The 130,463-nt window shown below is 35.7% G+C and overlaps 4 protein-coding genes and 2 long non-coding RNA genes across 7 annotated transcripts; all 6 read right to left on the bottom strand.

Moving 5' to 3' along the window:
- Nucleotides 1-10,980: 10,980 nt before the first annotated feature.
- On the bottom strand, nt 10,981-11,688 carry LOC132295623 (uncharacterized). The gene is made up of 2 exons (XM_059793932.1): nt 11,453-11,688; nt 10,981-11,293 (listed from the first exon to the last, which is right to left on the bottom strand). The coding sequence occupies exons 1-2, from the start codon at nt 11,686-11,688 to the stop codon at nt 10,981-10,983; spliced, it is 549 nt and encodes a 182-aa protein (XP_059649915.1).
- Nucleotides 11,689-22,044: 10,356 nt separating this feature from the next.
- LOC132285303 (uncharacterized) lies at nt 22,045-26,503 on the bottom strand. The gene is made up of 2 exons (XR_009472504.1): nt 26,412-26,503; nt 22,045-23,562 (listed from the first exon to the last, which is right to left on the bottom strand). It is a non-coding gene; the product is annotated as an uncharacterized LOC132285303 (long non-coding RNA).
- Nucleotides 26,504-74,145: 47,642 nt separating this feature from the next.
- On the bottom strand, nt 74,146-87,510 carry LOC132293537 (uncharacterized). Its single transcript, XR_009477856.1, has 4 exons — nt 87,013-87,510; nt 84,989-85,073; nt 79,588-79,760; nt 74,146-75,578 (listed from the first exon to the last, which is right to left on the bottom strand). It is a non-coding gene; the product is annotated as an uncharacterized LOC132293537 (long non-coding RNA).
- Nucleotides 87,511-99,100: 11,590 nt separating this feature from the next.
- LOC132293538 (uncharacterized) lies at nt 99,101-103,485 on the bottom strand. The gene is made up of 5 exons (XM_059791065.1): nt 102,983-103,485; nt 101,020-101,088; nt 100,816-100,920; nt 100,505-100,721; nt 99,101-100,434 (listed from the first exon to the last, which is right to left on the bottom strand). Exons 2-5 carry the CDS (start codon nt 101,056-101,058, stop codon nt 99,272-99,274), a joined length of 1,524 nt encoding a protein of 507 aa, XP_059647048.1. The 5' UTR covers nt 101,059-101,088; nt 102,983-103,485; the 3' UTR covers nt 99,101-99,271.
- Nucleotides 103,486-107,806: 4,321 nt separating this feature from the next.
- Nucleotides 107,807-114,942, bottom strand: LOC132293539 (uncharacterized). The gene is made up of 5 exons (XM_059791066.1): nt 114,386-114,942; nt 109,720-109,788; nt 109,516-109,620; nt 109,205-109,421; nt 107,807-109,134 (listed from the first exon to the last, which is right to left on the bottom strand). Exons 2-5 carry the CDS (start codon nt 109,756-109,758, stop codon nt 107,978-107,980), a joined length of 1,518 nt encoding a protein of 505 aa, XP_059647049.1. The 5' UTR covers nt 109,759-109,788; nt 114,386-114,942; the 3' UTR covers nt 107,807-107,977.
- Nucleotides 114,943-119,316: 4,374 nt separating this feature from the next.
- Nucleotides 119,317-126,472, bottom strand: LOC132293540 (uncharacterized). 2 transcript variants are annotated; one of them, XM_059791067.1, is made up of 5 exons: nt 125,916-126,472; nt 121,248-121,316; nt 121,044-121,148; nt 120,733-120,949; nt 119,317-120,662 (listed from the first exon to the last, which is right to left on the bottom strand). In XM_059791067.1, the coding sequence occupies exons 2-5, from the start codon at nt 121,284-121,286 to the stop codon at nt 119,488-119,490; spliced, it is 1,536 nt and encodes a 511-aa protein (XP_059647050.1). In that variant the 5' UTR covers nt 121,287-121,316; nt 125,916-126,472; the 3' UTR covers nt 119,317-119,487. The 2 variants fall into 2 exon arrangements, with proteins under 2 accessions (XP_059647050.1, XP_059647051.1); XM_059791068.1 differs by lacking the exon at nt 125,916-126,472 and adding an exon at nt 123,191-123,565.
- Between the last annotated feature and the right edge of the window lie 3,991 nt (nt 126,473-130,463).

Raw genomic sequence — 130,463 nt, forward strand, 5'->3', positions numbered from 1 at the left:
TTCCAATTGTGCTTTCCTTATTCTGATGTTTCACGTGGGTTTGTGTACGACTCTTATTCTCTTTGTGGTTTTCTTTTATGCACGTTTGTGTGATGCAGGATGTGCTATGATTATGGTAGTTCTATGTGGCTAGGAGAAACGACTTGCTGCCCAAGGGTTGGCCGGCTTTTTTAGAGTTCTAGGATCTTCTCATGTTCTTTTGTATTAACTGGATGGTGTATTGGTCTATCTTGGGTCTATGGTTGGTCTCTTGCAGTGTCGGCGTCCGTGGTGGGTTTTGCTCCGTGGTCCTATTTTTTCTGTTGTTTGTTTTGGGTTGATGGCCACGTCTCTGGTTGCCCAGATGAATGGTTTGACACTTCTCAGCGAGGCGAAGAAACCAGTTCAGTTATCAGCTGAGGATACAGCTCAAGGGGTGTCGCTGTGTTGTAATAGCTTGTTTGGCAAAATCTTGGTTACGAAGACTATTACGCTTGCTGTGGCTAAATATACTTTTACCCGGCTATTTCCATGGTTATGGCTTGCGATGTCTTGTGTGGGGGCTAAGGTGTCAGTCGGTTTGGATCACTCGGGTGCTGGTGTTCTGGAAGGGGTGGCTGGTAATGGTTCACCAAATAATGCTGTCAATGATTCGTTTTCTTTTGATGCTGCGGGTAATATTCCTCTTGGTGCGCAGTTTGGAGATTCAGTTGCCTCGGATTCCTCTCCCTCTCAGTCTTTTGCAATGCAGCTGGCTTTGTTGGTTGGCGATGTTCACCCTCGGGTTGCCGCGTCTAAATGCTCTGCCGTTTGTAGGTCTGGTTTTTGTGCTTTTGGTGGGTCTGTTTGCTTGGGTCAGTTGTATGTTCAGGGTTTATGTGTTTTGTGTATGTATGTGTCGTAGATGCCGCAGGGCTTTTGTCTTTGCCATGAAAAAAAAAAAAAGTAGTACGGTAGTACCCCGAAACAAGGGTACGGAAACGAGAGACACAAAATGAGGTTTTCTTAACTGCTGGCCCGTCAATCATTTTGCTTATGGACCCGACCTCTCTCCATGCTCGGTGATTAATAAATATATGTACCAAAATTTTAAGGCCATTCCCATGCAATACATAGCAATCTCACCAATACAAAATTTTCATCACCGATTCCAATTTATTTGATGGTGGGGACTAAAGATCATTTAATTTGAATCGATTTGTACCTAACTTGCTATTCCAAAAACACATTTAACGTGCAACAACTGATTCAACACAGTGTGACTGAACGCATTGAAGAATAAATGTAATAGGGTTTGGATTTCATTTCTCCGTTTAGATAATTCATCTAAATGTAACATTATGATAACACTTCCATTTGAACTGATGGTCTTAAAACGAAAAGACTCTATTGTTCTTGCCATTGTAAATTTCAAGTACATTTTGTTGTTCTTTATCCTTAAATATTAAAAATGCGAATCAATTTATCTACCATGTGCTTTTACAAATCTAAATTTAAGGGTACAATTTGACTTTCATTTTTCTATGAATTTCAACAAATTTTTTTTTTTACAATTAGGATTGGACATGATATTGAAAATTTCAATTCAAACAATGAGAATTGAGCTTTGGGCTTTGTACTGTTTGGGGCACCAAAATGACGGCCTCGAATTTGAAATTGAATTTTTTCTTTTTTCTTTTACTAAACTTTAAAGTAAATTCGTTCGACTTTGAAGATGCCAATTTGACGCTCCAAGCCTAATTATTTAGTGCATACATATTAGTTCTTTCAAAGTAGCTCTAAATAAGTGAAACTTGAAAGTAGAATAACTAAATTTATGAAATTAACAACCAACAAACTTAAGGGCTCATGTCCAATCGGTATATCTGCATTGGACCTTGTAAAAATTAAGCTGACCAAGGCCTTGACAGGTGGGATCAAAGGCTTTTCACTGCAAGAATTTGAAATTTTGAATAAAGTATTGAAAAAAATGAGACCTTGATGGGTAGGAGTTGGTCGTCATATCTCCGTCAAAGGAGGACTGATTTAAAACATTTTATTTGTGACTGTATTATCTTTTCACCGCGTGCCTCATTTATCCTTGGTATTCTACTGCTCAGTCTATTTTTTTATTTTTCTGGTGGCCAGCTAGCTGGTTTGTTCATTGAATCATAGTTGTAATTTGCTTTCTTTTTTTAGGTATGATTTTCTGCCGTGCCTTCGTATAATAAGCAGTGATTAATTTGTTAGTAATAAACTATCTGACAAGTCAGCACTTATAAATATGCAAGATGGTTTATCAACAATTCTGGTGATTGTTCTTGCTTACATATCACATGCCTGGATTGGACGTTTTCGAATGATCGCGCTCACCACTCCTCTTTATAGCATTGTAAGCGTCTTCTTGGTTCAAGGTACTCAACATTTTTGCTGCATTTATTATTAATATTAATATTAATATAAACATAGAAATATTGGTAATTACCTTTTTACAGTGATTAATAAATTAAGATTTTATAAAATCGATCCGATCCGATTCGATCCATTAACTTGATCTTTTCAAATCCAATCCGATCCATTAACTTGATCTATATATATATATATTTATATGTTTGGCTCACAAAGTGGTCTGAGGTCGCTAGCCAATGAACGGCTGACCTAGAACGCGGGCGTGCCAGAGTCCTGATGGACTCGAATATTTCTTGCCAAACTATTCCTATCGGGTCGGGTCACCGACCTAAGGTGATTCAGGCGAAAGTTGGAGAGTAGGAATGACCCTCTCCTTAAGGTTGCTATTGCCTTTAAGAAAGGACTTTAAACACTCAAGATAAACATGAATTAGAAGCAACTTAACTGGACAATAAATATACCTGAATCTGTAAACCTTTATTCATTGAACTTGACGGAGTACAATGATGAATGAATTACAAACTCTTGATCGAAATGGAAACTAAAGTATTAAATGCTGGAAGATGAACTAAGTACTAAACTGATAGTGTTAAGCTAAACTTGCTGAAATAAAAGCTAAGTGCTAAACTGAGCTTGATGAAATAAAAGCTAAGTGCTAAATGATAGGAATGCTAAAGGTTGAACTTTAGAAATGGTCTTGGACCCCTTCCTTGTGAGGTTTGAGTGGGTATTTATAGAGGCTTCCACCTGGTGTTGTCCCTTTCAACCGTTTCTCTAGAAATTGATTGGTTGTAAGCCGAAAGTGACTTTTCCTAACCACCTTGCTGAGCTGGTAAGGTTGACTAACCTCTATAGGCAGATACAAGTATGTCTGACATAATATTTTTTGACTAAATGGTGCCTATTCTTTTATGCTTGATGATTTTGGTCTTCAAGCCATTTTCAGCTCTCTGCACCTGTCATGTCTGGCTTGATTTGTACATTAGCCTGGAGTCATCTGATTACTGACAATCCTGACTTCCCTCATCAGATGTTGGTGAGAACCTTCCATCTGTAGTTCTGAACTTCTGACATTGTCAAGTTGTCCTTTTCTATTTCAAGCTTTCTTCAAACTTCTAGACCTGACTTGTTGGGTTCTTGAAACATTGGGATTCACAACCGGTCTTCATTTGAATTACCCCAAAGATTCCTCAAGTGATAATGACCCGAGACCCCTGATCATGACCATATTTGGTCATAAGTCTTGATCATGGCCATAGTGACTAGAAATCTTGGTTAAGATTCATGATCATGACCATTATGACCGAGAGTCTTATGATCATTGTGACCGAGAGAAATAACGATCGAGACTCTTGATCATGGCTGGTTATGAGTCTTTGGAGAGACTTTGGATTGTGACCATTATAACTGAGGGTCTCCTGACCATGACCGTTGTGATTGAGAAAGTTGTGACTGAGAGTATTTTGGCCTAAGACTTATGACCATGAGACTGAGACTCTCATGACCAAGATGACTGAGAAGGCTTTGGCCTAAGACTCATGATCATGATGACTGAGACTCTCATGATCAAGATGACTGAGACGCTCATAACCATAGTGACTAAGAAGGTTTGGCCTAAGACTCATGATCATGAGACTGAAACTCTCATGACCATAATGACTGAGAAGGTTTGACCTAAGACTCATGATCATGACCATAGTAACTGAGAGTTATAACCATAGTGACTGAGACTCTCAATCATAGCCTGTTATGAGCTCAAAACCTCATATCAGTCTTAATGGCCTAAAAATTCCACTCTTCTTCATTCTCAGCCTTAAATCGGATCACCATGATTAGAAATTAATCTTTCGCCCTGACGACCATGGGTTGACCCAAAGTTCAGACCTCATGATTTCTGACCACGTGGCATGATTGCTTTGAATTAATTTTAGGTGTTAACAACTGCCCCCCAACTCTATGAAAATGGGTTCATACCAAATTTTTGTAGAGTTGCATTTATTTTGGCCAGTTTCTATGTTCAGCCTGGGGCCAGTCAAAGCTAATTTTTTGCCTTTAATGTATGGATAATTAAACCCACATATTAACAAGAAAAGAGAAGTATATAATTTCATTCCTCATTCACAATGGCCATTTGTTCCTAGGCCATATTGAAACTTCTGACCTGCATAAGTGACTTGTACTCATTTCTTGTCTTCAATGGCCATTTGTACCTTGTTCATTTTGAAGCTTCCAATTTGCTCAAGTTTCAACAGAACCAATAGCAGTTAAAGAACACTCTTAGAGAGAGAAATAAGGGAAACCATTCAAAACAAATGGCACCATAAAATCACATGATGTTGCAGTGTTGCACCTTTTAACAGCCCCCAATCCCTAATGAAATTAAAATCTGATACATACATATGTATACGTATATGTATACATATATACATATACCAGGCTCCATGTGTATCACACTAAGAGTTGTTGCGCCCTCTTCTAATTTGACCGTGGATTCCAGGTTTATTTCATAGTGCTGGAGATGGTGTTCCCACCTTTGTCCATCATTCATACCCAATAGTTTTGGGTTTCGGGTGGGCTTCAAAACTGATTCATGTGAGTGTCGGGACCTTGTCAAGCCCAAGCAACAACGAACACACACACATATATATATGTATATATATGACGGCTGTGAGCTTCTGCGAACTGCATGGTAGACTCTACCAGCGATGGGCCTGTGATTTACGAACCTTCGTATCGCAAAGCGCTGCAATGAGTTTGCCCAGGAACTGCGTCGGCCGTAGAAAGATTGTCGCATCGGTTATCTTCTTCATGAAGTCACCGCTGCTGAACCTATCACCGTGGATAGACTCAGTGCTGGAAAACATGTGAGCTCCATTGCAAATACAACGCCGTCATTCTCTTTGGCGACGTCACCGCCGGAGATGGTACTTACGCCGTCGTCCATCATCATACCCAATAGTTTTGGGTTTTGGGTGAACTTTAATCGTCCCACACGTTGGTAAAGAACAGTAAGTTTTGACGCCATTAAATCTGGTGAGAAACGCAGTTCATTCCAGCCAAAAGTGGGCGAACCTCCTGGAACTGCATAAGCGACTCCTCCGGCGACGGGTCTGTATTGCAAACGGGCTGCCGGTGTCCTCACGCTCCAAAAGACTTCGACCATTCATCCCCAGACCGCTGTTGGCTGTGAAGTGTATCACACTAGTGGGTTTCTTCATGATGTCATTGCCGCTGAACCCACTGCTGCAGATAGATTCGCCGCCGGAGAAAAACATGCAGGTCTCCATGCAAGCACAACGTTGTCACCCTCACTGTCATCGCCCATATTCTGTTACAATAACTACAGCAGCCACCTTTGTTGTCATCAAACCTGCAAATGGCGATAATCACGTTCAAACCATTTCCAACATTCCTGTCTGGCTCCTCGCGGTTTTGGGTTTCAGTGAGCTTCAAACTGACCCACGTGGTGACTGCAAACTGGTGCCGCCGATCAAGATGACACCCACCCATGCACACCATTGTTCTTTGCTCATATCGTGGTGACGACGGCGAGCTCTGCAAACTACGTGGTTGACTGTGCTTCGCCGGTGATGGGTCTGTTTTGCAAAACTATAACTCTCAGGTGATGGTTACAAGCTGCGTACTTGTTTGTCCCCAAATAGGCGTCGATCATGGAGAAAACGGTCGGCACTGGTGTATTTCCAGATGAAACTCTCGACTTGGGTGGGCAAAATGGAAGTGACTGAAACATGAACTCCTTGTCGCAACAACCATTCTCATTGGTGACATTGGCGAGCTCTATGACAGATAAACCCATGACCGAACCATGATCTAGCTTCCCGGCCATGCAGCTCCTCCAGCGACGGCGACGGCGACCCATTTCATTAACTGAGCTGGACTTCGGAGCCTTGATCACAGAGTTTCGCCGGCGTCAAAATGATTGCAAGGCGAGGACGGCGACCGGTGGTAGTTCGGCTTTCGCCGGATTTGAGGGAGACATGTTGAAACTGGGTACGTTTTCAATGCTATTGTGCTTTTTGTAGATATATACATCTGCAATATGAGCATAAATATACACATATATATATGTATAAATTTTTATTTTATACAACACATATGTATGATGCAATATCATGTGCCCAGCAAACCCATTTTTTAATGGGTGTTGACCATATTTTAAATTAAGTTACTAGTCAGAGGTAGGTGCTATCATGTACTTGAGCACGTGAATGGTCCTTGGTGTCTCATCTCAATCGGCTGGCTGTTTGGGAGCTTAATGCATATCTTTTTGGATATAGTTGTGTACAACACGCAACTAATGCAGACATGGTTGGTCTGCTTCGACTAAACGTGGCCTCTTGTAAATATAAACATGTGCGAATATAAATATGCACATATATATATATATTTATATTTCTATTAGCTCTGTACAAACACAACCACTTTACTGTCAGAACAAATGGATTTGGAGCTCAACGTACGTCTTTATCTGCAATTTAACTTGACAAGACAAGAGAGAAACAAACCCCAAAACCATGTGCTCAATAACATGTCAACAGATACGGGTTGCACTCAAGTGAAGAACACATTAGCCTGTGGCTTAAGGATGTATAATAAATCTCATTTGCTGACACGTTGATTTCCAATACCCTAATTTATTCTTTATATATCCTTGGATTTTTAAGCTAGCCTGTTTTTAGGCGGCTCCAAGTACATTCATAATCCTGTGGCGTTTTCATTGGGTACAGTATTTCGCCAGCTAAGCCTAGCTAATTGCTCTATATATATAACACTTGCCTCTACCAAGCATTGTCAACACCATATCCAACAAAACCCTCTGTAGCTTCGCCACAAAAATTGCAGAACATCTCTGTGAAATTTGCCTGATAGTTGCATGTTTTTTTTCAAATTAAAAAAAAAAAAAAAAAAAAAACTGCACAGCAGAATGTTAGCTCGTCTTGTCCCACAAACAAGAAACATATCCAGCGCACTTTAAAGACCATTTATTCTTAATAAAGCTTCATCGTAGAGAACACAGCTTTATTTTCTGTCCTTCAGAATCTCGGCGATGGGTGGTAATAAAGATGTAACGATCGTTGCTGAGAATATGTCAATTTCGGCTAGTAACAAATCTTCCAGTCAAGCCGGGATTGTTCAAAAACTCGTCAACGAGATCATCGCTACAGATATTTTCAGCACTAGTGAAGTGTTAGCCAGTGTCTTAGGTGCTGATTCCTCACCTAGAACCGGCCTTGCTCCAGCCTTCAGAGATAGTCCACCAACCTCACTTCTTCCTTACTGTCCCTTAGCTGAGGAGCAACTCCCATTTCAGCGCGAGTTCTCTAATCTTGTGGATTCTTCCTACCTTTTCAAAAATTGCCCGATCCCTCAAAGTGACTGGATTGATTGGGTCGATCGGGTCGAACCTCACTACGGAGCATTATGGAAGGAGGTCGGCATTTATGATGCCATCATTCTTTCAAAAAATCGAATCTCTATCGATAAGGAGGCTCTCGTCTCATTACTCTTTTTCTGGTCGAGTTCCACCAATGCCTTCCATCTTCGGTGTGGTATGATTGGTCCGATAGTGCAAGATATTTGTTTTCTTACCGGGCTTAGGCCCCATGGTACGGAAATAAATTCACTTCTCACCGTTCCTGAAGTAGCTTATGAATATCCAAAGAAACCTGACGCTTCTGAGCGCATTACTACCCATGGCCCTTTTATTAAAGCCAGCAAAGGTAAAGGAACTTCGGTTTCCATCGCCGAGCATATTTCTTTCTTGGTGTACTGGCTGAACAGGTTCTTATTTTGCGTTTCTTCGCTCACAGTCACTAAGGAATTTACTCAATTGGCCCTTGCTCTTCACTCGGGCGAGAAACTTGCTCTCGCTCCTTTTTTGCATTCTTATCTTTACCGTGGCATCGGGGAATATGTTGCTTCCAACTTCAAAACCTGTTTTGGGCCATTCTGGCTGTTACAACTTTGGGAATACGCATATTTCCCTGAACTTTACCCCGATCTCGACTTGTCGACCGCTGTTCCTGTTCCCGGCTATCATTATGCACGTATTCAACCAGGAAAAAGATCGTTCAAAACCATGTTCTCCTTCTTTTACAAACTCCCTGCATACCGGGCCAGTCATCTTTTCTTGCTATTCTTGCCTAGACCGAGGCGACCTTTGTGGCTTTCCTATCCCCCTGCCCAGGCTCCACCGAGTTGCCAAGACGAACATACACAAACCTGGGCCAGTTTCTTGATTGCTAGGGACATCTCCTATGGATGTTCAAGAATGGGCTCTCCAAATAGTAAGTGTGGGGTGGAGTATTACAATCCCCCACAATTTGCTAGACAATTTGGTCTCACCCAACTCGTTCCACTTCCGCCTTTTCGATCTTTCAATACTTCTTTCTTGGAACGAGTAGTCTTCACCTCAAAAAAACGGTGGATAGAGTATCCTCCCGGTTTAACCGTCTCTGTAACAAATTCTCTTTGCAGCCATTTTTGGAAAATCCTGATACTTCTCCATCCTTTGACTACTGGTGGGGAAACCATATTGCGGAGGTTATGGTGGAAGATTCTCGCACTATAACAAATAGGATTGTCTCCATTTTCATTAAACCCCAAGGAGCCTCGACTAAGCCATCAAAAGGGATCAGTGTGGCTAATCCTGGTTCTCCCAGCAGGATGAAAAAATCAAAGTCGTCCAAAGAAGGTACACACTCATACTTACATATATATAAATACCAAGTTCTATGCCTTAGATCATAAAAACATCTTTTCCTTTTTGCAGCTGTTGACTTCTATGACCCATTGGGAGTTTCTGATCATGAGGCGGAGACGCCTGAGGCTGACGAGGAAAACGTGGTGCCCCCCAAGAGGCCTAAGGTTTTCCTTATGAATTTTTCAAAGCATAATCTCTTAGAACTTTAGCTTACTTGTATGTACCACCTATATACCCCTTTTTTAACCTCAACGGTATTCCAGGTGATCAGGGCAGGGAAAGGAAAAACACAGGTTACCTCAGTCAGGACCACCAACCCTTTACCTCTGATCGATGAAGAGGAGGAAGAAAATCCTGACCCCTTGATGCCATCGACTTTCTCAGTTGAGACAAATATCTCTACCAGCCGTGAGGTAATTAGGCTTTGTTTTTACTTCCAGTATCAATGTACCCTGCCAATTCTAATGGCATATTTACGGACAGGTTTCCTCACACTCGGCTAGGTTGTTGTCAAGAGATAGGATCAACATTTGTGATGACATTGCGAATGCTGATCACCCTCGCACTAGTGGAGTCGAGTGTCAACAAGCCACTACTCAACCAAACACTGTCTTTCATCAGTTTGATGGGGCTGAGGTGATTTTCAAGATGATCTTTCAGTACATCTCCCATATATCTTTATCAAAGTTAGGCATTCAGAAACATTTTTCTCTTGCAGGTTGCCCCGGGCACACAACCAAGAGTTCCAAGCCCTTACTCTGCACCAGCGTTTGCTATCAGACGCACCTTTGGCCACGTGACTCGGCCTTTACCAGTTGGTGTGAGTATTTATGACTTATTCTTTCATTCAAGCCTTGACTTGTTTTACTAAATTCCTTTCATTCACAGGCCTGCTCAAATTCTCAGTCCCAACCGCCCCTTCACACTTATAGCACGATCGATGACTTTGATGCCTACTTTTCCGAGATAGCGGCTGGGTTTGATCTAGATCCCTTGATAAGTGAGCCAGTTGTTGTACCTACGTCTTCCAGTCGTTTGCCAGATATTGAGGGGGCAAAAAGATTACTAGTCGCCGTCGTGTCCCGAGACCTCTCTGAGATGCCAAGTTTGGCTGCTGATGTGACTGATGCCATGTCCGTCTTGATAGATCATCATGACTTAAGTCAAGAACAGATAAACCATCTTCAATCTGTCCAGAGTCGATTCCCGACTCTCGTCTCTGATTTTCAGCTCTCCTCTCAGAAGGCTGGTGAGCTGTCGTCTACGATCCATGAAAAGCTGCAGGAGCAAGAATCTTTGATTCAACAAGAGAAAGACAATGTTTCCCATTTTCGGGCCTTAAAATTAACTCATGTTAAGGAAAACCAGAGAGCAGCAGAGATCGAACGGGAAATAGAACGTCTCAAGATGGAATTGACTGGAACTGCCCGGTCAAGAGAAGGACTCGCTATTCAGATGAAGGAGATTTATCAAAAGAATGTGGAAATTGATCAGCAGAGAGAATCGGTCTCAAAAGAAATTCCTCGACTGAGGGCTGAGAAGGTCAAAGAGGATGAAAAAATGGCCATGTCTAAGAAAGAGTGGGATGAGCTCAGGAGTCATTTTGTTTATCTGCAAAGAAAATGATAGGTAATGACTCTTATAAACTTTTGTACTCAATGAAAACAACGAATGAAATGCATGTCTTTATGGCTTCTAGTTATTTAACCATCTTTGGTTTTATTCTCCATTGTCTCCCACATTGTAGGATAATAAGTTTTTAAGTATCGGCCATTAATCGGTCAAGGGTGTATTTCCCCGTCAAGATCTTGCAAATGATATGCGCCTCCTTTTAAGACTTTGTAAACCATAAATGGACCTTCCTAATTTGGTGACCATTTTCCATATTTTCAATCATTCACACCCATTGGGAGGACAGTCTTCCAAACCAAGTCACCTTTACCCAAGATTTTGGCCCTAACACGCTTGTTATATGCCTTTGCTACTCGCCTTTTCTGAACTTGTATGTGGTCAAGAGCCCTTAACCTTACTTCGTTTAGGTCCTCCAATTCGACCAATATAGACTCATTATATTCAGCAGGGGTCAAATTGTTTTGCAATGCGAATCTCATTGACCGTACAGTCACTTCCATAGGCAAAACTGCATCATGACCATAGGTGAGCATGAATGGAGTCACACCTGTGCTTGACCGTTGAGAAGTCCTATATGCCCAAAGTGCTTCTGATAACAGTTAATGCCACACCCTAGGGTTATCTTCCACCATTTTTTCAATGATGCCTTTTAGCGTCTTATTAGACGACTCGGCTTGACCATTTCCTTGTGCAAAGTGAGGGGTTGAGTTTAGGAGCTTGATCCCGTACTCTGCTGCAAATGCCTGCACTTCTTTGGCAACAAGGGCTGAACCTCGATCAGTTGTGATTGATTCTGGGATCCCAAATCTATGAATAACATGTTGTTTGATAAACCGAATCATATCTTCTTGGTGCACTGACTTCATGGGCACCGCTTCGACCCACTTGGTAAAGTAGTCAGTTGCCACAATGATAAAACAATGTTGTTTAGAAGAAGGTGGATAAACTTTCCCTATCAAATCCATAGCCCATCCTCTAAAAGGCCGTGGTTTTATGATTGGTTGTAATTCAATCGCCGGGGCTCTATGGATTGGCCCATGCCTTTGACATGCTTGACATCCTTTGGCATATGTGATACAATCTTTAAGCATCCCGGGCCAGTAATAGGCGTACCTTCTAATCAGCCACTTCATTTTATTCCAGCTTGGTGAGCACCACATATCCCTTCATGGGTCTCTCCCATTACTTTCATGGCTTCTTTCTTACTGACACACCTTAAGAGTAGGTCATCTTTAATGCTTTTCCTGAATAGGTCTCCATCAATCATCACAAACTTAAGAGCTCTGATCTTTAGCTTCTTGTCAGCCTTAGGGTTTGGATTTTTGAGAAAATCGACGATTGGTGTTCTCCAATCATTCTCTTCTATATCCTCTTCCACGTCGATTGCAAAGACCTCTGCCAACAATTCTTCCCTCGCCTTAACTGAGGGTAATGATCTTCTATTTATTCTGATCAAATTCTCCATTATTCCTTCTGGCACCCTAACGCCAGATGCTATTTGAGCCAAATCATTGGCCTCTTTATTATGCAATCTATAAACATGCTTGACCTTTACCTCTGCAAATTCTTGTAGTAATTGCATGGCTATAGAGTGGAATGGTTTGAGGTGCCAACTTTGGCACCTGAAATTGCTGGACAACTGACCGATTACCAAACTTGAATCACCTATGATTTCAACGGTCTGTGCCCCCATCTCTAAGAGTATTTCAAGACCAATAATCAGAGCTTCATATTCTGCTTGATTGTTAGAACATTTGAAATCTAGAAAGAAAGAATATGTTATTTTCCTGCCATTTGGCGCAATTATTACAACTCCAGCTCCCCCGACATCATTTGCGCTGGATCCGTCAAAAATTAGAGTTCAAGGAGTTAGTTGAATAGCACATAACTCCATTGCATCATAGACTCCCGGATCAACATCCAAGCATGGATGGTCAGCTAGGAAATCAGCAAGTGCTTGGCCCTTTACGGCCCTTTGAGGCACATATTTGAAACTGAATTCCATAAGGGCCAAAGACCACTTGCCTATTCGTCCAGAAATTATTGGATGAGAAAGCATATACTTAATCAAGTCAGTGGCACAAATCACATAAACTAAAACAGGTAGCATATATATTCTCAATTTGTGAGCAGCAAAATACAAAACAAGACACATTTTTTCGATTGGCGTATATCGACGCTCAACCAGTGTCAAAATACAACTAAGGTAATACACCGCCTGTTCTTTCCCTACTTCGTTATCCTGGGCTAACAAACTTCCGATTGACTCATCCGCAGCTGAAATATATAACTTCAGCGGCTGTTTCTTCCTAGGTGGCATAAGGACAGGAAGGTTAGCAAGATATTCCTTGATTGATTCAAACACATATTGGTGATGCTTTTCCCATCGAAAGTCTTCCTCTGATTTGAGCTTTAAGAGCGGAGAAAAGGTATGGATCTTTCCAGCACGATTTGAAATAAATCTTCCCAAGTATGTGATTTGACCAATTAGTCTTTGTAACTCCTTCTTGTTGCGAGGTGGTTGAGCTTCGATGATCGCCCTAGCTTTATTCTTGTCGACCTCGATACCCCTCCGATGCACCAAGAACCCTAGAAAATTCCCAGCTGTCACTCCAAAGGCGCATTTAAGTGGGTTCATCTTCAAACCATGGGTTCTCATTCTCTCAAATGATTTCCTCAAGTCGGCCAGATGTTTCGCATTTGTCGCTGATTTCACCACCACGTCGTCAATGTATACTTCCATAAATTTCCCAATCATGTCATGGAAGATTGCATTCATAGCTCGTTGATAAGTGGCTCCGGCATTCTTCAAACCAAAGGGCATCACCACCCATTCAAAAGTGCCTATGGCTCCCGGACATCTAAATGCCGTTTTGTTAACATCATCCTCTGCTATGAATATCTGGTTGTATCCTGAGTGACCGTCCATGAATGACAGAATCTCATTCTTGGCGGCCGCATCAATCAATTGATCGGCCATGGGCATTGGATACTCATTTTTTGGAGTAGCTAAATTTAAATTCCTGAAGTCTACGCACACCCTAATCTTTCCATTCTTCTTAACCACGGGAACGATATTGGATAGCCAATCACAATACCTTGTGGTCCGGATGAATCCTGCTTTGAGCAACCTCTCAATTTCCTCCTTCACTTTCATAGTCACTTCTATTGACATACGTCTAGGCGCTTGCTTAAACGGTCTGAAACCTTCTTTTATAGGTAGTCGATGCTCGACTAACTGCCTTGGTAATCCCGGCATCTCAGTGTAATTCCAAGCAAAATAATCCTTATATTCTCTAAGCAACAAGATCAGTTCAGCTTTAAAGTCAGGTTCTAGAAGATCACTTATGTAGGTTGGCCGAGGCTCTTCTTCTGCTCCTAAATTGATCTCCAACAAGGGATCCTGAACATCGGCTTTCAGATCCTCTAGCTTAGCTGGAGCTGCATCTAGCTCTTCTAGCTGAATAACATCTCAACAATCCCCTGACTCACCTTCTTCTATGATTTAGGCCATATTGGCCGACATATCACTCCACAATATTGCCCGTCTTTCGACGAGATATGCTCTCAGCCGTGCCATGCTAGCTTTAAATGCTAGCATTTTCTCCTTCTCCTTTTGGGCTTGGTCCATTAACAACCTGTTGTTCATCAACTTCAACTATCGGCCTTAGCTCGCAGATAACACTTGGCCTCGATAGTTCCTTGAATAAATCGGATAAGTCCCCGTCTGTCAGATTTTTCCTCATCGTCGCCTTCTCAGGCTTGCCATACTTGTCACAACCAATAAGCCTCACAGGACCCATTTCCTCCTCATATAAAACTGCATCAGCCACATGGACCCGAGCTTCGAAAGGCTTATTATCTCCCCATATGACTTGGATTTCATCCCCATCCCAGAAAATCATAAACTGGTGGAGGGTAGAAGGGATGCAAAAATGTGGGTGTAACCAATCACGCCCAATCAAAGCATTGTAAGCCGCCCCTGCGTCCACCACGAAGAATGCAGTCATGGTCTTACATCTTCCAACTGTCATTTCCAAGGTGACTACCCCTCTGGTCCTGGCTCTGCCCCCCGTGAAATTACTGACTGTCAAGTCAATGGGAATCAAGTCATCTTCCGTTTTTTGCAGCAACCTCATGGTGTTCATCGGAATGATATTAACCGCAGATCCATTATCTATCAGTGCCTGAGACACTGGCATCCCTTCTAGGAACACTCTGATATAGAGTGGTTTCAAGTGTTGAGACATTGTCGCAGAAGGCTTCTCAAAAATCACCCTAGCCGCCTGATCTCTCCCAATAGTTACTGACTCATCATCTCGTGGTTTAGCTCTTATCACAGCGACTTTCTGTTTCTTATCTTCAGAGACCAACTCAGATGGGTTCTCAATAATCTCTGGAACTTCCTGACCTTCATCATCGATCACCTCGACGTCTCCTTCCATAGCGGAGGGTTGATTAGGTTTAGCCTCAAAAATATGAGGCAAGGTAAGAACAATATTGCAATTCACAATTCCTTCAAATGAACCAAATTTGATACCTTTTGAACCATCATCCTGGTCATCCAGGTCGAGTTCGTCATCACCAAATCCTGCTTCATCTTCAGCTTCTTTCATGGAGGAAGACGCACATTTCTCTTCAGTGCATCCATTTCCGTCTGTACTATCTTCCTTGGATTTTCCTTTCGGATCACTTTTTGAATCTTGCTTGATAGGTTCTCTCCTAAGCAAAGTCACCTTCCCTGGCTGTGGAGCTGAATATTTTTCTTCCATTCTCTTTAACTCAGTTTTCATCCGCTGCCACCGTCTTACTTGAGTGCGAGTCATGAATGCTGGCGGGATATCCCTGACCCTAGAGAACTTTGGATGACTCACCCTTGACCATCGACCGTCGTCAGTGACTGGTGGCTTGACCATCCTTTGCCTATGGTTTGGGTGGTTAACTGATGTCTCAGCCTGGCGAGCCACATTTGAGTTATGCTCCATCGGCTTCCAGACAGCATGAGTAAGATTCCTTGACCGACTGTTGGAGTTCACTTCTCGCCTTCGCTTGTGATGCTCATTGGTATTAGACCTTCTATCAGGCCATGTTAATCGACTTGTTACAGGCACCCTAGACGAGGGTGACCTAGGTCTGTTTTCATGACGTGAACTTCCAGGACGTCCTCGAGCGTCGCTATGGAACCTCTCTCGGTCCCTTCCAATGTCTGTCTTGCATTTAGGGCATAATCCTTACTTGATCAGCGCCAGTTGAGCCTCCCGCAACTCCTTTTCTAAGTCATCCTTAGACCTTGGAGTTTCCTTAACCATTGGCTTCTTTCTTTCAGCCTTGCTTTCTCTGTTAGCTGAAGTATCCTCAAAATCAATTCTTCTCCGTGGCCTGCTGGCCATTGAGATTTCGACCATGTTACTGCTAACCAAGGTTGGGAATGGATCACTGTCAACGCTCATCACCTCTTTCTTCTTCTCCGGGAACTTCCATGCCCCCTTCTCGATCTGTGCCTGAATCACATTACGAAAGACAACACAATTATTAATTGCGTGATTCCAGGAGTTATGATATTTGCAATACTCTCGACCCTTGATTTCATCAGCTGAAGGTATTTTATGTACCCTAGTGACTTTGATAATTTTATCAGACAACAGATGGTCAAAGATTTGCTCTGCTTTACTTATATCAAAAGCATATTGTTTGCCAGCCTCAAAGATATTCCTTTTGGCTGAAGATGATGAGGGTTGAACACCGCTAACAGTCTCTAAGGGCTTAGCTAAAGCTTTACAAACATATGATTTTTTTGAAATAATTTCTACAGCATCGACCTCTAGGTCATCATATACTGTATCAACCATGTGTATTTCATAATTAGGGTCCTTATAATAGGTCCCCCGAGAGGAGTTTTTCCTCTCGTTTTCCTCTCGTAAGATTTTTTCATACTTGGTAACCCTATCGGCTAATTGGAACAAATCTCCAAAATGAGTACCCTCGAACTTCTTTCGTAATTCAAAGTCTAAACCGCTAAGGGCCAAGTTGACAAACTCTTCTTCAGGCAAAGTAAGTTGGTATCTATTTCGTGCCTTCTTAAACCTAGCCAAAAATGTCTCAACATCCTCATTTGGTAACTGATGGATCCTAGATAGGTCAGACATAGAGACTTCTGGTTCCGTCCTATAGAACTGATCATGGAACACATCCTGCATCTGTTGCCAAGTGTGGATGGAATTTTGTGGCAAGTTTAGATACCACTTGAAGGCAGTCTCAGTGAGAGTGTTAGAGAATAACTTCATTTTATACCAATCATTGTTGCTAAGCGGCCCACATTTTAATGTGAAACGGCCAATATGCTCAAGAGTCGATTGGTTGCCTTCTCCTGAGAAGGTTGCAAAGTTCGGCACCCGAAAATTTTGGGGAAGATCTATCCGATCTATCCAATCAGGAAATGGGTGCCTGAAAGTAGGTCGAGTAGCCCTTTTTAAAGCTGGTCCATACTGTTCTTGTTTGACCTCAGCCAATTGCTCCCTAGTCATGACCATAGGTGGGACTTGGTTCTGAAAAGGGACATTGGGCCAAGGGTTATGTCCCTCTTGCCCCCCTGGGTTCGCAGCCTGAGGTGGCAAGACTTGAGGTTGAAAATGAGGAGGTCGACCATTAGGTTGGTCATGATTCCTCCATCTTGGTTGTTGGTGACCATTCACTCCTTGCTCTATTGGATGGACTTGTGGTGGAATTGGAGCTACTGGTCGAGGACCACTAACCTTGGGATGTGGCTGGGCACCTCTTTCTGGTTGACCAACTTGTTGAGGAAGAAACTGGTCCACGAGTCTATCATTCTGGTTTTCTAACCTAGGCGGCTGAGCAATAACCTGCCTATCAATACGAGTCACTAAGGCATTAATCACCTCATTCAGCTGTTGGAGCTGAGTATTAGTCATGTGGGATGAAGCCACCAATGGCTCCATATTTTTGTTGATTTCCCAAGCGACTTGGCGTTGGGAAGCCTCCACTCTACTTTCAAATCGTGTCACCATATTGCTGACACTTTCGGCCGCCATTTGGTGGCTGGCCTGATGTCCCTCTTCATGCTTAGACCCGGAATCTTGCATGATGGGAGCAGGCTGATTTTCTTCCTGATCTTCCCTTTGAGGGTTAGCTTGTCCAGCTGAAGTCTGAGTCTGTGACCTAGTCTCGACGACCATTCACAAATAAAGCACAAGTCCCACCGGGCGTGCCAAAGTTGTTTGGCTCACAAAGTGGTCTGAGGTCGTTAACCAATGAACGGCTGACCTAGAACGCGGGCGTGCAAGAGTCCTGATGGACTCGAATATTTCTTGCCAAACTATTCCTATCGGGTCGGGTCACCGACCTAAGGTGATTCAGGCGAAAGTTGGAGAGTAGGAATGACCCTCTCCTTAAGGTTGCTATTGCCTTTAAGAAAGGACTTTAAACACTCAAGATAAACATGAATTAGAAGCAACTTAACTGGACAATAAATATACCTGAATCTGCAAACCTTTCTTCATTGAACTTGACTGATTACAATGATGAATGAATTACAAACTCTTGATCGAAATGGAAACTAAAGTATTAAATGCTGGAAGATGAACTAAGTACTAAACTGATAGTGTTAAGCTAAACTTGCTGAAATAAAAGCTAAGTGCTAAACTGAGCTTGATGAAATAAAAGCTAAGTGCTAAATGATAGGAATGCTAAAGGTTGAACTTTAGAAATGGTCTTGGACCCCTTCCTTGTGAGGTTTGAGTGGGTATTTATAGAGGCTTCCACCTGGTGTTGTCCCTTTCAACCGTTTCTCTAGAAATTGATTGGTTGTAAGCCGAAAGTGACTTTTCCTAACCACTTTGCTGAGCTGGTAAGGTTGACTAACTTGCACATCCCTCTATAGGCAGATACAAGTATGTCTGACATAGTATTTTTGACTAAATGGTGCCTATTCTTTCATGCTTGATGATTTTGGTCTTCAAGCCATTTTCAGCTCTCTGCACCTGTCATGTCTGGCTTGATTTGTACATTAGCCTGGAGTCATCTGATTACTGACAATCCTGACTTCCCTCATCAGATGTTGGTGAGAACCTTCCATCTGTAGTTCTGAACTTCTGACATTGTCAGGTTGTCCTTTTCTATTTCAAGCTTTCTTCAAACTTCTAGACCTGACTTGTTGGGTTCTTGAAACATTGGGATTCACAACCGGTGTTCATTTGAATTACCCCAAAGATTCCTCAAGTGATAATGACCCGAGACCCCTGATCATGACCATATTTGGTCATAAGTCTTGATCATGGCCATAGTGACTAGAAATCTTGGTTAAGATTCATGATCATGACCATTATGACCGAGAGTCTTATGATCATTGTGACCGAGAGAAATAACGATCGAGACTCTTGATCATGGCTGGTTATGAGTCTTTGGAGAGACTTTGGATTGTGACCATTATAACTGAGGGTCTCCTGACCATGACCGTTGTGATTGAGAAAGTTGTGACTGAGAGTATTTTGGCCTAAGACTTATGACCATGAGACTGAGACTCTCATGACCAAGATGACTGAGAAGGCTTTGGCCTAAGACTCATGATTATGATGACTGAGACTCTCATGATCAAGATGACTGAGACTCTCATAACCATAGTGACTGAGAAGGTTTGGCCTAAGACTCATGATCATGAGACTGAGACTCTCATGACCATAATGACTGAGAAGGTTTGGCCTAAGACTCATGATCATGATCATAGTAACTAAGAGTCATAACCATAGTGACTGAGACTCTCAATCATAGCCTGTTATGAGCTCAAAACCTCATATCAGTCTTAATGGCCTAAAAATTCCACTCTTCTTCATTCTCAGCCTTAAATCGGATCACCATGATTAGAAATTAATCTTTCGTCCTGATGACCATGGGTTGACCCAAAGTTCAGACCTCATGATTTCTGACCACGTGGCATGATTGCTTTGAATTAATTTTAGGTGTTAACAATATATATATATATATATATATTAATTATACACTATTTCTATTTTTTTTTATTTTAATCTTTTACTACCTTTTAATTCTAAACGTGGGAGGAGTAATAATGCAAATTATTTTATTGATGGATTTCAGCAATACATAGTAATAATTGCTCTGTTTTAGCTGCTACTTTTTTCCCCTCATTTAGATTAGATTGTTCCAGATGGTGGGAGTGATTTCGGTGTCATTATTGTCGAGTCTTAACGAGAGGGGTGGAGGATTCTACAACACAAGAGAGAATAAAAAGACTATTCTAGTGCGTAATTTATGGTCGTTGATTATAATGCTTCATATTCCTCCATTAAGGAGGATCACCCTTATATAATGAGTGAACTTTTAGTTAAAGTGAGCACAAACCAATTCAAAAAATGTCAAGACACTAAACAAGTGCCTATAAAAACAGAGCAGCAACCTTAAATCATTGAGTGACTTTTCAAATTAAAACTGAGATGAACCGCAGATTAAACGAGCGCAAATACTTGATATGTTATCCGAAAATGTAGAAATGATTATATGAAATGAGAATAAGACTAGAAAAAAAATACTTGATATGTTATCCAAAAATGTAGAAATGATTATATGAAATGAGAATAAGACTAGAAAAAAAGGTTTCCGGTGCTTCCGTCCCCGGAATCCATTTCTGAATTGTAGCAAAAACTCTCTATAATTTCAAAATCCTAGAATTCGAGCTACTACAATAAACTAGAATTTGACTTACTACCAGAAATTTATATTTAAAGCATTTAATGTTTGGTAATAAGATTGCTTAAAGCACTTTTAGTACTGAATTTACTAATTGTATCCCTATCTTCAGTATGTTTTGTTTTGATTCTATATAATATGAATTCTTGCTTATTAAAGGAAAAAAAAAAAAAACATAGAACTTCAGCACTCATATTTATGAAATTCAAATTGTATAAGATTCAAGATGGAAGTTGCCGTCAATGGCCATAATTGATATATGGATAAGAAATAATATAAATATAGATTTTGTGGAGACTAATATATAAAAAAAATTGAATGATTATGTAATTTAACTTCTACTAAACTAAACTATAATATAAACTTGAATTTCTAATATATAAGTTTCTTAAAAGGCCTGAATTTCTAATATATAGGTTTCTTAAAAGAGAGTTTTGTATGAATTGTATGTAAATATTAAAATAGTTAGATGAGTATTCTAGTGTAATGCATCATCTGCACCTCACTTGTCCTGAAATGACCTACTGCTCCGAGCTTGTTTACCATGTCCATGGGGAAGCGTACAATAACTTAATATAATATATATATATATATATATATAATATTTGATTATATTATTATAAAAAAAACAAAATATTTTTAGGGCAAATCATTTCAACCTTCCCCATCGCCTCCATCTTTATTTTCTCTGAACTACCCCCTTCTCTCTCTCTCTCCAACTGCAAACTACAAAATCTACAAGAATCAGAAGTTCAAAACCCATAAATTTCAGTTTTATCTATTCTGTCTGCAAGAATCAGAAGTTCAAAACCCATATCGGCATATCATTTCAGATTGTTCAAAAAATCAAAACCCAGATCAGCATATCATTTCAGATTGTTCAAAAAATCAAAACACAGATCTTTCAGTTTCCGTCGCCCGCTGTTCCAGTTCGGGTTCGCAAGCTTCAGCCGTTGTCTCTCTCTCTCTTTCCATTGCAAGCTTCAGCCGCTGTCGCTCTCTCTTTCCATCGCAAGCTTCAGATCTCTCTCTCTCTTTCCATCGCAAGCTCTCCAAGATTGTTCAAAAAATCAAAACCCAGATCTCTCTCTCTCTTCCCATCGCAAGCTTTAGCCGCTGTCTCTCAACTCTCAAGCTTGCCCCCCTCCCTCTGTGCAACTGCTAAATTGTATGTAAGGGCGGGGAGAGAAAGAGAAAGAAGAGAGAAATTTTTTTTTTCTTTTTTTTTGGGGTTGGGTTCGGGTTGAGCCCGAGTTCAACCCGAATATGTCCGAGTTTTGACAAAATCAACCCGAACATGAACCATGAATCCGATTTGTGAATATAAGCTCCAATTTCAATTTCTGGTAATCCAATCTGAATATGTCCGAATTTTGACAAAATTCAACCCGAACATGAACCCAATTTGTGAATATAAGTCTCAATTTCAATTTCTTGTTGGATTTGTATTGGACTGGGTTAGCCTGCCCCCAGTTGCCGCCCTAATCTTATGATAGGCAAAGTATCTAATGAAAATCAGGTAATTGTAGGAAAGTAAGGATTACGGATTTTCCTTAGCTTAGCTTCATCAATGTCGACTTTTATCAACAACAAAAAGAATGGAGTACCGCACAAGCATTCATCAATCTCATAATCGTAAAATAACAGGTGCACAAGCATTCATCACACGTGACAAAAGCCAAGTGTACAATCTTTTAAAATTCAATAAAAATTTACAAGTAGAGAATAAAAAACCTAATATAGAAGTAAACTAAAAAATAAACAAACCTAATAGCAAAAAGAAAATAAATAAAGAAACTTAATAACAAAAAGAAAATAATTTCTAAAAAATAATTAAAATTAAATTTTCTATAAAAAATTATACAAATAAAATAAATAAAAAATTTAAAAAATAAAAAGGAAAAAGCGCAAAAAACACCCCTACTATATATATATACAAAAGGTGCAAAAAATACCTCCCTACTATTTTTTTGGTGCAAAATAGTCAATTTTTACCAAAATGTTTTTAAAAATCCCAAAATTGCCCTCCCAATCCCATAGCGGTGAACATCATTTCCAGCGAGTGAAGACTTCCCGTCTTTGTTCGGTCTCTCTTTCATCCAACTTACAGTATCTTGGAGTGCTCTCACCTGGTTCTCCAAAGCTGAAAACCGACCCATTGTAACTGGGTCGGTTGATGTCCAACATCTTTCCCCTTGTCCAACATCTTTCCCCTTCTTATTAGAATCTATCATTACCACACCATTAGCTACAACCTCTTCAGGTTTAATCAGACAACTCCTTCCCCTCGAAGTAAGCCTGCAACAACTCTTGAATTTTTGGAATATTTGAGCATTGAAGAACAACTTCATGCACAATTCTTTTGTCCATTTTAAGGCTCTTCAAATATGTGTCGACCATGTCAACCAAACACTGAAAATTATTCCGCTTAAACTCTTCAATTTGGTTCGTGTGATGGAAGAGCTTAAATCGATTCCATCTACAAAGGATTCCACCTCAACGAGGGCCACAGCAAAATCTCACATGGGAGTAGTAGTCGCCTGAACGCATTCCATTCCACGTGGACAGCACCATGCCTCTTCTTGAACTCATCCTAAAGGTAGAACACCATAATTTTGTCGAAGCTTTCACCACCCATATCCTGTACAACAGTATTTTTGTAGTCCACCATCTTATTCTTCCCCACTGTGAGCAAAATCACCTTTGATGTCGTCCCACCAACATCAAAGATCAGCACATTTTTCGTGACAGGCTTCGGGACGACTCCTCAAATCCACAAGCATAGGAAACTGCAACAGCTTCAGGGTAGGCCTTAAGAACTTTCAGATCTGCAAGTGCCATTGCATCCATCATACGTTCCACCTCGGGCTTCTTGAAGTGGTTGGGGACAGTACAAATAGCATCCACGGTGCTGCACCCAAGGGTCTCCTCGGCCATCTTCTTGAGACCCTCAATAATGAATGAAGATATTTCTTCAGGAGTGAATTGCTTTTCCACTTCTTCGTTTCTCACCGCTATCATTGGCATGTCCTCAGTGGGAGCTTGAGTCATCTTGAAAGTAAAGCGCACAATCCACTTTGACCGAATAGCACTCAATGTTAAGCCAAAAAACCTTTCCGTACCTACAAAAACGTGACACCATCAACAAAGAGCCAGATAGAATGAAATTAAAAATATGTTCTAAATACTGATGGTAATGGACCTTTTCAGTAACTCTCTGCTCCATACGAGACTCCTAGCTAGTGGACCTGCTTTAACTCCCTACTGATGGCAGTGTACTTAATTTTTACACTATAATATTACTATATATTTGCTCTTTTTTGACAGGACAACGTTGCCTTTGTTTTGCTCCACCTTAACATCCTAGAAACCCCTCGTGTATCAATGATAAGAAAATGAAAAGAAAACATTTTGAAAATGTATCGATCTTAAGAAAAACAAAAACTTGAACATGCTAGTTCAAAATGGAAAAAAGATGATTTACAAGCAATACATACATACATGTATACATACATACATACATGTATACATACATATATATATACATATATACATATATATATAGATCTAGCACCTAACCGTAAACGGTGTTTTCAGGATTCCTAGGAAGCTCTTCCTTGGCGGAATGACCAATTAATGGCTCGGAGTCTTTAAAAAATGAAACATAGCAAGGAAGTTTTGCAATGATTTTCACTCTGTTAACTATGAGAGCAGCAAGTTGTGCCATAGTCTATTGCAACTGTTACTCCCTCTTCCTTTAAGGCTGTTGCCTTTCTTTTCTTGGCCAGTACATGAAAACAAAGGGACAGGAATTTTTTTAATATTGATACAAGTTAACCAAAAAATTCTAAAAAAAAAGAAAAAGAAAAAGAAAATGCGAATGAGGCAAAGTTATGGCATGAAAGATCTCCCCTTATCCTAATTGAAATTCTACTATGCCACAAATCAGCCAAATCTCAAGACATGAAAACTTGTGTAACGGACCTTGTCTCCATATTACGACTCTTGCTTGGTCGCTTATACTCTTTCACTCTGTAATGTTGAATATGAAAGTGGGAACTAACCTATATTCTGATCACTCCCCAGTAAAAGAAACCCATGTTCTGTAATCAGGTTAAGTCAGGTAGAAGTGCCGCAGTAATATTTCAAAAGGATTCAATGGTTTTTTCTCCACCGCACCATGATTATTCTCATACTAGAGAAGGTATGATTCATGACAACACAAAGTAACTCTTCAAGGAGACACACTAGCGCCCTTAAAGATGTTGAACTCACTGTGAAACGACTAAGTAGAACTAGCTATTTCTTATAAAACACAAAAAGCGACCATAAATGAGAGAAAACCCATAATGTGCTCCTTATGCATATAACATAACTTTCTTGTGTTGAACATAAACTTCCATCATAGAAGTTTGACAATAGGCCTAGATGTTATAAATTCTTCTTTTAACTATAATTGTTGTTATCAAATTAAGATACATTATCAAAGCATCCAATACTTCACTGATTGCTCTAATTTGATGCTTAAGATAATGATTATCACCGACATCACAAGCCTCTCCATAAATGTAAAGCCACTTATTCACATGTAGTGCACTATGATGATTCCAAGCAATTGAATCTATGAAAAGAAAACTAATGCCAACCAGGGAATATAATAGACATTCCGTTTACATAATTGAGAAAAAACGAAATTTGCTTGAATCAAATATGGTATATTATTTTTGGAATGCAATTCAAATCATCATTGTAAGCATTATCAAAAAAAAAAAAAACGAAAAAGAAAAAAGAAAAGGGAAAAGCAGTGAGCATTGATTAAAAGCACGCACTCATACTGAATGAAATGCCCATTTCAAAGGGAAAAATAACATAATAGGAGAGCTTCTTGAAGCCTTAATCAGAGTACACAAAATATGGCATGAAAACAGAGCAATAACATTAAATTATCGACTGACACGGAATTATATTACAAATTAAACTTGAAATAGAGCCCCCAAATTAAACAAGCACAAACCAATTCAAAAAAAAAAAAGTAAAACAGAAAGTCAATTTAAGCATCAAGCTTGAAAATCCAAGCAAAACCAATATTTAAAGCTTCTCAAGAAATCAGACACTAATATTAAGGAACAAAATCCATAAGAAAACCTAGAACATAATTAAACATTACAAACACCAAAGGATTAAACCCTAATCAAATTCATCTCAACACGGAATATATCTACATATATCCATATAGAAATATAGAATTATTTTCAAGTAGCATGAAAAACAAAATTAACATCAAAATTGGGATCAGCGACTGATACAATATTGGCAGTGACTATCAAAGAATTGGCAGATTGGTAAAGTGAAAAGTACGCCACTATTCACGTCTTTTAAATCAAATTATTCTTCTACCAATATCCAACAGAATAAATTCATGAATCGGCTTCTTGAAGCCTTAATCAGAGTTAACAACATCAAACATATAATACAAAAAAGACCTATTATATTATTTATATTATACAAAATAACGAGTTTAAGGCAGCAAAAAAGACATAAACTAAACACCACATAGAAAACAAACAAGAAACTAAGCAAGAATTTGCATTAGAAAGAAAAGAAAATGCGTGCTAACCAATTCAAGAATTTCAAAACAAAGGGGAAAAAGAAGAAGAAAGAAACAGAATCAACATCAGAAACATTAAATAATAGACGGACACATAATTATATTTCAAATTAAACTTGAGATAGATTGAGATAGAGCCCCAAATTAATCGAGCACAAGCAATCCAAAATAATTAAATAAATAAAAAGCCAATTATAGTATCAAGCTTGAAAATCGAAGCAAACACAGACAGTACGACCAGAGACTAATATTAAAGAACAATTCCATGAGAAAACCCTAATCCAATTCATCATTCTACCGGTATGAAAAATATCTACACATAATCAAAAAAGTAAATATTAAAAAAAAGGATCAAGGAAGTACCTGAAGGTCATCCTTTCCAACTCTAACATCCAAATCCATTTCTAAAACTCTCGGAATGCAAAAAGAAATCGCCGCTGTTAAACCCTATTCGAACCCACAACTCTCATCTCTCTCTATAAAATGCATTACCGCTGCCCTAAATTGACGAATTTGGGCCAATTTGGGTGAGCCCAGTGCTCCAATGGACTCGCCAAATTGTGGCCCAAATTTTGTGGTAGGCCCACCTGCTTTATTGTTTTTTTGGGGCCAAACTACTGTTAAGGGCGTGTTTGGCTTGCAAAAATCCCAGTTCAAATCTATTATTGAAGTCACAAGGAGCTGTAGTCTAGTAACACTTGTCGAATAAAAGGTTGAGAGTTCAAGTTTTCAAAGGCAAACGCATGCGTTTCTTGTCAGAGCAAAAAATATATTAAGGTTTTTAGTAGAAATAGTTTTGCCTTTTATTAAGCTTAATTTCAATTTATTCCAAATGCAAAAGGGAAAAATCAAAGCCTATGGTTTTAAACATTAGTATATGCCATGTTAACAACTGAATGTTACAAAAGTTTAAAGGTGTTAAAAGAAGGTGCAAATATATTAATTTATGTATGTTGTACCTCTATTTTTACCTAGAAGCACGGACACCGATACAGGTATAATACGTCACGGACACGATGATACGATAAATTTTAAAAAATTAGAACATGAACACGAGATGGGTACGGAAATAAAATAATATATTTTATTATATATATAAATTTTAATTTTTAATCAATTTTTAAAGCATATTAGAAACCAAATTCATTTACATTAGGTCTAACTAATAAAATCAGAGGCCCAAATTTAATTAGAGTACAAATAAAACTTATACTAGTATATATTTGTATCCAATAATGAAATTATTATCTTTTGTAATCTAACACTTCCAAACTGAAGATAAGAATGCATCCCACCATACGACTTTAGGTGTTCTCGTCTCCTGATTTATATGTTCGTGCTCTATAGGTCTTAACAACCAATTATAAAATTTTAAGTTGGTAGAGTTTATGTAATCATTCTAATTTATACTTTCTAACAACATAAACAAATGACAAACTCGATGTATCATGTAAGATATAGTGATTATATAATTCAAATTTCATGACCACTGCTGGTCCTCTGAGGTGAATTATACTGTATAGAACCAAGGAACATTAATTAGCATGTATATTTTAGTTCCACTCACCAAAAAAATTTGTATATTTGAACCGAGGTATATTTTAGTTCCACTCACCAAAAAAAAATTGTATATTTTAGTTCCACTACTATTGCTATGAAATGTAGTATATTCAAATTCCACTAACTATTGCTGCGAAATTTTGTCACAAGCATTCAAATTAAAGAAATTTATACCTGGGATCAGTGTTAGAGGGTTGTTATCTTACATTGAATTTGAGAGTTGCTATCTTACATTGAATTTAAATGGGTAGGATAGAATAGATATGCAATTCTATCAGGGAATTTAAGTTTTTGGGTCATTTGACAAACATTAGGCTTGTTACGGCTGGTATATACCACACTCAACTCCCGTACAGGGAATTGATTTTAATTTAGTGTTCAAGTCTAGGTCGATACTAATTTTTTCGTATAGGCTACAGAACAATCCAAATGTATCAAGAGTTACAAGTTAAGTGGAAGGAGAGTAACTTATTGGGGTAAGTATAAGAAATATCTGAAGTATACATTTGATAGTACTTTTATTCCCTATTTTAAAAGGTGTGCAAAAAATACTCTATTCCTTTTAATTTGTGCGAAAACACCACTCAATTAACATAATGCCCATTTTATCCTTTTACTCTTCCAAAAATACCCCTACCAAACCAATCTTGTTGATCACAGTAGAGGGAGAGGTGGAGATTGCGGACGGTCGGGAAGAGGCTGCCGGAGAGGTATGTGTTCACAAGGTTGATGGCGTTTTGGAGCTTGTGGTCGGGGAAGAAGAAGAAAGACGTTTCACGGTGAACAACAACAATCAAACCAATATACTGGTCGACAGAGCCAACCACCAAAAGTTGCAAGACCCATTCGCAAACCCCACATTACTATAGTTTGTCGCCGCCGTTCGCTTGCCTCACCATCACCATCACCAAAACCCAAACAACCACACTGGCGAGGATGAAGACGGCGGCCGCGACGAGCTCGGCTGACCAACGATGGCTTAAAAGGGTTTGATCGGCGAGCAAGATGGTGACAGACCAGCGAGGATGAAATCAGCCGGCGAGAAAGGAGAAGCTCACACGGAACTAATAGCGGTTCGCGAGGGCAGTAAGCTTGGAACAGCGGCCGGCGAACAAGGGGGAATCTCGACAGGTGGTGACGATGGCAACAAACAGCGATTCCGGTAATGGGCTTTGGAGAGGACTGGTTCGGCCCCCGTCGCTTACCACCACCAACTCTCTCTGATACATATACATATATGATTATACACACATATACACATACACATATTTGCACACAGAATTGTCGACAGGACATATACCCAATATTACACATATATTGGGTATATATGTAAATGGAGTGTTTGTATGTATATATATATGTGAGAGAGATTGCGAGGAGTACCATCTACTGGACGACGAGCTTTGATTTGGGCGAACGTATGGGATTAATTTAGTCTTGTTTATAATCGGAGAATTTCAGTTTCTTTCCCAGGCACCACTGGTTCACACTCTGATACAGCGACTTCCAAGTAAACAAAGTGGTGAACTTTTCATTGATTTTTATTTGAAAGACGAGTCAAGGAATGCGCCCAGTGCCAATACAGACACGGATCCGATCTAGCTGATCATTTGACGAAGTATCGATTAGATTGGTTGATTTCACTTTCAAGGGCTGTGGACTAGGTTGGTGTCGAAGTGGAGGCAGAAGGTAAGGTAAGAGAAGTTTGTGAAGATGGTGTGGCAGAAGTCGGTGCGGCGGTGGGTGAAGGAGAAGAGGTAGAGAGAGAATGAAGAGGGAGAAGATGAAGAAGAAGAAAGGCCAAGCCCTTTTTAGTCATTTCACAAAATATTATATATATATATATATATATATATAAAATGTGTTACGAAGGATATTTTAGTTTAGTTTTTATAAATATGACCTTTTTGCAGAAATGTAATAGTTTATGGGTGTTTTTTGTATGGGAAAGGTGCAATGTGCACTGTAAGCATACTATAAAGATATTTTTTGGACTTGACCTTATCTTATTCCACATTGAATCATAATAAAGAGAATCTTGAACATGATCATAATTTCTAAACTCCAAAAGCACTTATATATATATATATATATATATAAAATGTGTTACGAAGGATATTTTAGTTTAGTTTTTATAAATATGACCTTTTTGCAGAAATGTAATAGTTTAGGGGTGTTTTTTGTATGGGAAGGGTGCAATGTGCACTGTAAGCATACTATAAGGGTATTTTTTGGACTTGACCTTATCTTATTCCACATTGAATCATAATAAAGAGAATCTTGAACATGATCATAATTTCTAAACTCCAAAAGCACTCCATAATTTCGTACTTTATTTAATTATTGCAAGAAAATAATCATCCCCATTGCCCGCAAGAATTTTAAGCAAAAACTTTTGGTTTAGTTTTAGTTTGGGTTTGATATGGAACAAAACCCATTGCAACCCAACTTACACATTATCGGAATTTGTTTGGACTTGAGACGTGGGGATCAATTTGAAATGGCCCAAACTTGAATAACAAAAGTAGTGGATTTGGGTTCCATTGCATCTTCTTTCATATAAAACCATGGTGGTGTTTGGGGAGCTTCTCAAGCTAAGCATTAAGGTTGTGTTTGGGTCAGTGTGATGCGATTTTTATTATTATTTTTTTAACGGCAACTCAATTGAACATTTAATTTTAAAAAATAAAAAATGTGCCAATGAAGTGCTTTCAGTAACAAGATTGTGAATACTACTTAAAAATTAGGTTTAATTGACAATTAGAACATTTAAATTTCAAAAAGTTACAAACGAAAATTTAATTTATGATTAGTACTTAAAATTCAGTTCATAAAATTTTAAGTATTTAAATTTCAATTCTATTAAACAATAAGCTTTCCGGGTTTATACAAGAAAAATGTAGTTAAAGCAATTGCTACATCACGTGATCTAAATTTCTTATTTTGAATCAAAATTTTAGGTTTGGGTTTTCAATTTTTTTTTTCTTTTTTCGAAAATAAACACAATCCTCCTATTCTTCCTTTATTTTTATTTGTTTATTTTTTTTGGTGTACCAAGTGAGTAGATTACTACTTCGTATCGATTTTGGTTGCAAGTTCCCTTAAATTTGTCCATGCTTTAAGATCTGCCACTACTGCTATACAACAAAATCAAAAAGAAATTTGAACAACGCTACGTTATCTATTTGATGTAAAACACTAATAGAATCGCCTTTATCCCGTTAGATATGTTTTAAGTGATAAACATTGATTCTCCTTAAAACATAAGGTTAATTACACCGACACATCCTCAAGTTAAGTCAAATTTCACTTAGATAGAAATTTTAGTTTTAACTTTCACTTATACCCTAATTTACATTTTGAACTCTGACACATGCAAATTGACCCATATGACATTCACAATTCCTGCTCAATAAAGGAATTGAGAGGGAAGTGTTCACGTCACACCAAATCATCATCCAGAACTTAGAACATAAAACCAACATTTGTGAAATACAAATGGAGCAAGTCAATTAATAGTGCAACAAGCACTGAAAACCATGAAGCAAAATCAAATAGACATGAACATGGGAGCATCTTGCATTCCTACCCATTGACACCACAACAGACATAGGAGCATCCCTTATGGCAGAAATGATGGAACTTCTTCGCTCCATCCGAGTAAATAAATAAATAAATAATCAAACAAGAAACCGATCGCAAATAATAATTAATGACAAATCCTTCACATGGGCAACAGGTTTGTTAATAACAAATAAATAAATATTAATAAACAGAGACCCCCGCTTTTGATAGGAACAATGATGCAAGTTGGAGTTGTAGGGAAACATGTAAGTTTTTAAAAACTTTCTCAGGGTTTTCATATATAGATCTTGATTCATCACATATAGACAAGTTTTATACAAAAATAAAATATGATGTATCATTCAATTAATAGATTGAATACTTATATCAAGGTTTGAGTAAACCTTAGATCTCTCATCTAAAGTAAATGTTCTCACTTATTGTAGATCTCTTTGCTAGATGTCTTCTCCTTAGATCTCCATCTTATTGGTAATGGTCTTGCCTTTAGGAATCACTCATAAGCCTCCATGAATGACCTTGAAAAACTAAGTTTGTGGGAGCCTCCATTAGATGATAAAGCAAACCCTAAAATCTAGAGAGAAAAAAAATTATATTCCTTTTTCTTTTTCTTTTTTTCCAAAAAGTCTTCCTAAAATATACATGGACCATGTATATATAGGCAACATAAGACAATGAAAAGAAATAATAAATCTTTCTCAATCTCTAATTATCGTATCTCAAATCTAATAGGATTCCAATATCAAATTGGGCTATGAGTGAGAATCCTTTAGGCTTATTATTTTCTTGGCTACAATGAATTAATAATTGGCCCGATTCATGGACCCAATTCAATTAATTTATAAATTAATTTCTACTCCACTAAAAGAAATTAATTAAACTCCAATTAAATAATAAATAACCTCTAAGTCAATGTTACACTTTGACCCCTCTATGCATAATTAGTTATCGGATAAATAAAGTCATTAATCTGACTACTTAATTAATATATTTATTTTAGTACCTTTGATTATTTTTGGCTCGATCACAATAAAATATTTGTTTGACAAAAAATAATAATTTAAATAAATATATATATATAACAAATCATTTTGTCTAAAAATACACGAAGGCCTTCGAATTTACTTTGTGATCAACCATAATCAATACAAAATAAATACAAGTAGCAATGATGCAAATATTGAAAATATAACCCTCTAACTATTAATTACATAATAACCCAGAGTGCCGGTCTATTGATTCCGAAGATTCCGCCAAAAAAATCAAAGTAATTACTAATTAATAAAAGAGTCTATACTTCTCTCATGCTTAAGAGTCAAATGCCATGACAGTGATAGCGAGCAATTGCATACGACGGCACTCGCAATATATCTTCGACCTAACGCGGATCCAGTTCAAGTCTTAGTTAATAATGAGTTCATCCATAATTACCGACTATGAACAATTTATGATTACTATTTATAATCATGTATTGATTGCCATTACATACATATATAAATATCAAGTGTAATCAAGTGGATACTATCAATTTCATAATGAATCGAAACATAATACATTGAATTTATCAATTATATAAATCATAAATAATTCAGATATATCAGGAACATTTATCACTATAATCCAAATAGGAATTTGCTATGCCAGGGCATATAAATCCCAGCAGCTCCCACTTGCCCTCATAGCCAATTCTAATTGCATCTAACTCCAATGTTATCTAGGTGACGATCAAAACTATTGATCGATAACACCTTTGTTAATGGATCAACAAAGTTGTGTTCCAATGTAATGTTCTAGCCACAAGTACATTTTCTTGCCAAACAATATCATGTAGGACATGATACTTCCTCTCTGTGTACCTTGTTCCTCTATGGAACCTTGGGTCATTTGTTTGGACTACTTTTGCACTATTGTCGCAATCTACCTCGATAGGCAAGTTAGTATGCTCCACAACCTCTAGATCAGTGAGATCAAACCAAAAGACTTCTTTTGCTGCCTTTAAGGTTGTAATGTACTCCACCTTCATGTTTGAGTCAGCAGTTAAAATCTGTTTTACAATCTATCAATTGATTTCCCTTCCATTGAGTGAACATACACTAAGTCATGGACCTAATAATATCTATATCTGATTAAAAATCAGAATCAGCAAACCTGACTGGGACCATATCATCACATCCATAAATGAGTATGAGATCATTGGTTCTCCTAATGTACTTAATGATATTTTTCATAATAGACCAGTTATGAAGTCCGAGTTTGAACTGATATCTACTGACTATCCCTACATTGTAGCGGATGTCCTGTTTGGTATAGACCATGGCATATATGAGACTCCCATATGCCAAAGCATATTGTTCCAGTCTCATTTATTCAATCTCTTCTACTAGTCTTGGAAAACTACTTACTAGAGAGAGCAATTCATGTCAATAAAGTAAGAACTCATTCTTTGAGTTTTGCATACCAAATCTGGTCAAAACTTTATCAATGTAGGATTGTTCAGATAAGCCTATTTTCCTTTTAACCCGATCTTGCAAAAGCTTGATCCTAAAAATATAGCTTACATCTTGAAAATACTTCATTCCAAAGTAATTGAACAACTACCTTTTTAAAAATGACAAAGCTTCCACGTCATTCTAAATGAGTAGGATATCATCAATATATATAGAATTAGAAAAATAATGACATTACCTTGTACACACATGGTTCATTTACTAAGAAATCTTCTGGTATCCTCTTGTAAATTAACTTATCTTCCATAAGTATCACCCTACTAGAAAGTTCTACAAGATCCCAGATTTTATTAGAATACATAGATTCCAACTCTGATTTCATAGCAACTTGCCAAAACGATCTGTATCCATATCAGTTCACGCTTCCGTGTAGCTTATTGGGTCTAACTCATGTTTAAGGATATCTTTAAAGGTCTCACCTAAAAACATAATTCTGTTAGATTGAATGATAATCCTCCCACTACAACAATGTACTAAATGATGCTAATGCGTTAATAGAAAATTCATATATAATTCTTAATCTCTATAATAAGTGTGTTTATTTGTGGTACATCTGATACTCATACCATATTCTCTAACATTATGCTGCTAGGTATGTGATTCATAATATGATCCTCCTATAGATAAACAGTGAGTGTAAACAATCAACATTTATCATTGAAGTCATAAAATAATCCATCCTAGTGCCTTTAAAGTAACCATCAAATCAAGCATGTCTATGATCTGCTTCCAACCTACTTGTCCATATCAAGTGCACTTGTGCAAAACTACCTATATGTGCATGTGATTCAAACTAAAATTTTAGTAAAAAACACAGCTCAAAAGATATCCTTAAGATAGACTAAGATGGATTGCAGTTCATAATGTGCATTGATATCATTAAAGCTAAACTCTAAAATGAAAGAGATAATGTAACATATCAAATCATAGATCTAATCATGTTAAGCAGAATTTTGTTATTCCTATTTGACACCTCAATTCATTGAGCGTCAATTGCGAAAAACTGGTACACTACACCCTCATTGACCATATAGTCTTTGCACTATCCCAATAAATACTTATATCCATGATTAGATCAAGGTGTTTTGATAAGTTTACCTAGTCTGTGCTCCACATCAATCTTGACACTCTTGGAATCTACCAAAAGTATAAGACTTGTGTCGCATCAGGTAAATTTATCCAAAACGTGAGTAATCTTGCTTGGATGTTCAGAAGACCACACGTGTCAGTGTGTACCGACTCTAATTGTTCTTTATGTTTATTTCATTAGGCTGATTAAGCCCTTAGGGTTATCTATCCTTCAAAACAGGATTCACAAGTTTGGTTTAAGCTCCCTTGCCTTACTAGGTTATAAACCTTCTTTGACCAATCTTTAAATCTCATTTTGACTGATTACAACTCAAAAATAGACACTAAAAATACAATGAGTCAGGAATAACAAATTTTCTCTTAACATTCAATCTAGAAGATGCAACGTTAGTTTCTACATCCTGCAAATATTAAAAACTTGTGGTTATAGTATATTGACCATCTTTCAATGCACCAAAAACAATTGCACATTTAATCAATTTTATAAAACCAGGTTTACAAAATAACAACACAGTTTTAATATAACAAAAGTAAAACAAGAATTAGATTGCGTCTAACATCTGTACATAAAGATAGTTCTTTGATACTAATATCCTCATACTCTCTAATTTCATATGTAATACTCCCACTGACTTAGCTACAACCTTGGCGTCAGGTCAAGGACAAATATACATCTATATCATCGAGACTTCTAGATTCCTGAAATCCTTGCAACGAATTGCAAACATGTTTAGTGGCTCCAGAATCTATCCAACAGGAATTAATAGATACAACCATATAACATGGCTCAATGATTAAATATACATTTTCGCATGCCACGTCACTACTTAGACAGTTCGTCCTTTAGTGTCTTAGTTAGCGACAAAAGAAACAGTTTCCTTCACCCTCAACATACACTGCCTTATTCCCTTTAAACTTTTGGATACCCGTGTTTTGTGCTAGCCTAGTCCTATTATCATCCTTCTTTTTTCCTTTGCCTTTCCGCTTGGGCCTAAAAGAAGATAGTATAAACTAGGCTAGATTGATAGGAAAACCCATACTTTTGATTATTCTTTCATATGTTACCAATTCTATAAGAATATCTGCGAATGTGAACTCAAACTGGTTCCTTATTTAGTTTACTCTAAAAGAGTCGAATTAGTTTGGTAATAAGGTAATAATCATGTCAACTTGAAACTTCCCACCTAAGTCAGCCCTATTGACCTCCAGTTCAATTTTTAAATAATAAACAATTATTTTCTAAAATTCGATCTTTTACTGGAAATCCTTAGGCTATCTTGATGGTATTTAAATCTGACATAGTACTTAGGCATATTCTTTATCTAATCTCACTAAAACATCTCATTGATTTTTAACATGATGCTTGAAACAAATAAAATAATGCAAATATTAGCTTTGGAGCGTATTCAAGATAAACTCTAGAATATTGCATCAAATCATATCATTTGCCTTATTTCATTTATTAAAAGTATTAATATCAAATTGGGTATCTTAAAGTCAAAGGATTAGGTATAGGAGTAGTAAATACATTTTGTACCCTTACGTTGTGAGTAAAATATCTAAGTTTCTTTTCCATTCAATATATATGAGGTCCAAATACATTGAATATGTTAGTAAACAGATAAAATAGATTATACATAATTAATCTGAATATAAATGCATTCATACAATATGCACGGTGAATTATTAATACTATCATGCATATTTAAAATTAAAATGAGTTTGTCAACCACATAGTATAATAAATCTCAATAGAATAAGAATTCAATATCACTATTGGTGAACAATCCCTTTTAATTAATGCGGGTCCCTCAACTTCGTAGCATAATAAATCACACAATCAACATGTCAATAACTTATCCTGATGGATGAGTTCATTATTACTATTGTTGAGCTTTATTTGTTATTAAGCGAGCACTTCCATTAAAATAATATGTGGGTCCCTTAACCACTGTATGAAAAATCGGATAACCAATACGCCTATAACTTATTCGATTGACGAAGTTCATTATTGCTATTGGCAGGCAAATCTCATCATTTTCATATCTCTTAAGACAATATCTTGCCTATCATATGAAATGATTCCCGATTATGTTTAGTCTTTCTAAAATCACCTAATGTAAACTGATAAGCGCCGAATATTACATATTCAAGCGCCCTTTCTTGCATTAGTTAAGTCCATTACTAGAGGATAATGTACAGTTTTATTTCAATTGTGTACTTCTGTCTTGTTTCTGGTCAGTCTCCCTGAATTTGATTAAAGAAGCGGTTTTGACAATCTTCTGTTGAAACGCATGCGTCGTGTCGGGGAGTCATCTTCTGGACCGAACCTCTTTTGTTGCCATTTCTATGAAGTCATGGCTTAGTGTACATAGTGGAAGCGCTCCACGCTCCGGCCTGAAGAGACTTGTAAGAAGCCTTGATATAGTGCAGAGGCAAGCCCCTGCGGGCGCCCGCTGTGCCACCGCGGGTGCCCAACCCCTCAATTCTTTGCCTATTTTGGCGAGCCCCCGCAGAGGTCCGGCACGCTCCGGCGGGCGCCCGCCAAACATGGTAATAGCCATCCTCGGAAATACAAGCCCCCGCGGGCGCTCGCCGGCACCCGCCGACCTGCAGAAGGCTGTTCAACTGCCCCTGATTTCCAGTTTTTTGGTTCCCTTATCTTTCTTTTATGTGGTCTAGCTTCATCCAAAGGGGTGAGCTCGAGATTGGGGGTATGGGGAGTAGGTTTTGGATAGATAAAAAGAGGGAGATCATCTCATATCTCATATCACACATTTTTGGAAGATGGCTAGAGAGAGAGAGAGAGGTGTTCTTGAGGCTTGAGTTGAGTTTGCTCTAGGCACAAAAATAGAGGGTGGAATCTCTTCTTCTCCTTCATTCCTTATTGTTATGGGTAACTAAATCCTTCTCTAGGGAGGTGATGAAACCCTTCCTTGTAAGCATGTTTAATTTTTGATTTATTTTGGGGAATGAAATGTATGTATGGCCAAGTTCCATAATCTAGAGCATATTACAATTTGTAATGAATGTTTTTATTTATAAATGATCATGTTGAATCAAATGTTCTTGTCTTAGATTATTTATTCTCATGGTTGTATGGCTAGTATTTTCATAGTGACAATGGAAACAAGATTATGGAATGATTTTAATGGCATGGTTTTTGAGAAATTTGTTAATCCATAGCTTAAGACTTCCTTTTGATGGGTTAATCTTGTATCTTGATTCCATGTGCTTTTACCATTTAATTGAGGGTTTGATAATCTCTAGCTTTGTGAGCATGTCTAAGGTTACATCATAGTCTAGGTAACTCAAGCATGTGAAGCTTTGATAGGTTATTCTTACCTTGTGATTAATTGAATTTCTTGAAGATATTGTAATAATCATGTGTTGCTATGTATTATGGTCACATATGTACATTAATTCCCCAAATCAATCATATACTTAGCATGTGTAAAGGGTAGGAGTGGATTCACTTCCCTAGACCTCTCTATCTAGATCTTTTCTCTTTAAACTCCTTGCAATTTATTGTTTTATGCATTTATCAATTTATAGCTTAAGTGACAAACCAACAAATCCTCGTTACCCCCTTTATCATTCTAAAAATGATACACTTAATTTGCCATAAACTAGCAGTCCCAGTGGTTCGACTTACTCAACCAATAGCCCTATTTTAAAATGATTTGTGCTATTGCAAAAAGGTTGAATTATAATTGATAGTCCAGCTCGCATCAATTTTTGGCGCCGTTGTCGGGGACTGCAAACAGTTTAGCAACCGAGGTTCTAGGGTTAACTTTGGTTTGATTGTTAATATTGTGATATGTGAATATTTCTTGTGTGGTTTTGACCATCTTTGTGTTTTAGGTTGTTTGTGAGATTCTAGGTATTCAAGGCTTGCTGAGGAAAGCTAGCAAATTAGTAAGTCTAGACGACTTCAGGTAAGTTTTCGAAGCTCTAGTTTCAAAGTTGTGAATATCTCGCATGTGTTTAGTTTAGATATAGTTAAGTTATGAAGCCCTTGTTGAGGTTATTTATTTTCTGTCTTGATAATTGAGGAGAAAGGGAACATCGTATGTGGAGTTGATGGTGATGAATTATTGTATTGATTGTGGGGTGTGTTGTTGATGTTTGGCCGTAGATCACTCTCCCTACCAACTCTAGAATCGCCAGTTGACATAAATTCACTCGAAAGAACTCTTAGAAGAAACCTTAGGGAATCTACTAGCATAAAAGAACTTGAAACTGAATTTAACACAATGGCTGGAAATGTAGGGAATGTCAAAAATGAGGGAGTTAATAATGATAGGGCCAAAATTCCAAATGTGGTTCCTATGACTCTTAGGGACCATTTCATCCCTACCACTTATGTTTCTCCCTCTTGCATAGTGATGCCAAATATCGAGGCCGCTCAATATGAAATTAAATCTAGCACCATCCAAATGCTTCCATCTTTTCATGGCTTTGAGAATGAGGACCCCTATAAGCACCTTAATGAATTCCTTGAAATTTGCTCTACCATCAAGCTTAGGGGCTTCCCTGACAATGCTATCCATTTGCATCTCTTCCCATTCTCATTAAAAGAACGGGCAAAGTATTGGTTGAACTCCCTTGCTGCAAATTCCATTACTACATGGGCTCAATTGCAACAAGAATTCTTAAAGAAGTATTATCCAGTGAGTAAAATCAACTTAATGAGGCGTTCCATTCTTAGCTTTTCCCAAAGTGAGGGGGAACAACTCCATGAGACTTGGGAGAGACTTCCAGACCTCTTAAGGAAATGTCCGCACCACTTAATTCCAAAATGGCAATTGGTGTAAGCTTTTTATGCTGGGTTAACCGACCCACATAGATTCATGGTTGACTCATCTTGTGGGGGGATGTTCATGTCTAAAAGTGCAGATGAAGCATGGACCCTGCTTGAGAATTTTAGTGAAAACTCGTTACAGCATAATTCTCGTAGTGGTCCAACCTCAACCAATACAAAGAACACCAATCCTTGTCAACCAAAAACAATAAGGGATGAATCTTCACAGGTGGATGCCATAGCTCATATATTCTATCAATTGATGGCACCACATCTCTCTCCCTCTTTGTCTCAAAATTCTGCAAGTGCGGTTTGCGCTTCATATACTAGTCCATTCCATCTCTCAAAAGATTGCCCCACACCGGAGCAATTTTCCAATCCCAATCAAGAGCAAGCAAATGCGATGTTCTCAAGGCCCAGGAATAATCCATATTCCAATACTTATAATCCGGGATGGAGAGATCATCCGAATTTCTTGTGGAGGCAGCAAACCCCACAGAATTCGCAATTTCTAAATCAGGGGCAACAAAATCAGCCCTCTTCTCAATTTCAAAATAGGCCATTTCAGGCCTCTTCAAGTTACCTTCCTCCGTATAATCCAAATGTCTCTAATCAACCTCCTATGTTCCCAAAGGATGAGATTATGGCGGCAAATAAACAAATGATGGAATCTCTAAATCAGCAAATGATGGAATCTAACAAGCAACTCTTGTCATCTTTGCAGCCCACTCTCCAAATGGTTCATTCTCATACTCAGTCCATAGCTAAACTTGAGAATCAAGTGGGTCTAATAGCTAACTCCATGAACCAGTTGCTTCAAAAGGACAAGGGTAAGCTTTCCACTCAACCATTTGAAAATCCTAGAGGGATGCATGTGATTGACAAAACCCCTCCTCCGAGTGGGCCAATTCATGAACAAGTTCAAGCAATCACCACCCTTAGGAGTGGTCGAGTTGTTGACAACAAGGTTGACGGAGATAAGGATGACAAAAATTCTCCCTCCAAAATTCCAAAAGTAAGCTCATCTAATCCAAATTCTACTCATGAAAATCCCAAGCTTGTCACCCAAAATGTGGAAACTTCTTATGAGCCTAAAGCTCCGTTTCCTCAACGTCTCCAAGAGTCGACACATTTTGGGAACAAGAATTGCAATTTTCAAGACATGTGGGAAGTTTTCAAGCAAGTAAAGATCAACTTGCCTCTCTTGGATGCTATAAAACAAATCCCTCCCTATGCAAAATTTCTCAAGGATTTGTGCACTCAAAAGCGCACTTCCAGAAATCATTTGCCAAAGAAAGTAAGGTTAACTGAAAATGTGAGTGCAATCATTCAACACAGTGCTTTTCCAAAATATAAGGATCCGGGCGCACCAACTATCTCGTGTGTCATTGGCAACAACAAGATAGAAAGGACCCTCTTTGACTTGGGAGCTAGTGTAAATTTGATTCCATACTCAGTTTACTTACAGCTTGGGTTGGGAGATCTAAAGCCAATATCCGTGGTCTTGCAGCTTGCCGATAGATCGGTGAAGCACCCACGAGGCATTCTTGAGGATGTCACTATCAAGGTAGACAAATTCTATTTCCCGGTAGACTTTGTGGTTCTTGACACGGAACCGGTCCATAACCCAAAGAAGCATATTCCCGTGATCCTCGGTAGGCCATTTTTAGCTACGGCTAACGCTTTAATTAATTACCGAACCGGGGTGATGGACATTGTCTTTGGCAATATGCAAGTCAAACTCCACATTTTCCATGCAACTCAACATCCTTCCGATGAGGATGATTGTTTTCTTATCGATGTGGTAGATGAAGTGGTCGAAGAATCTCTCCCTTTCATTCTAAGCAAAGATCCTTTGGAAACTTGCATGTCTCACTTTGACTTCTCAAACTTTGATATTGACCAATCAATCCAAGAAGTAAACTCCTTGCTTGACATTAATGCTATCATGGATAGCCCTCCTTGGAAAATACCAAAAGAACCGCTTCCCCAACTCTCTACTACTCCTCCGATCCCTTCCTTGAAGTCTGTAATACCCCTAATTTTAAAAAGGATATTTTTGGTATTTTATTTTTAATTTCATGGTCTTTTTATTAGATTAATTGTTTTTATTATTGTGTTGGTTAACTTACATGTATTTTAATAAATTGTTAATTATTTGATTAATTGTTAGTTATTTAATTAATTGTTAATTATTTAATTATTTTAATTATTTAATTGGTTGTTAAATGTTGTTTTTATTTCTTTATTTAAGTCATTGTTATTATATTTCTTGTGGGTATAAATTTACGTAAGTTCATGTAGCCGGCACTGTTTAAACCTAGGTTGTTCAATGGGCCGAGTTGTATAAGGATTAGGGTTTACAATTTAAAAGTCTATATATATGCATATTCTACGTTGGTTTAGGGTTAGAAACACAATCCTAGTTCTCATAGTCACACTGTGAAACTAAGAGAACATACAGAGAGTAATAGTTGTGGTTTTGGGAGAAGCAGAGAGGAGAACTTGAGAGAGTTACAGAGAGGAAGGAAGTTGGGGTTATGGGTTTCAACTGAGACTAAATCTAGAGTGACGAAGGTGGAACAACAATCGGAGACCTCGTCGGAAAATTCAGGATACGGCAGTTTAGAGTTTCAAATCTGAAACTCAAAGGCAAATCACTATTCTTCTCCTTCCCTTTAATTCGTGTTCTGTGCATTCCTAGTAGACTCCATGGATTTACTAAGCATTAAAATAGATTAGATTGAAGGTAATATTAAGCTTGAAATCATGTTTGTATCAGTGGTTTAAACGTTGCATAAATCTGTGTCGATAGGAGGTTGCTCTGTAAATTGTTCCTGTTATTGTTACGTATAAGCTTTGTTTAATAGGGATTAATAATGGATTGGATGTCTGGTAACTAATCTACAACTGAGTTTGAACCCTAGAACAAGTTCTTAGATCAGTTTTTGTTTTCACTAAATTAATTTGTAAAAATCTGTTGTAAGTTGCTTGAATTTTCTAACGGAGGTTCTGTGACCGTGGCTTAAGAACTTGTGTTCTTCACATGTTGGGATTGGTTTTCAATGATTAATTTTGTCTAGAACTAAGATTGAACCTAGAATGAAGATTGAAAACATTGCAGAGGCTTTGCGTTTCGCCGGAGACAGAGAAGTTGATCAGTTTTCGCGCAAACGGAGCACAGGGGAGTAGAGCCGGCTCACCACAAGGGTGGAGCCGCCTCTACAAGAGGTAGAGCTGGTTCCACTTGTGGTGGAGGCGGCTCCACCAAGGGGGGAGGCGGTTCCACTTTTAGTGGAGGCGGCTCTTCTTTGGTATTTTTGATTTTTCCACGTTCTGGGTTTGTTTTTGGCCGGTAAGAAGATTTCTGTGTGGTTCTAAGAACTGTGGATGATTTATAAATTTATTCTAGAGATGTAAAAGTTTGGGAAGCATGTAAGTATTAATTTTTAAAGCATGAAGTAACCTACAGTTAATTAATCCACTGCATGTGGAAGGTTGTAGTATATTTTGTTATTGCTTACAGTTTCCATCAAGTAACTTGGTTCCTTAGCATGATTGTAAACTGTTATTTGTGCTTCAACTGGCTATAAGCATCTATTATATATTTTGGGAAGTAATGTAGGTATGCTTAAATGGAAATTAATTGAAGTATAATTATACCGTAATTTTCATCAGTTATTGTACTGTTTTGGAGGAATTATATGCGTAGTCCTTCTTTATAAACTTGGAGGACCGGAATAGGATTTCTATATCTTATATTGACTGTATAATTGAATCATACACATTTTAGATTGGTTGTATGTTGGTTCTGGAGTATAGTTAATAAGTGGTTATTATGCTATTTTGTTAACTGTGTTGGATGGAGGACTGTGTGCACCGGTATGGGACGGTGGCATACTAGGTATGAACTAAATCGAACATGGTGTTCTACCTAATCTGGATTTAGTGGTGGATTAACCAAAACAAGAGGTTAAGTCCATCTCATAATTGTGTCATATCATTGAAACGATTGAATGACCTGCGGTGGTTTTAGGATGGATTGGTTATACATATATCAAACCACAATACAGATTGTTGATATTTTGTATTAGGAGTACAAGGATTTTATATATATATTATATGATGCCATGGTATGAGTTTGAATCTCAGGACCATGGTCAGGGCGCGTATATCGCCTAGGATGGATAACTGGATATAGGTGTTGTTCTCTGGTAGGTCTAGGTACACATGACCACATTATTGTGCAATTTGCATGGTATCTCTACTCAGGCTGAGACGGACCTACTAGACTAGTGAGCGTCCTATAGTGTGTACTATATATATACATATGGACTACTCTAGATATTGTTGAGTCTTCCTAGGATCTATCTGCGTATCGAATTACTGTTTGAATCGTAGTAGAATAGAACTTGCATGTGGGCCTGACCCACTATCTTATTTTTCAGGTGTTCGTCAGTTCCAGGGTTAGAGCTTGGACGTGCAGAGTAAATATAGACATTCATTCCTCTGACTATGTAGGAATCTTTTTTATGTTTACCTTAAGTTTCTATTTCAGTTATTTTAGTTTCAATTGGGATTTTTAATAATAAGGGGTCCATTAGATGGATTCCCGAGTTGTAACTTGTGGAGTTTCGGAGTTTAGATTTAACAGATTTCATTAATTATATATTTTGAGGATTTCAATTAGTATTCTTCCAGCTTATTGTTATTATTTATTTCATCTTGTATTCTGTGTTCGGTTATATATTAATTGTTTGATATTTCCCTCGGGTTTGGGGCGGGCCTGATCAATCCGTGTCTCGGATCCGAGGGGTATCACAGTTGGTATCAGAGCATTCCAGGTTCAAGTGTCTCTAGGATTCTATCGTATAAGACTTCCGCGTAGCGTTCTCTATTGTTTAGAGCTTAAGTTTAGGATTCATTGTATTCTTTACGGTTCGGTTTAATCGTGCTGATGTCTGTCTTTCTGTGTTGACAGAATGGCTAACGCAAGAACCAGACGGAATAATCGGCAACGAAGGGAAGCGGCCCGTAGGCAGCGTCAGGAAGATGAAGGTCAGTACTATGAGGGGCAGTACTATACGGAACAGGAGGAGGTTCAATAGGTTCAGGATTAGGTCAGGGATCCAGAGATTCCTCCACACCTCAATGACCTTGTTGCTCGAGCTATAGAGGCAGGGGTAATAGCTGCACTTCGGAATCAGCCTCAGGTACAGCCGGCACCACTACCAGTACCGGTTGTTCAGGTTGATACTTGGGAGAAGGCCAGGAGTTCTTTCACAAAGGGGAGCCCACCTGTGTTCATAGGCTCCACCGATGCGAGAGTAGCTCACCAGTGGAAACAGGATATTGAGCGACATCTTCGTTTGGTTCAGTGCACGGAGGTTCAGAAGCAGATGCTTGCTACATTCAAGCTAGTTGGGGATGTACTGCAGTGGTGGGAGTCAGTTACCACCGTAGAGGAGAGGATGTCATTGACTTACGATCAGTTCAGTGCACGATTTGATGAAAAGTATTTTCCTTATGCAGTCAGGGCAGCCATGAAGACTTAATTTCTCAATCTGCAACAGGGAAACATGACAGTGGCAGAGTATGAGCAGCAGTTCACACGCTTATCTCTTTTTGTACCGGAGGATGTGGATACAGAAGAGAAGAAGCGCAACAGTTTCGTTAAGGGGCTGATGTGGTCTATCAAGAGAGCTATTACAGGTAGTCCAGCTTATACTACCTATGCTCAGGTGGTAGATGTTGCCCTACAATAGTATCAATTGACCGTGGACATCAGACAGGCCAAGGGTGAGAAGCGGGGTAACAGAGACTCTGCTAACCAGTCAGCTAAGAAAGGGAATGGGAACGGACACCGACAGAACGACAAGGGCAAATTCCAGGGACATCAGCCTTGGAAGAAGCACAAGGGCGGTTCAGATGCTTCCAAGGATGTGGCACCTATTCAGCATCAACAGAATGGGGGACCGCAGGCAGGACAGGGTCAGCCACAGGCTAACCGACAGAGGAGGCCATTTGGTACGTGACAGGGACAACATGTGCAGCAGGGACAGAGGGCGCCAGTTGCCTTTACCAGCTCCACAGGTTCCTCGGATTCAGGGACAGACTTATCCGGCATTACCGGCACCGCCGCAACCTCAGGGACAGGCACCGCAGCAGTTACATTATGGCAGGGTGTACAACCCTAAGTCACAAGATATGCAGGCACCTCAGGCTGTTGGGAGTAAGTTTCCTATACATGGTTTTCATGGATATGTTTTATTTGATACGGGTGCTACATACTCATTTGTAGTTAGGATTTTTATTGTTTTATCTGGGATGAGGACGAGGGTATGCACTAGACCTCAGGGTATTTCTACACCATTGGGCGATACAGCTATTATACATGAGAGTGATGGGCCTGTGACACTATTGGCAGACTCAGATTTCTAGCTAACCTATTGGTCCTAGACATGCACACTTATGATGTGATACTTGGGATAAATTGGTTGTCTCACTACCATGCTCAAGTTAATTGCTTTGATAGGTCTAGTATGTTTACCATACCTGGTCAAGACATGTATGTTGTCGCTATGAGATACCCCTCGTTTCTAGAGCCACGGGTGATCAAGTCCGAGCACAGATCCGAGGGATATCAGACAAATAATATGTAAACAAGTAAGAATAAAAATTAAATTAAGACTAAAATAACAAAAAGCTGAAAGAATTCTAAAATACAAATCCTCAACTTTAAATAATAAATTAATAACATTTAAATCCTTCAAATCTGTATAACTTGGGGATCCATCTAGTGGACCCCTAATAATTCCAACTGGTAAAACATTTACAGAATTAAAATCCAAAACCAAAATAAGAAAGAAAATCCTATGTAGTCGGAAAAGTGAGTGACTATATCTGTATCACCACGGTCAAACCCTAAGCCTGGTACTCACGAACACCTGAAAAATAAAGGTGGGTCAGGCCCACATGCAAGTTCCATCCTACTACAATCCGTACATAAACCCGATACGCAGATACATCCTAGATAGGTCGGCAATAACTAAAATAGTCCATATATATATACACACACTATAGGATGCTCACTAGTCTATAACATAGTTCAACCTGGGTAAAAGGTGACATATAAAACACGTTTTTCAGCGGCCAAGTACCTAGACCTACCAGGGAACATTAGCTATATCTAGCTACTCAACCTTTGCAATATACGCACCCTAACCGTGATCAGGAGACTCAAGCTCGTATCACGGTACCATAAATATATATATAAATTCCTTCCTAATGCAGAAAGATAGATCAAATATCTGTTATGTCGTTCAACTATTTTAGTGGACAGGACATGTATCCATGTAGGAGTTAACTATTTTAGTTAATCCATTCCGTATGTATGAAGGGGTAGGGCTTAACTTTTTGATCTAATCCATCCCTGATATGTCACCGTCCCATACCGGTACATATAATGCAAACGATTCACAAATGATGCACATTCATTAGAACATCAAACATATCCAGAAACCAGCATAATAGAAATCAGATATTATTAAGATCCTATCATGCATCCAGTATATGATTAAACCATAAATCCTTCCTTTAAATTGTTAAAGTAATGATAAACAACTTAAATTATCCAATTCCATACAATTGATCGAACATAAATTTTAACAGTTCATCAATTAACATCTATAGCACAATATAATGACAAATAGAGTTATAACTGTGCACATTATACTAAACTGCCAAAAATACCTCCATACTAGTCTAGTTTGTTTGCTAAAACAAAACTAGTGATCACAACCTACACCATCCTTGACAGCATGCCAAGTAATGCTTAAATTACATGATGTCCCTTTAATCCTCACTATAGATCATGTGTCTGATATAACGACACTCAGAAATCTACCCGGATTACATCTTATGAAACCCCAAAAGCATTCCCATACAAGTCCATTTACTTCGCTAAAACAAAGCTAGCAACTAAAACTCCTACAACTCCTGTCGGCATGTAACCTATCAGTTAGAATTACTTAACGACCCTAACCATAGCATAAACAACCTTCTTGGAACTGAAACATGTCATTTATATCATTGGTATAAAATCCTAACACTTACCTTTGTAGCCGTTCATTTAATTTACTAGCCAACCAACGATTCCAGTTCTCCTTCCTTCTTGACAGTTTTGAACATTCATATTTTAAAATTTATGTTGTCCATTCTCATAACCTGAAACAATACATCCTAGGTCTTAAACATGCTCTGTACGCCATTTAAGAACCCCCATGAACTTCAGAATTACCCTTTCTGCCCCTGAAGTATCGAAAATTACCAGAAATACCCCCGGAGGGGTTTTTGTTCAAAGGAGCCGGCTTCCCCCCATGGGAGCCGGCTCTTCATCTTCCAGAGCCGGCTCTCCCTCATGGAGAGCCGGCTCCCTCATTTAGGGAGCTGGCTCTCTTCCCCTGAGAGCTGTCTCTGCTCAATTGCTTCGTCTTTGTTTCGTCCAGTTGCCGTCTGTGCTTCCGGCGAAGTCCAGTGTTCTATTCCAGACCTTTTTAAGATTATTAAGGTTCCATTAATGCTCTTAAACCCCTAGAGACTCCTCCTATCCGAATGTGAACCAATTGACAAACAAAACTTAAACTACACACACAGTTTATGCAAGAATAAGTTTAAACTTTAAAACGCAGAACAGATTTCAGAAAACATCAAGCATGAATAAAGTCTATTTTTAAAAGTTTAATTAAGTTCCTGGAGTCTATATAAGATGCACAGAACACAAGTTTACAGGAGAGGAATAGACTGAAACTTGCCTTAAGATTCCGGTTTGAAACCTTCACCGCCGTCTCTAAGTTTCAGAATTTCCAAGATTGCATTCTACCTCTGACCACCATTCCAGTCCTCTGTTGTTTCTTAATTCCATCCAGAAACAACCCCTCTATTCTTTCCCTATTCTTCCTTCTTTAGCCTCACAGCTTCTCCCTCAAGTCTCTCTCTGTTCCTCTCTTCACTAATTACAGGGAAAAGGGTTTTTCAAACCCTTACAGACATACAACATATATATATATCTGCCCTATCAACCCTAATCCTAATCCCAGCCTAACCATATGTCGGCTAATTAATCCCTATAGAAAAAAAACCCTAATCCTACGACCATACAAAAAGAATCCATACCAACTAAGTTATTTTAAAACACACGTCATTAATCCAAGTAAATCACAATTATTTTAATTAATTAAAGTAAATCACAATTACACAGCTAAAAATACAACCAACATACAATTACAGTTAAATAACTTATTTAAAGAAAAACCAATACAATAAAAAATAATAATAATTTAAATAAACACTTTCAAACAAATAATAAATAAAACAAAACACCTAAGTCACATAATTAAATCAATTAAACAAAAATTAAATTCCCATTTTACCCTTTTGAAAACTAGGGGTATTACATTCTTCCCCCCTAACAAAAGGAATTCTGTCCTCGGAATTCACGAAACTCTGAATTAATGTCTTTGCAAAATTCATTTCCGTTTCCGTGTGGCACAACCCCTTTAGACGAGCTCCACCAAATTCCTACATATCCAACAATATACTAAGTTTCTATGTTTAAGAAAATAGCATAAATGTACAACTCCTAAATTGTATCTAGCAACGAGCCAATCTTACCCAAGGACGGAATTCCTTTTGTTAGGGGGGAATGATGTAATACCCCTAATTTTAAAAGGATATTTTTGGTATTTTATTTTTGATTTCATGGTCTTTTTATTGGATTAATTATTTTTATTATTGTGTTGGTTAACTTGCATGTATTTTAATAAATTGTTAATTATTTGATTAATTGTTAATTATTTAATTGTTTTAATTATTTAATTGGTTGTTAAATGTTGTTTTATTTCTTTATTTAAGTCATTGTTATTATATTTCTTGTGCGTATAAATTTACGTAAGTTCATGTAGTCGGCACTGTTTAAACCTAGGTTGTTCAATGGGCCGAGTTGTATAAGGATTAGGGTTTACAATTTAAAAGTCTATATATATGCATATTCTACATTGGTTTAGGGTTAGAAACACAATCCTAGTTCTCATAGTCACACTGTGAAACAAAGAGAACATACAAAGAGTAATAGTTGTGGTTTTGGGAAAAGCAGAGAGGAGAACTTGAGAGAGTTACAGAGAGGAAGAAAGTTGGGGTTGTAGGTTTCAACTGAGACTAAACCTAGAGTGACGAAGGTGGAACAACGGTCGGAGACCTCGTCGAAAAATTCAGGATACGGCAGTTTAGAGTTTCAAATCTGAAACTCAAAGGCAAGTCACTATTCTTCTCTTTCCCTTTAATTCGTGTTCTGTGCATTCCTAGTAGACTCCAGGGATTTACCAAGCATTAAAACAGATTAGATTGAAGGTAATATTAAGCTTGAAATCATGTTTGCATTAGTGGTTTAAACGTTGCATAAATCTATGTTGATAGGAGGTTGCTCTGTAAATTGTTCCTGTTATTGTTACGTATAAGCTTTGTTTAATAGGGATTAATAATGGATTGGATGTCTGGTAACTAATCTAAAACTGAGTTTGAACCCTAGAACAAGTTCTTAGATCAGTTTTTGTTTTCACTAAATTAATTTGTAAAAATCTGTTGTAAGTTGCTTGAATTTTCTAACGGAGGTTCTGTGACCGTGGCTTAAGAACTTGTGTTCTTCACATGTTGGGATTGGTTTTCAGTGATTAAAGCTTTTCTAGAACTAAGATTGAACCTAGAATAAAGATTAAAAACATTGCAGAGGCTTTGCGTTTCGCCGGAGACAGAGAAGTTGATCAGCTTTCGAACGGAGCACAAGGGAGTAGAGCCAGCTCACCACAAGGGTGGAGCCACCTCTACAAGGGGTAGAGCCGGCTCCACTTGTGGTGGAGGCGGCTCTACCAAGGGGGAAGGCGGCTCCACTTTTAGTGGAGGTGGCTCCTCTTTTGTATTTTTTATTTTCCCACGTTCTGGGTTTGTTTTTAGCCGGTAGGAAGATTTCTGTGTGGTTCTAAGGACTGTGGATGATTTATAAAATTATTCTAGAGATGTAAAAGTTTGGGAAGCATGTAAGTATTAATTTTTAAAGCATGAAGTAACCTACAGTTAATTAATCCACTGCATGTGGAAGGTTGTAGTATATTTTGTTATTGCTTACAGTTTCCATCAAGTAACTTGGTTCCTTAGCATGATTGTAAACTGTTATTTGTGCTTCAACTGGCTATAAGCATCTATTATATAGTCTGGGAAGTAATGTAGGTATGCTTAAATGGAAATTAATTGAAGTATAATTATACCGTAATTTTCATCAGTTATTGTACTGTTTTGGAGGAGTTATATGCGTAGTCCTTCTTTATAAACTTGGAGGACCGGAATAGGATTTCTATATCTTATATTGACTGTATAATTGAATCATACACATTTTAGATTGGTTGTATGTTGGTTCTGGAGTATAGTTAATAAGTGGTTATTATGCTATTTTGTTAACTGTGTTGGATGGAGGACTGTGTGCATCGGTATGGGACGGTGGCATACTAGGTATGAACTAAATCGAACATGGTGTTCTACCTAATCTGGATTTAGTGGTGGATTAACCAAAATAAGAGGTTAAGTCCATCTCATAATTGTGTCATATCATTAAAACGATTGAATGACCTGCGGTGCTTTTAGGATGGATTGGTTATACATATATCAAACCACAATACAGATTGTTGATATTTTGTGTTAGGAGTACAAGGATTTTATATATATATTATACGATGCCATGGTATGAGTTTGAATCTCAGGACCATGGTCAGGGCGCGTATATCGCCTAGGATGGATAACTGGACATAGGTGTTGTTCTCTGGTAGGTCTAGGTACACATGACCACATTATTGTGCGATTTGCATGGTATCTCTACTCAAGCTGAGACAGACCTACTGGACTAGTGAGCGTCCTATAATGTGTACTATATATATATACATATGGACTACTCTAGATATTGTTGAGTCTTCCTAGGATATATCTGTGTATCGGATTACTGTTTGGATCGCAGTAGAATAGGACTTGCATGTGGGCCTGACTCACTCTCTTATTTTTCAGGTGTTCGTCAGGTCTAGGGTTAGAGCTTGGACGTGCAGAGCAGATACAGACATTCATTCCTCCGACTATGTAGGAATCTTTTCTATGTTTACCTTAAGTTTTTATTTCAGTTATTTTAGTTTCAATTGGGGATTTTTAATAATAAGGTCCATTAGATGGATTCCCGAGTTGTAACTTGTGGAGTTTCGGAGTTTGGATTTAACAGATTTCATTAATTATATATTTTGAGGATTTCAATTAGTATTCTTCCAGCTTATTGTTATTATTTATTTCATCTTGTATTCTGTGTTCGGTTATATATTAATTGTTTGATATTTCCCTCGGGTTTGGGCCAGGCCTGATCAACCCGTGTCTCAGATCCGAGGGGTATCCCAAAGTCTCCACCACAACTTGAGCTAAAACCGCTCCCAGCCTACCTCAAGTATGTGTTTCTTAGTGCAAATCAAAACCTTCCAATCATCATTGCTTCGGACCTTTTAAAGGGCCAAGAAAACATCCTTCTAACGGTACTACAAGAGCACAAAGAAGCTATTGGCTGGCGGTGGCTGATTTGAAAAGAATCGACCCTTCTATTTGTATGCATCGCATTCATATAGAGGAGAACGCTAAACCTTCTAGAGAGGTGCAGCGCCGGTTGAATCCCAATATGAAGGAAGTGATCAAGCTATTGGATGCAGGAATCATCTACCCCATCTCCGATAGCAAGTGGGTGAGTCTCACTCAAGTTGTTCCTAAGAAATCCAGCCTCACCATCTTTGAAAATTCCGCAGGAGAGCTCGTGCCACAACGCACCACCACCGGGTGGCGTGTCTGCATTGACTACCGGAAACTTAACTCTACTTCTAGGAAAGATCATTTTCCCCTTCTATTCATTGATCAAATCCTAGAGAGGTTAGCCGGCCAAAGCTTCTATTGTTTCCTTGATGGTTATTCCGGCTATAACCAAGTGGCAATTGATCCACAAAATTAAGAGAAGACCACATTCACATGCCCCTTCGGAACCTTTGCTTACAGACGCATGCCTTTTGGGCTATGCAATGCACCGGCCACGTTCCAAAGATGCATGATGTCCATATTTTCAGATATGGTTAAAAAATTCTTAGAGGTGTTCATGGACGATTCTTCCGTCTTTGGATCCTCCTTTGACTCGTGTCTCCAAAATCTATCTTTTGTACTTCAAAGGTGCAAGGAAACAAATCTCATTCTAAGTTGGGAGAAAAGTCACTTTATGGTTCAAGAAGGCATTGTTTTAGGATTTGTCACTTCGAAAAGGGGGATGGAGGTTGACAAAGCCAAAGTTGAGTTAATCTCTAACCTCCCTCCTCCAAACTCGGTCTGTCAAATCCGTTCCTTCCTTGGACATGCCGGTTTCTATCGTCGCTTCATCAAAGATTTTAGAAAAATCTCTCGGCCTTTGTGTAACCTTCTGGCCAAGGACGTTCCATTCAATTTTGATGAAGCTTGTATAGAAGCTTTCGTGAAACTTCGCACTCTTCTCTCATCCGCCCCAATCATGAAACCGCCTAATTGGTCTTTTCCATTTGAGATCATGTGTGATGTATCTGATTATGCATTAGGTGCGGTTTTGGGCCAACGTGTGGAAAAACTTCCATACGTCATCTATTATGCTAGCAAGACTCTCTCCGATGCTCAGTTAAATTACACCACCATTGAAAAAGAATTGCTAGCTGTGGTGTATGCCTTTGATAAATTCCGTTCCTATCTTCTTGGATCCAAGGTCATTGTCTTCTCAGATCATGCCGCTCTTAGGCATTTGCTCACTAAAAAAGAGGCCAAACCCCGCCTAATTTGATGGATACTCTTACTTCAAAAGTTTGACATTGAAATCAGGGACAAAAAAGGGACTGACAATGTTGTCGCAGACCATCTCTCTCGCTTACTCATTGAGAAATCCTCTGAATTTGCTGCAGTCCGTGACTCATTTCTGGATGAGCAACTTTTTCAGATTTCCCATTCAAGTCTCCCTTGGTTTGCGGACATTGTCAACTATCTAGCGGTAGACAAAATTCCATCTAATTGGTCCAAACAAGATAAAGACCGTTTCTTCTCCCAAGTTAAGCATTTCTTTTGGGAAGATCCGAAGTTGTTCAAATACTGCCCGGATCAAATCATCCGGAGATGCGTTCCAAACAATGAAACCACAAGTGTCTTAAATTTCTACCACACTCTTACTTGTGGGGGACACTTTAGTGCCAGAAAGATTGCTGACAAAGTCCTTCAAAGCAGATTTTATTGGCCATCTTTGTTTCGGGATGCTTATAATTTCTGTAAATCTTGTGAGCGTTGCCAAAAGCTCGGATCTATGTCTAGGAGAGACATGATGCCCCTCACTCCCATCCTCATTATTGAACTTTTTGATGTGTGAGTGATCGACTTCATGGGACCATTTTCATCTTCTTATGGCTATGAGTATATCCTTGTAGTGGTGGATTATGTTTCCAAATGGGTTGAAGCCGAGGCTACCAAAACTGATGATCATAAAGTTATGATCCAGTTCATTCAATCTAACATTTTTAGTCGTTTTGGTGCACCCCGAGCAATCATCAGTGACGGTGGATCTCATTTCCAAAATCGTTACCTTAAATCCGTCCTCTCCAAGTACTCTGTCATTCATAAGGTTGCCACACCTTACCACCCTCAAACGAGTGGTCAAGTAAAAGTATCTAATCGGGAGATTAAGCATATCCTAGAAAAACGGTTCGACCGGACCGCAAAGATTGGTCATTGAGACTAAACGATGTGCTTTGGGCTTACCGGACCGCTTACAAGACGCCCATTGGCATGTCGCCATATCGGCTTATCTTTGGCAAGGCTTGTCATCTCCCAATTGAACTAGAGCACCGTGCTTATTAAGCAATAAAAAGGCTCAACTTTGATCTCAAACAAGCCGGCTCTAATCGCAAATTACAACTCAATGAGCTTGAGGAACTTCGCAATGATGCGTATGAAAGCGCCAAAATCTATAAGGCAAAGACTAAAGTTTTTCATAACAAGTACATTGTCAAAAAGTCTTTTGCCCCTAGAAAAAAAGTTTGGCTTTTCAATTCTAGATTGAGACTCTTTCCCGGTAAACTCTGTTCGCGGTGGGATGGTCCATATGTCATTATCGCCGTCTTTCCTCATGGTGCAGTCGAACTCCAAGATCCTACCAATGGATCTCTCTTCAAGGTTAACGGCCAACGGCTTAAGCCTTACGTCGATGGCATAGTCCCTATTCGAAAAGTTGAGAAAGTATTATTGACGGACCCAATTTACGAGGATTAATGCGCCATGCAATGCCTGGTTCGTCTAGCTATCGACATTAAATTTAGCATTCATGGAAGCAATTCTTCCGATTTCTGAGCTTCTGCTTTCTACATGTCCAATGCCAAGCATTTCCCGGGAATTTATTAAATTTGACCAATGGTATGCCTGCTTCTGGAATTGGTTCATCAGGCCTTCCGGCGGTTCCAATTGGTTATCTTTATCATTTCCAAATCCTCGTTCAATCTCTAGATATTTTCAAAGTCATTGGGCATGTCTCTCATTCTATCCAAGGTTCTTTCAGCATTTGGTGCTCATGGGCGTAGCTCGTGGTTTTGCCCCATTCAATTTACTTCTACAAGGATACTAAGTTATCCAACATGTCTCCATCCATGTTTGAGGCCAAGGTGATCAATCCGGAACTGGCTTAATTCCTTTAAGCTGCACAAAGCAGCATCTCAAGAGCCCCTGCGGGCGCCCGCCGCGCCCGCGGAATGTGCCAGTAGACTCAGCCAACCGCGAGGCCCCGCTAAGATTCCGCGGGCCCCCGCGTAACCACCCAGTGCTCTGCGTAGCACCGCGGGCGCCCGCGGATGCCCCCCTGCTATTTTAAAATGGGCTTTCAAGCCCATTTTTCATTTTCTTATTTTCTTTCAAACCCTTTCTCTCCCTCTAACCTCTCGTCCCCAACCTCTCAAGCCCCTTCCCATCATCCTCCAATCTCTCTCTAACCTCCTCCTTCATTCATATCACCCATCATCTTCCATCATCATCAACCATAAAGCAACTTTGTTCTCCAATTTTGGGTAAGTTATTCTCCTTTCCGTTTTCTTTTAATATGTGCATCAAGGAGGATGGGATTGTTGTTGAAGTTTGGTGATTGTTGGATGATGATTTTCTGTTGATTGCAGGATAGGATTTGGGGGTTTTCACATTTCTAACCTCATTTTTGCCCTTTTCCCCATCTTTGTGCACGCCAGGTGTTCGTAGAAATTCCCGAACCAGTTTTCTTCATTCCAATGGCTTCTAGAGTGGCCTCCAAGCGTGCTAGATCGTCCGAGGGCCCTTCTAATGCGCCTCCAACCCCAAATTGGGCCAAATGGCCAATCGTTCCTGAAGCCAAGTTCGCTATCAAAAATAGTTTTGACCATAATCATGAGACGGCGTGGTTCGTCTGCAAATTGAAGGAGCGTGGTCTTGAAACTCTCTTCAAACCACGTGCTCACTCCTACTACCCACGCGTGATCCGTCTCTTCTATGCCAACATGTTCTATTCATGTACCGAGCCGGACAAAATCAAAACCACCATTGATGATTATGAGTATGAGTTCACCCTTGATAACCTTGCTATGGCTATGGACTGCCCATTGCAATCTCCCGTGGATGGGGAGGGCTTGCCTCTCTATGTTGTTCATCCCGATGCCACTTTGTCCGATATTGTAGGGGAGATTTGCCACGGCCAATTCACCGGCACTCGAACCACAAGCACCAACAAGTCCTTTTTGCCATACCGGTTGTGGTTTCTTGATTCGGTCCTTGCTAAGAATGTCCTTCCCGTGCCAGGCCATTCTGAGCGTAAGGGGGATTTTCTGAAAACCCTCTACAATGCTGAAAAGGGGTATTGGTTTAGCGTCCCACAGCTTGTCTGGGACCAAATGCTCAAAATTTACAATGAATTAATCTTGGTTAGGTCATGCACTACCACCACATGGGCATTCCCTTTTCCTTACCTTATCACAAGGATGCTTAAAGATGCCAGATTCAAAGCACCTCGGTGTGAAGCTAAAGAAAAGACGGTTCTTGATTTTTCTCTTGGGGTCTGGAAGTCGAGCACAGCTCAGCTTCAGACGTCCCGTCAGGCCTGCATTGGGGGCGAGTTGGATTGGGGTGCTCCAGCACCCCTTCTGGCTCCTGCTTCGCCTGTTCATGATGCTCCTGCGCCTCCGCCGTTAGATGTCATGACCCGAGCTGACTATCTCGCCTTGAATGCTCGTCTCGATGCATTTATCTTGCACTTTGACGCCATAGAGGGTGCCGTCCAGAAGACTCAAGAGAATCAAGAGATTTTACAGGCTATGCTCCAGTCATTGATTGACAGTGCACCTGGCGCACCTGGTGCTTCCTTCTCCACTTCAATGATGGAGTGATTTTATGCTTCCCGTTTTTATTTCCCTTCTCAGTAATACTTTTTAGACTTATTTTGGGCCGTGTTTGGTAATTGCTTTTCAGTTTTTCTTTTGAACTTATATCTGCATTCCATTTTGTTTCTTTACATGGATATTAGCTTTGAAATAAATTGCAGTTATCGTTAGTGATTTTTGGATTCATATGATTCTTGCTCTGTATAGATGCTTCAATAGGTTTTTGAATTCAAGTTTGGGGGACTGCTCATGGAATTCACGAAGTGGCCTATTTTTGCACCACCACTCCCATCCTCTCAACTTGGTTCTATTGTTCCTTTCCCCCTTGTTCATTTTCTTTACTTGTCCCTTGTCTTCTCACATTGTCCTTGTGACATTCAAGTTTGGGGGTGCATGTGCATGTTATTTTTGCTCTGAATGAATGCTTATTTTTTATGCTCGTAAGTTAATAAAATCATCGTTATTGGAAGTAATGAAATTGTAATTTGGAACTTGTTGGAATTCGAGCATGTACTTAATACTTTGTGTATAGAAGCCAAAATAATTTTTGAAAATAAAGAAAATTTTGAAATAAGCATATTGATTCATAATTGGTTTGTATAAATACTTCAATTAAATTTTTCGTCGGATTTCATACTCTTTCATGCTTCACATTGCACATTTGCACACCAGAAACCTAATTGTGAGGCATGCAACCCAAAATTGACCTTGATCAGGACTCAGTGATCTTAATTGATGACCCTAATAAATGGATACCCTTGGCTTATGAATAAAAAATAAAAAAAATAAAAACAACTGACCAGTCGAAGTTCGTAACCATTCCAACTCGAGTTATTAAACCTTAGAAGTGTTTCTACACTTAGCACCCTAAAGCCATCTGGCTTAGGAGTTGTTGGCCTAACACTTGCTACATGGGTTACTTAGAAAGCTTAAAGAACTTAGACATTGCACTGTTATTCAAAAAAAATAGTATAATAAATAATTTTGGTTCGTCGAAATTCGTAACCTTTCCAACTCGAGTTATTAAGCCCTAAGAGTGTTTCTACATTTAGCACCCTAAAGCCATTTGGTTTGGGAGTTGTTGGCCTAACACTTGCTACATAGGTTGGTTAGAAAGCTTAAGGGATTTTGGCATTGCACAACCAATAGTATGTTTTCTTTTGTGTTGATCAATAAAATTTTCAATAAGTAACAAAAGTTGCATTGTGAATAAAATTGTGCCATGGGGACCTCATTTAGAAGGAAATTTAATGATGTGAAAATGTGTTTTTGAGATTGGTAAAAAGGGTAAAAGCCGCATATTGGGAATCCGGCTCACTTTCACTGAAGTTAGAGTTCATGTTATTCAAGAGATGACAATTGAAGTGTTTATATAGACCTTGATGATGATGCATTAAAGTTGAACTTGTTTTGCCATTTTGAGTGATGAGGCTTCATATATGCAAGGTAGTCTGTTTAATGTCTATCTTCGAATTCTCTGTTGTTCCAAGTCACAGTTGAACTTCGTCAATATTTTTGTTCATGATTGATACATATTGTCAGCATTCTATATTGGTTGTCATTTTCGTTTAGATCTCTATTTTGTTTTGCTAAGGGACTAGCAAAATGTAAGTTTGGGGGTGTGATAAACGCCGAATATTACATATTCAAATGCCCTTTCTTGCATTAGTTAAGTCCATTACTAGAGGATAATGTACAGTTTTATTTCAATTGTGTACTTCTGTCTTGTTTCAGGTCAGTCTCCCTGAATTTGATTAAAGAAATGGTTTTGACAATCTTCTGTTGAAACGCATGCGCCGTGCCGGGGAGTCATCTTCTGGACCGAACCTCTTTTGTTGCCATTTCTATGAAGTCATGGCTTAGTGTTCATAATGGAAGCGCGTCCACGCTCCGGCCTGAAGAGACTTGCAAGAAGCCTTTATATAGTGCAGAGGCAAGCCCCCGCGGGCGCCCGCTAAACCCTTCAACTCTCTGCCTATTTTGTTGAGCCCCCGCAGAGGTCCCGCAAGCTCCCGCGGGCACCCGCCGCGCCACTGCGGGTGCCCGCCAAACATGGCAGTAGCCATCCTTGGAAATGCAAACCCCTGTGGGCGTCCGCCGACCTGCAGAAGGCAGTTCAACTGCCCCTGATTTTCAGTTTTTTGGTTCCCTTATCTTTCTTTTGTGTGGTCTAGCTTCATCCAGAGGGGTGAGCTCGGGATTGGGGGTATGGGGAGTAAGTTTTGGATGGATAAGAAGAGGGAGATCATTTCATATCTCATATCACACATTTTTGGAAGATGGCTAGAGAGAGAGAGAGGTGTTCTTGAGGCTTGAGTTGAGTTTGCTTTAGGCACAACAATGGAGGGTGGAATCTCTTCTTCTCCTTCATTCCTTGTTCTTATGGGTAACTAAATCCTTCTCTAGGAGATGATGAAACCCTTACTTGTAAATATGTTTAATTTTTTATTTATTTTAGGGAATGAAATGTATGTATGGCCAAGTTCCATAATTTAGAGCATATTATAATTTGTAATGAATGTTTTTATTTATAAATGATCATGTTGAATCAAATGTTCTTGTCTTAGATTATTTATTCTCATGGTTGTATGGCTAGTATTTTCATAGTGACAATGGAAACAAGATTATGGAATGGTTTTAATAGCATGGTTTTTGAGAAATTTGTTAATCCATAACTTAAGACTTCCTTTTGATGAATTAATCTTGTATCTTGATTCCATGTGCGTTTACCATTTAATTGAGAGTTTGATAATCTTTAGCTTAGTGAGCATGTCTAAGGTTACATCATAGTCTAGGTAACTCAAGCATGTGAAGCTTTGATAGGTTATTCTTACCTTGTGATTAATTGAATTTCTTGAAGATATTGTAGTAATCATGTGTTGCTATGTATCATGGTCACATATGTACATTAATTCCCCAAATCAATCATATACTTAGCATGTGTAAAGGGTAGGAGTGGATTCACTTCCCTAGACCTTTCTATCTAGATCTTTTCTCTCTAAACTCCTTACAATTTATTGTTTTATGCATTTCTCAATTCATAGCTTAAGTGACAAACCAACAAATCCTCGTTACCCTCTTTATCATTCTAAAAATGATTCTAGACACATAAGTTGCCATAAACTAGCAGTCCCAATGGTTTGACTTATCCGACCAATAACCCTATTTCACAATGATTTGTGCTACTGCAAAAGGGTTGAATTATAATTGATAGTCCAGCTCGCATCATAGACCACTCCATTAGGGAGCTAACACTATTGATTTTAGATTGAGTATATAACGTTATTAAAGCTCTAATGAAAAATAAAACATTAAATATCTTGTCATTATAATCTAAACTCTTTAAATCATGCGTAAGGCCTTATTTTTAAAGATCTAATTACAATGAACATTTAATAGTTTTATTTTCATAAGACAACCATTCTTGTATTCAAATCATGCGTGGGGCCTTTTTTGTGAAGATTTAATTACAATGATTATAATAACGAAAGCCATGGGGTAATGTATAAAAATCCCCACTCCCACTCAATTTTTTAATTATTCATACTTAGGATTTTTCAATTATTCATATCCATGATACAATGCATACAAAACGCCTTGATTTTAATTCAATTAAATTTAGAAAATAACTGGATTTTTAAATGATTCACTAATATTTAATTTGAGGCACACTTTAAAAATAATTTATAAAAATAATTTTTCGTTTCCCAATAAGTGCCCTCTAATTAATTAGTAATCAAATCCAATTAATTTTCATAATTTGATTAATATAAATCAAGTCATTTAGATAAAAAAAATAAAAAAAAATAAAAAACCATGGATTCGATGCATGAATAATAATAATTAGCAATTAATTATTCAACGCATCACATAAATAAATAAACAACAGACAAAAGCAAATTAAATGGCCAATAGATTTAACTTTTAACATTTAAATGCTCTAAGTATTGCGCGAGGGTTAACTATAGGTTTGAGAACACCTACAGGAGGCTGTAACGCGACCCCAAGCCCAATTAGACACCATCGGATGTCCCTACATGCATCTGACGCGCCTACACGCACCATGGATGGTTTCCAGCATGTGCCATGCGCCCCCACGCGCTTGCACACACTCGTGGGTATTGGTTGAGCGTGCCACGCGCTCCCATGTGTGTGTGGGAATTGCCAATGCGTTCCACTTGCCGGCACACACCACTTGGCGCCTGTTGCTTTGGCACGTGATCATCACACGCCCCTGGATTGGGTGCGCATGGAGCGCACCCTTGCCGCCGCTACACATGATCGTTTTTTCCCTCTTGATGATGATCCAAGGGCTGCCGTTGCGCGCGCATATGGACCGCGCCACTCCGGATCAGCCGTCAACCCTTCCGGCGACTCCTTCGCCGGCAGCGAGTCTCCGATGGCCGGAAAAGCGCCAAAAATTCCATAAAATACAGGCAAAAAATCCAGATAATTAAATTAAGCCCAAAAAATTCTAGAAAAATTCCGAAAAAATTATTGAAAATTCCTGAAGCCTAATTTAACCCTCCTAAACTTTTTTGAAGCTTCATAGCATCCTTTGATGAATATTACATAATTTTAAAAAATATTTACACTTGAAATACAATGGAAAAAATTAAATTACATCATTGAACTTTCAAATGGCTAAATCAAAGCCTTAATTACATTCATCCAATAATAAAATTATATTTAACCTATAAGCTTCATCCATGGCCCAAATAATACATCATCATCTATTCACAATTATACATACATTATCATCATGTATCAATATATATCAACATATATCAATAAATATATCTATGCATGTATAAACTGGATTCATGAATAATGATTTTCATAAAAAAAATATGATCTCTACTACTGAATCAAACCATGCTCTGATACCACTGTAGGGAAATGTGCAAGTTTTTAAAAACATTCTGAGGGATTTTCATACATAGATCTTGATTCATCACATAGAGACAAGTTTTATATAAAAATAAAATATGATGTATCATTCAATTAATAGATTGAATATTTACATTAAGATTTGAGTAAACCTTAGATCTATTATCTAAAGTGAATGTTCTCACTTATTATAGATCCCTTTGTTAGATAGATGTTTTCTCCTTGGATCTCCATCTTCTTGGTAATAGTCTTGCTTTTAGAAATCACTCATAAGCCTCCATGAATGACCTTGAAAAACTAGGTTTGCGGGAGCCTCCATTAGATGAGAAAACAAACCCTAAAATCTGAGAAAAAATTATTCCTTTTTTCCTTCCAAAAAGTCCTCCTAAAATATACATGAACCATGTATATATAAGCAACATAAGATAAAGAAAGGAAACAATAAATCCTTCTCAATTTCTAGTTACCATATCTCAAATCTAATAAGATTCCAATATCAAGTTGGGCTATAAGTGAAAATCATTTGGGCTTATTATTTTCTTTGCTACAATGAATTGATAATTGGCCCGATCCATGAACCCAATTCAATTAATTCATAAATTAATTTCTACTCCACTAAAAGAAATTAATTGAACTCCAATTAAATAATAAATAATTTATAAGTCAATGTTGCACTTTGACCCCTCTATGCATAATTAATAATCGGATAAATAAAGTCATCAATCCGACTACTTAATTAATATATTTATTTTGGTACCTTTGATTATTTCTGGCTCGATCACAATAAAATATTTGTTTGACAAAAAATAATAATTTAAATAAATAAATATATAATAAATCATTTTTTCCAAAAATACACGAAGGCCTTCGAATTTACTTTGTGATCAACCATAATCAATACAAAATAAATACAAGTAACAATGATGCAAATATTGAAAATATAACCCTCTAACTATTAATTACATAATAACACAAAGTGCCGGTCTATGGATTCCGAAAATTCCACCGAACAAATCAAAATAATTACTAATTAATAAAAGAGTCTATATTTCTCTCATGCTTAAGAGTCAAATGCTATAACAGTGATAGGGAGCAATTGCATACTACGACTTTCGCAATATATCTCGATCTAATGCAGATCCAGTTCAAGTCTTAGTTAATAATGAGTTCATCCATAATTACCGACTATGAACAATTTATAATTACTATTTATAATCATGTATTAATTGCTATCACATACATATATAAATATCTCTTGTAATCAAGTGGATATTATCAATACTATAATGAATCAAAACATAATACGTTGAATTCTCTAATTATATAAATTATAAATAATTCAGATATGTCAGGAACATATGTCACTATAATTCAAATAGGAATTTGCTATGCCAGGGCATATAAATCCCAACAGGAGTATTATTGAAATTTGTTTGGACTTAAGACGTTGGGTTCAATTTGAAATGGCCCAAACTTGAATAACAAAAGTAGTGGATTTGGGCTAAGACCAATATACCGGACTTTATTCATTGCATATTTTTTCATATAAAACAAAGTGTCTCTCTACTCTCTAACCTGGTTCTTTCTCTCTAGTCTCTACTGCATCAACAAAAAGAAGATACACAGCTGTCGGACCTGGTTTCTTTGGTCTTAGCATGTGCAAGGGTATGGTTTTGAGGTAAAAGGATAGTAACTGCAATGCATATCTGAAGGAATTTTAGTTTGTAGAACATGACCTGTTGGGCAAAACAATGAATGAATTAGATACTGTGGGTACCAGACCACCAAATTATACCTAAAATCGTTACATCCACAGAGACATGCATCCACATCTAAAATACATTCAACTTCTCAAAACAGTGAACTATGATGCATAACAGTACCATATACCTAAAATATAAATTTAATCAACTTTACAGACTCTTTTTTTCTTCTGCTTTTTTCCTTCATAATTGCAATCTGCTTATATTTTAAGAGTTAAATTTGATTTTCTCATTGCATGTGAAAAGTGGCTATTAGATCCAAGGTATTTGGTAAGGAGATACTGAAAATATAGCCCAACTTTCCTCATCAGTTTGCACAATGGATAGAACTAAATCTTTGACATCCATAATCTTGAATATAACTAATTCACAATTGCTTTTATTCTTTTTCTTTGTTTCAAATTTCTCTAATAAGTTTGTCCATGCTCTAGGACATGCAGCTAATGCAATGCAACAAAACCAAAAGAAATTTGAACAACACCACTCTATTTGATGAGTAAGACTTAGAACACTAAATAGAATCGCTTTTATTCACTTAGATATGTTTAATGTTTTAAGTGATAACGATTCCAACTAAAATATAAGGATAGATTAAACACTTTCCATTAACGTTTTATGCCTTACAAAGGGACTCAAATGTTATTTTTCAAGAAATTTTGGAGATTCAAGACTTGTAGTACCCTCGAAACAAGGGTACATGTAACCTTGCCTAAAGGGAAATAAGAGACACTAAATGAGGCTTTCTTACCTGCTGGCCCATCAACCATTTTGCTTTTGGACCCTAACCTCTCTCCATGCTCTATCTTCGGTGATCAATAAATATATGTACCAAAATTCTAAGGCCATGCCCATGCAAGACATTGCATCACCAATTCCAATTTATTTGATGGTGGGGACTAAAGATCATTTAAATTGAATCGATTTGTATCCAACTTGCTATTCCAAAAACACATTTAACAGAAGAGTTTGAACCACACATCTTGGAGTCAACGCATTAAAAAGTAAATGTAATAGTGTTTAGATTTCATTTCTCCATTCATCTAAATGTAACATTATGATAACACCGTAGAATTAATGGTCTTAAAATGATAAGATTTTATTGTTTTTTATTTTTTTGATAAGTAAAAAAGATTTTATTGTTCTTGCCACTGTCCATCTTCTTGTTCTTTATCCTTATTTATTAAAAATGCGAACCAATTTATCTACCACATGCTTTTACAAATCTAAATTTAAGGGTGCAATTTGACTTTTGTTTTTCTATGGATTTCAACAACTTTTTTACAATTTGAATTGGACATGATATTAAAAATCTCAATTAAAAAAATGAGAATTGAGCTTTGGGCTTGTACTCTTTGGGGGAACGAAAATGACAGGTTGAATTTGAAATTGAAAGAAATTTTACTAAATTTTGAAGTAAATTTGTTCAAATTTCAAGGATCTATGTTTAGTTCACTTACCCTTTTTTGTTCGTATCTTGGAGCGCTTTCACCTGGTTCTCTAAAGCTATAAACCGACCTATTGTAACTGGGTCGTCGTCTCCTGGTTGATGTCCAACATTTTCCCCTTCTTATTAGAATCCATCATTACCACCCCATAAGCTACAAACTCTTCCGGTTTAATCCGACAACGGCTCCTTCCTCTCGGAGTAAGCCTGCAACAGCTCTTGAATTTTTGGAATATTTTAGCATTGAAGAACAACTTCATGCACAATTCTTTTGTCCATTTTCTCGTCAAATATGTGTCGACAATATCAACCAAACAATGGAAATTATTCCTATTAAGCTCTTCAATTTGGTGCCTGTGATTGAAGAGCTTAAATCGATTCCATCTACAAAGGATTCCACCTCAATGAGGGCCACAGCAAAATCTCACATGGGAGTAGTAGTCGCCTGAATGCATTCCATTCCACATGGACAACACCGTAATTTTGTCGAAGCTTTCACCACCCATGTCCTGTACAAGAGTATTTTTGTAGTCCATCTTATTCTTCCCCACTGTGAGCAAAATCACCTTTAATGTCGTCCCACCAACATCAAATATCAGCACATTTTTCGTGACAGGCTTCGGGACGACTCCTCAAATCAGTGGCGGAGGCAGCATGTGCCCGGGGGCAGCTGCCCCCCCTGCCCTACTATGTATATGTATATGTGTATATATATATATATATATATTTATACATATATATATATATATATATATAAATTGATAAAATGTCCCCCCCTGAAATTATTAAAATGTTCCCTTTGTCCTGAATCTAGTAAATTTTATTTTATTTTATACATATAATTTGTAAATATTTATTAAACACCCTCATAAAATTTATAAATTATCCCCACAAAATTATCTATTTCTAAAAATATCTTTAATTCTTTATTCTTTTTCCTTCTTATTCTTCAAATTTCTTTTTATAATGACCCGGTCATTTTCATTCCTTTCTCTTTCCTCAAATTTTATGGATAAATTTTTTTTTCGTTGTCTATTCCTTTCTAAGTTCGGTTTCTCGTCAGATAATGTCGTCTTGAGTGCTCGAAAATGGTTTCTGAGACTCTTTCCTTTGGATTGACAACTTCCTTTGAGGACTGAGTTATTTCCACATTTTTGGTTTTTTCGACACTACTTACTTTTTGTCCATTTTTCCTATTTCGTCCTTTTTCCTGTTTTGTCTTTTCTCCATTTGTCACTTGTTTGGCATAACCTCACTATTCGTGCTCGGAGTTGACTTCCGACTTCATGTGCCTTCATCTTAAGTGATTTTCTCGAAATACGTATCTTCACTTTTGCAGAAAAGTACTCTGGTTGCTCCCGGTGTTCATAGGGGCATGGATGCATAATTTTTCAGAATCTTTTTCTTTTCTTGGGGTGTTTTTCGTAAATATCTTTTGGAGATATTTTATTTAAAAGGTTTTTAAGAAAATATTTTTGGAAGATATTTTCATCTTGGGCCAATTGTGCAGTTTTCACTTTTTGGAGGGGTCATTGTGCAATTAATGAAAGTTATTGCAAAAATACTTCGTCTAGAGCCTGGATCCTCGTACGGGATTCATTTTCACATTTCATCGAGTCGTGTACTCTTAGAATTTTCTTTTGGTCTTTTTCTCCAGTTTCAAGGTTTCTGGACCCGGTTGCCGCCGAACTTGTTCGAGGCATAACTCTCTGCTCGGGACTCAATTTTTGACGCAATTTCTTTTGTTGTTCATATTTACTCATTTTGAATTTTTTTTGTTCACAGAGTTTTGCCGTTTGAGCGCGTCTGCTCAAATTTCACTTTTTCAGACCCGGCGAGGCACTTTTAGGGTTTTCTTATAACTAGGGGGTTAAAAAATTAAAAATTCACTTTCTCATCTCATCAAGCACGACCAGCAGCTCCCATGGCTGCCCAAGGGGGGCTGCCACAATTCTGCTCTCAAGTAAACCTCCTTCCATTTGTTATAAAGTCATAGTGCCTTCACGTTTTGTACTTGTCTTAACGGTGCGCATCTTTCACCCTTATTAGAACCCGTTTCTGGCCAAATTTTGAGTTCGGGTTTGAGGTCAAGTTGGGATTTTGGTAGGTCCTCTTTGGAGTTTAATGTTCATGGCTTTGTCCCCGACAAAACCCCGAAGTATTGTCGGATTCGGAGCCATTTCACTTTGGTGGCTTTTGAGATTTTCATCTCAAATCGAGGTAGGGGGTGTCTTAGGGTTTTATTTAAGTTGTATTGATGATTTTATGAGCTTATACAACTTGTATGCATGCTTGGTATAAATCCTAGAATTTAATTTAATTATTTTCTTTGTATAGGATTTAATTCTCAAGGATGTGTATAACTTAGAATTAAATTATGGTATGCTAGAAAATTAAGCCTTGCTATGGTTGTTTACATATATTAAATTTGGGTCATTTGAAAAAGAAATGCAACATTTATTTAATATTTTTCTTCCGTGAAAGATTAATTATTATAGCCGTATCTTGCATGAAAATGACTTATGATAGGCTAGTAAATCAAGTATTGGCATGCTCTTTAACATACTTTAATTTGGGAGCATTTGGTTAAGTATGAAAATTTAGAGATTTTAATTAAAAAGAATTAATTAAAATCTATTTAATGGTCCATTGGTTTAATTAAGTTGTTAAATGGATTTTTGTAATGACTATGCTATGTTGTTTAACATATATTAATTAAGGACTATTTAGTTGAGATTTGAAACTTAGAGAAATTAATTATTTTATTTAATTAATTTTCGTTTATGTTGCATTAATGATATAATCATGTATTTGACATTGGTTATATGTTTAAACCATGATTTTGGACTTGTATTAGATCCATGAGTATCTGTTTTCAATATTGAAATATATTGCCATAGCGTGTAACGAATCGCACACTGAAGATTTGACATTTGTCATACCATAGTAGTTGTGGACTTAGTGCATGTATTGTATGAGTTTCCAATTTGGTTGTGCATGGTAGATAGTTGATTATCTTGTATATACATGTCGATATATACGTTGTTGCACAACTTGTTGATTTTGGAAACTTGAGGATGTCGTTGTTTGACTATGGCTAGGATGTGGTTTTAGTACGGGGGATTGTCCCTCTACAGTCTAGTGCGCACATAGGGAGGTTACCCATGGGCTAATAACCCTAAAGTAACCATGTTATTCGTCTGATCCGGCGTGACGTCCAAGTATCCACTTTGTTTGATTTCGTTTTTCATTTCAAGTTAATAACTAGATGATGTTATAACTTATTGTTCCTTATTTGTTTTCTCATTTTAAGTTTCAGGATGTTTACTTTGAGAAACCATGTTTTATGCGTTGTTTTGGAAGTTCCAATGTTGGTTAATGGAATCTATATTGTGATTTGTGTTTTGATGTTCAAATGTAGTTTAGGATTGATCCAATAGATTCACTTGGAACATAGACGTTAGGTGGCATGACCCACTTTAGTTGCTTTCGTGTTTTAGAATTCAAGTTGAGGACTTTGAGAATCTATACTAGTTGTTTTGTATAACATGCCCTTGTATTGTTTAACTTGCATGGATGATGTGAATTATGCTAGAAATGATCTAAAGTAACTTAGGATGCTCCCTGAGTCTCATTTTGACATAGACGTTAGGTGGCATGAGCCATTTAACATGTTTCACCTTGAGGTGATAATTTTGTAAAATGCTAGATCGATGCATGCTCATCTCCTACGAGTAGCTTTATGTTACTTACCCATGTAGTGGGGACATTTTTCGGATACAGGGACTTTGATTTGGGATGCACACTAAGCCATGGAAGTTTCGTAAACTTGAAGTATCATTTTCATGAAAAAGTTGGCATGAAAGGTCATTTTTGTAGACTTGTGTATCAAAGGTCATTTTCATTTTTGACTAATGCCGGCAACAACTGATGCAACATAATGTGACCGTTTATTATATCATCATGCATTGAAAAATAAATGTAGTAATGTATGGATTTCAATTCTCCATGCAAACGTAATATTATGATAACAATTTCATTTAAATTAGTAGTCTTAAAAATGAAAAGATTTTATAATTCTTGCCATTGTAAATTTCAAGTAAATCTTGTTCTTTATAATCCATAAATATTTGAAAAGCAAATCAATTTACAAATCTAATTTAAGAGTGCAATTTGACTACCATATATCCTTTTATAAAAATTCAAGAGTTGTTGCACGCCTACTTCGATGAAGTCTACTTCGAGGGCAAGGAGCTGTTGAAGAGGATTAAGCCTTAAGATGTGGTTGCTTATAACGTTGACTAACAACTGGTGACCCAATTACAATAAGAGGAGATACAATGTGAAGCGGTTTATTTATTTATTTTTTTTATAAAACCCAATTTAACATTTAATTTTTTTTTTTTTTTTTTAAAAAAAAATGTGCCAAAGAAGTGCTTTCAACTACTTAAAAATTGGGTTTAATTGAGAATGAGAACATTTAAATTTCAAACAGTTACAAATAAAAATTTCAATTTATAATTAGTACTTAAAATTCAGTTCATAAAATTTTGAATATTTAAATTTTAATTCTATCAAACAATAAGCTTTCCGGGTTATACAAGAAAATGTAGTTAAAAGAAATTGTTACATATGATCTCAATTTATTGATTATTTTGAATTAAAATTCTAGGTTTGGGTTTTTAAATATATATATATATATATATATATCATCATTTAGTAATAGAATAGTGACTAAAAGTAATATATCAATCAGGATATAATTTGAGAACTAAAGGTGGAAACAATGTTACATAGATTTGTTACATTACCACTGATGCAACCTTACATTTGCGCATAGTTGAACCATAACAAACATTTTTACATAACCAGACCCTTGACTCAGACATATTACAGATTACAGAATTGGTAGTTCAGCGATTTATCCCAAGTGGACATTCACAAAACTATATTATTAGGATGAAATTTTCTAATGATATTTGGAATATTAGGTGAATTAATAAAAATGATCTTTTACTTACTCATGTTGGAATTAAGGATGACTATCTACGGATTTTTCTTCTTTCTTCTTTTTATTGGGTGTTAGTGGGAAGTTTGATGATGAATGTAAATAGCAGCAAACTCATACTTACATCTTATCTACAAATGGCAGAAATGATGGAACTTCTCCATTTTCAGAAATATGATCATAAATCCATTTCTTCAAAGCATGCTATAGCCTAAATTACAAACGAATTCTTAAAAAAATACTTCTCTGAAGTTTTAACATAAAGATGTAAGTCAATAAAGTTAAAAAGAAAAAGGTGATCATAATTTAAATATTATATATATTTTTTAAAATAAAAAATATTAAAAAAAAATATTATAATTCAGGTTCAGATTAACTCGGATTACTAACTTTTCAACTCAAATTCAATTGTAATTAAGTTTGGATTCAAAATTTTGGACCCAAATCCAACCTTAATTGTAAAAATAGTTCGTCTGAACTTGGAATGAGTCCAATTCAAATTATGCAAGTACCCTCGAGATCAAAATAAAGTTTCAAAAGTTTATAGTAAAAGACATTCAACTCGTTGGGCTGTGGCTTTTAACCACTTTTTTGGTTTCCCTAGTTGGGACTCACACACACTGTCTCCACTGATGTTCGAATCCCTGACCTCCCTTTAGAAAGTAGGAGCCTTGTACCGCTAGGCCACAGGCGTGTTGGTGCCAAAATTCCCTTGTTTATAGCATAAATTCCATCTTCAACCTTGGGAGGTAACCAACACTAACTAACTTTTGAATAATTTCTAAACTAAGCTACAACTTAAAACAAAAGTACAAACTCAAGTTTTGATGTAAAAATGCTAACCAAAATATTTTTTTTCCTAGATCGAAACCTGCAAACTAAATTATTTTTCATTTATTGTCAATCTTTCAATAAACCTGTTTAATAAATGGGTCAAGACTTGACACGATACGAAAAGACACATTTAAGTCATTTTTGATAAGAATACGACATATTTATTTTATACGTTTAGCTAAATGGGTCATTCTTGGCACAAACACGATATATTTATCTAACACGTTTAGTTAATCGTGCCATAATCGTATTTAGAGGGTCAAACACGAACATGATATGTTTAGTTAGCCGATCAAAATTCGAGGGTTGGGCTTTTAATTTTTTTTTTTTTTTCTTTTTCCCAAAATAAATACAATTCTCCTAATCTTCCATTATTTTTATTTATTTATCTTTTTGGTGTACTTAGTGAGTTGCTTTTCGCTTCGATCGATTTTGATAGTATGTTCCCTTAAGTTTGTCCAAGCTCTAAGACCTGCCGCTAATGCAATACAACAAAATCAAAAGAAATTTAAATTTGATGAGTAGGATTTAAAACGCTACAAAATTTTGGTTTTTTCAACAATTCTGGTGATTGTTCTTGGTTACATGCCTGGATTGGACGTTTTCGAATGGTTGAGTATCATTGTAAGTTTCTTCTTCGTTTAAGGTATTCAACATTTTTGGTATCTGAATCATTTTGAATGAATCAAAATTATTGATGGATTTCAGCAATACATAGTAATAATTGCTCTGTTTTAGCTTCTTTTTTTTCCCCTTATTTAGATTAGATTGTTCCAGATGGTGGGAGTGATTTCGGTGTCATTATTGTCAAGTCTTAAAGAGAGGGATGGAGATTCTAGAACACAAAGGAGAGAATAAAAGGAGTATTCTAGTGCGAAAATTATAGTCGTTGATTATAATGCTTCATATCCGTCCATTAAGGTGGCTGATGCCTATATAAAGGGTGAACTTTTAATTAAAGTGAGCACAAACCAATCCCAAAAATGTAATACACTAAACAAGTGTCTATGAAAATCATTGAGTGACTTTTCAAATTAAAAGTGAGATGAACCCCAAATTAAAGGAGCACAAAAGTAGTATTTATTTATTTTTATGCATTTATGTTGTGATCGATTCTAAAATATTTGACATTTTGTTGCAAAGAATATTTTAGAAGGGTATCGAATTTATGAAAAATTTCGAAGGAGTGATTGTGCCTATAAATAAGTGCAGATGTCATTTTGTAACCAACACGGTTTGAGGGTGAGAATAAAATAAATGAGTGGTGATACTTACACCAAACACTTATACTGAATTACTTAACCGAATAATTTTTAATTAGCTATACCAAATATAACTAAGTGGAGGGCTCCACTTCTTATATGTTACATAATTGAACAATTAAAAGAGTAAGTCTAGCAATTCAATTTTTATATATTGCATAAGTGAACCATTAAAAGAGTATGTCTAGCAATTTAATGCAACTATTCAGTGCAACAAATCATTTTCCAAAATAAATAAGAGCACAAGTCAATTATAACCAACACGAAATATTTGAGGGAGATAGGTCTCAAACTCATGGATTTGGAAACGTTGTGTGGAATCTTTGTAAACGGAATCCATTTAAGCTCTTTCATCACATAAACCAAAATTTGAAGAGTGCGGAAAAACTTAAGAGCCATAAAATGAACAAGAGAACAGTGCATTAATTTGTAGGTGGGTAATATTATAATCTGGTTTGTTTTCTACTCAAAGTACGACTTGATTGGCAAAGAATTCTCATATACCATCAAGTACTATTTTAGTACCCTTACTTTGTCGCTGACATAAAACATATATATAATCGATTATTAAAATAAACTAACATGCATTTGATCTTGATTTTTGATCTTTTTAGTTTTTTATTTTCTAATTCCTTTACCTTGCCCACAAATAACTCATATTAATGAGGGTCCAATTTGATTGCATGACCGGTGTTTTTTTCTGGTGAAAAAGTTGAAAGACTTCAAAAAATAAATAATAAAGTGACGAAAATCTAAATTTAATCAACTTTAAAGACTCTTTTTTTCTTCTGCTTTTTTCCTTCATAATTGCAATCTGCTTATGTTTTTAGAGTTATATTTCATTTTCTCATTGCATGTGAAAAGTGGCTATTAGATCCAAGGTATTTGGTAAGGAGATACTGAAAACATAGCCCAACTTTCTTCATCAGTTTGCACAATGGATAGAACTAAATCGTTGACATCCATAATCTTGAATATAACTAATTCACAATTGCTTTTATTCTTTTTCTTTGTTTCAAATTTCTCTAATAAGAGTAGTATTTATTTATTTTGATGTACGCACACATGGTGGCTTCTCGTTTCGATTTATTTTGGTGGTGAGTTCCCTCAAATTTGTCCATGTTCCAAGACCTTCCACTAATGCAATATAACAAAATCAAAAGAAATTTGAACACTACTACTCTATTTGATGAATAAGAATTAAAATACTAACTGAATCGGTTTTATCCAAAATCTGACATCCATAATTTTGCACAAAAAGATAAGAGTTAAACCAATTCATAATTGATTTTAATTTTTAATATATTCTCCTTTTTTCAAATTTGATGAGTTTTTTCTAGCTTCGATGGATTTGGCGAGTTCCCTTAAGTTTGTCCATGCTCTAAGACCTGCAGCTAATGCAATACAACAAAACCAAAAGAAATTTGAACACCACCACTCTATTTAACGAGTAAAACTTGGAACACTAAATAGAATCGCTTTTATCCACTTAAATATGTTTAATGTTTTAAGTGATAACGATTCCAACTAAAATATAAGGATAGATTAAACGCTTTCCATTAATGTTTTATGTCTTACAAAGGGACTCAAATGTTATTTTTCAAGAAATTTTGGAGAATCAAGACTTGTAGTAGCCCCAAAACAAGGGTACATATAACCTTGCCTAAAGGGAAATGAGAGACACTAAATGAGGCTTTCTTACCTGCTGGCCCATCAACCATTTTGCTTTTGGACCCTGACCTCTCTCCATGCTCTATCTTCGGTGATCAATAAATATGTGTACCAAAATTGGTTGAATACATTCATTATTGAATTCACACAAGAATACATTCATTATTGAATACATTCATTATCTTCGGTGATCAATAAATAAATGTACCAAAATCTTCTATACTTGAACATTTGTATAAATGAATACATTCATTATTGTTGATTTCATAAAAAAAAAACAGAGATTTATTACTGTAAGTGTTCCCTACAAAAATTATTGAATTCACACAAGAAATAAATGAATGAAAGCTTAACGTCATGGACATCCTTCAACAATATATCAACCTTTTCTTTCTCATGGAAATTAATTAACAAAACATGTATATAGTGTGCAGTGTATACTACTTTTGATAATTAGTCCCAATTCCCAAAACTGTTTCCTCCGCAATAACTTAGCTCTAGAGAAATTTGTCATTTGTCTTATCTCAATTTTCAATACAACTCATAACTCACATCACATTCGCTCACAAACAACATGAAATGCCCTCACATGGCAAAAATCAAGCAAGATACACTTAGAGCATGTTCATCTCAATTAGGGACACTTCGGACAAATTCTGAAAATGATTGAAACTTGAAGAAACAAAATCAAATCACATTTCACATTTCAGCTATCAAATCCCAATTTCCAATTTTGAAAACTACATAACACCTCTAAACATTTCAGCCCTTAGAATTTTCAGAAATTAAGCATCACAAATGATCCACATGAGCATATATGCATTGAAGATCAATCATGTCAAAAAGTTCCAAAAGAAACCATATACATGCATAGAACACGTATAGATATCAAAGATTGTGTCTCCTCTAATTTCAGAATTTATTTGCATGCTTAATGACATTCAAGTTCCTTTCCAAAATTATCCAACTCATCCAAGTATCCAATTGAAATACAACAGAATTTCAAATACAACTTATCCAAATTGAACATCACAACTCATGTGTTGAACAATCTCAAAACATCATTTTTGCAATTTCAGAATTTCAAAGTCTTAACACATGGATATGAACTTGTGTGAACATGCTTTCCATTAGAATAATCAAGAGTGCAACTTTAGAATATTTTTCAATGTCAAACTCTCAAGCATAAATATCAACTACAATGCCCAAACAATTCCCAAAGATTTTTAACACTCAACATCAAAGGATCATCATGGTCCTCCCTCAAAAATTTATTTCTGACTCAATCAAACGGCAACACTCTCAAAACCACTATTAGAAGATAAAGTCTCATTAGAAATTTGAACTAAACAGTTTAAATCGACAACAAGAATCAAATCCCAAAATTCAGAATTTTAGAATCCAAAGTTCAAGTAATACATGTATATATATATAAACTTCTCCAATGCCTCAGCCCATCACAATTTCAGAACACAAATCATATGTCATCACACATAGATACATATAAAAACTACCCAAACTTCACAGCCCATCACAGTCACATCTTCTCCACAATTTCAGAACACACATCATCTATATATATGATCACAGACAGCACAGCCACAGCCTAAAACAAAAATTCCCAAACTTCAAACCACATATATGCATATCCGGAATATATACCAACATCAAAACTGAAACAATCAAACCATATATATCACAGATTCTCAGAAATTAAAAACACATATATATCATCTCAGATTCACAGCCCCATCAATTTTTCTCAAAATACCAAATCACAATGTATATCATGAATATAGATCATCATAAAATTCAAACTCCTAATCTCAGTAATTTGAAAAATCAAAACCCTTATTCTCAGACTTTTTACACATGGATACTCACAAGTACACACATATATTTTGTTAGCATTTATGATACCACGATTTATGGTATCACTTACCATAATAGCAAAGATTTGACTATGCATATAATAGCATATATATGATACCACGATTTATGGTATGACTTACCAAAATAGCAGAGATTTGACTATGCCATAGAATATGCTTTAGAATAAGTTATGATTTGAGTTTGATAATTTAGTTTCCTTTATTGTAATATGAGCATGTGTTCATTTTATCTATAAATACTAGAGCTGTGAATGAGTAATTCATCTCATTCAAGCCTTTACGCAATTCTCTCTTTTCTCTTCTTTTTATATATTTTTACTTGGTATCAGAGCCAACACATTTCCACACCTTTCAGCAGCCTTGTTGCTTGTGCGACAGCTACCTTAGGCTGTTTGTGACATCTTGTGACGTTACCTACATATGTTTTTCTGTGTTACTGTTTTGTGATCAAAAACAGGTATTTTTAAGTTTTACAATTTCTTTTTCACTCTTCTAGGGTTGGATAAATTGCGATAGTTGGTTTCCAACACCTAGAAGGGCTTGAGTAAAAAAAATATAGTTTACAAAGAGATTCCGAATATTAAGAAGGAGGTTGTCTGGCTATATGTAAGCGGGTAGCGCTCCTTAAAAAAGGTATGTATTTGGATTTTTCGAGAATGGTCTGAGGAGACCCTTTGATTTATTAACAGAATTTGTGATATTTTTGGAGTTTTTTTTATTGTCTTGTGACAGATTATGGCAGATTTAGGATCCTCGACTGTTAATTCTCTTGGCTCACGTTCTATGGGTGGTGGTGCCATTTTCCCACCAACTCATCAGAAAATCCAAGACTTCAAATCACCACAGTGAAATTGGATGGTTCCAACTATTTGATTTGAGCACAGTCTGCCAAGATATTCATTGGTGGCAAAGGCAAGATTGGATATATTACTGGTTCTGAGAAAGAGCCAGCTGAGTCAAAGAAGGCATATCCACGGTGGTTTGCAGATAACGCTATGGTTAGAGCATCTCCAATGGTAAAATGCTAAATTGGATGCCAAATCTATATTTTGACAGGTGCTACAGTGTCAAAATGCTGCAATTTAGCAATTCTGCTCCAATGGTGCAAAATGCTATTTTTTGACACAACCACCATTCTTTTTCAACTACCATTCCTACCATTCATATTTGCATCAATAATATTAATATTAGGCACATTCCAAGTCAAGTTGTAGATATTAGAAGGAAACTAAAATTAAATCTAATTAAAAAGGAGCAAAAATCTAAAATATTAGGTCAAAAAAGGAACAAAAATAAAAAAAACAAATTTTTTATAATTTTTTTTTACCACTATTTGTGAATTAATTTTTTTATATAATTTTTTTTATTTATATATATGTGTGTGTGTGTGTGTGTGTGTGTGTGTGTGTGTATTTTATATATTTGATTATATAATTATTAAAAATATATATAGTTTTAAGGTAAATCATATCAGCCTCCCCAATCACCATTCCTACCATTCATATTTGCATCAATAATATTAATATTAGGCACATTCCAAGTCAAGTTCTAGATATTAGAAGGAAACTAAAATTAAATCTAATTAAAAAGGAGCAAAAATCTAAAATATTGGGTCAAAAAAGGAACAAAAATAAAAAAAAAACAAATTTTTTATAATTTTTTTTACCACTATTTGTGAATTAATTTTTTTATATAATTTTTTTTTCTTTATATATGTGTGTGTGTGTGTGTGTATTATATATTTGATTATATAATTATTAAAAATATATATATTTTTAGGGTAAATCATATCAGCCTCCCCAATCGCCTCTATCTGAGAACTTGCCCTTTCTCTCTCTCTCTCTTTCTCTCTCTGCAACTGCAAACTACAAAATCTACAAGAATCAGAAGCTCAAAACCCATATATTTCAGTTCATCTTACCACCCCATCCCACCAATAGGCTAAGAAGACCTGAGGAATCTACCACTGCAGGTGTCTTCATGGGAGCTCATGCCACAACCCAAATTCATCTGATCTCCGGTCGCTGCCGCCCTCTTCACCGGAGCTCATGCCATAACCCAGAACCACGGCGATGGTGAAGGGAGCCACGATTGGACCACTCAGAACCATGGCTGAGCAGCATCTTCGGTTGTTGCAGATGAGAGAGAAAGGGGATGTTGCAGATGAGAGGGATAGGGTTGTTGCAAATGAGAGAGAAAGGGTCGGCTGAGATGTGAAGAAACGGCGTCGTAGGCCATTAAACAGACTTGCTAAAAAATTTTGGTAGCTCTTACATTTGAGAGAAAAAATGAGATTTTCAAATTTTGAGAGGCCAAATGAAAGGCCATTGGAGAACCTGTTTTTCACTCATCTCTCAAATTATGAGTTTGAAAACCCAATATAGAAGACCATTGGAGTTGCTCTTATGTCTTGGCTAAGTCAATTCGCTGCAACCAAACATAGTTGTTGGCTATATGTTTATGAAGACTGCTAAGCAGATTTGGGATTCAGTTCAATGCACTTATTCTCAGAGGCAAAATAATGCACGAATTTTTCACCTGGGGCGAGATATCACCAGGATTTCTCAGGGTGACTTGACAGTTTCAGGTTACATCGCCAAGCTTCGTGCTATTTGGGAGGAGATGTCATATTATAATTCCTTCCACTCTTGGAAGATCCAAATGATGCAGTTTTATATGCAGGAATTGTGGAGAAGAATCAAGTGTTTCAGTTTCTTGCCGAGTTGAACGATGAGTTTGAGTATGCTCGTATTCATTTATTGGGTTTATCTTCATTCCCTACTCTTGAGGATGCATATTCCTATGTGTTGTCAGATAAGAGTCGCTGGACTCATCCATTAGGTGTTGCTTCTGTTGATCGTTCTGCTATGGCAGTTCGGATTCCCAACCTTTCAGGAACTTCACCATCCCAGTCAGTTCAGAGCACTACTACCGGTCCTCGTCTGGGACAACAACGTGGACGGTGTGACCATTGCGGAAAAATTGGTCACATCAAATCTCGTTGTTATGCTCTACATGGACGTCTACCGCAACAGAAACAACAGCCTCGATCCTCTACACATTCTGTTACACAACCAGTCTCGTTGTCAACTCCTGACAACCCTGCCTCTACATTTTCTGCCACAGTTATCTTGACTCAAGCTGATTTGGACAAGTTTAAGCAATTCTTCAACCAAATGGAGGCATCATCTCAGCCAACCTCCACTTATGCCCACTCGGGTACTATTGCGTCTGCACATAGCGTATCTACATCTTCAACACCATGGATCATTGATTCTAGTGCTTCAGACAATATGACTAGTATGTCCTCACTCTTCCAATCTTATAGTATCTACTCTGGCCAACGCAAGGTCCGCCTTGCGGATGGCTCTCCATCTTCCATTGCTGGGAAGGGTCACATATCAGTTACTCCTTTATTAATTGTCAAATACACTTCATGTTCCAAAGTTGACCTATGTTACCCGGACTCGGGTACGGGTGTCGGACTCGGGTACATGTCTAGAGGTCGGATCCATCTATCTATTAAATTATAAAACACGGGGACACGGAATAAAAGTGTCCAAAACTCGGACACAGATACTTGGACACGGCATAGAAAATAGTATATTGGAGTATTAAAGATATATATATAGGCAGTTAGGCATACAACCATACATGAATGCATGATACAGTATATTAGTAATTTAGTATGATATAAATTATATAATTATAACTTATAAGTACCTTATTGGTTTATCACTTTATTGTGATTCTGTGAATACCGAATACTGAATTCCCACACTTGCACTTGTACAGTTGCACTGCACCACAATACTTTAGTGACTTTAGCCTTCAATTACATATCAGTATATCACCACTGATCACACTTGCACAATCCGCACTTTGCAAGTTTGCACCTGAAATATTAAATTGAAATTCTACACACTAAATTGAAATTCTACACACATAAGCAATAAATATAATTCTACACACTAAATGTAATTTTTAATTTGTTAGTACATTACTGATGCATTAAGGGAGCAACAACTTAGCAGCACCAAGAAAAGAATGAGAAAATACGAAATACTTAAGATGTATGTTAACAACTTAGCAGCACCAACTTGGCAGTCCGGCCATTACTTTGAAACTTAAAATCAAAAAATACTTGAGGAATAAAAACCAGCAAATAGATTTGAGTATATACCTGTTCTTGTTCCCTATTTGTAGATGAGATTTTTGTTGAAGCTCAAAGTTTGACAAATAAAAACCAGCCAATTGATTTGAGTATAAACGTGTTTTTGTTCCCTATTTGAAGATGAGATTATTGTTGAAATCAAAAAATACTTAGAGGAATAAAAAACCAACCATTTGATTTGAGTATATACATGTTCTTCTTCCGTATTTGCAGATGAGATTATTGTTCAAGCTCAATGTTTATGTGACTTTCAGTAGATGAGAGAGATGTGGTGTCTGAGAAATAAGAGTTTGGTAGAGTATAATGAGTCTAACACTCCATTGTCTCCAATCTCCATGCACTCCACCAAACCCACGGGCCACAGCCACATATTCATTGGATTTCAACTTTTCAAACCCTTGTCTTGTATGCATTAAATGCAAAAGAAACTCCCGCCTCCAATATGTTATTTTTTGCAATATATAAAACCTTGTCAGTTGTACACTTGTACATAACTTGTATCATTGTATGCAAAAAAATCTTCTCAGCCTCCAATTTGATGATGTGACTACCCAAGGTTGTAATTAGTTGCTATGGAACTACTAGTTCGTATTGAATTACTAGTTCTTATGAAAGTGACTACATTCATGTAATTAACAACTTAAATTATAATTAATTACTAATTAAATTAAGCCTTATTTAATTACATAGTTATATAGGATCATTATATATATATATATATATATATATATATATATATATATAGCCTCCTTAATTCAATGTGTTTAATTATATAGTTATACAGGATCACTATACTAATAGTATAGCCTCCTTAATTCAATGTGTTTGATTATATAGATATAAATCATATAATTACATGTGTTAAATTATATAATTATATAGAATCACTATACTAGTATATATAGCCTCCATAATTCAATGCGTTTAATTATATAGTTATATATAGATCACTATATTAGTGTGAGATTTTTAATTACACGTGTTAAATTATATAGTTATATAGGTAATAGGATCACTATATTAGTGTAGCCTTCTTAATTTCATGTATTTAATTATAGGAAAATGATATTTCAACCGAAATATTTGACCGATTACTCTCTCATCTGTCATTTCAACCAGCTAAGCCATTTTCATCTCTCTCTCTCATCTCCTCTCTCCTTTCTTTCTTTTTCTCATTCTATTTCTTTCTCTAATATCTCTTTGAAAATTTTTTAAAGACTGTGAATGAACAATATAATCAAATAAATAAATACACATATTTACCTTCAAAAAAAAAAATTACACACATGATACAATATATATAGATATATATGAATATGATATATGATATGAAATTGCAACCATACTTTAAAAATCAAAAGGTAAGAAATATTGTTTAAAGAGACGAAACAAAGAGGGAGAGATTTGATAACTATCAGATACTTAGCCTAGAATTTGACAGGAAAGATAATCTGCGGATGCATATATTGTTTCCTCTTTTATTTTCTGTCCTTTTTTTAATTGTTAAAGTTGCTTACCTGGATTGCCATATATATTCTGCCAAAATTATCGGCCCATCTATCACTATCCTTAATTATATAGTCATATAAGATTACTATACTATTATAACCTCCTTAATTTTTTTATTTTTTTTCCAAAGCTTCCTTAATTCAATGTGTTTAATTAGGACAAATATAATTCATTGTGTTTAATTATGACAAATATAATTCAATGTGAATTATATAGTTAAATACTTAAATATAAGCCTTTTTTTTTTAGTTAAATACTTAATTTTATTCTAATATTTTTGTAAACAAAATAAATAATTTAATGTGTAATTATTTATATAATTATCTTACTAATAAATGGGTATGTGAGATTTAAATAGAAAAGAAACTTAAGTAATATAAATTTAAATTTTTTTGTAGGATATTTATACCCTTAAACATGATTAATGAGTAATAAGAAAATTATATAATTTTCTTAGCAATAAGTGAGTGTGTAAGATACGAGCTTTAAATATGAGATAAAAAGTTAATTAATTTAAATATAATGTATATAATATTTTTTAGAATATTTATAAACCTCAAACATGATTAGTAATTAATGTGAAATTAGTTTACTTTCAATATTTTTTATATGAAAGTTATATAATAAATGCATAAGTATTTATTTACCCTTTTTAATGAATTTATGAGATTTAATTATGGGAAAAAACTTTTATTATTTTAGACAATATTATTTTTAGATTTCCTATATTAGTCATCCATTTTGAAAAGTCAAAGCAAATAAGTTTAATTCTTGTCCTTTATATCTAAAATCTTCATTTACTAAAATTATTTCTTATTTCCTTTTATTTTTTTCCCTTCTTTTACTCTTCAAATTCCTATAATTTCCTTTTTTCTTAAAAAAAAAAAAAAGGGTTACATTTCTATTTCCCTTTCGTCAATTAAATCATAATTTGTTCTTTTAATTATTGTCCTTTATATCTAAAATCTTCATTTACTAAAATTATTTCTTATTTCCTTTTTTTTTTTTTTTCCCCATTCTTTTATTCTTCAAATTCCTATAATTTCCTTTTTTCTTAAAAAAAAAAGGTTACATTCCTATTTCCCTTTGGTCAATTAAATCATAATTTGATCTTTTAATTATTGTCCTTTATATCTAAAATCTTCATTTACTAAAATTATTTCTTATTTCATTTTTTTTTTTTTCCCTTCTTTTACTCTTCAAATTCCTATAATTTCCTTTTTTTCTTAAAAAAAAAGTTACATTCCTATTTCCCTTTCGTCAATTAAATCATAATTTGATCTTTTACTTATGGTCCTTTATATCTAAAATCTTCATTTACAAAAATTATTTCTTATTTCCTTTTTTTATTTTTTTTCTCCTTCTTTTACTCTTCAAATTCCTACAATTTCCTTTTTTCTTAAAAAAAAAAAGTTACATTCCTATTTCCCTTTAGTCAAATTAAATCATAAATCTTTTCATTTGAAGACCATCAATTCCACGGTGTTATCATAAGTGAATGAGAGAGATGAGTTTGCTACTATTTACATTCATCATCAAACTTCCCACCAACACCCAATAAAAAGAAGAAAGAAGAAAATTCCGTAGATGGTCATCCTTAATTCCAACATGAGTGAGTAATCATTTTTATTAATTCACATAATATTCCAAATATCATCAACAATATGCAAATATAAGGTTTCATCACGGGTAATGTAACAAGTCTATGTAACATTGTTTCCACCTTTAATTCTCAAATTATATCCTGATTGATAGACAACTTTTAGTCAATATTCTATTACTAAATGATGAAAAATCTATATAAATGATGAAAAATATATAGATATATATATATATATATATATATATATATATATTTAAAAAACACAAACCAAGAATTTTGATTCAAAATAATCAATAAATTGAGATCACATGTAGCAATTTCTTTTAACTACATTTTTCTTGTATAACCCGGAAAGCTTATTGTTTGATAGAATTAAAATTTAAATATTCAAAATTTTATGAACTGAATTTTAAATACTAATTATAAATTGAAATTTTTATTTGTAACTGTTTGAAATTCAAATGTTCTCATTCTCAATTAAATCTAATTTTTAAGTAGTTGAAAGCACTTCATTAGCACATTTTTTAAAAAATAAAATAAAATTAAATGTTAAATTGGGTTTTATAAAAATAAATAAATAAATAAATATCTCCTCTTATTGTAACTGGGTTACCAGTTGTTAGTCAGCTATCAAATCCCAATTTCCAATTTTGAAAACTATATAACACCTCTAAACATTTCAGCCATTAGAATTTTCAGAAGTTAAGCATCACAAATGATCCGCATACATGACCATATATGCATTGAAGATCAATCATGTCAAAAAGTTCCAAAAGAAACCATATACATGCATAGAACACGTATAGATATCAAAGATTGTGTCTCCTCTAATTTCAGAATTTATTTGCATGCTTAATGACATTCAAGTTCCTTTCCAAAATTATCCAACTCATCCAATTGAAATACAACTTATCCAAATTGAACATCACGACTCATGTGTTGAACAAACTCGAAACATCATTTTTGCAATTTCAGAATTTCAAAGTCTTAACACTTGGATATGAACCTGTGTGAACATACTTTCCATTAGAATAATCAAGAGTGCAACTTTAGAATATTTTTCAATGTCAAACTCTCAAGCATAAATATCAACTACAATGCCCAAACAATTCCCAAAGATTTTTAACACTCAACATCAAAGGATCATCATGGTCCTCCCTCAAAAATTTATTTCTCGACTCAATCAAACGGCAACACTCTCAAAACCACTTTTAGAAGATAAAGTCTCATTAGAAATTTGAACTAAACGGTTTAAATCGACAACAAGAATCAAATTCCAAAATTCAGAATTTTAGAATCCAAAGTTCAAGTCATACACGTATATATATATAAACTTCTCCAATGCCTCAGCCCATCACAATTTCAGAACACAAAACATATGTCATCACACATAGATATATATCAAAACTACCCAAACTTCACAGCCCATCACAGTCGCAACTTCTCCACAATTTCAGAACACACATCATCTATATATATGATCACAGACATCACAGCCACAACTTTAAACAAAAATTCCCAAACTTCAAACCACATATATGCATATCCCGAACATATACCAACATCAAAACTGAAACAATCAAACCATATACATCACAGATTCTCAGAAATTAAAAACACATATATATCATCTCAGATTCACAGCCCCGTCAATTTTTCTCAAAATACCAAATCACAATGTATATCATGAATATAGATCATCATAAAATTCAAACTCCTAATCTCAGTAATCTGAAAAATCAAAACCCTTATTCTCAGACTTTTTACACATGGATACTCACAAGTACACACATATATTTAGATAAAAAGAGAGAAGAGGAGGGGATAAGGATGCTTACCCGAGTGAGAATATCAGAGAAAGATGAGAGAGGGATTGTGACCAGCGACGGCTTGAGAAATGGCCGGAGAAAACGCAGCGACGGCCTGAAAATTGGCCCACGATGGAGAAGATTGCCGGAGATACGGCCCAAGATGAGAACGACAGCGGGAGGATTGGCCGATGAGAGATAGTGTCAATACAACAAAATAAAAATAAAAATTTAACAAGAACATCGATTCCCCTTTAAAGCATAAGAATAGATTAAACGTTTACCATTAACGTTTTATGTCTAACAAATCGACCTCTCTCAATGAATCTTCTATACTTGAACATTTGTATAAATGAATACATTCATTATGCTTGATTTCATAAAAAAAGCAGAGATTTATTACTGTAAGTGTTCCCAACAAAAATTATTCAATTCACACAAGAAATAAATGAATGAAAGCTTAAAGTCATGGACATCCTTCAACAATATATCAACCTTTTCTTTCTCATGGAAATTAATTAACAAAACATGTATATAGTGTGCAGTGTATACTACTTTTGATAATTAGTCCCAATTCCCAAAACTGTTTCCTCCGCAATAACTTAGCTCTAGAGAGATTTGTCATTTGTCTTATCTCAATTTTCAATACAACTCATAACTCACATCACATTCGCTCACAAACAACACGAAATGCCCTCACATGGCAAAAATCAAGCAAGATGCACTTAGAGCATGTTCATCTCAATTAGGGACACTTTGGACAAATTCTGAAAATGATTGAAACTTGAAGAAACAAAATCAAATCACATTTCACATTTCAGCTATCAAATCCCAATTTCCAATTTTGAAAACTATATAACACCTCTAAACATTTCAGCCCTTAGAATTTTCAGAAATTAAGCATCACAAATGATCCGCAAACATTAGCATATATGCATTGAAGATCAATCATGTCAAAAAGTTCCAAGAGAAACCATATACATGCATAGAACACATATAGATATCAAAGATTGTGTCTCCACTAATTTCAGAATTTATTTGCACGCTTAATGACATTCAAGTTCCTTTCCAAAATTATCCAACTCATCCCAATTATCCAATTGAAATACAACAGAATTTCAAATACAACTTATCCAAATTGAACATCACAACTCAGCTATTGAACAATTTCAAAACATCAATTATGAAATTTCAGAATTTCAAAGTCTTAACACATGGATATGAACTTGTGTGAACATGCTTTCCATTAGAATAATCAAGAGTGCAACTTCAGAATATTTTTCAATGTCAAACTCTCAAGCATAAATATCAACTACAATGCCCAAACAATTCCCAAAGATTTTTAACACTCAACATCAAACGATCGTCAGGGTCTTCCCTCAAAAATTTATTTCTCGACTCAATCAAACGGCAACACTCTCAAAACCATTTTTAGAAGATAAAGTCTCATTAGAAATTTGAACTAAACAGTTTAAATCGATAACAAGAATCAAATTCCAAAATTCAGAATTTTAGAATCCAAAGTTCAAGTCACACACGTGTATATATATATAAACTTCTCCAATGCCTCAGCCCATCACAATTTCAGATCACAAATCATATACGTCATCGATATATATCTAAACTACCCAAACTTCACAGCCCATCACAGTCACAACTTCTCCACTATTTCAGAACACACATCATCTATATATATGATCACAGACATCGCAGCCACAGCCTAAAACAAAAATTCCCAAACTTCAAACCACATATATGCATATCCCGAATATATACCAACATCAAAACTGAAACAATCAAACCATGTATATCACAGATTCTCAGAAATTAAAAACACAAATATATCATCTCAGATTCACAGCCCCTTCAATTTTTCTCAAAATACCAAATCACAATGTATATCATGAATCTAGATCATCCTCAAATTCAAACTACTAATCTCAGTAATTTCAAAAATCAAAACACTTATTCTCAGACTTTTTACACAAGGATACTCACAAGTACACACATATATTTAGATAAAAAGAGGAAGAGGAAGGGATAAGGATGCTTACCCGAGTGAGAATATCAGAGAAAGATGGAGAGAGGGATTGTGACCAGCGACGGCTTGAGAAATGGCCGGAGAAAACGCAGCGACGGCCTGAAAATTGGCCCGCGATGGAGAAGATTGCCGGAGATACGGCCTGAGATGAGAACGACGGTCGGAGGAATGGCCAATGAGAATCCGAGAGATAGAGAACTTAGGCCAGAGAATCGCCGAAGACAATGCAGAGACGGCCTGAGAAATGGCCGGAGAAGACGCAGCGGCGGCTTGACCAGAGAGAAGGGGTGTTGGTGGCTTGTGGTTTCGGGTGAAGTGTGGTGGATGAGAGATGGGGAGATGGAATGGAGGTAGAGTGGTGGCTTCGGTGGAGGGATGAGGTGGTGTGGAGAGATGGAGGATTAGAGAGATGATGAGAAGTTAGGGTTTGGCGGAGAGAGAGAGAAGATGGATAGACGGAGGCACGAGAGAGAAGATATGTAACGCGGAGGGAAGAGCGAGCATGTATAAAGATAATTTATTTTATGAATCTCAACAACTTTTTTCACATTGACAATTGAGTGTTGGACTTGTATTTTTGCGGACACCGAATTATTGAATTTGAAATTAAAAAAAATTTAGCTAAGTTACAATTAATTTTGTGAAAACAGTTTAAGAAAAATAACTTAATTTTAAAGAATAGTGAATTTTTTGAAATTAATCTGTTCTTGGAGAACTAAACCGAACAAGTCTGAAGTTATAAATGCATTGGACCAATGTCCAATCTGTCTATCTGAAGATAAGGAACAAAACCCATTGAAACCCAAGTTACACATTATTGGAATTGGTTTGGACTTAAGATGTTGTTGGGTTCAATTTGAAATGGCCCAAGCTTGAATAACAAAAGTAGTGGATTTGGGTTCCATTGACCACCTAAATGCCGACTTTATCCATTGCAACTTTTTTCATATGAAAACCAAGGCGGTGTTTGGGGGAGTTTCTAAACCTAAACATTAAGGTGGTGTTGGGTGTTTGGGTCAGTGTGATGCTATTTTGATAATTTATTTATTTGTTATTTTTAAGGCAGCTCATTTTAACATTTAATTTTAAAAAATAAAAAATATGACAATGAAGTGCTTTCAGTGGCAAGATTGTGAATACTACTAAAAAAAATAAAAAAATAAAAAGGTTTAATTCAGAAATAGAATGTTTAAATTTCAAACAGTTGCAAATAAAAAATTTAATTTATAATTAGTTTTTAAAATTCAATTCACAAAATTTTGAGTATTTAAATTTTAATTCTATCAAGCAATAAGCTTTCCGGGTTTGTACAAGAAAAATGTAGTTAAATAAATTGCTACACGTGATCTCAATTTCTTGATAGTTTTGAATCAAAATTCTAGGTTTGGGTTTTTATTTTTATTTTTTCTTCTTTTTCCCAAAATAAATACAATCCTCCTATTCTTCCTTTATTTTTATTTATTTAAATTTTTTGGTGTACCCAGTGAGTGGCTTATTGCTTCGATTGATTTTGGTAGCGAGTTCCCTCAAATTTGTCAATACAACAAAATAAAAATAAATAAAAAAGAATTGAACAAAACATCGATTCCCCTTTAAAGCATAAGAATAGATTGAACGTTTTAAATTAAGGTTTTATGTCTAACAAATCGACCTCTCTCCATTCCCTATCTTCGGTGATCAATAAATGTGTGCCAAAATTTTAAGGACATGTCAATGCATGACAATTGAATTGCAAAAAGGAAATAAAAAAAAAAATGAAAAAGAAAAGAAGAAGAAGAGGACTAAAGATCTTTTAAATTGAATTGATTTATAATTTTGTACCCTAACTTGCTATTTGAAAGTCTACTGACTAATGCCGGCAACAACTGATGCAACACAGTGTGATCGTTTATTATACCATCATGCATTGAAAAATAAATGTAGTAATGTATGGATTTCTATTCCCCATACAAACGTAATATTATGATAACAATTTCATTTAAATTAATAGTCTTAGAAATGAAAAGATTTTATAATTCTTGCCATTGTAAATTTCAAGTAAATCTTGTTCTTTATAATCCTTAAATATTTGAAAAGCAAATCAATTTACAAATCTAATTTAAGAGTGCAATTTGACTACCATGTATCCTTTTATAAAAATTCAAGAGTTGCTGCACGCCTACTTGGATGACGCCTACTTCGATGAAGCCTACTTCGAGGACAAGGAGCTGTTGAAGAGGATTAAGCCTTAAGATGTGGTTACTTATAACGTTGACTAACAACTGGTAACCCAAACTCTTTCCTTTTTCTATTTGAAGAAGTCTGAGGGGCCCAGAGTTTCAGCACCACTCTAGTCACTCCCACTAAGAATTTTTTGCAGATCTATAGACCAGCGCGTTCCTCTTCGCAAGGAGATGAACGTGGTAACCCAGTTACAATAAGAGGAGATACAGTGTGAAGCGGTTTATTTATTTATTTTTTTTTATAAAACCCAATTTAACATTTAATTTTATTTTTTTTAAAAAAAAATGTGCCAATGAAGTGCTTTCAACTACTTAAAAATTAGGTTTAATTGAGAATGAGAACATTTAAATTTCAAACAGTTACAAATAAAAATTTCAATTTATAATTAGTATTTAAAATTCAGTTCATAAAATTTTGAATATTTAAATTTTAATTCTATCAAAAAATAAGCTTTCCGGGTTATACAAGAAAAATGTAGTTAAAAGAAATTGCTACATGCGATCTCAATTTATTGATTATTTTGAATCAAAATTCTAGGTTTGGGTTTTTTAAATATATATATATATGTATATATATATATATAGATTTTTCATCATTTAGTAATAGAATAGTGACTAAAAGTAGTCTATCAATCAGGATATAATTTGAGAATTAAAGGTGGAAACAATGTTACATAGACTTGTTACATTACCCATGATGCAACCTTATATTTGCACATTGTTGATGATCTATGAAGCACGGACACAGATACGGGACACGGGTACGACACGACACAGATACGGCGACACGGCAAATTTCAAAAAAATAGGACACGGACAGGGCGAGGATACGCCTATAAAATTTTATATATATATATATATATATATATTCAAAATATAATTATTAGAATCTTGTACAGATAAATAAAACAACAATAAAGAACAGAATTAATTTCAATAATTTCATCTCTGTTATAAGAAAGATATGGACAAGACAAAACAGAAAATAAATGAAAAATAAAGTTGATCCAAATTCCAAACGAAGATGTGCAGAAGAGACATAGCTATAATGAACTAAATATGTATATGAATAAATATATATACTTTCAGTCTTTCACAAAGTTTTGTTCATGTAACTTAAATATATATGTATATATATATATTTTGTTCATGAAGAGAGATAATTGAAGAAGAGGAGAGACTGAGAGGAGTGAGAGAAAAAAAATCTTGTCTCACAGAAGTGTCGGACCGTGTGTCCGAGCCTCGGACACGCGTGTCTAATAAAAAATAATATTTGGACATTTTACAGAAGTGTCGGACACGTGTCCGAGCCTCGGACACGGGTGTCGGTGTCCGAAAAGTATCCGACACGGGTACGGGACCCCTGAGAGGAGTGTCCGTGATTCATAGTTGATGATATTTGGAATATTATGTGAATTAATAAAAATGATTACTCACTCATGTTGGAATTAAGGATGACCATCTACGGATTTTTCTTCTTTCTTTTTTTTATTGGGTGTTAGTGAGAAGTTTGATGATGAATGTAAATAGTAGCAAACTCATCTCTCTCAATCACTTACGATAACACCGTGGAATTGATGGTCTTCAAATGAAAAGATTTCATTGTTTTATTTTTTTTTTTTTTTTTTTTTGATAAGTAAAAAAGATTTTATTGTTCTTGCCATTGTACATCTTCTTGTTCTTTATCCTTATATATTAACATTGCGAACCAATTTATCTACCACATGCTTTTACAAATCTAAATTTAAGGGTGCAATTTAGATTAAAAATGAGTACAACAACAAATCAAATAAGGGCCTTTGTTTCTCTCTGCTGTCTAACCTGGTTCTCTCTTGTAATACCCCCTAATTTCGAAACACGGGTTGATCAAGTCCGCGCACAAAATTAAGGGATATCAAAACAATTAAAGTATTTAATCAAGCACAGAATACAAAGTGAAATAAAAGAATAAATAATACGCTGAAGAAAAACTAATAAATAATAATTTTCATTAATTAATAACTCTCCAACAATTACAACTCGGGAATCCCATAACCCAATGACCCCTTAAAACATTATCTATAATCCAATACTACTTAAAAGTACACAAAATGAATAGATGAATAACAGTCTCACAGCTGCGGATCCTTAACCTCGAGACTGGAACTTCTAATAACCTGAAAAATAAATCATGGGTTAAACCCTACGAGCAAGTTCTCTCTACCAGACCTCTGAAAACCAATAAGTAGATCATCTCTGATCAAAATCCAACCTAATAAAGAATTTAACTTTAATATAGCATGATGTACATATATATAAATAATTATATATACTACATTAATCACATCCACTAATAGATTTATTAAATTTTCAAACCTATTAAATAATAATTAAAATAATAATCATACCTAGACCAATCCACCATTTCTTTTAAAAAAAAAATAAACTCCTTTAACCTGAATTCCATCCTAATCAGTTGTTTAATCACTTAAACAATAAATTATAATAAAAGAAATACTCTATTTAATCCCAACCCGATAATGATTTTAATTGTTTAAATCACATATCCAAAATCCAAGCTTTGACAAATCATCTATGTCTTCCCCAATATTATTTTATTAATATTAAATAATACACTAACCAGTAAGTACTAAACTATTCTCATTTAAGAATATCTAACCCTAATCCAATCCATACATACAACAACCATAGATGATATTTTAATTATCTAACACATAACAACGTAATTATGCTTTGGCAAATCAATCATGCCATTATAAATATTTTTATTTATATATTGGCAATTCAACCATGCCTCCATAAGTATATTTATTTATACATTGGCAATTCAACCATGCCTCCGTGTATGTATATTTTATACATTGGCAATTCAACCATGCCTCCACAGGTATATTTATTCATACATTTAATTAGCAATTCATCCATGCTTTCCATATATGTATTCTATTCATACAAATATTTAGGTAATATATTTAATCATTTGACAATTCATCCATGCCCACACTTTAACCATGAATTAACTTTAAAATTAACAATACGCTAAATCATACATAGCCATCACATGCATATTATACGCATATCATTAATTTAACAACCAGCCTATCAAGATATGCCAAATAAGAATGATAATATTAATCATCTTAAATGATTTTTATATATATATACCTACACATATATTATTTAATATATATATATATATATATAATTATTATATATGTGTATATATATATATATATATATATATATATATATACACACACTTCCTTCCATAACAAATTATTAATTTATTATATTTACACAAATTAGTGCAACTAAATATGTCAGAAATAGTTTCCTCTAAATACTCCATATTGGTTTAAATAGTTTTCCGACACTGTCTCACTAAAACATAAATATCTCCTAGTAGGATGGGAATCTGATAATGAAATTGGTACCATTGGAAAGAAGACGAAAAATCCTTGAATTTGAGCTCAAGAATGACCCAATTTCGATTTAAAATGACTAAGTTATGACCGTTTTAATTTCTAGTGTCGAATTAGGCCAACATAGTTTCCCACGCGCGCCCACGTGCTTACCATGCACTTGCATGCGCTAGATCCAAGCCTTTGTGTGTGCTGGTATTGGCTGAGCTCATGCGCTACGGTGAGCTCGCCCACACTGAATCAATCCACTGATCTGATCCCCCATTAATGGTGGAGATCCACGCGTATAATAACTCTGGTAGACAAACCGGATTAATCTACCTTTGATCATGGCACATCCATGTCTCACATCCACGGCACACTATACTTCCATGTACCGCGCCGTACTGAATCGCCAGCCTTTTTTTCACACGCCGATGAACAGAATCCTTCCCCCATTTTAATAATTTATTTAATTACCCAAAAATTATTAGATTAATTCTAAAAATATTTCAGAAATTATAAAACAATTCCAGAAAAATCCAGAAAAATCCCAGAAAATACAGAAAAATCCTATAAATTCTATAAACCCTTAAATAACCCTCTTGGGTCAAAAATCAAGCACAACAATTGATTTAACAATAAATACAACATATACATCTATCAATTTAAAAAAAAAAAAACAAAATTAAAATATAATAATTCATGCTTTTAATTTATCAGATATATCCATGATTTAATTAATAAAATTAATTAAAGCCTTAATGCTCAAGGTGAAATCTTTATGAGTTCTAAAAGGAAAGTTAGAGAAGAACTCGCCTGAAGGTTTCGAAACGAAACTGACGCTTTAAGCTTTAATTATCTCTTCCAATTCCGACATCCTCCTTTTCAGATCCGACCTCCTCCTTGTCAGCCCTTCTTCTTCCTCTCTTTCTGTCTGTTGTTTTTTATTTTTCTAACGTGTAAAACTTTTAACCCTAAACCCTTATGTGCATTTTTATACACCTTAAATTCCAAATCCTATTCCAACTAGTATTATGAGTTAAAATAATAACCTTTAAATAATTTATATCTATAAACATATATATATATATAAATATATATTCCTTCCATAATTAACCCATTAGTTAATTAAATCATATATACATATATATATCAATAAATATATATCTATATATATATCTTTCCATAACAATTATTAATTAATTAATTATATATATATATATATATATATATATATAATTGATACAAAAGTGATTATTTAAATAATTAAATAACCACGGACCTTCATTAATTAACCCAATAAGGTTTCATACAAGCCCAAGACCACATCTTTTGGTCCAACTTTCCTTAAGCCCAATCCAATTAATTTAAATAAATAAGATAATTAATTAAATACAGAAATTAAAATAACTAATTACATGAAGCACATAAACAAACAAGAATTTGCAACTAAGTCATACAATACCAATAAAATCAACACACCAATAATTCAATCAATAATCAACCACACAAACAATCAATTATCATACATAATCACGAAATATAACTAAATTAAAATAAGATAATTAATCTAGCACTCAATAAAATAAAATAAACCATTGAAAAATAAAATAAAATAATTAATCCTAATTAATAAATCCTTTAAAATTATCGGGGTATTACATTCTTCCCCCCTAACAAAAGGAATTCCGTCCTCGGAATTCACGAATCCATGAAATAAAAACTTTGATTATTTAATTTCAAATTTCATTATTCCTTTTATCCGTGTAGAAATTAACCCATCCACACATATTCATAATTAGCAGACACATCACGTAATTAGCTAATTCCATATTTATATAATTGATAAATATAAGTCCACACTAGAGACTCTCACTGGACTAAAGCAGTCTCAACCGGATAGTGGGTATCTCATGTAAAACGCACACAAAGGTGGTCACGAGTCCTCATTCTACCAGAGCCCACACATTCTTAAATCCAGCTACCCATCTTAATCGGCAATATACGCCTCCATCCTTACCACTGATCCTGAGACTCAAGCTCATATTGTGGCACATATATATATAATCCATTATATCCAAACATAAAAGTAAACTATCCAACCATATTATTTCAATGGCATGCCATCCAACTATTCCGTTGACCTGACACGAATAAGTAGGACTTAACTCTATGGTTAATCCGTTCCCTTATAAATATATAGGTAGGACTTAACTTCTTTGGTTAATCCGTTCCTGAAATGTCACTGTCCCATACCGGTGCATTAAACCATACAATCCATAAATAAATAGGTAGGACTTAACTATTCCGTTAAACCGTCCCTAAAATACCTCCATATTATTTTATTGGTGCATAAATCCATAAAACCCATATTTCATGCAATATATATAATAAATATATGATTAAATTATATGCCAATACCTGATTAAAATCACATAAATACAAATTAAAATTGCTTGAATAATATTAAACAACCAAATCTTTCATTCACAACATGTAAGTTAATTAAAATTCCATATGGTTCAAGTCCTTAGCATATTAATGAATATTATACATTCTTAGATTTTAACCAATCTATTTCAACCATTTAAATCAGCTACTTTGACCTAAATAACCTTGAATCACCCCAATCCTCAAAACAGAACTTAAAAACCAATTCTGCAACTACATTCATCCTCCCTGAACAATACTAAGTGTAGAAGTAATAACTTTCCACAATTCAGTTTTCTACTCTATCTTGCACTTGCATTTACTGTGTGAACGTAAACTATCAAGCTTCGTAATCTATGCCATTCAATCGATTTCCACAATAGATATTGTCTCTCTATATACTAATTTAGCATACGATTCTGGCGCCTATATTCCTTCCTCCCCAAATACCTTCCAAATCAGTGTCTTACCATTTTCGGATAAAACTCAACGATTTACCATGAGGACGCACTAACGGACTGAATATAGAATACAATGAATCCTAACCTTAAGCTCTAATTAAAAGAGTACACAACGCGGAAGTCACACAACGAAAGACACCCTAGGGACACTTGAACCTGGAGTGCTCTGATACAAACTGTAATACCCCCTAATTTCGAAACACGGGTTGATCAAGTCCGCGCACAAAATTAAGGGATATCAAAACAATTAAAGTATTTAATCAAGCACAGAATACAAAGTGAAATAAAAGAATAAATAATACGCTGAAGAAAAACTAATAAATAATAATTTCCATTAATTAATAACTCTCCAACAATTACAACTCGGGAATCCCATAACCCAATGACCCCTTAAAACATTATCTATAATCCAATACTACTTAAAAGTACACAAAATGAATAGATGAATAACAGTCTCACAGCTGCGGATCCTTAACCTCGAGACTGGAACTTCTAATAACCTGAAAAATAAATCATGGGTTAAACCCTACGAGCAAGTTCTCTCTACCAGACCTCTGAAAACCAATAAGTAGATCATCTCTGATCAAAATCCAACCTAATAAAGAATTTAACTTTAATATAGCATGATGTACATATATATAAATAATTATATATACTACATTAATCACATCCACTAATAGATTTATTAAATTTTCAAACCTATTAAATAATAATTAAAATAATAATCATACCTAGACCAATCCACCATTTCTTTTAAAAAAAAAATAAACTCCTTTAACCTGAATTCCATCCTAATCAGTTGTTTAATCACTTAAACAATAAATTATAATAAAAGAAATACTCTATTTAATCCCAACCCGATAATGATTTTAATTATTTAAATCACATATCCAAAATCCAAGCTTTGACAAATCATCTATGTCTTCCCCAATATTATTTTATTAATATTAAATAATACACTAACCAGTAAGTACTAAACTATTCTCATTTAAGAATATCTAACCCTAATCCAATCCATACATACAACAACCATAGATGATATTTTAATCATCTAACACATAACAACGTAATTATGCTTTGGCAAATCAATCATGCCATTATAAATATTTTTATTTATATATTGGCAATTCAACCATGCCTCCATAAGTATATTTATTTATACATTGGCAATTCAACCATGCCTCCGTGTATGTATATTTTATACATTGGCAATTTAACCATGCCTCCACAGGTATATTTATTCATACATTTAATTAGCAATTCATCCATACTTTCCATATATGTATTCTATTCATACAAATATTTAGGTAATATATTTAATCATTTGACAATTCATCCATGCCCACACTTTAACCATGAATTAACTTTAAAATTAACAATACGCTAAATCATACATAGCCATCACATGCATATTATACGCATATCATTAATTTAACAACCAGCCTATCAAGATATGCCAAATAAGAATGATAATATTAATCATCTTAAATGATTTTTATATATATATACCTACACATATATTATTTAATATATATATATATATACACACACACACACTTCCTTCCATAACAAATTATTAATTTATTATATTTACACAAATTAGTGCAACTAAATATGTCAGAAATAGTTTCCTCTAAATACTCCATATTGGTTTAAATAGTTTTCCGACACTGTCTCACTAAAACATAAATATCTCCTAGTAGGATGGGAATCTGATAATGAAATTGATACCATTGGAAAGAAGACGAAAAATCCTTGAATTTGAGCTCAAGAATGACCCAATTTCGATTTAAAATGACTAAGTTATGACCGTTTTAATTTCTAGTGTCGAATTAGGCCAACATAGTTTCCCACGCGCGCCCACGTGCTTACCATGCACTTGCATGCGCTGGATCCAAGCCTTTGTGTGTGCTGGTATTGGCTGAGCTCATGCGCTACGGTGAGCTCGCCCACACTGAATCAATCCACTGATCTGATCCCCCATTAATGGTGGAGATCCACGCGTATAATAACTTTGGTAGACAAACCGGATTAATCTACCTTTGATCATGGCACATCCATGTCTCACATCCACGGCACACTATACTTCCATGTACCGCGCCGTACTGAATCGCCAGCCTTTTTTTCACACGCCGATGAACAGAATCCTTCCCCCATTTTAATAATTTATTTAATTACCCAAAAATTATTAGATTAATTCTAAAAATGTAAAACAATTCCAGAAAAATCCAGAAAAATCCCAGAAAATACAGAAAAATCCTATAAATTCTATAAACCCTTAAATAACCCTCTTGGGTCAAAAATCAAGCACAACAATTGATTTAACAATAAATACAACATATACATCTATCAATTTTAAAAAAAAAACAAAAATAAAATATAATAATTCATGCTTTTAATTTATCAGATATAACCATGATTTAATTAATAAAATTAATTAAAGCCTTAATGCTCAAGGTGAAATCTTTATGAGTTCTAAAAGGAAAGTTAGAGAAGAACTCGCCTGAAGGTTTCGAAACGAAACCGACGCTTTAAGCTTTAATTATCTCTTCCAATTCCGACATCCTCCTTTTCAGATCCGACCTCCTCCTTGTCAGCCCTTCTTCTTCCTCTCTCTCTGTCTGTTGTTTTTTATTTTTCTAACGTGTAAAACTTTTAACCCTAAACACTTATGTGCATTTTTATACACCTTAAATTCCAAATCCTATTCCAACTAGTATTATGAGTTAAAATAATAACCTTTAAATAATTTATATCTATAAACATATATATATATATAAATATATATTCCTTCCATAATTAACCCATTAGTTAATTAAATCATATACACATATATATATCAATAAATATATATCTTTCCATAACAATTATTAATTAATTAATTATATATATATATATATATATATATATATATATAATTGATACAAAAGTGATTATTTAAATAATTAAATAACCACGGACCATCATTAATTAACCCAATAAGGTTTCATACAAGCCCAAGACCACATCTTTTGGTCCAACTTTCCTTAAGCCCAATCCAATTAATTTAAATAAATAAGATAATTAATTAAATACAGAAATTAAAATAACTAATTACATGAAGCACATAAACAAACAAGAATTTGCAACTAAGTCATACAATACCAATAAAATCAACACACCAATAATTCAATCAATAATCAACCACACAAACAATCAATTATCATACATAATCACGAAATATAATTTAATTAAAATAAGATAATTAATCTAGCACAAAAATAAAATAAAATAATTAATCCTAATTAATAAATCCTTTAAAATTATCGGGTATTACATATCTCTACCGCATCAACAAGAAGAAGAAACAGCTGTCTGACCTGGTTTCTTTGGTCTTAGCATGTGCAAGGGTATGGTTTTGAGGTAAGAGGATAGTAACTGCGATGCATATCTGAAGGAATTTTAGTTTGTGGAGCATGACCTGCCGGGGAAGACGACGTATGAATTACATATTGGCCGTGCAGTTGTGGGTACCAGACCACCAAATTATACCTAAAATCATTACATCCACAGAGACATGCATCCACATATAAAATACATTCAACTTTTCAAAACAGTGAACTATGATGCATAACAGTACCATATACCTAAAATCTAAACAAACAAGTCTCCACATATAAAATTTCATTCTGAAATACAAATTCTCAAAACAGTTTACTATGCACAAAAATAACAAAGTCACTTTTTCAACTACCAAGTAGCTCTCACAAGAAGTTCTACCCTCCTTTTTGTAATCTCTCCTTTATCCAAGTAACATCATCCTGAATGGCTTTCAAATCCCTCTCCAGGGCTTTGAATCTCCCCAGTGTGACTGGGGCATCATCCTTCTCATAAGCAGATATCAGTGCCATACCGCAGGATATGTCATCTCCTGTTACTTCTTGATGCTCAGCAGCCTTCGCCTTCTCCTTCTCCTTCTCCTTCTCCTTCTCCTGAGCATGTCTAATAGCCACACCACAAGCCACAACATACTCAGGCTTCAACCTTATTTGAAGCTTGCTCTCAAACTGTGCCTGTACCACTTCTCTAAGTTTGGGAATGTTTGAACATCCCCCAACCAACACAATCTCATGCAGGCGGCCATACTTGTCCTTCGCAAACTTCCTCAAATAACACCTTATCATCTTAACCAGAGACACGAAAAGATACCCATTGAGCTCCTCAAACTTGGGGCGCGTGAAGGAGGTGCTGTAATCAACCCCGTCTAACAACTGTTTCACCTCCACCTCGACAAGATCATTTGATGACAGCGAAATTTTCGCCTTTTCGCAGGGGATGAGTAGTCGATTGATCACAGCCATGTTAGCATGGACACCACGGTGCCTCTTATTGAACTCATCCCGAATGTGAAGCGCCATATTCATGTCCATCCTTTCACCACAAATTTTATCATCTGTAGTAGTTTCTTCGTATTCCAATCTGTCTTGTCCCACACTGAACAAGGTCACATTTGACGCCGTCCCACCTACATCTACAATCAAAACGTTTTTGATGACAGGATTCCTAATCTCCTTCTCGTAACCATACGCAGAGACTACAGCGGTAACTTCAGTGTGGGTCCCAGCCAGCCTGAGATCTGCAAATGCAATTGCATTTTGAATACCATCCACCCTGGCATTCCGATTCTCTAACTTGTTGGGTAAGGCACAAGCCACATCCACGATGCAGACCCCAAGGGACTTCTCGGCCGTCTTCTTGATCTCTTCAATGATTAAAGAAGATACAGCTTCGGGAGACAAATGTTTTTCCACTCCTTTGATGGTCACATTTATCCAAGGCGCGTCGTCTTCATGTAAATCTTCAATCATGTGCACACCAATGGGAGCAGGCAACTTGGAATGGAGGGCACTCGCTGTGTAGCCAACGAATCTCAGGGGACCTACAAAAAGAGAAAAAAATATTAAGGTGCTATTTATATTAAGGTACTAAATCAAGATTAAGCATCTAACCAGTAATTGTATTTTCGCGATTCATAGGAAAAAGTTCCTTCGCAGCATCGCCAATTAATGGCCCGGAGTCCGTAAAAGAAACGTAACAAGGAAGTGAGGCTGCTATTGTTGCAACGTTTCCTTCAATAACAGCTAGGGAACAGCACGTGGTGCCGAAATGAATGCCCACAGTCGGTCCCTCTTTGTTTAATTCCATTGCTTTACTCTTGGCCCGTACCTGAAAACACAGCAGGAATCTTAAACGTGAGATGGAGACCCAAGGAAAAAACAAGAAGAAGAACAGAATCAGAGAATGGCAGAAAACGATATACCTGAAGCATCCCATCGTTTCCGTCGGAGGAGGGAGCCATTTCTGCAAAAACTCTCCCAGTCGGTCCCTCTTTGTTTAATTCCATTGCTTTTCTCTTGGCCCGTACCTGAAAACGGAGCAGGAATCTTAAACGTGAGATGGAGACCCGGGGAAAAAAAGAAGAAAGAGAGCAAACAGAATCAGAGAATGGCAGAAAACGATATACCTGACCCATCCCATCGTTTCCATCGTCGGAGGAAACCATTTCAAGCAAAACCCAATCAGCCAAATGCTACTGCAACAAAAGAAATTCAAGCAAAACCCATGAACGAAAATACTATGAGGTGCCACAAAAACTAATAAATTGAAAAACATAATCAGCCAAATTAGCCAATTCAATGAATGAATGAAAGATCTCAGCACGACAACACATAGTCACTTGTCAGCAAAACAATGAATCTTCTATACTTGAACATTTGTATAAATGAATACATTCATTATTGTTGATTTCATAAAAAAAAACAGAGATTTATTACTGTAAGTGTTCCCTACAAAAATTATTGAATTCACACAAGAAATAAATGAATGAAAGCTTAACGTCATGGACATCCTTCAACAATATATCAACCTTTTCTTTCTCGTGGAAATTAATTAACAAAACATGTATATAGTGTGCAGTGTATACTGCTTTTGATAATTAGTCCCAATTCCCAAAACTGTTTCCTCCGCAATAACTTAGCTCTAGAGAGATTTGTCATTTGTCTTATCTCAATTTTCAATACAACTCATAACTCACATCACATTCGCTCACAAACAACACGAAATGCCCTCACATGGCAAAAATCAAGCAAGATGCACTTAGAGCATGTTCATCTCAATTAGGGACACTTTGGACAAATTCTGAAAATGATTGAAACTTGAAGAAACAAAATCAAATCACATTTCACATTTCAGCTATCAAATCCCAATTTCCAATTTTGAAAACTATATAACACCTCTAAACATTTCAGCCCTTGGGATTTTCAGAAATTAAGCATCACAAATGATCCGCATACATTAGCATATATGCATTGAAGATCAATCATGTCAAAAAGTTCCAAGAGAAACCATATACATGCATAGAACACGTATAGATATCAAAGATTGTGTCTCCACTAATTTCAGAATTTATTTGCACGCTTAATGACATTCAAGTTCCTTTCCAAAATTATCCAACTCATCCCAATTATCCAATTGAAATACAACAGAATTTCAAATACAACTTATCCAAATTGAACATCACAACTCAGCTATTGAACAATTTCAAAACATCAATTATGAAATTTCAGAATTTCAAAGTCTTAACACATGGATATGAACTTGTGTGAACATGCTTTCCATTAGTATAATCAAGAGTGCAACTTCAGAATATTTTTCAATGTCAAACTCTCAAGCATAAATATCAACTACAATGCCCAAACAATTCCCAAAGATTTTTAACACTCAACATCAAACTATCGTCATGGTCTTCCCTCAAAAATTTATTTCTCGACTCAATCAAACGGCAACACTCTCAAAACCATTTTTAGAAGATAAAGTCTCATTAGAAATTTGAACTAAACAGTTTAAATCAATAACAAGAATCAAATTCCAAAATTCAGAATTTTAGAATCCAAAGTTCAAGTCACACACGTGTATATATATATATAAACTTCTCCAATGCCTCAGCCCATCACAATTTCAGATCACAAATCATATACGTCATCGATATATATCTAAACTACCCAAACTTCACAGCCCATCACAGTCACAACTTCTCCACTATTTCAGAACACACATCATCTATATATATGATCACAGACATCGCAGCCACAGCCTAAAACAAAAATTCCCAAACTTCAAACCACATATATGCATATCCGGAATATATACCAACATCAAAACTGAAACAATCAAACCATGTATATCACAGATTCTCAGAAATTAAAAACACAAATATATCATCTCAGATTCACAGCCCCGTCAATTTTTCTCAAAATACCAAATCACAATGTATATCATGAATCTAGATCATCATAAAATTCAAACTACTAATCTCAGTAATTAGAAAAATCAAAACCCTTATTCTCAGACTTTTTACACAAGGATACTCACAAGTACACACATATATTTAGATAAAAAGAGGAAGAGGAAGGGATAAGGATGCTTACCCGAGTGAGAATATCAGAGAAAGATGGAGAGAGGGATTGTGACCAGCGACGGCTTGAGAAATAGCCGGAGAAAACGCAGCGACGGCCTGAAAATTGGCCCGCGATGGAGAAGATTGCCGGAGATACGGCCTGAGATGAGAACGACGGCCGGAGGAATGGCCAATGAGAATCCGAGAGATAGAGAACTTAGGCCAGAGAATCGCCGAAGAAAATGCAGCGACGGCCTGAGAAATGGCCGGAGAAGACGCAGCGGCGGCTTGACCAGAGAGAAGGGGTGTTGGTGGCTTGTGGTTTCGGGTGAAGTGTGGTGGATGAGAGATGGGGAGATGGAATGGAGGTAGAGTGGTGGCTTCGGTGGAGGGATGAGGTGGTGTGGAGAGATGGAGGATTAGAGAGATGATGAGGAGGTTAGGGTTTGGCGGAGAGAGAGAGAAGATGGATAGACGGAGGCACGAGAGAGAAGATATGCAACGCGTAGGGAAGAGCGAGCACGTATAAAGACTATTTGCTTCGCTTTCCTGCTGTTTTTCTTTTGTATGTTTGGGAGAGAGGGAAGAAAGAAAGAAAGAAAGAAGGAAAGAGAGAGAAAAGTAAGAAAAGGTAAAGAGAAGATATATAAAAAAAAAAAAAAAAAAAAATCAGGTTTTTAGAAATTATTAAACTGAAGAGTTAAAAATCTAGGTTTGGGTATTTATTTTTATTTTTTGAACTTTAAAATTCTAGGTTTAGGTACAACAACAACATTAACGTTTTATGTCTGACAAATCGATCTCTCTCCAAACCCTATCTTCAGTGATCGATTAATGTGTACCAAAATTTTAACATAATATTAAGATAACACTTTTATTTGAATTGATAGTCTTAAAAATGAAAAGATTTTATAGTTCTTGCCATCGTAAATTTCAAGTAAATTTTGTTCTTTATAATCCTTAAATATTAGAAAAGCAAATCAATTTACAAATCTAATTTTACACCACCTTAATGTTTTTATTTATTTATTTATTTTATGAATTTCAACAACTAAATTTTTTCACAATGACAATTGAGTGTTGGACTTGTACTTTTGGGGACACCGAATTATTGGATTTGAAATTAAAAGAAATTTAGCTAAGTTACAATTAATTTTGGGAAAACAGTTTAAGAAAAATAACTTAATTTTAAAGAATAGTGAATTTTTTGAAATTAATCTGTTCTTGGAGAACTAAACCGAACAAGTCTGAAGTTATAAATGCATTGGACCAATGTCCAATCTGTCTATCTGAAGATAAGGAACAAAACCCATTGAAACCCAAGTTACACATTATTGGAATTGGTTTGGACTTAAGATGTTGTTGGGTTCAATTTGAAATGGCCCAAGCTTGAATAACAAAAGTAGTGGATTTGGGTTCCATTGACCACCTAAATGCCGACTTTATCCATTGCATCTTTTTTCATATGAAAACCAAGGCGGTGTTTTGGGGAGTTTCTAAACCTAAACATTAAGGTGGTGTTGGGTGTTTGGGTCAGTGTGATGCTATTTTGATCATTTATTTATTTGTTATTTTTATGGGAGCTCATTTTAACATTTAATTTTAAAAAATAAAAAATATGACAATGAAGTGCTTTCAGTGGCAAGATTGTGAATACTACTAAAAAAAAAAAAAAAAAAATGGTTTAATTCAGAAATAGAATATTTAAATTTCAAACAGTTGCAAATAAAAAATTTAATTTATAATTAGTTTTTAAAATTCAATTCACAAAATTTTGAGTATTTAAATTTTAATTCTATCAAGCAATAAGCTTTCCGGGTTTGTACAAGAAAAATGTAGTTAAATAAATTGCTACACGTTATCTCAATTTCTTGATAGTTTTGAATCAAAATTCTAGGTTTGGGTTTTTATTTTTATTTTTTCTTCTTTTTCCCAAAATAAATACAATCCTCCTATTCTTCCTTTATTTTTATTTATTTAAATTTTTTGGTGTACCCAGTGAGTGGCTTATTGCTTCGTTTGATTTTGGTAGCGAGTTCCCTCAAATTTGTCAATACAACAAAATAAAAATAAATAAAAAAGAATTGAACAAGAACATCGATTCCCCTTTAAAGCATAAGAATAGATTGAACGTTTTAAATTAAGGTTTTATGTCTAACAAATCGACCTCTCTCCATGCCCTATCTTCGGTGATCAATAAATGTGTGCCAAAATTTTAAAGACATGTCAATGCATGACAATTGAATTGCAAAAAGGAAATAAAAAAAAAAATGAAAAAGAAAAGAAGAAGAAGAGGACTAAAGATCTTTTAAATTGAATTGATTTATAATTTTGTACCTTAACTTGCTATTTGAAAGTCTACTGACTAATGCCGGCAACAACTGATGCAACACAGTGTGATCGTTTATTATACCATCATGCATTGAAAAGTAAATGTAGTAATGTATGGATTTCTATTCCCCATACAAACGTAATATTATGATAACAATTTCATTTAAATTAATAGTCTTAAAAATGAAAAGATTTTATAATTCTTGCCATTGTAAATTTCAAGTAAATCTTGTTCTTTATAATCCTTAAATATTTGAAAAGCAAATCAATTTACAAATCTAATTTAAGAGTGCAATTTGACTACCATGTATCCTTTTATAAAAATTCAAGAGTTGCTGCACGCCTACTTGGATGACGCCTACTTCGATGAAGCCTACTTCGAGGACAAGGAGCTGTTGAAGAGGATTAAGCCTTAAGATGTGGTTACTTATAACGTTGACTAACAACTGGTAACCCAAACTCTTTCCTTTTTCCATTTGAAGAAGTCTGAGGGGCCTAGAGTTTCAGCACCACTCTAGTCACTCCCACTAAGAATTTTTTGCAGATCTATAGACCAGCGCGTTCCTCTTCGCAAGGAGATGAACGTGGTAACCCAATTACAATAAGAGGAGATACAGTGTGAAGCGGTTTATTTATTTATTTTTTTTATAAAACCCAATTTAACATTTAATTTTATTTTTTTTTAAAAAAAATGTGCCAACGAAGTGCTTTCAACTACTTAAAAATTAGGTTTAATTGAGAATGAGAACATTTAAATTTCAAACAGTTACAAATAAAAATTTCAATTTATAATTAGTATTTAAAATTCAGTTCATAAAATTTTGAATATTTAAATTTTAATTCTATCAAAAAATAAGCTTTCCGGGTTATACACGAAAAATGTAGTTAAAAGAAATTGCTACATGCGATCTCAATTTATTGATTATTTTGAATCAAAATTCTAGGTTTGGGTTTTTTAAATACATATATATATATATATATATATATATATGTATGTATATATATATATATATAGATTTTTCATCATTTAGTAATAGAATAGTGACTAAAAGTAGTCTATCAATCAGGATATAATTTGAGAATTAAAGGTGGAAACAATGTTACATAGACTTGTTACATTACCCATGATGCAACCTTATATTTGCACATTGTTGATGATCTATGAAGCACGGACACAGATACGGGACACGGGTACGACACGACACAGATACGGCGACACGGCAAATTTCAAAAAAATAGGACACGGACAGGGCGAGGATACGCCTATAAAATTTTATATATATATATATATATATATATATATTCAAAATATAATTATTAGAATCTTGTACAGATAAATAAAACAACAATAAAGAACAGAATTAATTTCAATAATTTCATCTCTGTTATAAGAAAGATATGGACAAGACAAAACAGAAAATAAATGAAAAATAAAGTTGATCCAAATTCCAAACGAAGATGTGCAGAAGAGACATAGCTATAATGAACTAAATATGTATATGAATAAATATATATACTTTCAGTCTTTCACAAAGTTTTGTTCATGTAACTTAAATATATATATATATATATATATATTTTGTTCATGAAGAGAGATAATTGAAGAAGAGGAGAGACTGAGAGGAGTGAGAGAAAATAAATCTTGTCTCACAGAAGTGTCGGACCGTGTGTCCGAGCCTCGGACACGCGTGTCCAATAAAAAATAATATTTGGACACTTTACAGAAGTGTCGGACACGTGTCCGAGCCTCGGACACGGGTGTCGGTGTCCGAAAAGTATCCGACACGGGTACGGGACCCCTGAGAGGAGTGTCCGTGATTCATAGTTGATGATATTTGGAATATTATGTGAATTAATAAAAATGATTACTCACTCATGTTGGAATTAAGGATGACCATCTACGGATTTTTCTTCTTTCTTCTTTTTATTGGGTGTTAGTGAGAAGTTTGATGATGAATGTAAATAGTAGCAAACTCATCTCTCTCAATCACTTACGCTAACACCGTGGAATCGATGGTCTTCAAATGAAAAGATTTTATTGTTTTATTTTTATTTTTTTTGATAAGTAAAAAAGATTTTATTGTTCTTGCCATTATACATCTTCTTGTTCTTTATCCTTATATATTAACATTGCGAACCAATTTATCTACCACATGCTTTTACAAATCTAAATTTAAGGGTGCAATTTAGATTAAAAACGAGTACAACAACAAATCAAATAAGGGCCTTTGTTTCTCTCTGCTGTCTAACCTGGTTCTCTCTCTACCGCATCAACAAGAAGAAGAAACAGCTGTCTGACCTGGTTTCTTTGGTCTTAGCATGTGCAAGGGTATGGTTTTGAGGTAAGAGGATAGTAACTGCGATGCATATCTGAAGGAATTTTAGTTTGTGGAGCATGACCTGCTGGGGAAGACGACGTATGAATTACATATTGGCCGTGCAGTTGTGGGTACCAGACCACCAAATTATACCTAAAATCATTACATCCACAGAGACATGCATCCACATATAAAATACATTCAACTTTTCAAAACAGTGAACTATGATGCATAACAGTACCATATACCTAAAATCTAAACAAACAAGTCTCCACATATAAAATTTCATTCTGAAATACAAATTCTCAAAACAGTTTACTATGCACAAAAATAACAAAGTCACTTTTTCAACTACCAAGTAGCTCTCACAAGAAGTTCTACCCTCCTTTTTGTAATCTCTCCTTTATCCAAGTAACATCATCCTGAATGGCTTTCAAATCCCTCTCCAGGGCTTTGAATCTCCCCAGTGTGACTGGGGCATCATCCTTCTCATAAGCAGATATCAGTGCCATACCGCAGGAAATGTCATCTCCTGTTACTTCTTGATGCTCAGCAGCCTTCGCCTTCTCCTTCTCCTTCTCCTTCTCCTGAGCATGTCTAATAGCCACACCACAAGCCACAACATACTCAGGCTTCAACCTTATTTGAAGCTTGCTCTCAAACTGTGCCTGTACCACTTCTCTAAGTTTGGGAATGTTTGAACATCCCCCAACCAACACAATCTCATGCAGGCGGCCATACTTGTCCTTCGCAAACTTCCTCAAATAACACCTTATCATCTTAACCAGAGACACGAAAAGATACCCATTGAGCTCCTCAAACTTGGGGCGCGTGAAGGAGGTGCTGTAATCAACCCCGTCTAACAACTGTTTCACCTCCACCTCGACAAGATCATTTGATGACAGCGAAATTTTCGCCTTTTCGCAGGGGATGAGTAGTCGATTGATCACAGCCATGTTAGCATGGACACCACGGTGCCTCTTATTGAACTCATCCCGAATGTGAAGCGCCATATTCATGTCCATCCTTTCACCACAAATTTTATCATCTGTAGTAGTTTCTTCGTATTCCAATCTGTCTTGTCCCACACTGAACAAGGTCACATTTGACGCCGTCCCACCTACATCTACAATCAAAACGTTTTTGATGACAGGATTCCTAATCTCCTTCTCGTAACCATACGCAGAGACTACAGCGGTAACTTCAGTGTGGGTCCCAGCCAGCCTGAGATCTGCAAATGCAATTGCATTTTGAATACCATCCACCCTGGCATTCCGATTCTCTAACTTGTTGGGTAAGGCACAAGCCACATCCACGATGCAGACCCCAAGGGACTTCTCGGCCGTCTTCTTGATCTCTTCAATGATTAAAGAAGATACAGCTTCGGGAGACAAATGTTTTTCCACTCCTTTGATGGTCACATTTATCCAAGGCGCGTCGTCTTCATGTAAATCTTCAATCATGTGCACACCAATGGGAGCAGGCAACTTGGAATGGAGGGCACTCGCTGTGTAGCCAACGAATCTTAGGGGACCTACAAAAAGAGAAAAAAATATTAAGGTGCTATTTATATTAAGGTACTAAATCAAGATTAAGCATCTAACCAGTAATTGTATTTTCGCGATTCATAGGAAAAAGTTCCTTCGCAGCATCGCCAATTAATGGCCCGGAGTCCGTAAAAGAAACGTAACAAGGAAGTGAGGCTGCTATTGTTGCAACGTTTCCTTCAATAACAGCTAGGGAACAGCACGTGGTGCCGAAATGAATGCCCACAGTCGGTCCCTCTTTCTTTAATTCCATTGCTTTACTCTTGGCCCGTACCTGAAAACACAGCAGGAATCTTAAACGTGAGATGGAGACCCAAGGAAAAAACAAGAAGAAGAACAGAATCCGAGAATGGCAGAAAACGATATACCTGAAGCATCCCATCGTTTCTGTCGGAGGAGGGAGCCATTTCTGCAAAAACTCTCCCAGTCGGTCCCTCTTTGTTTAATTCCATTGCTTTTCTCTTGGCCCGTACCTGAAAACGGAGCAGGAATCTTAAACGTGAGATGGAGACCCGGGGAAAAAAAGAAGAAAGAGAGCAAACAGAATCAGAGAATGGCAGAAAACGATATACCTGACCCATCCCATCGTTTCCATCGTCGGAGGAAACCATTTCAAGCAAAACCCAATCAGCCAAATGCTACTGCAACAAAAGAAATTCAAGCAAAACCCATGAACGAAAATACTATGAGGTGCCACAAAAACTAATAAATTGAAAAACATAATCAGCCAAATTAGCCAATTCAATGAATGAATGAAAGATCTCAGCACGACAACACATAGTCACTTGTCAGCAAAACAATGAATCTTCTATACTTGAACATTTGTATAAATGAATACATTCATTATTGTTGATTTCATAAAAAAAAACAGAGATTTATTACTGTAAGTGTTCCCTACAAAAATTATTGAATTCACACAAGAAATAAATGAATGAAAGCTTAACGTCATGGACATCCTTCAACAATATATCAACCTCTTCTTTCTCATGGAAATTAATTAACAAAACATGTATATAGTGTGCAGTGTATACTGCTTTTGATAATTAGTCCCAATTCCCAAAACTGTTTCCTCCGCAATAACTTAGCTCTAGAGAGATTTGTCATTTGTCTTATCTCAATTTTCAATACAACTCATAACTCACGTCACATTCGCTCACAAACAACATGAAATGCCCTCACATGGCAAAAATCAAGCAAGATGCACTTAGAGCATGTTCATCTCAATTAGGGACACTTTGGACAAATTCTGAAAATGATTGAAACTTGAAGAAACAAAATCAAATCACATTTCACATTTCAGCTATCAAATCCCAATTTCCAATTTTGAAAACTATATAACACCTCTAAACATTTCAGCCATTAGAATTTTCAGAAGTTAAGCATCACAAATGATCCGCATACATGACCATATATGCATTGAAGATCAATCATGTCAAAAAGTTCCAAAAGAAACCATATACATGCATAGAACACGTATAGATATCAAAGATTGTGTCTCCTCTAATTTCAGAATTTATTTGCATGCTTAATGACATTCAAGTTCCTTTCCAAAATTATCCAACTCATCCAATTGAAAAACAACTTATCCAAATTGAACATCACGACTCATGTGTTGAACAAACTCGAAACATCATTTTTGCAATTTCAGAATTTCAAAGTCTTAACACTTGGATATGAACTTGTGTGAACATACTTTCCATTAGAATAATCAAGAGTGCAACTTTAGAATATTTTTCAATGTCAAACTCTCAAGCATAAATATCAACTACAATGCCCAAACAATTCCCAAAGATTTTTAACACTCAACATCAAAGGATCATCATGGTCCTCCCTCAAAAATTTATTTCTCGACTCAATCAAACGGCAACACTCTCAAAACCACTTTTAGAAGATAAAGTCTCATTAGAAATTTGAACTAAACGGTTTAAATCGACAACAAGAATCAAATTCCAAAATTCAGAATTTTAGAATCCAAAGTTCAAGTCATACACGTATATATATATATAAACTTCTCCAATGCCTCAGCCCATCACAATTTCAGAACACAAATCATATGTCATCACACATTGATATATATCAAAACTACCCAAACTTCACAGCCCATCACAGTCGCAACTTCTCCACAATTTCAGAACACACATCATCTATATATATGATCACAGACATCACAGCCACAGCCTAAAACAAAAATTCCCAAACTTCAAACCACATATATGCATATCCCGAATATATACCAACATCAAAACTGAAACAATCAAACCATATACATCACAGATTCTCAGAAATTAAAAACACATATATATCATCTCAGATTCACAGCCCCGTCAATTTTTCTCAAAATACCAAATCACAATGTATATCATGAATATAGATCATCATAAAATTCAAACTCCTAATCTCAGTAATCTGAAAAATCAAAACCCTTATTCTCAGACTTTTTACACATGGATACTCACAAGTACACACATATATTTAGATAAAAAGAGAGAAGAGGAGGGGATAAGGATGCTTACCCGAGTGAGAATATCAGAGAAAGATGAGAGAGGGATTGTGACCAGCGACGGCTTGAGAAATGGCCGGAGAAAACGCAGCGACGGCCTGAAAATTGGCCCGCGATGGAGAAGATTGCCGGAGATACGGCCTGAGATGAGAATGACAGCGGGAGGATTGGCCGATGAGAATCCGAGATATAGGGAACTTCGGCCAGAGAATCGGCCGAAGAAAATGCAGCGACGGCCTGAGAAATGGCCGGAGAACACGCAGCGGCGGCTTGACCAGAGAGAGGGGGTGTTGGTGGCTTGTGGTTTCTGGTGAAGTGTGGTGGATGAGAGATGGGGAGATGGAATGGAGGTGGAGTGGTGGCTTCGGTGGAGGGATGAGGTGGTGTGGCGAGATGGAGGGTAAGAGAGATGAGGAGGAGGTTAGGGTTTGGCAGAGAGAGAGAGAGAGAGAGAGAGAGAAAAGATGGAGAGATGGAGGCACGAGAGAGAAGATATGTAACACTCGGGTAGGTTGTAGGGAAGAGCATGTATAAAGACTATTTGCTTCGCTTCTCTGCTGTTTTTCTTTTGTATGTTTGGGAGGGAAGAAAGAAAGAAAGGAAGAGAGAGAAAAGTAAGAAAAGGTAAAGAGAAGATATATAAAAAAAAAAAAAAATCAGGGTGTTAGAAATTTTAAAACTGAAGAATCAAAAATCTAGGTTTGGATTTTTATTTATATTTTTTGAACTTTAAAATTCTAGGTTTGGGTTTTTATTTTTATTTTTTCTTCTCTTTCCCAGAATAAATACAATCCTCCTATTCTTCCTTTATTTATTTTTTTGGTGAACCTAGTGGGTGGCTTATTGCTTCCATCGATTTTGGTAGCGAGTTCCATCAAATAGTGTCAATACAACAAAATAAAAATAAAAATATAACAAGAACATCGATTCCCCTTTAAAAGCGTAAGAATAGATTAAACGTTTACCATTAACGTTTTATGTCTAACAAATCGACCTCTCTCAATGAATCTTCTATACTTGAACATTTGTATAAATGAATACATTCATTATGGTTGATTTCATAAAAAAAAGCAGAGATTTATTACTGTGAGTGTTCCCTACAAAAATTATTGAATTCACACAAGAAATAAATGAATGAAAGCTTAAAGTCATGGACATCCTTCAACAATATATCAACCTTTTCTTTCTCATGGAAATTAATTAACAAAACATGTATATAGTGTGCAGTGTATACTGCTTTTGATAATTAGTCCCAATTCCCAAAACTGTTTCCTCCGCAATAACTTAGCTCTAGAGAGATTTGTCATTTGTCTTATCTCAATTTTCAATACAACTCATAACTCACATCACATTCGCTCACAAACAACACGAAATGCCCTCACATGGCAAAAATCAAGCAAGATGCACTTAGAGCATGTTCATCTCAATTAGGGACACTTTGGACAAATTCTGAAAATGATTGAAACTTGAAGAAACAAAATCAAATCACATTTCACATTTCAGCTATCAAATCCCAATTTCCAATTTTGAAAACTATATAACACCTCTAAACATTTCAGCCCTTGGGATTTTCAGAAATTAAGCATCACAAATGATCCGCATACATTAGCATATATGCATTGAAGATCAATCATGTCAAAAAGTTCCAAGAGAAACCATATACATGCATAGAACACGTATAGATATCAAAGATTGTGTCTCCACTAATTTCAGAATTTATTTGCACGCTTAATGACATTCAAGTTCCTTTCCAAAATTATCCAACTCATCCCAATTATCCAATTGAAATACAACAGAATTTCAAATACAACTTATCCAAATTGAACATCACAACTCAGCTATTGAACAATTTCAAAACATCAATTATGAAATTTCAGAATTTCAAAGTCTTAACACATGGATATGAACTTGTGTGAACATGCTTTCCATTAGAATAATCAAGAGTGCAACTTCAGAATATTTTTCAATGTCAAACTCTCAAGCATAAATATCAACTACAATGCCCAAACAATTCCCAAAGATTTTTAACACTCAACATCAAACGATCGTCATGGTCTTCCCTCAAAAATTTATTTCTCGACTCAATCAAACGGCAACACTCTCAAAACCATTTTTAGAAGATAAAGTCTCATTAGAAATTTGAACTAAACAGTTTAAATCGATAACAAGAATCAAATTCCAAAATTCAGAATTTTAGAATCCAAAGTTCAAGTCACACACGTGTATATATATATATAAACTTCTCCAATGCCTCAGCCCATCACAATTTCAGATCACAAATCATATACGTCATCGATATATATCTAAACTACCCAAACTTCACAGCCCATCACAGTCACAACTTCTCCACTATTTCAGAACACACATCATCTATATATATGATCACAGACATCGCAGCCACAGCCTAAAACAAAAATTCCCAAACTTCAAACCACATATATGCATATCCGGAATATATACCAACATCAAAACTGAAACAATCAAACCATGTATATCACAGATTCTCAGAAATTAAAAACACAAATATATCATCTCAGATTCACAGCCCCGTCAATTTTTCTCAAAATACCAAATCACAATGTATATCATGAATCTAGATCATCATAAAATTCAAACTACTAATCTCAGTAATTAGAAAAATCAAAACCCTTATTCTCAGACTTTTTACACAAGGATACTCACAAGTACACACATATATTTAGATAAAAAGAGGAAGAGGAAGGGATAAGGATGCTTACCCGAGTGAGAATATCAGAGAAAGATGGAGAGAGGGATTGTGACCAGCGACGGCTTGAGAAATAGCCGGAGAAAACGCAGCGACGGCCTGAAAATTGGCCCGCGATGGAGAAGATTGCCGGAGATACGGCCTGAGATGAGAACGACGGCCGGAGGAATGGCCAATGAGAATCCGAGAGATAGAGAACTTAGGCCAGAGAATCGCCGAAGAAAATGCAGCGACGGCCTGAGAAATGGCCGGAGAAGACGCAGCGGCGGCTTGACCAGAGAGAAGGGGTGTTGGTGGCTTGTGGTTTCGGGTGAAGTGTGGTGGATGAGAGATGGGGAGATGGAATGGAGGTAGAGTGGTGGCTTCGGTGGAGGGATGAGGTGGTGTGGAGAGATGGAGGATTAGAGAGATGATGAGGAGGTTAGGGTTTGGCGGAGAGAGAGAGAAGATGGATAGACGGAGGCACGAGAGAGAAGATATGCAACGCGTAGGGAAGAGCGAGCATGTATAAAGACTATTTGCTTCGCTTCCCTGCTGTTTTTCTTTTGTATGTTTGGGAGAGAGGGAAGAAGAAAGAAAGAAAGAAGGAAAGAGAGAGAAAAGTAAGAAAAGGTAAAGAGAAGATATATAAAAAAAAAAAAAAAAAAAAATCAGGTTTTTAGAAATTATAAAACTGAAGAGTCAAAAATCTAGGTTTGGGTATTTATTTTTATTTTTTGAACTTTAAAATTCTAGGTTTAGGTTTTTATTTTTATTTTTTCTTCTTTTTCCCAAAATAAATACAATCCTCCTATTCTTCATTTATTTTTATTTATTTATTATTGCTTACATCGATTTTGGTAGTGAGTTCCATCAAATCATGTCAAAAAAAAAAAAAAAAACAACAATAAATGTGTACCAAAATTTTAACATAATATTAAGATAACACTTTTATTTGAATTGATAGTCTTAAAAATGAAAAGATTTTATAGTTCTTGCCATCGTAAATTTCAAGTAAATTTTGTTCTTTATAATCCTTAAATATTAGAAAAGCAAATCAATTTACAAATCTAATTTTACACCACCTTAATGTTTTTATTTATTTATTTATTTTATGAATTTCAACAACTTTTTTCACAATGACAATTGAGTGTTGGACTTGTACTTTTGGGGACACCGAATTATTGGATTTGAAATTAAAAGAAATTTAGCTAAGTTACAATTAATTTTGTGAAAACAGTTTAAGAAAAATAACTTAATTTTAAAGAATAGTGAATTTTTTGAAATTAATCTGTTCTTGGAGAACTAAACCGAACAAGTCTGAAGTTATAAATGGATTGGACCAATGTCCAATCTGTCTATCTGAAGATAAGGAACAAAACCCATTGAAACCCAAGTTACACATTATTGGAATTGGTTTGGACTTAAGATGTTGTTGGGTTCAATTTGAAATGGCCCAAGCTTGAATAACAAAAGTAGTGGATTTGGGTTCCATTGACCACCTAAATGCCGACTTTATCCATTGCATCTTTTTTCATATGAAAACCAAGGCGGTGTTTTGGGGAGTTTCTAAACCTAAACATTAAGGTGGTGTTGGGTGTTTGGGTCAGTGTGATGCTATTTTGATCATTTATTTATTTGTTATTTTTATGGCAGCTCATTTTAACATTTAATTTTAAAAAATAAAAAATATGACAATGAAGTGCTTTCAGTGGCAAGATTGTGAATACTACTAAAAAAAAAAAAAAAAAAAAAAATGGTTTAATTCAGAAATAGAATGTTTAAATTTCAAACAGTTGCAAATAAAAAATTTAATTTATAATTAGTTTTTAAAATTCAATTCACAAAATTTTGAGTATTTAAATTTTAATTCTATCAAGCAATAAGCTTTCCGGGTTTGTACAAGAAAAATGTAGTTAAATAAATTGCTACACGTGATCTCAATTTCTTGATAGTTTTGAATCAAAATTCTAGGTTTGGGTTTTTATTTTTATTTTTTCTTCTTTTTCCCAAAATAAATACAATCCTCCTATTCTTCCTTTATTTTTATTTATTTAAATTTTTTGGTGTACCCAGTGAGTGGCTTATTGCTTCGATTGATTTTGGTAGCGAGTTCCCTCAAATTTGTCAATACAACAAAATAAAAATAAATAAAAAAGAAGTGAACAAGAACATCGATTCCCCTTTAAAGCATAAGAATAGATTGAACGTTTTAAATTAAGGTTTTATGTCTAACAAATCGACCTCTCTCCATGCCCTATCTTCGGTGATCAATAAATGTGTGCCAAAATTTTAAAGACATGTCAATGCATGACAATTGAATTGCAAAAAGGAAATAAAAAAAAAAAATGAAAAAGAAAAGAAGAAGAAGAGGACTAAAGATCTTTTAAATTGAATTGATTTATAATTTTGTACCTTAACTTGCTATTTGAAAGTCTACTGACTAATGCCGGCAACAACTGATGCAACACAGTGTGATCGTTTATTATACCATCATGCATTGAAAAATAAATGTAGTAATGTATGGATTTCTATTCCCCATACAAACGTAATATTATGATAACAATTTCATTTAAATTAATAGTCTTAAAAATGAAAAGATTTTATAATTCTTGCCATTGTAAATTTCAAGTAAATCTTGTTCTTTATAATCCTTAAATATTTGAAAAGCAAATCAATTTACAAATCTAATTTAAGAGTGCAATTTGACTACCATGTATCCTTTTATAAAAATTCAAGAGTTGCTGCACGCCTACTTGGATGACGCCTACTTCGATGAAGCCTACTTCGAGGACAAGGAGCTGTTGAAGAGGATTAAGCCTTAAGATGTGGTTACTTATAACGTTGACTAACAACTGGTAACCCAAACTCTTTCCTTTTTCTATTTGAAGAAGTCTGAGGGGCCCAGAGTTTCAGCACCACTCTAGTCACTCCCACTAAGAATTTTTTGCATATCTATAGACCAGCGCGTTCCTCTTCGCAAGGAGATGAACGTGGTAACCCAGTTACAATAAGAGGAGATACAGTGTGAAGCGGTTTATTTATTTATTTTTTTTATAAAACCCAATTTAACATTTAATTTTATTTTTTTTTTAAAAAAATGTGCCAACGAAGTGCTTTCAACTACTTAAAAATTAGGTTTAATTGAGAATGAGAACATTTAAATTTCAAACAGTTACAAATAAAAATTTCAATTTATAATTAGTATTTAAAATTCAGTTCATAAAATTTTGAATATTTAAATTTTAATTCTATCAAAAAATAAGCTTTCCGGGTTATACAAGAAAAATGTAGTTAAAAGAAATTGCTACATGCGATCTCAATTTATTGATTATTTTGAATCAAAATTCTAGGTTTGGGTTTTTTAAATATATATATATATATATATATATATGTATATATATATATATATATATATAGATTTTTCATCATTTAGTAATAGAATAGTGACTAAAAGTAGTCTATCAATCAGGATATAATTTGAGAATTAAAGGTGGAAACAATGTTACATAGACTTGTTACATTACCCATGATGCAACCTTATATTTGCACATTGTTGATGATCTATGAAGCACGGACACAGATACGGGACACGGGTACGACCCGACACGGATACGGCGACACGGCAAATTTCAAAAAAATAGGACACGGACAGGGCGAGGATACGCCTATAAAATTATATATATATATATATATATATATATATATATATATATATATATATATATTCAAAATATAATTACTAGAATCTTGTACAGATAAATAAAACAACAATAAAGAACAGAATTAATTTCAATAATTTCATCTCTGTTATAAGAAAGATATGGACAAGACAAAACAGAAAATAAATGAAAAATAAAGTTGATCCAAATTCCAAACGAAGATGTGCAGAAGAGACATAGCTATAATGAACTAAATATGTATATGAATAAATATATATACTTTCAGTCTTTCACAAAGTTTTGTTCATGTAACTTAAATATATATATATATATATATATATATATATATATATTGTTCATAAAGAGAGATAATTGAAGAAGAGGAGAGACTAAGAGGAGTGAGAGAAAATAAATCTTGTCTCACAGAAGTGTCGGACCGTGTGTCCGAGCCTCGGACACGCGTGTCCAATAAAAAATAATATTTGGACACTTTACAGAAGTGTCGGACACGTGTCTGAGCTTCGGACACGGGTGTCGGTGTCCGAAAAGTATCCGACACGGGTACGGGACCCCTGAGAGGAGTGTCCGTGATTCATAGTTGATGATATTTGGAATATTATGTGAATTAATAAAAATGATTACTCACTCATGTTGGAATTAAGGATGACCATCTACGGATTTTTCTTCTTTCTTCTTTTTATTGGGTGTTAGTGAGAAGTTTGATGATGAATGTAAATAGTAGCAAACTCATCTCTCTCAATCACTTACGATAACACCGTGGAATTGATGGTCTTCAAATGAAAAGATTTTATTGTTTTATTTTTATTTTTATTTTTTTTGATAAGTAAAAAAGATTTTATTGTTCTTGCCATTGTACATCTTCTTGTTCTTTATCCTTATATATTAACATTGCGAACCAATTTATCTACCACATGCTTTTACAAATCTAAATTTAAGGGTGCAATTTAGATTAAAAACGAGTACAACAACAAATCAAATAAGGGCCTTTGTTTCTCTCTGCTGTCTAACCTGGTTCTCTCTCTACCGCATCAACAAGAAGAAGAAACAGCTGTCTGACCTGGTTTCTTTGGTCTTAGCATGTGCAAGGGTATGGTTTTGAGGTAAGAGGATAGTAACTGCGATGCATATCTGAAGGAATTTTAGTTTGTGGAGCATGACCTGCCGGGGAAGACGACGTATGAATTACATATTGGCCGTGCAGTTGTGGGTACCAGACCACCAAATTATACCTAAAATCATTACATCCACAGAGACATGCATCCACATATAAAATACATTCAACTTTTCAAAACAGTGAACTATGATGCATAACAGTACCATATACCTAAAATCTAAACAAACAAGTCTCCACATATAAAATTTCATTCTGAAATACAAATTCTCAAAACAGTTTACTATGCACAAAAATAACAAAGTCACTTTTTCAACTACCAAGTAGCTCTCACAAGAAGTTCTACCCTCCTTTTTGTAATCTCTCCTTTATCCAAGTAACATCATCCTGAATGGCTTTCAAATCCCTCTCCAGGGCTTTGAATCTCCCCAGTGTGACTGGGGCATCATCCTTCTCATAAGCAGATATCAGTGCCATACCGCAGGATATGTCATCTCCTGTTACTTCTTGATGCTCAGCAGCCTTCGCCTTCGCCTTCGCCTTCTCCTTCTCCTTCTCCTTCTCCTTCTCCTGAGCATGTCTAATAGCCACACCACAAGCCACAACATACTCAGGCTTCAACCTTATTTGAAGCTTGCTCTCAAACTGTGCCTGTACCACTTCTCTAAGTTTGGGAATGTTTGAACATCCCCCAACCAACACAATCTCATGCAGGCGGCCATACTTGTCCTTCGCAAACTTCCTCAAATAACACCTTATCATCTTAACCAGAGACACGAAAAGATACCCATTGAGCTCCTCAAACTTGGGGCGCGTGAAGGAGGTGCTGTAATCAACCCCGTCTAACAACTGTTTCACCTCCACCTCGACAAGATCATTTGATGACAGCGAAATTTTCGCCTTTTCGCAGGGGATGAGTAGTCGATTGATCACAGCCATGTTAGCATGGACACCACGGTGCCTCTTATTGAACTCATCCCGAATGTGAAGCGCCATATTCATGTCCATCCTTTCACCACAAATTTTATCATCTGTAGTAGTTTCTTCGTATTCCAATCTGTCTTGTCCCACACTGAACAAGGTCACATTTGACGCCGTCCCACCTACATCTACAATCAAAACGTTTTTGATGACAGGATTCCTAATCTCCTTCTCGTAACCATACGCAGAGACTACAGCGGTAACTTCAGTGTGGGTCCCAGCCAGCCTGAGATCTGCAAATGCAATTGCATTTTGAATACCATCCACCCTGGCATTCCGATTCTCTAACTTGTTGGGTAAGGCACAAGCCACATCCACTATGCAGACCCCAAGGGACTTCTCGGCCGTCTTCTTGATCTCTTCAATGATTAAAGAAGATACAGCTTCGGGAGACAAATGTTTTTCCACTCCTTTGATGGTCACATTTATCCAAGGCGCGTCGTCTTCATGTAAATCTTCAATCATGTGCACACCAATGGGAGCAGGCAACTTGGAATGGAGGGCACTCGCTGTGTAGCCAACGAATCTCAGGGGACCTACAAAAAGAGAAAAAAATATTAAGGTGCTATTTATATTAAGGTACTAAATCAAGATTAAGCATCTAACCAGTAATTGTATTTTCGCGATTCATAGGAAAAAGTTCCTTCGCAGCATCGCCAATTAATGGCCCGGAGTCCGTAAAAGAAACGTAACAAGGAAGTGAGGCTGCTATTGTTGCAACGTTTCCTTCAATAACAGCAAGGGAACAGGACGTGGTGCCGAAATGAATGCCCACAGTCGGTCCCTCTTTGTTTAATTTCATTGCTTTACTCTTGGCCCGTACCTGAAAACACAGCAGGAATCTTAAACGTGAGATGGAGACCCAAGGAAAAAACAAGAAGAAGAACAGAATCCGAGAATGGCAGAAAACGATATACCTGAAGCATCCCATCGTTTCCGTCGGAGGAGGGAGCCATTTCTGCAAAAACTCTCCCAGTCGGTCCCTCTTTGTTTAATTCCATTGCTTTTCTCTTGGCCCGTACCTGAAAACGGAGCAGGAATCTTAAACGTGAGATGGAGACCCGGGGAAAAAAAGAAGAAAGAGAGCAAACAGAATCAGAGAATGGCAGAAAACGATATACCTGACCCATCCCATCGTTTCCATCGTCTGAGGAAACCATTTCAAGCAAAACCCAATCAGCCAAATGCTACTGCAACAAAAGAAATTCAAGCAAAACCCATGAACGAAAATACTATGAGGTGCCACAAAAGCTAATAAATTGAAAAACATAATCAGCCAAATTAGCCAATTCAATGAATGAATGAAAGATCTCAGCACGACAACACATAGTCACTTGTCAGCAAAACAATGAATCTTCTATACTTGAACATTTGTATAAATGAATACATTCATTATTGTTGATTTCATAAAAAAAAACAGAGATTTATTACTGTAAGTGTTCCCTACAAAAATTATTGAATTCACACAAGAAATAAATGAATGAAAGCTTAACGTCATGGACATCCTTCAACAATATATCAACCTCTTCTTTCTCATGGAAATTAATTAACAAAACATGTATATAGTGTGCAGTGTATACTGCTTTTGATAATTAGTCCCAATTCCCAAAACTGTTTCCTCCGCAATAACTTAGCTCTAGAGAGATTTGTCATTTGTCTTATCTCAATTTTCAATACAACTCATAACTCACGTCACATTCGCTCACAAACAACATGAAATGCCCTCACATGGCAAAAATCAAGCAAGATGCACTTAGAGCATGTTCATCTCAATTAGGGACACTTTGGACAAATTCTGAAAATGATTGAAACTTGAAGAAACAAAATCAAATCACATTTCACATTTCAGCTATCAAATCCCAATTTCCAATTTTGAAAACTATATAACACCTCTAAACATTTCAGCCATTAGAATTTTCAGAAGTTAAGCATCACAAATGATCCGCATACATGACCATATATGCATTGAAGATCAATCATGTCAAAAAGTTCCAAAAGAAACCATATACATGCATAGAACACGTATAGATATCAAAGATTGTGTCTCCTCTAATTTCAGAATTTATTTGCATGCTTAATGACATTCAAGTTCCTTTCCAAAATTATCCAACTCATCCAATTGAAAAACAACTTATCCAAATTGAACATCACGACTCATGTGTTGAACAAACTCGAAACATCATTTTTGCAATTTCAGAATTTCAAAGTCTTAACACTTGGATATGAACTTGTGTGAACATACTTTCCATTAGAATAATCAAGAGTGCAACTTTAGAATATTTTTCAATGTCAAACTCTCAAGCATAAATATCAACTACAATGCCCAAACAATTCCCAAAGATTTTTAACACTCAACATCAAAGGATCATCATGGTCCTCCCTCAAAAATTTATTTCTCGACTCAATCAAACGGCAACACTCTCAAAACCACTTTTAGAAGATAAAGTCTCATTAGAAATTTGAACTAAACGGTTTAAATCGACAACAAGAATCAAATTCCAAAATTCAGAATTTTAGAATCCAAAGTTCAAGTCATACACGTATATATATATATATAAACTTCTCCAATGCCTCAGCCCATCACAATTTCAGAACACAAATCATATGTCATCACACATTGATATATATCAAAACTACCCAAACTTCGCAGCCCATCACAGTCGCAACGTCTCCACAATTTCAGAACACACATCATCTATATATATGATCACAGACATCACAGCCACAGCCTAAAACAAAAATTCCCAAACTTCAAACCACATATATGCATATCCCGAATATATACCAACATCAAAACTGAAACAATCAAACCATATACATCACAGATTCTCAGAAATTAAAAACACATATATATCATCTCAGATTCACAGCCCCGTCAATTTTTCTCAAAATACCAAATCACAATGTATATCATGAATATAGATCATCATAAAATTCAAACTCCTAATCTCAGTAATCTGAAAAATCAAAACCCTTATTCTCAGACTTTTTACACATGGATACTCACAAGTACACACATATATTTAGATAAAAAGAGAGAAGAGGAGGGGATAAGGATGCTTACCCGAGTGAGAATATCAGAGAAAGATGAGAGAGGGATTGTGACCAGCGACGGCTTGAGAAATGGCCGGAGAAAACGCAGCGACGGCCTGAAAATTGGCCCGCGATGGAGAAGATTGCCGGAGATACGGCCTGAGATGAGAACGACAGCGGGAGGATTGGCCGATGAGAATCCGAGATATAGGGAACTTCGGCCAGAGAATCGGCCGAAGAAAATGCAGCGACGGCCTGAGAAATGGCCGGAGAACACGCAGCGGCGGCTTGACCAGAGAGAGGGGGTGTTGGTGGCTTGTGGTTTCTGGTGAAGTGTGGTGGATGAGAGATGGGGAGATGGAATGGAGGTGGAGTGGTGGCTTCGGTGGAGGGATGAGGTGGTGTGGCGAGATGGAGGGTAAGAGAGATGAGGAGGAGGTTAGGGTTTGGCAGAGAGAGAGAGAGAGAGAGAGAGAGAAAAGATGGAGAGATGGAGGCACGAGAGAGAAGATATGTAACACTCGGGTAGGTTGTAGGGAAGAGCATGTATAAAGACTATTTGCTTCGCTTCTCTGCTGTTTTTCTTTTGTATGTTTGGGAGGGAAGAAAGAAAGAAAGGAAGAGAGAGAAAAGTAAGAAAAGGTAAAGAGAAGATATATAAAAAAAAAAAAAAATCAGGGTGTTAGAAATTTTAAAACTGAAGAATCAAAAATCTAGGTTTGGATTTTTATTTATATTTTTTGAACTTTAAAATTCTAGGTTTGGGTTTTTATTTTTATTTTTTCTTCTCTTTCCCAGAATAAATACAATCCTCCTATTCTTCCTTTATTTATTTTTTTGGTGAACCTAGTGGGTGGCTTATTGCTTCCATCGATTTTGGTAGCGAGTTCCATCAAATAGTGTCAATACAACAAAATAAAAATAAAAATATAACAAGAACATCGATTCCCCTTTAAAAGCGTAAGAATAGATTAAACGTTTACCATTAACGTTTTATGTCTAACAAATCGACCTCTCTCAATGAATCTTCTATACTTGAACATTTGTATAAATGAATACATTCATTATGGTTGATTTCATAAAAAAAAGCAGAGATTTATTACTGTGAGTGTTCCCTACAAAAATTATTGAATTCACACAAGAAATAAATGAATGAAAGCTTAAAGTCATGGACATCCTTCAACAATATATCAACCTTTTCTTTCTCATGGAAATTAATTAACAAAACATGTATATAGTGTGCAGTGTATACTGCTTTTGATAATTAGTCCCAATTCCCAAAACTGTTTCCTCCGCAATAACTTAGCTCTAGAGAGATTTGTCATTTGTCTTATCTCAATTTTCAATACAACTCATAACTCACATCACATTCGCTCACAAACAACACGAAATGCCCTCACATGGCAAAAATCAAGCAAGATGCACTTAGAGCATGTTCATCTCAATTAGGGACACTTTGGACAAATTCTGAAAATGATTGAAACTTGAAGAAACAAAATCAAATCACATTTCACATTTCAGCTATCAAATCCCAATTTCCAATTTTGAAAACTATATAACACCTCTAAACATTTCAGCCCTTGGGATTTTCAGAAATTAAGCATCACAAATGATCCGCATACATTAGCATATATGCATTGAAGATCAATCATGTCAAAAAGTTCCAAGAGAAACCATATACATGCATAGAACACGTATAGATATCAAAGATTGTGTCTCCACTAATTTCAGAATTTATTTGCACGCTTAATGACATTCAAGTTCCTTTCCAAAATTATCCAACTCATCCCAATTATCCAATTGAAATACAACAGAATTTCAAATACAACTTATCCAAATTGAACATCACAACTCAGCTATTGAACAATTTCAAAACATCAATTATGAAATTTCAGAATTTCAAAGTCTTAACACATGGATATGAACTTGTGTGAACATGCTTTCCATTAGAATAATCAAGAGTGCAACTTCAGAATATTTTTCAATGTCAAACTCTCAAGCATAAATATCAACTACAATGCCCAAACAATTCCCAAAGATTTTTAACACTCAACATCAAACGATCGTCATGGTCTTCCCTCAAAAATTTATTTCTCGACTCAATCAAACGGCAACACTCTCAAAACCATTTTTAGAAGATAAAGTCTCATTAGAAATTTGAACTAAACAGTTTAAATCGATAACAAGAATCAAATTCCAAAATTCAGAATTTTAGAATCCAAAGTTCAAGTCACACACGTGTATATATATATATAAACTTCTCCAATGCCTCAGCCCATCACAATTTCAGATCACAAATCATATACGTCATCGATATATATCTAAACTACCCAAACTTCACAGCCCATCACAGTCACAACTTCTCCACTATTTCAGAACACACATCATCTATATATATGATCACAGACATCGCAGCCACAGCCTAAAACAAAAATTCCCAAACTTCAAACCACATATATGCATATCCGGAATATATACCAACATCAAAACTGAAACAATCAAACCATGTATATCACAGATTCTCAGAAATTAAAAACACAAATATATCATCTCAGATTCACAGCCCCGTCAATTTTTCTCAAAATACCAAATCACAATGTATATCATGAATCTAGATCATCATAAAATTCAAACTACTAATCTCAGTAATTAGAAAAATCAAAACCCTTATTCTCAGACTTTTTACACAAGGATACTCACAAGTACACACATATATTTAGATAAAAAGAGGAAGAGGAAGGGATAAGGATGCTTACCCGAGTGAGAATATCAGAGAAAGATGGAGAGAGGGATTGTGACCAGCGACGGCTTGAGAAATAGCCGGAGAAAACGCAGCGACGGCCTGAAAATTGGCCCGCGATGGAGAAGATTGCCGGAGATACGGCCTGAGATGAGAACGACGGCCGGAGGAATGGCCAATGAGAATCCGAGAGATAGAGAACTTAGGCCAGAGAATCGCCGAAGAAAATGCAGCGACGGCCTGAGAAATGGCCGGAGAAGACGCAGCGGCGGCTTGACCAGAGAGAAGGGGTGTTGGTGGCTTGTGGTTTCGGGTGAAGTGTGGTGGATGAGAGATGGGGAGATGGAATGGAGGTAGAGTGGTGGCTTCGGTGGAGGGATGAGGTGGTGTGGAGAGATGGAGGATTAGAGAGATGATGAGGAGGTTAGGGTTTGGCGGAGAGAGAGAGAAGATGGATAGACGGAGGCACGAGAGAGAAGATATGCAACGCGTAGGGAAGAGCGAGCATGTATAAAGACTATTTGCTTCGCTTCCCTGCTGTTTTTCTTTTGTATGTTTGGGAGAGAGGGAAGAAGAAAGAAAGAAAGAAGGAAAGAGAGAGAAAAGTAAGAAAAGGTAAAGAGAAGATATATAAAAAAAAAAAAAAAAAAAAAAATCAGGTTTTTAGAAATTATAAAACTGAAGAGTCAAAAATCTAGGTTTGGGTATTTATTTTTATTTTTTGAACTTTAAAATTCTAGGTTTAGGTTTTTATTTTTATTTTTATTTTTTCTTCTTTTTCCCAAAATAAATACAATCCTCCTATTCTTCATTTATTTTTATTTATTTATTATTGTTTACATCGATTTTGGTAGTGAGTTCCATCAAATCGTGTCAAAAAAAAAAAAAAAAACAACAACAACAACATTAACGTTTTATGTCTGACAAATCGATCTCTCTCCAAAGCCTATCTTCAGTGATCGATAAATGTGTACCAAAATTTTAACATAATATTAAGATAACACTTTTATTTGAATTGATAGTCTTAAAAATGAAAAGATTTTATAGTTCTTGCCATCGTAAATTTCAAGTAAATTTTGTTCTTTATAATCCTTAAATATTAGAAAAGCAAATCAATTTACAAATCTAATTTTACACCACCTTAATGTTTTTATTTATTTATTTATTTTATGAATTTCAACAACTTTTTTCACAATGACAATTGAGTGTTGGACTTGTACTTTTGGGGACACCGAATTATTGGATTTGAAATTAAAAGAAATTTAGCTAAGTTACAATTAATTTTGTGAAAACAGTTTAAGAAAAATAACTTAATTTTAAAGAATAGTGAATTTTTTGAAATTAATCTGTTCTTGGAGAACTAAACCGAACAAGTCTGAAGTTATAAATGGATTGGACCAATGTCCAATCTGTCTATCTGAAGATAAGGAACAAAACCCATTGAAACCCAAGTTACACATTATTGGAATTGGTTTGGACTTAAGATGTTGTTGGGTTCAATTTGAAATGGCCCAAGCTTGAATAACAAAAGTAGTGGATTTGGGTTCCATTGACCACCTAAATGCCGACTTTATCCATTGCATCTTTTTTCATATGAAAACCAAGGCGGTGTTTTGGGGAGTTTCTAAACCTAAACATTAAGGTGGTGTTGGGTGTTTGGGTCAGTGTGATGCTATTTTGATCATTTATTTATTTGTTATTTTTATGGCAGCTCATTTTAACATTTAATTTTAAAAAATAAAAAATATGACAATGAAGTGCTTTCAGTGGCAAGATTGTGAATACTACTAAAAAAAAAAAAAAAAAAAAAAAAAATTGGTTTAATTCAGAAATAGAATGTTTAAATTTCAAACAGTTGCAAATAAAAAATTTAATTTATAATTAGTTTTTAAAATTCAATTCACAAAATTTTGAGTATTTAAATTTTAATTCTATCAAGCAATAAGCTTTCCGGGTTTGTACAAGAAAAATGTAGTTAAATAAATTGCTACACGTGATCTCAATTTCTTGATAGTTTTGAATCAAAATTCTAGGTTTGGGTTTTTATTTTTATTTTTTCTTCTTTTTCCCAAAATAAATACAATCCTCCTATTCTTCCTTTATTTTTATTTATTTAAATTTTTTGGTGTACCCAGTGAGTGGCTTATTGCTTCGATTGATTTTGGTAGCGAGTTCCCTCAAATTTGTCAATACAACAAAATAAAAATAAATAAAAAAGAATTGAACAAGAACATCGATTCCCCTTTAAAGCATAAGAATAGATTGAACGTTTTAAATTAAGGTTTTATGTCTAACAAATCGACCTCTCTCCATGCCCTATCTTCGGTGATCAATAAATGTGTGCCAAAATTTTAAAGACATGTCAATGCATGACAATTGAATTGCAAAAAGGAAATAAAAAAAAAAAATGAAAAAGAAAAGAAGAAGAAGAGGACTAAAGATCTTTTAAATTGAATTGATTTATAATTTTGTACCTTAACTTGCTATTTGAAAGTCTACTGACTAATGCCGGCAACAACTGATGCAACACAGTGTGATCGTTTATTATACCATCATGCATTGAAAAATAAATGTAGTAATGTATGGATTTCTATTCCCCATACAAACGTAATATTATGATAACAATTTCATTTAAATTAATAGTCTTAAAAATGAAAAGATTTTATAATTCTTGCCATTGTAAATTCCAAGTAAATCTTGTTCTTTATAATCCTTAAATATTTGAAAAGCAAATCAATTTACAAATCTAATTTAAGAGTGCAATTTGACTACCATGTATCCTTTTATAAAAATTCAAGAGTTGCTGCACGCCTACTTGGATGACGCCTACTTCGATGAAGCCTACTTCGAGGACAAGGAGCTGTTGAAGAGGATTAAGCCTTAAGATGTGGTTACTTATAACGTTGACTAACAACTGGTAACCCAAACTCTTTCCTTTTTCTATTTGAAGAAGTCTGAGGGGCCCAGAGTTTCAGCACCACTCTAGTCACTCCCACTAAGAATTTTTTGCAGATCTATAGACCAGCGCGTTCCTCTTCGCAAGGAGATGAACGTGGTAACCCAGTTACAATAAGAGGAGATACAGTGTGAAGCGGTTTATTTATTTATTTTTTTTATAAAACCCAATTTAACATTTAATTTTATTTTTTTTTTAAAAAAATGTGCCAACGAAGTGCTTTCAACTACTTAAAAATTAGGTTTAATTGAGAATGAGAACATTTAAATTTCAAACAGTTACAAATAAAAATTTCAATTTATAATTAGTATTTAAAATTCAGTTCATAAAATTTTGAATATTTAAATTTTAATTCTATCAAAAAATAAGCTTTCCGGGTTATACAAGAAAAATGTAGTTAAAAGAAATTGCTACATGCGATCTCAATTTATTGATTATTTTGAATCAAAATTCTAGGTTTGGGTTTTTTAAATATATATATATATATATATATATATATGTATATATATATATATATATATAGATTTTTCATCATTTAGTAATAGAATAGTGACTAAAAGTAGTCTATCAATCAGGATATAATTTGAGAATTAAAGGTGGAAACAATGTTACATAGACTTGTTACATTACCCATGATGCAACCTTCTATTTGCACATTGTTGATGATCTATGAAGCACGGACACAGATACGGGACACGGGTACGACACGACACGGATACGGCGACACGGCAAATTTCAAAAAAATAGGACACGGACAGGGCGAGGATACGCCTATAAAATTATATATATATATATATATATATATATATATATATATTCAAAATATAATTACTAGAATCTTGTACAGATAAATAAAACAACAATAAAGAACAGAATTAATTTCAATAATTTCATCTCTGTTATAAGAAAGATATGGACAAGACAAAACAGAAAATAAATGAAAAATAAAGTTGATCCAAATTCCAAACGAAGATGTGCAGAAGAGACATAGCTATAATGAACTAAATATGTATATGAATAAATATATATACTTTCAGTCTTTCACAAAGTTTTGTTCATGTAACTTAAATATATATGTATATATATATATTTTGTTCATGAAGAGAGATAATTGAAGAAGAGGAGAGACTGAGAGGAGTGAGAGAAAATAAATCTTGTCTCACAGAAGTGTCGGACCGTGTGTCCGAGCCTCGGACACGCGTGTCCAATAAAAAATAATATTTGGACACTTTACAGAAGTGTCGGACACGTGTCCGAGCCTCGGACACGGGTGTCGGTGTCCGAAAAGTATCCGACACGGGTACGGGACCCCTGAGAGGAGTGTCCGTGATTCATAGTTGATGATATTTGGAATATTATGTGAATTAATAAAAATGATTACTCACTCATGTTGGAATTAAGGATGACCATCTACGGATTTTTCTTCTTTCTTCTTTTTATTGGGTGTTAGTGAGAAGTTTGATGATGAATGTAAATAGTAGCAAACTCATCTCTCTCAATCACTTACGCTAACACCGTGGAATCGATGGTCTTCAAATGAAAAGATTTTATTGTTTTATTTTTATTTTTTTTGATAAGTAAAAAAGATTTTATTGTTCTTGCCATTAT

This window comes from Cornus florida, unplaced genomic scaffold (assembly GCF_030987335.1).
Source record: "Cornus florida cultivar Cherokee Brave unplaced genomic scaffold, ASM3098733v1 CherokeeBrave_3.0.0_Hap2_Chr02, whole genome shotgun sequence".
NCBI lineage: Eukaryota > Viridiplantae > Streptophyta > Magnoliopsida > Cornales > Cornaceae > Cornus > Cornus florida.

Bases quoted from the DNA above. Each gene is read 5' to 3' on its own strand.
- LOC132295623 (XM_059793932.1), bottom strand. From the start codon at position 11,688: ATGGATTTGATAGGGAAAGTTTATCCACCTTCTTCTAAACAACATTGT. The intron at 11,294-11,452 runs GTACGGGATCAA...TTGGGCATATAG, and splicing joins GTGCAGGCATTTGCAGCAGA to GACTTCTCAACGGTCAAGCA.
- LOC132293538 (XM_059791065.1), bottom strand. From the start codon at position 101,058: ATGGTTTCCTCCGACGATGGAAACGATGGGATGGGTCAG. The intron at 100,921-101,019 runs GTATATCGTTTT...CTCCGTTTTCAG, and splicing joins GAAACGATGGGATGGGTCAG to GTACGGGCCAAGAGAAAAGC. The intron at 100,435-100,504 runs GTTAGATGCTTA...CTCTTTTTGTAG, and splicing joins TCGCGAAAATACAATTACTG to GTCCCCTGAGATTCGTTGGC.
- LOC132293539 (XM_059791066.1), bottom strand. From the start codon at position 109,758: ATGGTTTCCTCCGACGATGGAAACGATGGGATGGGTCAG. The intron at 109,621-109,719 runs GTATATCGTTTT...CTCCGTTTTCAG, and splicing joins GAAACGATGGGATGGGTCAG to GTACGGGCCAAGAGAAAAGC. The intron at 109,135-109,204 runs GTTAGATGCTTA...CTCTTTTTGTAG, and splicing joins TCGCGAAAATACAATTACTG to GTCCCCTAAGATTCGTTGGC.
- LOC132293540 (XM_059791067.1), bottom strand. From the start codon at position 121,286: ATGGTTTCCTCAGACGATGGAAACGATGGGATGGGTCAG. The intron at 121,149-121,247 runs GTATATCGTTTT...CTCCGTTTTCAG, and splicing joins GAAACGATGGGATGGGTCAG to GTACGGGCCAAGAGAAAAGC. The intron at 120,950-121,043 runs GTATATCGTTTT...CTGTGTTTTCAG, and splicing joins GAAACGATGGGATGCTTCAG to GTACGGGCCAAGAGTAAAGC.